This window comes from Erpetoichthys calabaricus, chromosome 3 (genome assembly GCF_900747795.2).
Source record: "Erpetoichthys calabaricus chromosome 3, fErpCal1.3, whole genome shotgun sequence".
NCBI classification, from domain to species: Eukaryota; Metazoa; Chordata; class Cladistia; order Polypteriformes; family Polypteridae; genus Erpetoichthys; species Erpetoichthys calabaricus.
This window is the reverse complement of record NC_041396.2, coordinates 19,522,312-19,666,490: the sequence shown is the minus strand read 5'-3', so window position 1 is coordinate 19,666,490 and position 144,179 is coordinate 19,522,312. Positions and strand designations below refer to the sequence as shown.

Below are 144,179 nucleotides of genomic sequence, written 5' to 3'. Positions count from 1 at the left end.
ATTCTGCCCCCAGCTAAAAACATCACCCTGAACTGCCACTTGTTTTAGTTTGATGTCCAACCTTTCATGTGTTCATTAGTTATTCCAGTGATGCATGTAGGGGAAGTCAGCTTGATTATAGAATAAACAGATTTCCTCATTTGAAGAGGTTAGTCAACACAAAAGTAGCTGTCAAATTTTTTTATTTGTGTAGCAGAGATTTATTTTTTGACATTAATATTCACAGAAATTATACTTTTTTCAGTTGTTTTAAAAGTGATGTACAGTTGCCTTTGCACTTGAAATGCCTTTTAAGCTTTATTAAATTTAAAGTCATAAGAGGAGGTGTCTTTTCTTTCATTACCCCCATGTTCTTAAGATGAGTCCCACTAACCCTGAACAGTTAAAGTGTTTCTCAAACAAATGGATAGATAAAAAAGCTTCAACAAAGTACAAAAAAATGTTACGTACCCCTTGGTGAAATGCAGGCCACGTGTTCTGACAACATTTACTATGATTTTGTGATCATTTTGCTCATTTTAATTTTGGAGCTCTTCAAATGAACTAGGGGGCTCCACCCCCTGCTGGCTTCGCTCGCCCACCCCCTGGGTTTGGTTTACCGGATATACAATTTAAAGAGATTGTTATTTTCATGGGAATTGTTACATATGCATTATTTTCACTTTTACTGTAAAACTTTTGTAAAAACAATACTTGTCCTTTATTTCCAGACCCGTACGTGATTACATCTTTTTCTCGCAGGACATATAACGCTGCTCACATTGTGAAAGTGGGGCTGCTGAACGCACGCTAAGGAGAAGCCGTTGGATCAGCTGCTGGCTTTCTGCTGCTGCTGCTGGCGAGCGCCGTGTTTTGTTTGTCGCGCTTCGCGTCAATCATTTGAAAGACTGCACAGCAGCTATCCTTTTGCCACTTTGCGTCTCTGCTGCTCACATTGTGAAGGGGGTGCGGATGAACACATGCTAAGGAGAAGCAGTCAGATCATCTGCTAGCTTGCTGCTACTGCTGGCGAGCTGCATGTTCTGCTTGTCACTTGTCGTTGTTTTAAGAGCTGGGAGCATGTGAAGCGTGTCTGCCAAAAGCATTCCAACAACTGCTAGGTTAGATGTCCGTGAACTTGTTTTAAATGTTGTCTCACTGCCTTGTCTCGCGGGATGTCAAATTGTCTTGCGAGAAGATCACGTCTCGTCTCCTTAGTCTTCCTCCCAGGATTTTTTTTTATGATAGATAAGGAAATGTACATGCCAATTGTCTACACTACCCAATATAAGATATGATTTATAAATGATTAACTGATCTACAATGTTGTTTATAAAGAACTAAAAACAGCATTATTAAATTATTTAATAGCACCATTCATTTATATAACACATTTTCATAGAAAAAAGTAGCTAAAATTTTTTTTAAAAAGTAAAAGCAATAATTGCAATTTTTAAAAAAGTGTATCCTTGTTTTTTATGTTTCTGCTGCTGTATGCATCTGAATTTCCCTGTGGGATTAATAAAGTTTATCTAATCTAAGCAACAGAAATAAATAAAAACATCTATCCATCCAACCCACTATATCCTAACTACAAGGTCACAGGGGTCTGCTGGAGCCAATCCCAGCCAACACAGGGCACAAGGCAGGATACAAACCCCGGGCAGGGCGCCAGTCCACCGCAGGGCACACAACCACACACCAAGCACACACTTGGGACAATTTAGGATTGCCAATGCAGCTAACCTGCATGTCTTTGGACTGTGGGAGGAAACCGGAGCACCCGGAGGAAACCCACACAGACATGGGGAGAACATGCAAACTCCACGCAGGGAGAACCCGGGAAGCGAACCCAGGTCTTCTAACTGTGAGGCAGCAGCACTACCACGGCACCACCGTGCCACCCCTAAATAAAAACATAAAGTCATATTCTGTGCTTGGTATTTTACGTACCAAAAAAATAATAATAAAACGCCTCAGACATATCAAGTAACTGTGTGTGATGGTGTGTTTATACTATGACCACTAGAGGGTGCAAAAACTCCAATTATGTGATTATTTTATTCCAAATGGTATCATTCTTAAAGTTGCTTAATCCAATTGAAGTAATGTACTGGAATTTACTGCATTGGGTGCAAAGCAGGAATCAGCTGTGGGTTTCTTGTCAGACCACTGAAGGGCCCACCAACACACGTTTTTGAGGAAGTGAGAGAAAAATACAAACAGACATTGTGGAAAATGGAGAAGCTTCATCCTTGAAGCGGTAGCACTTAGTACTAAGACCTTAATTTATTTAGTTTAAGTACTCTCATTATTATTTTTATTACCCAACCATTCTTAAATTCTAAACAAGCTTTCTTGGTATCGAAGCTGTAAGATTAATTTTATGGGGTGTTAAGGAGTGATAAGTCTGGTAAAGGAACAATAGCGAGTACGTACGTAAACATATATAAACATATATACCCTTGACACATATTTTCAGTAAGTCACTGTGCACTGGAGAGATTCTGAAGGACTGGAAAATGGCAAATATTACCCCATTATATAAAAAGGGTGACAGAGCAGATCCAAGCAACTACAGGCCAGTAACCTTAACACGCATCACAGGAAAATTAATGGAAGGAATAATTGAGCAACACCTGGCAAGGACAGGAGTTATTAGGATCAGTCAGCGTGGGATCAGAAGAGGGAGGTCATGTTTTACTAACAGGCTGGAATTCTATGAGGAAGAAACAAAAGGATATGAGCAGAGTGGCACTTATGATGTTCTTTAACTCGAGTTTCAGAAAGCATTTGATGAGGTGCCGCATGAGAGGGTGGGCATCAAACTAAAAGAAGTGGCAGTTCAGGGTGTGGTGTGTAGTTGGGTGAAGAATTGGCTCAGATACAGGAAGCAGAGGGTGATGAGGGTGTGAGGAACCAAATCAGAACTGGGTGACATTAAGAGTGGTGACCAGCAGGGGGCAGTGCTGGGACTGCTGCTATCTACTCTACATATATAAAATCCTAAGCCTAAAAGTGCAACAATTTTGTGTAACGATTTTATGTGATGTTCTTTGTCACGCTTTAAATCCGGCTTTATTTTAAAACCCACATATATATGTTTGGTATCATTCTTTTCAGAATTTATTGAACTTTGTTAGATTTTCAAATTCTTATTCCGTTTTTAAATTATAAACTAAAATATCAAGAAAGTCGTGTTTTTTATTTTTGATCGAGTAAGCTTTCTTTCACAGGAACAAACTATTAAAGAAATATCTATTGATAACACCAATGTTTGTATTTAGGTGATTTAGTTAGCTGAAGGTCGGGTTACGATGACCCATTGCATACCACATTAGTTTTCACCTGATTTTTCCTGTTATTTAAATGAGTCATTTTTTAAAAAAAGTTTTTTTTTTATCTATAAGAATGTCCGTTAAAATGAATGGATTGTTTATTTAGTCTCCTATAAATACTCATCGAGAATAGTGGACCTCAGTTTAATCTCCTTAAGAGAGTAAATATTTTATTCTCATTTCATGATTTTGACTTCGTTAAATAATAATTAATTTTTCTTTTACATATTTATAGAATTTCATGATTTTGACTACAATAATTAATAATTTTTATTTAAAAGAATTTCATGATTTTGACTACAATAATTAATCATTTTTATTTTGTACATTTACAGATTTTACTAATATTCTGTCCGCAACTGGGGATTGGGCACCGAAGGTGCCAGGGGGCTTGGCCCCCCTAGTTTTTAATAAATACAAATGATTTAGATAAGAATATAAGAAATAAACTGGTTAAGTTTGCTGATGATACCAAGATAGGTGGATTAGCAGATAATTGGGAATCCGTTAAATCATCACCGAAGGACTTGGACAGCATGCAGGCTTGTGGCAGATGAAATTTAATGTCAGTAAATGTAAAGGATTACAAGTAGGAAGTAAAAATGTGAGGTTTAAATACACAATGGGCGGTCAAAAAATCGAGAGTACACCTTATAAGAAGGATTTAGGAGTCGTAGTGGATTCGACATGACCAACTGGCAGACAGTATTGAGAAGCCATTAAGAAGGCTAACCGAATGTCAGGTTATATAGCACCTTGATGCGTGGAGTACAAGTCACAGGAGGTTCTGCTGAAGCTTTATAACACACTGGGGAGGCCTCATCTGGAGTACTGGGTGCAGTTTTGGTCTCCAGACTACAAAAAGGACATAACAGCACAAGAAAAGGTCCACAGTCAGTCAGTCAGACTGACAGTCTATCTATTATATAGTGCCTTTCATATCTATCTATCTATCTACCTACCTACCTACCTACCTGAGAAGAGCGACTAGGCTGATTAGAGGGCTACAGAAGATGGGTTATAAGGAAAGATTAAAAGAGCTGAGCCTTTACATTTCAAGCAAAAGAAGATGAAGAAGAGACCTGACTGAAGTGTTTAAAAGTATGAAGGGAATTAGTGCAGTGGATCAAGACAGTTATTTTAAATTGAGTTCATCAAGAACACGGGGACACAGTTGGAAACTTGTTAAGTGTAAATTTCACACAAACATTAGGAAGTTTTTCTTTACACAAAGAACGATTGACATTTGGAATAAGCGACCAAGTAGTGTGGTAGACAGTAGGACTTTAGGGACTTTCAAAGCTCGACTTGATGTTTTTCTGGACGAAATAAGTGGACAGGACTAGCGAGCTTGGTTGGCCTGAATGACCTGTTCTCGTCTAGAGCGTTCTAACATTCTAATTTGAAGTAAAGGTAGAGGGGAATGAAATAAGAAAGACGTCAGCCATGTTGAGCTTTTAATGTGCTGGACAAAAATTGTGTAGTTAAGAGAAAGGACTGTTGTCTTGGCAATTAGTTAGGGATGAAAAGAAATAGGCTGAGGTGATCTGGGCATGTGAAGCCTAACCACAAGAAGAGATCATGTCCTGCCATTTTCTAACCCACTTAATCCAAGACGAGGGTTGCAGGGGTTGTTGGAGCTTGTCCCAGCTAGCATAGGGTGCAAGGCAGGAGCGTTCCCTGGACAGGCCGCCAGTCCATCACAGGGCAATAAGAAGAGGTTAAGCTGTAATAAAAGGTGTGGGCTTCATCAAACAGTCTTGACAGCAGTCACAAAATCCCTGGTTATGTCTGTAATCAAAGCAGAAGACCTCCTTGGTGTCCTTCAACAACTAGAACAATACCATTGTTGTAGATATTTCCGGAATCAAGTTTTTTTTAAACACAGACGAATACATAGTGTAATAGGAAATTGTGATTTATCTCATAATTTTTAAATAGACAACGTGCATAGCCTCCACGCTTTAAGAGAAGTACACAGGGTTTTCAGAGCTGATATGAAAGCTAAAATCTATGAGACATCAGTAACATTAACAAGTACAACATTAAGGTAGTGGCCCCTTAGCAAATTGCCCTGTCATCAAACTAATTATTTTTAGTCTGGGATTTTTAAAGTAGGTCCGTATCTTACTTACAGCAAGTGACTGCAGAGCAGGCTTTAATAACTTTAGTAACTATTGGCATTTTTATCTTCTACAAATACAGTTGTAACGTTTATTTGAATGCTAATGGGAAGCCATAATTATGCTAGTTATTGTTGTATTTCTACTTCTGTTATGTTTTCTGACCTTGTTTAAATCAGTCATGGAGAAGTAATGGAAACAGTTTGACCAGCCTGAAAATCAAGTTATTCTTGCTTGATGCAAATGAATGTGCTAGCTCCTCTGCATCTGGTATATGTTAATAAAAACACTCATTTTGAAGTATTTTTAAGCTGAACAAAGAAAGTCTTGTGTAGTGGACATGTGAACCATCCCAGGTAGCAATAAATAGATCCAAGGCAAAAAAGAAAGTATGGTTTTCCAGTCCAGTACAGAACATATACAAGCCCAACTTACAATCACAAATTAAATAAACACAAATGCCTTTAAGTTGTAGAAGCAAAGCAAGAGTACAGAAGGAAAGAAAAGCATGGCATATGCCAAAACTGCGCATAGGCAGTGCCCAAGCCAGGATCTAAACATGGCACACTGCAGCACCATTCACATTGATATGTCTTATCTCTCCCACCGCCAGAGTTATTTACAGTCTTGTCAGAGTATTTTCTATGAGGCAGTCTGCTGTGGTGGTGCCTTAGCAACTGGTAATGCCTTACTAGTTAGACAGATCTTACCATTATATAGAAACTAACTGTACCCCGTGGCTATGCCCACATAGTAATGAAACAGGACAAACTTTAAAAATCAATAGACGTTGCCACTATATCTGATTGTGTTCAGCTCTGACGGGAGAAAAGCACACGGCCCGTGATATCTCGGGCAATCCTCAGCTACCATCTAAAACACACGGAGCTCTGATCTGTCTCTCAAAAACGTCAAACGTTACCCCTTAACAATCTGTAGATGACAATGTCAGCTGAACAAACGGGTGTCGCTAGCTAAGCAGAAGCAAGGTGCACTCCAACACATGGTGAGACGTAGAGCGACTCGAACAGAGGCTGGCGAGTGAATAAGGAAGGCCCCGCCCCCTGCTGTCGGCCCACAGCCACTCTGTTGGATGTGCATAAATACATCGGTACCGCAAGCGAACTCTGGTACTTAGCGCAATGAGAGATCTTGCAAAATCAACCGGAAAGCTCAAGCAAATTATAGAAAACAACCCGATCTAAATCTGTTAAGTAACTCTCTCGTGAAAAGCAGACAGACATACAGACAGATCGCGCTTGGACCACGAAATTTTTAAAACCATAGCAAGCACCTAGATGATGATGTCTGCTGAACAAACAGGTATCGCTAGCTAAGCAGAAGCAAGGTGCACTCCAACACATGGCGAGACATAGAGCAACTTGAACAGAGGCTGGCGAGTGAATGAGGAAGGCCCCGCCCCCCTGCTCTCGGCCCACAGCCACTCTCTCGGATTTGCATAAATACATCGGTACCACAAGCGAACTCTAGGACTTAGCGCAAAGGGAGAAGTCGCAAAATCAACCGGAAAGTTCAAGCAAATTATAGAAAACAACCAGATCTAAATCCGTCAAGTAATTCTCTCGTGAAAAGCGGACAGACATACAGACAGAACACGCTTGGCCGACGAAATTTTTAAAACCTTAGGGAGCACCTAGATGATAATGTCTGCTGAACAAACAGGTATCGCTAGCTAAGCGGAGGCAAGGTGCACTCCAACACGTGGCGAGACGTACACTAACTTGAACAGACGCTGGCGAGTGAATGAGGAAGGCCCCGCCCCCCTGCTCTAAGCCCACAGCCACTCATTCGGATTTGCATAAATACATCGGTACCGCAAGCGAACTCTGGTACTTAGCGCAATGAGAGAAGTCGCAAAATCAACCGGAAAGTTCAAGCAAACTATAGAAAACAACCCGATCTAAATCCGTTAAGTAATTCTGTCATGAAAAGCAGACAGACAGAATGTGCTTGGACCACGAAATTTTTAAAACCTTAGCGAGCACCTATGGGCCAAGGGTAACCTACATTCCAAATTTCAAGTCCCAAATCCTCATGGTTTGGGAGATTTCATGATCCTCACCGGTGGCACAGTGGTAGCGCTGCTGCTTTGCAGTAAGGAGATTGTGGGTTCGCTTCCCGGGTCCTCCATGTGTGGAGAGTGCTTTGAGTAGTGAGAAAAGCGCTATATAAATGTAAAGAATTATTATTATTATGACGAGTGACTCAGTGGTATTTGGCTTTTATATATATATATATATAGATTCATGTTTATGTATGCGTATATTTTAAACAGCTAAAAGGAGTATGTTTTTCACACTGGATACCATTTCAGAGGATCCTGTGAGACACTCTTGCTATGAAGTCTGTGGGTTTGGAATGGGCGTACTAGTCAGGAAGAAATAGTTGAAGTTCTCCTCTTAACATTACATATGGAGGCATTGTTACATTGGTAAAGAGAATGAGTTAGGTATCGTACACCTTGTTTAACACACAAATACAGGAGAGAAGTGGTAGCTTAATATTTGGGTTATAGAGGTAATTGAACTTATGCATGTACACCATCAAGAAAATGCTCTGTTTGATATTGTAGCGGGGCTACATAATAATAGTATGTTGTATGTTTGTGCTGAGTGCGCTTTGTTTTCATCGTCCCGTTTACTGTCCGTTATGTGTGCATCAATAAATGTTGTCCCCATAAGTCCAGAGGGGACGGATGATGGAGAGAGACCGCAGCCCCGAGATGGAAAGCACCTGTTAATTCACCAGATACATCCAGGACATTTCTATATTTAAAAAAGAGGAGCGAAGGCGAGGAGAGAGAAAGAAAGGAGACAAATCGAGAGCGAAAAGAAGACAATATAACCATCCATTTATCAAACTCATCACTGCCGATCATTGCATTATTCCACTGCCTGCTTTTTCAACTACTGATCCTACATCACGACAGCCAGAGCCAAGAAACCCCGGGGTTCGAATTCATTCCAACCATTGCCAGGACTTTTACGGTGAGGTCGTTTTGTTGTCAGGAGGAATTTCAATATCACTACAGCCAGTTTCAATACTGCTGGATTTTATTTTGGACACCTTTTTCACCACATTTTCAATTGCTGTGTTTATCCAATCCATGTTTGTATTTGTGTTACGTGCTTTTTTTTATTATTTAGGGACAAAGGAGGGTCAATGTAAAATATTTGTATATTCGTGTCTCATATAATAATTAGTCACTGGTGTTTTTGGGATAGTGGTGTTTTGCGAGCACATATATATATATATATTATTGAATATTTGTCTGTCTTTTCATTTTCCAGTATATCAGTGTTTGATTTTATCTATCTATTTACTGTTTTCTGATTATTTCATCATGTTGAGGGGAAATAATAAGACACCTTGTAAGGAGTATGGCTTGTTATTAGAGTAAGAAACCTCAGGTAATCCAAGGAATAAGTGTTGGTAGTGTAGTGACCGGTCTGGGTAAGGGGTCGGCCGTTACAATATAAATCATGCAACACTGCTTGCCAGCACTTTAGTGTCTGTAAATGTGTTTCTGACTTCTTTAGGTTTTGAACAGAGTAGTCTAGGTGAGGGATTGTCAAATCCATTAAAACAGTTGCTACATGGCATTTTTTTCTGTTAACTGGTTAATCATTACTTAAGGCCACTGGTGAAATTGAAGGAAAAGTACACTCAAGACTGAAAACAGGGAATCCTTTTTTACCCTTCAGCTTTAGGAAATCTGAAACAAACTGCTAAGATACACAATACAACGTATTTTTATATTGTCCAGAGTGCTATTCACTCCTAGGAAGTGCTATTAGATTAACTACTAAATGCAGGGATTAGTACGTATAAAAGTACAGATTTGCTAAAACACACAGAAAACAGCCTGGATACTGATTAACATAAATAGGAACCAACAATACCTGTACATTAATTAATTATTGAACTATGCCAGTTGACAACAAAGGGGATGAAAATTGTAAAAGAGAAAGTCAAAGACAAAGTCGGACACAGTCAAAGTCCTGGAGATCTCGACCAATTAGTCGCCTAACCCCTCCTGGGTATTCTAAAGTCTGTGCTGGCCGTCTAATCTGATAGAAACAATTCTTTCCATTAAATGATTCTAATGCTCCTTTATCTGAGATGTTTTTCCTTAGGCAGGAGAGCAGTTTGGCAGTATAGGAGTGGCACCGAGTGCCACATCAAGATGCAGAGAAGAGAAACAGAATAGGGGAGGTTTAGTAACAGTATAATATATTATTTATATTTTGTACAGATAACCTAACAAACAGAGATGCAGTATGCACAGCAAATCAGCAGCTCTAGTCAGGGTATGCTAGACTAAAGTCGTAAGTCTTCAGCCTGATTTAAAAGCTTAGGCCGAAGGGGAACCTCTTATATTATTAACCAGCAGACCATTCCACAGCTTTGGGGTCCTGTAACTAAAAGTTCAGCCTCCCACTGTTGTTTTATTTATCCTCAGAATCATTCTTAGGCCGTTCTTTTGAGATCTTAATGTGTGCTCTGGTTTGCAAGTACTGATAAGTTCAGATAAGTAAGCAGGGTCTTGGCCATTTAAGGCTTTATATGTTAAAAGCTGGATTTTGAAATCAGCTCTAAGCAAAACTGAGCAGTATAAGGACTTGAAAACTGGAGTTGTGTGTTTATACTTTTTGGTTTTTGTAATAATTCTTGCAGCAGCATTTTGAATCAGCTGAGCTGCATAAAGAATGATTTGAACAGCTAGTGAGTAACACATTTCAGTGTAAACCCTGAGAGCTGTTCAAATATGTCTGGATGAGGCATTAGGCAGAGTTAACTATTTTAACACTGAACGGAATTATATACTACTAGACATTAAGCCCGTTACAATAACGGGCGCTAGAACAGTAGTCCATAAACATTAGTAGGAACAGTCTATATTAAATGGCAAGGGACCTTTTACTTCATTAAATTTTTCCCGTAAAATGCCTGTAATTTTCTCTGACAGTAATACTGGCTTTGCTGTCCGTAAAATGCGTTTAATTTTCTGTCACAACGGTGGGCAATCAGCAGATTCTCCCCAGCAACTGATGTAATGTGCACGAAAATAAATCTACTTTTAAAAGTCATCGTATTGTAATATCATGAAAATTCGTATATTTAGGGAAACCCCTTCAATGACTGACACTTTACCGGGCCAAGCTTCTTAATCGCAAATCTGACATCCTTTAGAGTGAACACTTGCACAACAATGGGGAAGCTGGTCTCCGCGTCTCAGTACCCGATTGGATTTTTCGTGTTTTATGTTTTAGGTCTTGCCTCATTTACTGAAATCCAATTGGATCTGCAGAGTGATATTTTATAGGTCCCGCCCTCTCTGTCATGTGACGTGTCATGCGGCCTTTGAAGCCTCTGCTTTGAAGCATCGTACCGTGCCCCGCGCATGCGCACTTCACCAGAAGACACACACACACGGACACTGGATGCACACGTGGGTTTTATTAAAGAGGATAACATTACATTAGGACTAATATAGCAGGGTATATTGTAGCATAATGGCATAATAGGAGCTGCTGCCTCATGGACCGAGCATCTAAGATTTCAATTCCATGCTGAGTGGTTGCTTGGGTGGTGATTGTATGTTCTCCTCATGTATGTCTATGAGCTTTCCTTGAGAGTATTCCAGTTTTCCTGCCACATCTTGAGAGACATGCAAGTTAGACGAGTGACAGATAACACTAGAGTAATGAGTCTCTCCAATATGCATGAACAAGACCATTGAAAGTTGTGGTTAGAGAATTTTGGGAAATCAGCTAACTCAAACCCAGATAATGGCCATTATGTGTGTTGGCATTGTCATTTATTGTATGACCTGAAGCCAACTGGAGATTAAAAGAGAGAACCACACATTCACCCCCTGCTGTTCACCCCAAAGTAAAACTTTGAATCTTCACAAGTTTTTTTTTTTTTTTTTGTTAGTATTTCTCTTACTTACATTCTTGGTTTTACCGTAAATCTTAAAATGAAAGAAGAAAAAAATATCATTATTGGCATACTGGCGGCTCTGAGGCTAGGGATTTGCACTGGCAATCGGAAGGTTGCCAGTTCGAATTCCGTAAATGCCAGAAGAGACTCTGCTCAGTTGGGCCCTTGAGCAAGGCCCTTAACCTGCAATTGCTGAGCTCTTTGAGTAGTGAGAAAAGCGCTATATAAATGCAGAGAATTAATTAATATCAAAGAATTAATTAATTACTGGTCAGAAAATACTGCTCCACATCTGTAGAGTCTTTGCTTTGAATCCTAGCCTGCTCATTTTCTTTGTGGAATTGACCCGTGTCTCTCTGGGTTTCCTCCTGGTAGTCCTGTTTTCAGTCACACCTCCAAAGACATGCATACAGTCGGGGTCAAAAGTGTTGAGAATGACCCAAGTGTTGGTTTTCACCAAGTTTGCTGCTTCTGTGTTTTTAGATGTTTTTGTCAGATGTTTCTATGGTAGACTGAAGTAGAATTACAAGCAGTTCAGAAGTTTCAAAGGCTTTTATTGACATTGACATGAAGTTTATGCACCGAGTCCATATTTACAGTGTTTTCCCTTCTTTCTTTTTCAAGACTTCTGCAATTCGCCCTGGCAGGCTGTCTGTCTGTCAATCAACTTCTGGGCCAAATCCTGACTGATGGCAGCTGCCCATTCTTGCAAAGTCAATGTTTGGAGTTTGTCAGAATTTGTGGGTTTTTGTTTGTCCACCCGCCTCTTAAGGATTGACCACAAGTTCTCAATGGGGAGTTTCCTGGCCATGGACCCCAAATTTCGATGTTTTCTTCCCCGAGCCACTTAGTTCTCACTTTTGCCTTACGGCCCGGTGCTCCACCTTTCTGGATTGTTCATTGTTGGTCACCAAACTGTTCCTGGATGGTTGTTTGAAGTTGCTTTCAGAGGATGTTTTGGTCCCTGTGTTGTGAGTGAGCTCACTGCCTTGGCTGACATGAATGGTCTCAGGATGCTTTACAGTTGGCATGACACAAGACTGATGGTAGCACTGCACGCCTTTTCTTTCTTTCCAGACACCCCAAACAATCAGAAAGGGGATTCATCAGAGAAAATGACTTTTCCCCAGCAGTCCTCAGCTGTCCAATCCCTGTCCCTTTTACAGAATATCAGTCTGTCCCTGATGTTTTTCTTGGCTTCTTTGCTGCCCTTCTTGACACCCACCAGGCCATCCTGCAAAAGTCTTTGCCTCACTCATACCTGCCTGCTGCCATTCTTGAGCAAGTTCTGCACTGGTGGTGCCCGCAGCTGAATCAACTTTTGGAGACAGTCCTGGCGCTTACTGGACTTTCTTGGGTGCCCTGTAGCCTTCTTAACAACAACAGTGGAAATGTTTTTTTTTTTTTTGGGATTAAGTTCATTTTCACGGCAAAGAGGGATTTTGAAATGAATTGCAATTCATCTGATCGCTCTTCATATCATTCTGGTGTATATGTACAGTGCATCCGGAAAGTATTCTCAGCGCATCACTTTTTCCACATTTTGTTATGTTACAGCCTTATTCCAAAATGGATTAAATTCATTTTTTTCCTCAGAATTCTGCACACAACACCTCATAATGACAACGTGAAAAAAGTTTATTTGAGGTTTTTGCAAATTTATTAAAAATAAAAAAATTGAGAAAGCACATTTACATAAGTATTCACAGCCTTTGCCATGAAGCTAAAAATTGAGCTCAGGTGCATCCTGTTTCCCCTGATCATCCTTGAGATGTTTCTGAAGCTTCATTGGAGTCCACCTGTGGTAAATTCAGTTGATTGGACCTGATTTGGAAAGGCACACACCTGTCTATATAAGGTCCCACAGTTGACAGTTCATGTCAGAGCACAAACCAAGCATGAAGTCAAAGGAATTGTCTGTAGACCTCCGAGACAGGAATGTCTCGAGGCACAAATCTAGGGAAGGTTACAGAAACATTTCTGCTGCTTTGAAGGTCCCAATGAGCACAGTGACCTCCATCATCCGTAAGAGGAAGAAGTTCGAAACCAACAGGACTCCTCCTAGAGCTGGCCGGCCATCTAAACTGAGCGATCGGGGGAGAAGAGCCTTAGTCAGGGAGGTGACCAAGAACCCAATGGTCACTCTGTCAGAGCTCCAGAGGTCGTCTGTGGAGAGAGGAGAACCTTCCAGAAGGACAACCATCTCTGCAGCAATCCACCAATCAGGCCTGTATGGTAGAGTGGCCAGACGGAAGCCACTTCTTAGTAAAAGGCACATGGCAGCCCACCTGGAGTTTGCCAAAAGGCACCTGAAGGACTCTCAGACCATGAGAAAGAAAATTCTCTGGTCTGATTAGACAAAGATTGAACTCTTTGGTGTGAATGCCAGGCGTCACATTTGGAGGAAACCAGGCACCGCTCATCACCAGGCCAATACCATCCCTACAGTGAAGCATGGTGGTGGCAGCATCATGCCGTGGGGATGTTTTTCAGCAGCAGGGACTGGGAGACTAGTCAGGATAAAGGGAAAGATGATTGCAGCAATGTACAGAGACATCCTGGATGAAAACCTGCTCCAGAGCGCTCTTGACCTCAGACTGGGGCGACGGTTCATCTTTCAGCAGGACAACGACCCTAAGCACACAGCCAAGATATCAAAGGAGTGGCTTCAGGACAACTCTGTGAATGTCCTTGAGTGGCCCAGCCAGAGCCCTGACTTAAATTCGATTGAACATCTCTGGAGAGATCTTAAAATGGCTGTGCACCGACGCTTCCCATCCAGCCTGATGGAGCTTGAGAGGTGCTGCAAAGAGGAATGGGCGAAACTGGCCAAGGATAGGTGTGCCAAGCTTGTAGCATCATATTCAAAAAGACTTGAGGCTGGAATTGCTGCCAAAGGTGCATCAACAAAGTATTGAGCAAAGGCTGTGAATACTTATGGACATGGGATTTCTCAGTTTTTTTATTTTTATTAAATTTGCAAAACCCTCAAGTAAACTTTTTTCATGTTGTCATTATGGGGTGTTGTGTGTAGAATTCTGAGGAAAAAAATGAATTTAATCCATTTTGGAATAAGGCTGTAACATAACAAAATGTGGAAACAGTGATGTGCTGTGAATACTTTCCGGATGCACTGTAAATTGCCATCTTTAAAAACTTTCTGCAAAATTAACATTTATGTCATTCTCAAAACTTTTGGCCAAGACTACATCAGTTGGCCCTCCAGTGGACTGGTGTGCCATCCAGGGCTGGTCCTTGCCATGCATGCACCCAGGCTCTGGCCCCTTTTGCAATCCTGAACTGGACTGAGCAGGTCTAAGAATATTATTTAAGCACAGTTATATGAACATAATGTACCACATTTGACAAGAGTGTAGGGACCTTTTCTTGTTACAACTCAACACAATTTACAGTTGGCACATGATGAACTGGCATTTTAATCAGATTTTATCAAGACCTGCCCACTCAACAGGGTATGGAAAAACCAAAGAAATTTGGGCATTTTAGTGCGATCTGTTAAAAGAAGTAAGCGTTCTAACATCCCTGCTTTAGTAGACCCGCCTTCTCATTTTTTGACCCCATGTCACCTTCCTTGTGTCTTACTGTTGCCTCTCTTTATTTTATTTTCATTTTCATTAGACTCAGAATGATATCCTGCTACGTGATGAGCTGGAAGAGCTTCAGGTTCGACACCCGAATCGTTTTAAACTTTGGTTCACTGTGGACAATGCCCAGGGAGGTAAGCATTTAGAATGAGAAATACATTGAGAAATACAATGACATTTCATTCTACCATTTACTGACATTTTCAGTGATACTGATTGGACTAAACTGCTGTGTATGCCTTTTAAGCATTTAGACAAAGGTCACCACATCATCGGCTAACATCTTGGCAGGGCAGGCGAGGCTCCAGGCAGGTTCTTAAATGCTTTTTTTAAACACTAACATTCCAGAATGTGAAATAACCTACTTTCTTTCAACATGGCTTATAATTATGTATAGAATGAAAGCTCAGGCCAGGCTGAAAGTGAGTCAACCAGTGCTGTCACTTCTGGATATGGATTCACTTAGATGGATGATATAAATTTCAGCTCATTGTGCTGCGTTTCCAGACTTCAATTCCCATGCCAACCTGCAGGTGCCTTAATCAGGTGAGCCCTGAGGAACACTGCCAGCTGCGTGTGAGGGAATAACCTGCTCCTGGTAAACCCGTTCGCCCGGTCCTTCCATTATGGCCTCCTGGCCAGAAATGAAACCTTCTTTTATCTCAGCCAGAACACCTGTCCTTCCTTCCTGGCACCTGCTATATATATATATATATATATGTTACGGCCAACACCCGAAATCGGCCAAAGCGGGAAGTATCCGGACAAATCGGGAAATGGCCAATATCGCTGTACATTGACAGGCCAATGTCCGATCTTTTCCTCAATTTTGGGATTTGGCCAGCCAGTTTGCGAAAATGGCATGGGGCAATCGGCCAAAATCAGAAGAAAAAAGGCGTGAGCAGTGATTTCTTGCAGACTTAGTAGTAGTGCAATTGCATTGAGTTGTAGCCCTGGTGGCTCTTTTTCAGAAAGCGGACGCCACTTGGTTGTTTGTTTCACAATAATTAAGATTAGGTATATAAATAGGTTTCACATTTCTGTTATCATTTTAGCCCTAAAATAGTGACTTAACATCAGGGACCTATTTTATTGACATTAAGGTTAGTGTTTGGGCGAGGGGAAGGCTGTCTCAAGTGGTGTCCACTTTCTGAACAAGACCTGCCTTGAGCAGTCACTCGTGCAGAATGGAAAACTCACTTCTGAATCTGCATCTGAAAGTTTTTAAACATCTTCACACCTTGAGCAGACAGTCTTACATCAGTGCATCGGATTTTGGCCAGGGAGTTCTCGCCACTTCGTGAAATGGCCGGCCAAAGTAGCATATACACTGGTCATTTCTAGTAATTCCAACTTTGGCCACACCTCACAGCCAAAATGTGAAATGGCCGGCCAATTCGGGAACTGGCTGAACTTCAGGTTTTGGTCATAACACACACACACACACACATATATATATATATATATATATATATGTGTGTGTGTGTGTGTGTGTGTATATATATATATATATATATATATATATATATATATATATATATACTGTATGTATATAATATATATGTGTATATATGTACAGTGCATCCAGAAAGTATTCACAGCGCATCACTTTTTCCACATTTTGTTGTGTTACAGCCTTATTCCAAAATGGATTAATTTCATTTTTTTCCTCAGAACCACCCACACAATTCAGGTCGGGACTCATAGAATACGAATGCAACGAATGTAATTACTCTGGACCTACAGGCTGTCAAATAAACGAACCACACGCCGTGGCGCAGCGTAAAGGGGCCTCGTCTCTGATGCTGATGTCCGAGGTTCGATTTCCAAGAGGGGAGCAGTAGAGTGTGTACGCCTGATGAGCACAAATGAGGGCAAAACGTGTGTCGCGTACTCTTTGCATTATTTGATAGTAATGCAACATTCCATGATCTGCTTCTCGCTGGTCCACCGAATGGCAGACTAACCACAAGCGTTACCTGGTAGGTAACCACCCACACAATTCAGGTCGGGACTTGGACTACGAATGCAATGAATATATATATATGTATATATATATATATATACAAATACAAATTTGATGGCTGGCTGGACAAGGAAACAACTTCACGTTCGGCTGGACTTGTATGCTGGAAGAACCAGTAGAAGCTGAAAATTGGGAGTGTTTCCATTCCCCGTATGCCAGGTGTCAGTGGTCCTTGTATGGGAATCCATTTGGGAGACCCTAACAGGGCTGCCCTTCCGGACTCCATCTCCCAATCACCCCTGCGGGTGTCCCAACTAGGTTCCCATAGTTCAATAATGGTGGTGACATCAGTAAACCTAATGATTTGAACTGAAGGATCAGTGGACCTGCAGTCATTGGTGTACAAGGAATAAGGTATGGGGGGAAAGTACACAGCCTTGAGAGGCACATGTGTTAATATGGAGACAGTCTGAGAGGTGGGAGCCCACATGAACGTATTGTTTCCAGTTTACCAGAAAACTGTAAATCCATTTACAGATGGAAGGGTTTGGTTCAGTCTGTAAAAGTTTAGTTGGCAAAAGGTGTTGTTGTTACCTTCCCAGTCTACTTCTGGCCTGGGCGCTTAGTTTTGACAGACAGCTGTCTTCACTGGGACATTCAAGCACATTGATATTTTTTTTTACCCTTTTTCCAACTTCTACATGTGTATCACTTTGTCTCTTACTTCTGTTGAATGCTCTTCAGTCTTGATTTTCACATTGGATTCACAGCCTGGCAAATGACCCTAACTAACACAGAGTGATTTGTATATCCAGAAAATGTGACCTTTACTGTAATGGCTCACTGGTAGAAACTCATTATTCAGTTACGTCCAAATGAGAGGCAGATGGTCATGTTTGGGAACACTACGCCACTTTAAGCTCGTAGAGCTCAAGTATTTGAGTACTTGTGCAAGAAGCATGTTTCTAGTTTTATTTTTTACAAGCGACTGGGAGCCCGATCAAATCGGGCTACAAATTCTGCGTTTGTGAAATCAATACTTTCTCTGCAAAGAATTAATTTGTTTTTTAAGTCCCTGAAAAGATCTTGTTATCATGGCACTGATTTGTGCCTAAAATCCTTTGTGTCCGATTTCCACGATTTCTTTCAGTGTTAGTAGCATTTGTAGCCGCATGCTGCTCATCCGTTTGTTGTGTACGTCTGGTCACATTAGCAAGTCTACGTTCCTCATCAGTCATGTGACTTCGTTTTCTACGTATCCTTTCCGCGGCTGCTGCTGTTGTGGCTGCGTTGCGATCGTCACTCATTTCAGATCTGAGATCGGCTAAAATTTAAACAATGACCGTTATTAATACCCAGCCGTCATTACTCATGCTTCTAACTTGTATTGAGTCGAGGTATTGAAGCGAACACCATACATACGGATACTATCAAATTATATATAAGGATAAATATGCTTTTAACAAATTATATAAAAAGAACTGTCAATAAAAATACTTCCTAGAAGAATATGTACATGTATCTTTTGAAAACTATATTCTGTAATGGTGATAACTTCCAAAGGCACTTTGGCACGTCACATCTGAATAATTTTTTCCTTGATTTCCTGCCCCACAGTTTAAAATTACAAATCAAACATTTAATCATCAAAGTGCACATGGCAGACTTTCATGTCAGGGTCTTTGCATACATTTGGGTCACACTGTGTAGAAATGACACTTTTTCTACATGGTCCCCCCTTTTCAGGGCACCATAATATTTGTTGTTTGTGATTCCTCAGGTGTGTTTTATTGCTTCATAAGATACCTCAGCTTGCTTCTACCCTTTGGAGTCTGCAGTTGCCATTGTTCAACATGAGGATAAGAGCAGTGCCAATGAAAATCAAAGAACTCATTATAATTCTGCAAAAAAAAGAATAAACGAAAAGAGATATACACTCGGGCTACCTAAGTCAACTCAGCGGAGTATCATGAAGAAGAAAGAATGTACTGGTGAGCTCAGTAATCACAAAGAGACTGGTAGGCCAAGGAAGACGTCCACTGCTGATGACAGAAGAATTCTCACACTGCTAAAGAAACGCCTGTCTGACAAATCAGACACAGTCTCCAGGAGGCAGATGTGGACGTGACCGAGACGACTGTCAGCAGAAGACTTGATTAACAGAGAAACAGTGGAAGCCACCCTGCAATATGCAAGTCACTAGACAGCCACAAAAACAGGATGGCCAGATTACAGTTTGACTTCAAGAGCCTGCTGAATTCTGGGAGAAGGTGTTGTTGATGGACGAATACAAAGATGAGCCTGTATCAGAGTGATGGCAAGAGCCAAGTGTGGAGATGAAAAGGAATTGCCCAAGAACCAAAGCAGACCACCTCAGCTGTTAATGGTGGGTGGGAGTGTTATGGCATGGGTATGTGTGGCTGCCACAGGTCCTGGCACACTTATCTTCACTAATGGCAGTGTCACAGTGAATTCTGAGGTGTACAGAAATACCTCATCTGCTCAAGTTCCAGTAAATACTTTCAAACTCATTGGGCGGCGCTTCATCCTACAATAAGATAATGAAACAAACACACTACTGAGGCAACACAGGAGGTGTTTTAAAGCTAACAAATGGAAAATTCATGAATGGCTAAGCCAGTCACTCAATTTCAGTCCAATTGAGAAGACCTTCCATATTCTGAAGAGAAAACGTAAGGGGACAAGCCCCCCAATATAAGCAGGAGCTGAAGATGGCTGCATTAGAGGCTAGACAGAGCATCACCAGAGAAGACCCTCTGCACCCAGTGATGTCTATGAATTACAGACTTTCAGCAGTCTTTGCATGGAATCGTGACAAAGTCCTAAATGTGACAGCTTTAACTCTTTGAGGGCTGAATATTTTCTCCAAGAAACAGTTTCTGAAAAGCAATTGTTTCACACAGAAATCAACATAACACATCTGTTGCTGCATGCTGTGGCTGCCAGTTGGCCAAAAACATGCATCAGGCTTGCTGCCAGGCTGTCTTTGCGTGGCTGAGTCAAAGTCACAGTGCATTCCAATCTTGTTTCTACCTCTTATCATTGTTAAGTGGCAGTCCTCCCTGGCGAAACACTGTCAGTACAACGATTAGCTGGGGACCAATCAGCTGAAGCTGGAACCTCACATTCATTTTCAACCACTTGTATCAAAATCAGAGTTCGACAAGTCCAGTTCAGAGATAACAGGCAAAACGTCTTCCGCGGAGTGTTTTGCTTTACGCGTTCACTTTAATCCCTCGCCAAATGTCAGTGACATTTTTGCCGTTGTTTGCGCCTTGCTATTCACACGAGCGCAGGCGATCTCGGTCAAACCAATGAATCTAACTTTCCTTCCAGCAACGAGAGTCCAACTACAGTAAAACAGAACAGTTGGTTTTGTCAAAGTTTACAGTCGATTACCGTCGTCAACTCCTCCTTTTGACAAAAGTCAACCTCAGCCCTGAAAGAGTTAATAGACCCTGCCATTGCTGTGTACCAAACATTATGTTGCCCTGAAACTGGGGACGATGAATACAAAGTGTGGTCATTTCTACACAGTGTGATTGAATTGTATACAAATCTCCTTAAATGAAAGTTTGTCACGTGCACTTTTATTACGTCTTGAATTGTTTGATTTGTAATTTTAAACAGTCCAGCAGAGCTGGAAGTCAAGGAACAATGTGTCTTTGTCCCAAACATTATGGAGGGCGCTGTACACTGTATAGTGTAACAAGATTTTAAAGGAGAGACTCATTTGGAACATAGGACTTTTCTTGGGTGGTACCCCTATTTAATGGGTGTTCCTTTGCAGAACTTCACACTTCCTTGTGCCATCATGTTGATGTCTTTTCTTTTAGCTTGCCCACTTCTTGCCAACTGGCAGGCCACACAAATACTATCTATTTACAGTCAAGTGAAAAAGTAAGTACACCCCATATTTGAACAGGCAACCATTAGATCTTCATGTGAATAGTGCCTAGAAGTAAAAGTGATATACTTGAACAAATGATACAACAATATTGACATGCTGTGTTTATTTTCATAATCTAGATAAGAACAAAGATGGCAGATTTGTCATGTGGAAAAAGTAATTACACCCCGTTATTATCACCATTTCAAATCCATGCAATTGGAATAAGTTGTTCCAGATGAGGTGTCAAAGATTAAAAGCTCTTTAGAGTGTTTCTAGGTAGATGCTGTCTTATTTAAGAGGTCTGGTGTACTCTTTGCCATTGATGGGTGTGGTGCCATCATGCTAGACCAGTCTAAGGCCCCCAGAAAGAAGGTTTTGTCAGGCAAGGAATTTAAAAAGATCGACAAATTATTTGAGATCAATCATTCCACTGTAGGGGAAATCATCTGCAAGTGCTTTCGATTTTAAACAACTACTAATTTGTCCAGCACTGGCTGGCCCACCACATTCAGCAGAAGAGCTGACCATTTGATACTAAAAGAAGTCTCCCCAAAAAAAACAAAATGTCCCCACAGGATCTGCAGGTAACTCCTACAATAGTTGTTATAGAAGTGCATACATCTACAATAAGAAAGAGATGTACAAATTTGATCTTCATGTAAGGTGTGCCAGAAGAGGCCTTTGCTGTCCATAAGGAACATTAGTGCAAGGTGACAGTTTGTTCTTGAATATCTAGGCGAAGACCAGGCCTTCTGGAACGAGGTGATCTGGACAGTTGAATCAAAGGTAGAATTGTTTGATCGCAATAGACATGTTTGGTGCAAACTGAAGACAGCATTTCAGGAGAAGAGCCTCATACCTTCTGTGAAGCATGGTGATTGGCATTTTCTGTTTTGGGGCCTGGGCAGCTTGCAGTCATGGATTCAACTGTCAGTTCTGCATCATATCAAACTGTGCTTGAGGAGAATGTGAAGCCATCTGGAAATTGAAAGTGATCTGGAAATGGACCTTTTCAGCACAAGAATGATCGGAGCCACACTAGCAAATACACCTAGGAATTGGCCTGAAACGAAGAAAGGGAGGGTGGTGGACTGGCGTAGTCAAAGCTCTAAGTTAAATCCAATTGAAATGTTTTGGGGGCATTTGAAATGGGCAGGACATGTAAGGAAACCCACAAACATATTACAAATTAAGGAATTTTGCATGAAGGAACGATCAAAAATTTCACCGAGTTGACGTCAAAGTTTGGTGGGCAGCTGTGCAAAATGCTTACAAGAAGCCACTTCTGCTAAAAGGGGGCAGTACCAGATTCGGAACCCATGTGGTATACTTTTTCCCCCCCAGTAGACCGTTACATCTATTGATTTTTTTGTTGAGCAGATGATAGAACAAAACATTCCACATGCCTACCCCGAGGGGCCTGGGACCCAAGTGCTGCTGTGTAGCAGGTGACGCCTCAGCACCACACCAGTTCCGATCCCCAACAAGCCTAAGCCCATTGGCTCTCCGATGGTTTTGACTGTTCCTGGGATGAGACTCCCGAGGGTTTTCCCTACATTCCCTTCATAATGCAAGCAGCCTTCCTATGGGCGGCTACAGCAGAGCTACTCCCATGGAGTCGTCTCAGACTGGTGGGTTGGTGGGCTGGGTGTTAGTCAGGGTCGTGGTGTCCAGCAGCTCTGGGCCATCTGTTGGTGAAGAGAGATACACTGATCTTGACTTTGCCGACAATGTTGTGATCTTCACGGAGTCAATGGAGGCTCTGATCGTGGCGCTCAAGAGATTGAGCGAGGGGTCTGAGTGTCTGGGCTTGCGAGGGTCCTGATAAAAACCAACAGCCAGGCCTTTAATGACCTCTTGGGTGCGGCCATCAGCAGTGTGTCTGTCTGTGGAGAGAGTGTCAACCTCATCGAGAGGTTTATTTACTTCGGCAGTGACATTCATGTCTCCGGTGACTCTTCCTATGATGTCAGTTGACGGATTGGGAGAGAATGGGGGTGTCATGAGGTTGCTGGAAAGGGGTGTGTGGCGCTCACGATATCTCTGCAAAAAGATGAAGGTCCAAGTCTTTAGAGTCCTGGTGCTTCCTGTCTTGCTATATGGTTGTGAGACATGGACGCTATCCAGTGACCTGAGACGAAGACTGGACTCCTTTGGTACTGGGTACCGCTGGTTTAACTTTTTGTCAGATGAGTGGTTGCTCATGGAGCCCCGAATGACGCACATTATCTGCATTGTGAGGGAGCGTCAGTTACGGCACTTACAGCCATATGACGCGATTCCCCAAGTGTGATCTGTATGGAAGGATCCTCATTGTTGAGGACCAGAGTGGCTGGACCAGGCCAAGGGGTGCACACACAACCCCAGGCTGTGGCAGGCTTGCGGATGCATTTGCCAATAAGGAGTACCATGTCGATGTGCATTTGCTAGAAGAAGATGCCCATTTCCAACACTGAATGTGATTGGATCGTTTACGCATCTATCAAGGTATGCACTATATTTATTTCGTTTCTATCGTTTCATTATTACGTGAGTAACACATCATAACTCAGGGCCACACCTGTTAGAATCTCCCTGTAATCTATTCTGACATTTTGCTTTGTAGTTTGTACTATTACTATTGTGCTGTTGTGTTGTATTCCTTCCTGGGTACCACTGGTTTGCCTTTGTGTTGCTCACAGAGTCCCGAACGAGGCACATTACCTGCATTGTGAGGGAGCATTAGTTACGGCACTACGGCCATATGGCGCAATTTCCCGAGGGTGGTCCGGCTCGTAAGATCCTCATTGTTGAGTACCTGAGCAGCTGGACCATACCAAGGGGATGCCCACACAACACCAGGCTGCAGCAGATAGAGGGTTATTTCCGGAGGGTGTGACTGAACCGCATGTCTGCCTGGGGGGGTTGCCAACCAAGATCCCAAGCTGTTTTGTTGTGTGGTGGGTGGGGCAACAAGCTGTACCAGTGCATGCCCCCCAACCTGACCTAAAGTGTAAATTTTCTTTGTGATTCTATTCAAGTCTCAAGAGCCAGGTTCTGTAGCCGAGGATCGGACCGCCAAGGTCCCTGCCTTCGGCCACCACCCAACTCACACTGCACCCGACCTCCTTGGCCCCTCCCATAGGTGGTGAGCCCATGGGAAGGGGGACCCACGTTGCCTCTTCGGGCGAAATACAAGCGGCTGAAATGAGTTTCCTCCTCCGGGTGTCTGGGCTCTCCCTTAAAGATAGGGTGAGAAGCTCAGTCATCCAGGAGGGGCTCAGAGTAGAGCCGCTGCTCCTCTGCATCGAGAGGAGTCAGATGAGGTGGCTCGGGCATCTGATCAGGATGCCTCCTGGACTCCTCCCTGGTGAGGTGTTCTGGGCACGTCCAACTGGGAGGAGGCCCCGGGGAAGACCCAAGACACGCTGGAGGGACTATGTCTCCCGGCTGGCCTGGGAATGCCTCGGGATTCTCCCGGAAGAGCTAGAAGAAGTGGCCGGGGAGAGGAAAGTCTGGGCATCTCTGCTCAAGCTGCTGCCCCCGCGACCCGACCTCGGATAAGCGGAAGAGGATGGATGGATTCTATTCAAGTAGATCACCTTTGTCTGTAGGCACTGTTTGCATGAAGATCTCATGGTCTGCCTGTTCAAATATGTTGAAAAAGTCAAGTTTCCGTGGGGTGTACTTAGTTTCTCAGATGATGATATCTTAAATTGTACTTAAAATACAGCAAAGGATTAAACTGTCAGGTAAATTATCATCATCTGACTCCATCGAGCCCCTATTTCATTTTTACCTTCTAGAGCAGGACCTTGTTGGATGCCAGTTTAACTTTTTTCTTCTCTTCTTTTAAACCCACAGAATGGGAGTACAGCAAGGGTTTTGTCAATGCAGACATGATTCAGGAGCATCTTCCTCCTCCGGCTTACGACACCCTCATCCTGATGTGTGGGCCCCCACAGATGATCCAGCTTGCCTGCAGCCCTAGCCTAGACAAGCTTGGCTACCCACTGGCACAGCGATTCACCTTCTAGCTGATGCAGTCTGCCGTCTGTCGTCCGTCATCTTTTTGTTCTCGGTGACAGAGAGAATTCTGGGTAATGGGAAATGAGAGTGTTTTGTCTGTAGATGTCTTCCAGAGTATCTGAAGGCTGAGTCAGTGAAGTCGGCCTTGCCTGTTGAATTCAAGGCGGCTGTATTAGTCATAAATATAATTTAGCCATCTTAGAGGGTGTGTTCGTTTGAAGATGTAACTTTATAAATTGCAAACGTATATTGCCTATACACTCATTGGGGATTATTCTGAACTATTTATTTGTATACTGTATATTTTTCATTTACATCAGTATGCGCAGGCAGTTTTTGGGAAGTGCAAAGCTGTTGCCCATCCCTTGATAAAGCCCACCATTTCAAGCACTTGGATCTAACTCAGAATTGATATGCTCACTTGCTGTTGTAATAAGTGCTTTGGGCTTTCATTTTCTTGACTCGTATCAAGTGGGAGGATTTTTGAGTGAAGGCTATGTGCCTGTTTTGCAGTGTTCATGCAATAAGAATTGAAAAAATAAAAAACCAGAACCCACATTTGCACTGCTGCCAAGCAGTAGAAGCGGCCCTGTTTCTGCTCAATGTCTAAAACATCATCTGTTTGTCAGTGAGTGCGGCCTTACTGCAAATGGCCGTGTCAACCACATGCCGTACCAATAAATAATGGGGTGTGCATAACCCAGCGGCTGTGCGCTTCTTTGGTTTGTTCTTTTCTGAACTGGCGGTAGAAAGTGAATGTTTGATTAATTTATAATTTAAGGTTGTGATGTCCGTTGCGCTGCTGCCTCGCAGTTAGGAGACCTGAGGTTTGCTTCCCGGGTCCTCCTTGCGTGGAGTTTGTACGTGCTCCCCGTGTCTGTGCGGGGTTCGTCCCACAGTCCAAAGACATGCAGGTGAGGTGCAAAGACGATCCTAAATTGTCTCTAGTGTGTGCTTGGTGTGTAGGTGTATGTGTGTGCGTGTGCCTTGAAGTGGACTGGCGCCCTGCCTGGGATTTACTCCTGCCTTGTCCTGGGATTGGCTCCAGCAGACCTCCGTGACCCTGTTAGGATATAGTGGGTTGGATAATGGACGGATGGATTGATGGTTGGTTGTGATGCCCAGTGTGCCCACAACGTTGGCATTGCCCTGCTTCCCAGGGGCATTGATAGTCACAACCAAAGACAAGCCAGGTCAAGATAATAAATAAGCACAAGACTTACTTATCAAAAGTAGTTAACAGTTGTTGCAGGTGGCTGGGGGTCAGACCCAACCAGGATGCTTCGAAGGACCTAGAGGCAGACTATACATCCCCCAGACCCCAAGGGGGCAACCACCCTGGTTAGTGTGGGGACCACGGTGATGGAGCATGGAGGCTCAAACCCACTGGGGCCCATGGCCATCGCCGGTGGGCACCCCGAGCCTCATAGAGCCTGGGATGTCTGCACAACCTTTCCAGGTGTGGCAGAGGACCTTCCAGGTATGCCCAAATGTGCTCCAGGTGCTCATGCGGCACTTCCTCCCCACCAGGAAGTGCTGCCGAAATAACATCTGGGAGCACCTGGAGCACATCTGGGTCAGAATAAAAGGGGCCGCCTTCCTACAGTCGAGGAGTCAAGAGTCGGATGCAGGAGGACGAAGCTCCAGAAAGAGGAAGAAAGGCAGCCCACGAACATTTAAAGGCCCGTGTAAGGGTGACTGGTGTGGGGCACTGTGTGTGTGCAGAGTTTAACTGTAAATAAACCGGGTGTTTTATAGAACTGCCGGTGTCTGCACTGCGGGCTACTTCTCACACAGTTTATTAAAATTCAAGTTCATTCATAAATGTGCAAACAGTGCAATTAAAAATTGTGCTATCAAAAACTAATAAAATTGTCTTGGGGAGCCCAAATTCAATAAATACCGTGCCCTTTATAATGATTGAGATAATGACACATTTTTCCTTGATTTACCCCTCTGCTCCTCAGTTTAAAATTGCAAATCAAACATATCATTAAAGTGCATATTGCAGGCTAGCTTTCATTTGAGGGAATTTCAGTCAGCACTTTTTTCTACATGGTCCCCCCATTTTAGGGGTGGCACCATAATGTTTGGGGGACAGCAATGGCAGGTCTATTAAAGCCATTGTCATATGTAGGACTTTGTTTCATATCCTTTACATGCAATGACTGCTTTGAGTCTGTGATTCATAGATATCACCAGGTGCCAAGGATCTTCTCTGGTGATGCTCTGCCAAGCCTCTCAGGCAGCCATCTTCAGCTCTTGCTTGTTTTGGAGGCTTGTCCCCTTTAAGTTTTCTCATCAGCACATGGAAGGGCTGCTCAATTGGATTTAAATTGAGTGACTGGCTTGACCATTCAAGAATTTTCAATTTTTTAGCTTTGACAGACTCCTGTGTTGCCTCATCAGTATGTTTGGATCATCATCTTGTTGTTAGGATGAAGTGCCGTCCAAGGAGTTTGAAAGCATTTACTGGAACTTGAGCAGATCAGATGTTTCTCTTCACCTCAGAATTCATAGTGCCATCAGCAGTTCCATCGTCAATGAAGAGACGTGTGCCAGGACCTATGGAAGCCATACACACCCAAGCCATAACACCCCCAGCACTGCCATGTTTAACAGATGAGGTGGTCTGCTTTGGATCTGTTTCCTTAAGAGGCATTAGCTCTCTGGAAATGTGTTCTTTTCAATTGCAGCGTTTTAATTAACCTGAATTTAAATAATTATAAATAAAAAAGGTATTATCCCTCCCCAGCATGCAATATGACGGTTACAAGATTACACGAGAAGTTTACAGGATAATTTAGCTCTTTACTGACGGGTTCACGCGGTATTACAGACGGGAAGTTTATGACAGACTCTATCAAGCGATGTGGGGGTCTTCACCTACGCAATCTGCCATCTTTCGTCGCCACGCTGAAAGGATTTTCACCGGACGGAAGACATAATCTTCCGCCCAGCAGCCTCAAAGTGTGTTGCCGTAGGTCCATCCTTATATTCTGGTTGCTCCATGTGCAGGCTCCTTCTCTTGATCCAAACAAGGACAGGAAAGGACTCAAACCCCACCTTCAAAAATACAGGAATAGCACAATGCCTACATACAGTTCTCATTCTCCCAACAAGGAAAGAGGATGGTGTGCTGACAGAAGACAGAAATATATTAGTCTGTCTTTAGGCTGACTATTCAATTCTCCAGTTGTCTTTGGCTCTCTAGTCCTGTGCTTGGCTCGGCAATTCTAAATGCTGATGCTGTACCCCTGTGTACCATACTTGGTCTGCCTGTATGAAGGAGTCCATAACAGTGGGCACAGAGAACAGTGACATTAAACTTAATAACAAAACATATTATAACAGGATCTCAGGCAGTTCCTTTTGGTCTTCATGCTTTGCTGTTACCATCACTCTGATGCAGGTTTATCTTTGTCTCAACTGTCCACAAGAACTTTTCCCAGAATTCGGCAGGGTCCTTTAAGTCCTTTTTCTCAAACTGTAATCTGACCATCCTGTTTTTGTGGCTAACTAGTGGTTTACATGTTGCAGTGTGGCCTCTGTGTTTCTTCTTCTGCTGATAGTCGTCTCTGACACCCACACATCGGTCACCTGAAGTCTGTTTCTGATCTCTCGGACAGGCATTTGGGGCTTTTTCTTGACCGTAGTGAGGATTCTTCTGTCATCAGCAGTGGAGGTCTTCCTTGGCCTACCATTCCCTTTGTGATTACTGACGTCACCAATGTGTTCTTTCTTCTTCATGATATTCCAGACAGTTGATTTGGTCATCATAAGGTTTTATTTATGCATCCAATGGTTTTATTCTTGTTTATCAGCTCAGCTCTGCCCCCTGCTCGCTTCGCTCGCCTACCCCCGGCGTTGGGTATCCTGAGATACATTAGTCGAGCTCGTTCGTTTTGGAGCCGTGCCCGCTTTGCCCACGGCATTTCAGACGCGCGTTGTAGGCACCTGCGTTCATTGATTTTATCCAGGCGGGCTCGTGTTTGTATATCCGTCAGTTGAGGTCATTCATTTTGAACCCGTGCCTGCTTTGCCTCCACAGTGTCAGACGCGCGTTGTAGGCACCTGCGTTCATTGATCTTATCTAGGCGGGCTCGTGTTTGTATCGTTGAGCTGTATTGTGTTTGAATTTGGTGTAAAGCGTTCAGTGGTTTGTACAATCCCAAGCAGCACATTATTCCTAACTTCACTCCGCAGTAGTGCCACTCACAATATGGCGGTGACGCCTGCGCCTTCACTCCACAGTAGTGCCACTTACAATATGGCGGTGACGCCTGCGCCTTCACTCCGCAGTAGTGCCACTCACAATATGGTGGCGACGCCTGCGCCTTTCGTACTATCTTTGTGGACCTGTGGGGCCTCCGTAGCCTCTCACGTTTGACTCAGGGGTGCAGCGCAGAATCCTCTTTTGTGTGTGGCTGTGTCGTTAGTCGTTAGCTATGGGCGCGTTGTTGCTTCATTTCTCATTCACGTTAGTTGAGCTCTTTTGCTCTTGGGCTGTGACTCCTTCGTTCGCGGTGATAAGACTTTGCTTGCGGTGTATGAGACACGCGCTTGCGCAGTACGTCTCATGGTCCCATCGCCGTGTACCTGCATCCATATCCGGTTTATTCTCGGTTAGTAATATGGATAATGGCTTCTTTGACTTTCATTAGCACAACACTTCTCCTCATGTTGACCAATGACTCCAAAGGGTAGAAGCAAGCCGAGGTATCTTATGAAGCAGTGAAACCCACCTGAGGAATCACAAACACCTGTGACGCTAATTGTCCCATGCATTATGGTGCCCTGAAATGGAGAGATCTGAGTAGAAAAAGTGTTGTCATTTCTACATATTGTGATCAAAATGAATGCAAATCCCCTTAAATGAAAGTGCAGTGTGTGCTTTAATCATATCTGACTTGTTTGATTTGTAATTTGAAACTGTGGAGCAGAGTGGAAAATCAAGGACCAAATGTGTCTTTGTTCCAGACATTATGGAGGGCATTGTATGTTAAAATCCAAATTGTAAAGTTAAAATGACAAATGTTCCATCTTTCTCTTCCTCTGCCCTCCTCAGAACCCATGGGTATTCCCACAGTTGCAGCTCACTGCATCCCTCCGATCAGCCATCTCAGCCAGTACCCGTAGATCTGGAGCTGCTCCCTTCATCGGTCATCATAACTATTAGGGTGCCGTGCCCTCTCTTGGATGCTGCAGCATCAGGATCCCATCCTTCCACCTACACTCGTGGCTTCTCTCGCAAGCTGTGCCCTTCAGCGTCATCATCTTCTGAGAGCACAACCACCTCTCAGAGCTCCTCCAGCCCTCCGTCCTGCTCCCCATAAACTCTTCGTCAGTGTGGCACTGTCCAATTCATCATACTCAATTTACCCCTCCCATAGTAGCGGTCCTTTCTTTCATTTTCGTTTCTTCTTTTCTTCTGTGTCTCCTTTCTGCCTTAACCATTTATGCACCTTTTTATGCTATTGCACAGCTGCCACCCAGCAATCATCGGGTAATGACAGCATAAACTGGCACGTGTGGCCCAACTTGAGCAACGCGGAGTGTGCCACTACTAAAAAAAAAATTAAAACACCTTGCACCCCTTAACTAATTTCACGACAAGAGTGCAAGAATTGAGGCCTAACTGACACTCTACTCAGCTTTACCAGTGTTCTTTAAGTTATGTGCCCAGTATTCGTGAGTGTAAGTGTGTCCAGTGCCCCAGGTCTGGTTACTTCCTTGTAGTTAATGGTGCCAGGATCCTGAATTGGATAAGCAAGTTGTAAAGTGAATGAATGATTGTAGATTGCCCAGTGATGGAGGTAGCCATCTTCGAGTGTTTCTCTCCAATACCGTAATGATAACATTTTATTTATATGGCACCTTGCCCGTGTATCTTGTGTATGACTAGCATGTTGACTTCTGTCTCATTCTTGTTGTGTTCCTCTCTTGTGTTTCTCGCTACCAGGAATGTCTCGTCTCCTTCTGAATGAGATTAAGTGGTGTGTGATTGTCATGAAGAAGGGTGTGATTGGGAAGAATGGCCTACCTGATCTGAACCCAAGTGGTGTTTTGTTGTTGCACTTCTGAACCTAAGGGTGTTTCTAAAGGTATGCAGCACCAGAGTACCCTGGGCCAGGGGTGTCGAACTCCAGTCCTGGTGGGCCACAATGGCTGCAGGTTTTCATTCTAACCCTTTTCCTAATCAGTGACCAGTTTTCACTGTTAATTAACTTCTTTTTCTGCTAATTAAATGGCAGCCAAACAGAAATGAGACATGAAACGAGCCAACAGATGAGCAGCTAAACTGGCATTTCAAACTCCAACCAGTTTCATTCCAACAGTTTCTTAATGAGAAGCCAATTCTCGCTGTTAATTAGAGCCGTTATTGAATATCAGGACTTGTTGCTGCTCTCATTCTGCCACAGCAGACAGTTGATTGTTTTTTCTAAGACCATTGTCAAGATGTTTTGGTGACCTGAGCAGACCAACATGACCGATACCTTCACCTTTCTTTATTTTCAGGTGAGCTGGTCATGTGGCGGCTTGTTTTGTGTCTCATTAGTGTTCGGCTGCTAATTAAGGAAAAAGAAACAACTGCGCGGGTGTTGAACTCCAGGCCTGGAGGGCCGCAGTGGCTGCAGGTCTTCATTCTCACCCTTTTCCTAATCAGTGACCAGTTTTTGCTGCTAATTAACTCCTTTTCCATTCATTTTAATAGCCCTGTTTGTAAGGATTCAGTCCTTTGAATTGATTCTTTTCTTCATTAAATGACAACCAAACAGAAATGAGATGTGAAACGAGCCAACAGATGAGCAGCTAAACTGGGGCTTCAAACTCCAACCAATCTCTTAATGAGAAGCTTATTCTTGCTGTTAAACTTAATAACAAAACATATTATAACAGGATCTCAGGCAGTTCCTTTTGGTCTTCATGCTTTGCTGTTACCATCACTTTGATGCAGGTTTATCTTTGTCTCGACTGTCCACAAGAACTTTTCCCAGAATTCAGCAGGGTCCTTTAAGTCCTTTTTCACAAACTGTAATCTGACCATCCTGTTTTTGTGGCTAACTAGTGGTTTACATGTTGCAGTGTGGCCTCTGTGTTTTTTCTTCTGCTGATAGTCGTCTCTGACACCCACACATCGGTCACCTGAAGTCTGTTTCTGATCTCTCAGACAGGCGTTTGGGGCTTTTTCCTTGACCGTAGTGAGGATTCTTCTGTCATCAGCAGTGGAGGTCTTCCTTGGCCTACCATTCCCTTAGTGATTACTGACCTCACCAATGTGTTCTTTCTTCTTCATGATATTCCAGACAGTTGATTTCGGTCATCCTAAGGTTTTATTTATGCATCCAATGGTTTTATTCTTGTTTATCAGCCTCATAATGGCTTCTTTGACTTTCATTGGCACAGCTGTTCTCCTCATGTTGACCAATGACAACTACAGATTCCAAAGGGTAGAAGCAAGCCGAGGTATCTTATGAAGCAATGAAACCCACCTGAGGAATCACAAACACCTGTGACGCTAATTGTCCCAAACATTATGGTGCTCTGAAATGTGGGGGTCTGAGTAGAAAAAGTGTTGTCATTTCTACATATTGTGACCAAAATGAATGCAGATCCCCTTAAGTGAAAGTGCAATGTGCGCTTTAATCATATCTGACTTGTTTGAAGCTGATTCTTGCTGTTAATTAAACTTGTTATTTTATTCCATGGCTTGTTGCTGCTCTCATTCTGCCACAGCAGACATTTCCAAATCTGTCGATTTTTCTGTTTTTCCTAAGAACAGAGTCAAGATGTTTAGGTGACCTGAGCAGACCAACCTTACCGAGACCTTAACCTTTCTTAATTTTCAGATATTGTGTGATGGGCACAGGTGAGCTGGTCATGTGGCGACTTGTTTTGTGTCTCACTATTGTTTGGCTGCTCATTAAGGAAAAAGAGACAACTAAGGAGCCTGAGTCAAGTTAATGAAAACTAAAGCAAAAGAAGTTAATTAGCAACACAAACTGGTCCATAATGAAGAAGATGGTTAGAATGAAAACCTGCAGCCACTGCGGCCCTCCAGGACTGTGATTGAGGACCCCTGCCCTAGGCTATAGCTCAATGATCGATTTTGTATTCATATCTTTAGATCTACAGCCATAGGTGTTGAGTGCTCAGGTGAAGAGAGGGGCTGAGCTGCCAACTACTCACTACCTGGTTGTGGTTTGGATCAGATAGCAGGGGAAGATGCTGGACAGACTCGGTAGGCCAAAATCCATAATGAGGTTGTGTTGAGAACGTTTGGCATAGGCCCCCATCTGGGAGATCTTCAACTCAACACCTACACCCGGCAAAATTTTCTTCCATTCTGAGGGATTATGGGGAGTTTGAACCCAAATGGTCCATGTTCAGTATCTCCATGAATGGTCTATCGTTTATACCTCCATTGCTGAGGTGTAAGATCATTGGTGCCTGTTGTTGCAGCAGTCCATGAACCCGGTGATGGAAGCCAACACTAAACTAAAGGGAGCCATTAGGCAGGAGAAGGAGGAAGTCTTCCAAGCTTGGTCAGATTGTGGAACATTGGAGGCAGCTGACTGGCCAATCAGATCGAGGTGATGGCAGTTGTGTAACCAAAAACTCCGGTGTGTGTGTGAAACACTGGACCAGCTTTATAACCTCGCAAGGGTTCATGGGGGCATTCTCAGCCAGTCTACATGTGTTTTGTCGACTTATGACCGCTTCCCCAGAAGGGTCCTGTGAGGAGTGTTTCAAGACTATGGCTTGCTGTTGCAGGTCATTCTCTCCCTGTACAATCGGAGTGAAAGCTTGGCCCACATTGGTGGCAGTGGTTGTGGGTCTCTGCCAAGGTTACCCCTCTGTCAATGATTCGGTTCATATTTTTTATGGACAGAATTTCTTAGCACAGCCCAAGGAGTGGAGGGGGATGTCCAGTTCGGTAACCACAGGATTACATCTCCACTTTTTGCAGATGATGCGGTTCTGCTGGCTTCATCGTGTTATAACCTCGAACATGCATTTGGGGCAGTTTGCAAATGTGTGAAATGGCAGGGATGAGGATCTGCACCTCCAAGTCTGAGGGTGTGGTTCTCAGCCGGAAAAGGGTGGCATGCCCTCTCCAGGTTAGGGATGTGGTGCTGCCTGAAGTGGAGGAGTTTAAATATCTTGGGGTGAGGGAAGAAGGGTCTAACAGATCTTCATGCAGATCAGAGCAGCTGCAGACGTTGTACTGGTCACTTGTGGTGAAGCGAGAGCTGAGACGAGAAGCAAAGATCTTGATTTACAGGTTGATCTACGTCCCTGCCCTACTCAATGGTTCCATGCTTCAGGCAGTGACCACTTTAACCTGATCACAGATACAAGTCAAGCTGGTACAATGCATTGCCGCAATCACCACATGACGAAGCAGCTCTGGATCCTGGTTGGCAACCCCCGAGGCAGACATGTGGCCCAGTCTCCACCTCCAGAAATTACCCTCTATCAGTCGCAGCCAGGTGTTACGTGGCCGACCCCTTGGCCTGGTCCAGCCACTCGGGTCACCAACAATGAGGATCCTGGAAGCCGAATCACCCTCGGGGAAACACACCACATGGCCATAGTGCAATAACTGACGCCCCCTCACAATGCAGGTAATTTGCCTCATTCAGGACTCCATGAGCAACACAAAGTCAAACCAGCAGTACCTAAGGATTCTCTGAAGAGACACACATGAAGGAGTCCAGTCTTTGTCTCAGGTCATTGGAGAGTGTCCATATCTCACAACCATAAAGCAAGACAGGGAGCACCAGGGGCCTCATGTATAAAACAGTGCGTACACACAAAAATGTTGCGTAAGCCCGTTTCCCACGCTCAAATCGTGATGCATACAACCTAGACTTGGCGTAAAGCCACGCAGATTTTCACAAGTTAATTCACAGACAGTTGTGGGTGGTTCTTTTTTGTGGAGGGTGTAAGGTGACACTGCGGTGGGTTGGCACCCTGCCCGGGATTGGTTCCTGCCTTGTGCCCTGTGTTGGCGGGATTGGCTCCAGCAGACCCCCATGACCCTGTGTTCGGATTCAGCGGGTTGGAAAATGGATGGATGGATGTAAGGTGACAGCCGGGATGCCTCTGAGATGAAAGGATGGGGGAAGGCAGTTTTTGTAGGACCCTGCCTCCCCCAAGACGCTAGATGGCAGATCCTCCTAGGACATGGAGTTGGCTATCTCAGCCCTGTTAGGTGCCACCAGGGAGTGCTGTGGAAGGACCAGGGAAATCCCGGGCTGAAGAAAAAGCCAGTTCTCCATCTGACCCAGAAGTGCGAGCAAGTCATGTGGATGGAAGGACAGAAAGAAGCACTTCCTGGTCAAGGACTATGTAAAGGACTGCTGAAAACCCAGCAGGCGAGCCGGAGTCGGGAGGAGTAGGACAGAGCTTGCTGGGAGGTGTGGAGGAGAGATTTGTGTTTGTTACTATTGCTATTGGTGTTTATTTGCCTGTTTATTGGTGGCTGTGGTGTTTAGGGCACTATTATTGAGAAGAACATAATAAAATACTTCTCAGTGCTTTTATCTTGGGCCCTGAGCGTCCGTCTGTTGGATTTAAAGGGGCAACAGCGACCCCTAACGTCCATAAGGGGTACCAACAAATTTGTTTACGTCTGTATGTATCCACAGACACTTATTGAGACACACAGACAGACACACAGATTAAGTGGGTTTGAGAATTTTCTTTTTTTGACAGCGTCTTCACGCAGGGTCACAGAGACACGGACTGAACGATCAGCTTTGTGCTATGAGGTCCAGTGCTGTAGCGACTGGGCCGCGTTGCCCATCTGTGTACATATAAATGCAAGGTTTTTTACTTGTCAATATGTGAGTCTCTTTGGAGTTATCAGTTGGGATTCTCTGCCTCTGTAAGCTCACAACTCCTCTCAAAGAAATTGGATGTAGACGGGCTGGTTGTCCACAGCACCCCTCTGCCGGTACAGGTGCTTCTCGATCATCTCTTTGGTGCTTATAAAAGATTCTGTGGTCTCCAGGTAGTGCAAGACTGTGGCCTCGGTCAGTGAGGCCCCCTTCTCAGTGATGGCCCCCAGGTGTTTGGTGAGCACCCCTCGAATGTCCCTGGGCCTCCCCGGTACCCCATACACTATGCACAGCCCTAGACAGTTCCCACCAATGGAAGAGCAAAAGTCCAGCAGCTTCTCTAATCGAGTGGTCTGGCTCAGATCCAGATCCAAAATGGACCTTTCGAGACGTTTCTCATAAGGGTCCTCATCCATTTCCGTTGGCTGGTGAGTGCCAGTGAGCTGTATGGCCTGAACTGCAATTTGAAACCGCACGTTGGTGGTGACGCCACTCAGTGTCCAGATCCAGTCCACACCCATGGTCAGCTCCTGCTGCCGGCTCATAATGCAGGTGGAAATGCACTCCTCCACGCCTTTCTCCTTACAGAACTTGATGAAGTTCATCAAGAAGACAGTACTCATGGTCCTGGTGCTGATGTGCAGCTTCTGCTCGGGATCATTGAAGCCCAGGTAGTCCTTCAGCTTATCGGAAGCATGAAGTACAGCTTGAGCAAACACCTCAAAGACGGTGTCAAGCTTGTCATCAGGCTGTAGCAGGGTCACCTGGTTGAGGCCCATGCTTTCTGTAGGGCAAAAAAAAAATAAAAGTCAAACCAATAGAAAGGAAATAAGACCTACTCCACCCAGGAGGGGGCGCCAGTCTATTACAAGGCACACTTATGGACACAGGATCACCAACCCTTTCCGAGGACAATTCAGAGTCAACAATTAACTCAACACCCAACATTGGGATGTGGAAGAAGAAGCAGAGTACCAGCCATTTAACTTTCCCTTGTCCCTGACTAGTATCCCAGTCCCCAACTCCCTCAGCGTGATGCTCCCACCATCCCTGAGGCCAACCAGTTCAATTCTGGTTTCATCAGACCACAGGATCTCATTTCACACAGTCTGAGAGCCCTTTAGGTTTCTTTTTGCTTCCTCTGATGTAAATCCCAGATTGGTGCAGTGTTGAGGTGGAAGTTTCTCCCATCTCCACACAAGATCTCTGGAGCTCAGCCAGAGTGACCGTCGAATTCTTGGTCACCTCTCTTACCTTCTCCCATGATTGCTCAGTCTGGCCAAGTGGGCAGCTCTAGGAAGAGTTGTGGTTCTTCCCGATTTCTTCCATTTGAGAAACATGAAGGTCAGTGTGCTCTTGGGAGCCCTCGATGTTGTAGCCTTCCTCAGATCTGTGCCTCCACACAACCCTGAATTTAAGCTATCCAGACAATTCCTTCAACCTCATTGCTTGTGTCACGCAAGCGTGTTGGAGGATCTCCTCACAGGATCAATCGAGGTAAGTGATAATCTGCCAGGGGCGAGAGGGGACGCTCTCACTAACATTCTATTTTCCTCCTCTCCCAGGGAAACCGCCCAGTGAGGGCTCTTAGCCCCGTCCCTTCTGGTATACGCATATATTAAGAAGCCCCGCTGCCCAGAAGGCCCCACCCCTTCTGGTACACCCAACTATTAAGTAGCCTGGCTGCCCAGAAAGCCCAACCCCTTCCGGTATACGCATATATTAAGAAGCCCCGCTGCCCAGAAGGCCCCACCCCTTCTGGTACACACAACTATTAAGTAGCCTGGCTGCCCAGAAAGCCCCACCCCTTCCGGTATACGCAACTATTAAGAAGCCCAGCTGCCCAGAAGGCACCGCCCCTTCTGGTATACGCAACTATCAAGAAGCCTGACTGCCTGGAAGGCCCCGCCCCTTCCGGTATACGCATATATTAAGAAGCCCCACTACCCAGAAGGCCCTACCCCTTCTGGTACACACAACTATTAAGTAGCCTGGCTGCCCAGAAAGCCCCACCCCTTCCGGTATACGCAACTATTAAGAAGCCCAGCTGCCCAGAAGGCACCGCCCCTTCTGGTATACGCAACTATCAAGAAGCCTGACTGCCTGGAAGGCCCCGCCCCTTCCGGTATACGCATATATTAAGAAGCCCCACTACCCAGAAGGCCCTACCCCTTCTGGTACACACAACTATTAAGTAGCCTGGCTGCCCAGAAAGCCCCACCCCTTCCGGTATACGCAACTATTAAGAAGCCCAGCTGCCCAGAAGGCACCGCCCCTTCTGGTATACGCAACTATCAAGAAGCCTGACTGCCTGGAAGGCCCCGCCCCTTCCGGTATACACATATATTAAGAAGCCCCGCTGCCCAGAAAGCCCAACCCCTTCCGGTATACGCATATATTAAGAAGCCCCGCTGCCCAGAAGGCCCCACCCCTTCTGGTACACACAACTATTAAGTAGCCTGGCTGCCCAGAAAGCCCCACCCCTTCCGGTATACGCAACTATTAAGAAGCCCAGCTGCCCAGAAGGCCCCGCCCCTTCTGGTATACGCAACTATCAAGAAGCCTGACTGCCTGGAAGGCCCCGCCCCTTCCGGTATACGCATCTATTAAGAAGCCCAGCTACCCAGAAGGAGGCGTCACTTTCCACTTTGAATGACCACCAGATGGACCTCCAAGGAATGACCCTTTACTTTTGAAAGCTGAAGAGCTTATTCCTTTTTTTTTTATTATTATTATTATTGTGCCCAAGTGGCGTTTTTTCTTATTAGCCCTTGAGGCGTAATTTTGGTTCTGGACTTAAAGCATTAAACAGAACAACCTGTTTGGAGTCCCAACTTTATATTGTTGCCCAACCTGTCATTCCTGCGCCCGGTCACACTTGCTTTTTAATCAAATGTGGGACCTTCTATGGACAGGTGTGTGTGCCTCTCCGAATTAGTCCAGTCGATTAAAGTGACCACAAGTGGACTCCAAACAAGGTGTAGAAACATCTCAACTGTAATCGATGGGATTTGATGCAGCTGAGCCAAAGCGGAGGGTCTGAATACTTGTATCAATGTGAGAGTTCCATTCTTATTTTTAGGAAATTTACAGTATAAAAACATCTAATGTCCTGTGTTTGCGTTGTCATGCTGTGGTACTGAGAGCTGCTTATTGATGGAAAAATTTACATTGAAATGATTTTATCACAAGGCTACAGAGTCCCATAGGTGTCAGGCAAAAAAGAAATCTGTTCATAATCTGTTCAACTTAATTATTAACTCATTCAAACAAATTACGTAACTTGTTTGAATTGATTGTTGTTTATTTTTTTCTTATTTCAGTAGCTATTTATTTTTCCTGCTATGCAGTTTAGTGAACTGGAGCTGCCAGAGTTTAGCCAGCCAGTTTCAATCTGCTCTGCGCTGTTAGCCATTACACTTTAAACTTATCTTCTCTTCTATTAATGTTTGCACCACTGACTCTGGAATATCACGATCTCTGAGTAAATTCCATAAATCCATTTCGTTTCAGGACTCCTCAAAAGAACCATTTCAACCGCAGTGGTCTCCCAACGATTTCCTCTTCCGTTTCACTGATTTTAACATACGCACCTTATGGTTCACTGAACTGGATGCCAGGAAAACTGAATGGGGCTCCGTAATAAGAATTGGACTGCAAGGGGGGAAATAATAATAATAATAATAATAATCTCTTTGAACCAATTAATAAGGAATGGGGCTCCATACAACTGAAATAAGAGTCGGGGGAAAAAAATAAAAATCTCTCGAGTTAATTTGAATGAGATCATTTGTTTTTTTTTTTTAACATAACAGAACGTGAAAATGTGAAGGGGCCTGAATGCTTTATGAATGCCCTGTGCTGTATAAGGAATGGCACATTACAACATTAACTAATGATGTTTGTTTCCCTGTAATCCAGTTGAACAAAGCACTTTATAATGTTCAGAATATATAAAATGAGCACTGCCATGACATTTTCAAAACTACTCGGGTCATGGAGCCTAATCTGGCAGAACTGGGCACATAAACCCTGAGGCTATGGGTTCAAATCCCACTACTGACACTGTGTGACCCTGAACAACTTGCTTCACCTGCTTGTGCTTCCACTGGAAAAAAAAAGTAAAGTAAACGTAACTGACTGTATCTGAAATGTTGTAAGTCACCTTGGATAAAGGCATCAGCCAAATAAGTAAGGCTACATGCACATTACAAGTCTCATTGCTCAATTCTGATTTTTTGCTCAGATTAGATTTGCCTGTCTTGACAGGTCACATTCATAACTACAAGTGATCTGCTGTATTTAACTGTAACGTGAACACATCTGGCCTCGGAAATGGCACGTATGTGCACACTGATACCTTTACTCACGAGTCACTGTCACCAACAACAAAAATGCATCATATTTGCGAGATGACTCAATAGTGTTGAAACAGAAAAATGAATGTGCCAGTGTATGCATCGTATTTTGTTCTGGAGGATGGCAAACAGTTTGTCAGCTGTATGCTCAGAGGCCCAACGGAGTGAAATCACTTCTGTCATTTACTGGATTCAAACTGGTGACCTTCCAATTGCCTGGCACAGATCCCTAGCCTCAGAGCCACCACTCCAACCTGCTGTTAGAAGGCTGCAAGTTCAAATCCCATAAATGACAAAAGTGATTCTGCTCTGCTGGGGCCCTGAGCAAGGCCCTGTCGATAGATAGATAGATAGATAGATAGATAGATAGATAGATAGATAGATAGATAGATAGATAGATAGATAGATAGATAGATAGATAAGAAAGGCACTATATAATAGATAGATAGATATGAAAGGCACTATATAATAAATATGAAAGGCACTATATAATAGATGAAAGGCACTATATAATAGATAGATAGATAGATAGATAGATAGATAGATAGATAGATAGATAGATAGATAGATAGATAGATAGATAGATAGATAGATAGATATGAAAGGCACTATATCATAGATAGATATGAAAGGGCACTATATCATAGATAGATAGATAGATAGATAGATAGATAGATAGATAGATAGATAGATAGATAGATAGATAGATAGATAGATATGAAAGGCACTATATAATAGATACATAGATAGGAAAGGCACTATATAATAGATAGATAGATAGATAGATAGATAGATAGATAGATAGATAGATAGATAGATAGATAGATAGATAGATAGATAGATAGATAGATAGATAGGAAGAGCACTATATGATAGATAGATAGATAGATAGATAGATAGATAGATAGATAGATAGATAGATAGATAGATAGATAGATAGATAGATAGATAGATAGGAAGAGCACTATATGATAGATAGATAGATAGATAGATAGATAGATAGATAGATAGATAGATAGATAGATAGATAGATATGAAAGGCACTATATAATAGATAGATACATAGATATGAAAGGCACTATATAATAGATAGATAGATAGATAGATAGATAGATAGATAGATAGATAGATAGATAGATAGATAGATAGACAGATAGATATGAAAGGCACTATATAATAGATAGATAGATATGAAAGGCACTATATCATAGATAAATATGAAAGGCATTATATAATAGATATGAAAGGCACTATATAATAAATATGAAAGGCACTATATAATAGATAGATAGATATGAAAGGCACTATATAATAGATAGATAGATATGAAAGGCACTATATAATAGATACGAAAGGCACTATATAATAGATAGATAGATAGATATGAAAGGCACTATATCATAGATAGACAGATAGATAGATAGATAGATAGATAGATAGATAGATAGATAGATAGATAGATAGATAGATATGAAAGGCACTATATAATAGATCGATACATAGATAGATAGGAAAGGCACTATATAATAGATAGATAGATAGATAGATAGATAGATAGATAGATAGATAGATAGATAGATAGATATGAAAGACACTATATAATAGATAGATAGATAGATAGATAGATAGATAGATAGATAGATAGATAGATAGATAGATAGATAGATATGTAAGGCACTATATAATAGATAGATAGATAGATAGATAGATAGATAGATAGATAGATAGATAGATAGATATGAAAGACACTATATAATAGATAGATAGATAGATAGATAGATAGATAGATAGATAGATAGATAGATAGATAGATAGATAGATAGATAGATAGATAGATAGATATGTAAGGCACTATATAATAGATAGATAGATAGATAGATAGATAGATAGATAGATAGATAGATAGATAGATAGATAGATAGATAGATAGATAGATAGATAGATAGATAGATAGATAGATAGATAGATAGATAGAAATTGCAAGAAGAACTTAAAGGGTATTTGGTACACTATATTAATCGCCAAGTGGAAATTGTCTTTTCGCATGGCCTTTGAAAGTCAGGGCACAGGGTCAGCCATTATATGACACCCCCGAAGCCAATTTCAGGTTAAGAGCCTTGTTCAAGGGCCCAACAGAGTATTAGCCTTTAGTTTTGGACATCAATGGTAAGCATTGACTTGCCTGATAGCAGTTGGCAAAAAAGACCCCCAGAGGCGTTTCTTAGCACATCATGGAGGAATGAGACTGTGGCTAAAAATGCTCCAAAAGTTAGCCTCCTGGAGGGATGAAGGGGACTTTTCATGCTGGCATCCAATTTTGCCAACCATCCTCTTTTCCACAACAGCTTTTCCAGCGTGTCCAGGGCTTGCAGGATTTTACGATGAGTTTCAGGCATTGTGCGTCTCTTGAACTAAAGTTGATTCCTCAGGAGACCACAGCATAGAACAATGCACTGGCCACTGGAGTAGTAGAACATTTCCAGCAACTTGCTGCATACATCGAAAGACCTGAGTCTCCTCAGGAAGACCAGTCTTAATGTCAGTGTCAGAATTTTCTGTAAATGATGAGCCTTGTTTGTGAAACAGTAGCCTGTGTCTCGTTCTGCTCAATGAGGTGGTTTTATAATACTGTGTATATTCTAAGCGAACCCCATCTCCACAACGCTATATTATTATTATTATTATTATTATTAAATTACACCTGCTTCGATGTCCGTGTCCTCACATGGGACCTAAGGTTTAACCCATCACGTTACGGTGAATGTGAGTGGATCCCATTAATGCGATCTTCTGTACTTTGTGGGGCTGTGTGGTGTCCTGGCAGATCCTGCATATTACCGTACTATTATTAATAATAATATTGTTATTCATTCGATAATTTAGTGAAATAACAATACCCCGCGTTGCTGTTTACATTTCTCCTGGCAGTGACAATTTTAAATAGAAGCAGGAAGAAAACGAGGAAAGAACTAGACGGAAACAGAGCCTCACCTCCTCGCGTGTCCTCTGATCCTCAGGGACATAAAAGCACAAAGAAGCCCCGAAGTCCTCTGCCGAGATACGAGGGACGCGCAAGGTCTGAATCTTCAGGGGCTGCCCTCCTCCTCCTCCTCTTCGTCTGTCTGTCTGTCTGTCTGTCGCCCCGCCAGTCCCAGTCCCGGTCCCACGCTGCCTCGGCACTTCGCTCTGTGACCGCCCGGGCGCGCCCTGTTTCCAGCTCCAACAGGCTTTTCAGGACTTGGCAGGTGGCCGTGTTCAGTCGTTTTACGTCCTCCTGTTTTTCTTTCTCTTGTTCTGAAATTCAAATCCCTTGCGATGCCACGCCTCTTCACCGGGAAGTGCTGCGCCGGTTCCTTTTGCTTCTGTCAAATTCCACAGCAGGATTAAAGAGAGCTGAACTTCCATTTATAATTCCCTGCGCTTTCATACAACGCGGCGCTTTCCACTTTGATGTCGGCGCTCGCCGACGCAGATGGTGGCGGGTTTAGTCCAATTCAATGGACTTCGATCCTTTCCTCAAGTGTTGGTGTGGGCATGTGGGTCCCCCATTGTGTTTCTGGACTGTGAACACTCGATCGTTTCCACTAGCTAGGGGAGACGCGACACTGAGTGGAAGGGAGACTTACAAGATCAGAGGGCCTTTTGCCACCATGGGCTCCTGATGGTAGATCAGCACCTGATCAAATCCACCCATCCAGTCATGTAACCAACCATTCTATCATCCATCACGTTTTTAAACATGCTTATGCCAATGCAGGGTCACGAACGAGGCTTGTGCTAGGTTATCCTGATAACACTAGTGTTAGGATGGAAAAGAACTCCCGGTGGGGCGCTATACAATACAATACAGTACTCAACCATGAGGGTCCTGTGAGCCGGATCACCATCGGGGAATTGCACCACATGGCCGTAGTCCAGTAACTGACGTTCCCTCACAATGCAGGTAATGTGCCTCAAAACAAAGTCAAACCAGCGGTACCCAAGGATTCTCTGAAGAGACACTGAAGGAGTCCAGTCTTCATCAAAGATCACTGCATAGTGTCCATGTCTCACAACCATGTAGCAAGACAGGAAGCACCAGGACTCTAAAGACTTGGATTTTTGTCCTTTAGCAGAGATATTGGGAGCACCACACACCCCTTTCCAGCGACCTCATGACCCACAATGCTCTCCCAATCTGCCTACTGACTTCATAGGAAGAGTCACCAGAGACATGAATGTCACTGCCAAGGTAAGTAAACCTCTCGATGAGGTCGACACTCTCTCCGCAGACAGACACACTGCTAATGGCTGTGCCTAAGAGGTCATTAAAGACCTGGATGTTGGTTTTTATGAGGACCCTCGCAAGCCCAGACACTCAGACCCCTTACTCAGTCTCTTATGAGCCCCAATCACAGAATCGTCAGCAAAGTCATGATCCGTGAATCTTTCTTCACCAACAGATGTGCCACAGCCGCTGGACCCCACAACCTTACCCAACACCCAGTCCATCTCTCTCTACTCTTTTCTAAGACCACTGTTAAAATGTTTTGGGGGACCTGAGCAGATCAACATTCCTGAGACCTTCACATTTCTTTATTTTCAAATATTGTATGATGGATACAGTTTGCTAGTCATGTTTTGGCTCACGCGGCACGGTGGCGCAGTGGGTAGCGCTGCTACCTTGCAGTTGGGAGACCTGGGGACCTAGGTTCGCCTCCCGCGTCCTCCCTGCGTGGAGTTTGCATGTTCTCCCCGTGTCTGCATCAGTTTCCTCCCACAGTCCAAAGACATGCTGGTTAGGTGGATTGGCGATTCTAAATTGGCCTTGGTGTTTGTGTGTGTCCTGCGGTGGGTTGGCACCCTGCCCAGGATTGGTTCCCTGCCTTGTGCCCTGTGTTTGGCTGGGATTGGCTCCAGCAGACTCCTGTGACCCTGTGTTCGGATTCAGCGGGTTGAAAAATGGATGGATGGATGGATGGCTCACTTTGTATCTCATTATTGTTTGGCTGCTAATTAATGAAAAAGAAACAATTAAGGGGTCCGATTCTTCAAGAGCAGCTCAATTAAAATTAACTCAAAAGAAGTTAATTAGGAGCAAATACAGGTCACTAATTAAGAAAAAGGGTCAGAATGTTAACCTGTAGCCACTGCAGCCCTCCGGGACCGGAGTTGGGGACCCCTGGTATATAACCACCAACCGGGGAGGGGGGGTTTAGAATGGTAAAGAACATAGTATAAGTGCAAATAGCAGAGAAGGGGTGCCATATGGATGAAAAAATGGTACAAATTCTTTTGGGGTATGGGGGGGGGGGGTTGAAAAAAACCCAAAATACCACTTTGGTTTTTAAAAATGAACCCAAGAAAACGCAACCTGTGAAAGCCCCTCAGACAACGATCAAAAATAGCCCACTTAGGTGAGAAAACCACAGACCTGGCAACACCGGCCACCACCCTTGAAATGTCTGTGTATGTAGCAACTATTCATTCTGGTTGTTTTACAGGATATCTGCTGATTTCTTAGTCATCTTTCAGTCCATTTTGGTTTCCTGATATCCCTGAACAGGTTTCTGATATTTATTACCAGCAAGCCCGCGATTCTCGAAAGAATCGCAAATCCAAGAATGGCAATCACCTCATGGAGGGTGGGTGCATCCTGGGAAATGTCGTTTAATTAAATACACATATTTGTACTAAAGCAGTTTCGTTTTGGAGCTGTGACTCATGTGGTTGTGGTGTTTCAGAAGCGCATTGTAGGCGCCTTGTTTCCATCAGGACGTAAATGCATGACAATATCGCGGTGAAACGGAGGCTCACCGTCATCGTTTTGAAACACAATTGCCACTTCATTAACGATGGGAGCATTGTATCGTCTCGGATCCTGTTGTTTGTCCTTTATTAGCACTAAGGCAATTGTAGTTGGTACCACATGCTTTTGTATTGGCTTCTCTTTCGGTTGTATTCAATAAGGGCGTGCACAAAAAGGCGACCTTCAAAAGGGCAACCTCAATTGGGCGTGGAGAGTAAAGGCGCACGTAAATAAATGCGACCTTCAAAAGGGCGACCTCAATTGAGTGCCGAATAAATGTCATTGCCTTAATGTAATTTTCTGTAATTTTGAAAACAACGAAATTATAGAGAGCTTTAGAAATAGTTTGTTAGAAGTAGTTTGTTAGAAGTTCATGCATTAATTAATTGGATGTTTTAATATTCTTGCATTCACCTTTTTATACGTTCAATCATTGCCTTTCTGTAATAATTTTGTTGCGTTTGCCTTTATTCGCTGCGCCCAATTAACGTCACCCTTTTGAAGCACTCCTTTATTTACGCGCGCCTTTAATCGGCGCTCAATTGAGGTCGCCCTTTTGAAGATCGCTTTTATTTATGTGCGCTTTTATTCGCCGCGCCCAATTGAGGTCGCCCTTTTGAAGGTCGCCTTTTTGTGCGCGCCCTTATTGACGGATACCTCTCTTTCAACCTCATGTAGCATTTTCATAGAGTTTGCTAATGGGTGATTGTTTATGACTTCAGCTAAGTTTCTCATTATTAGCTCTGTGGTTGATATAGTGCGTCATCCAGATGTAACACGTACATTTGGGCACATTTGCGGTGGTGATTTGGCTCAGGGTGCACTGTTCCAATCCGATGCAATATTTGTCAACACACGTGAAAGCAGTATGGGCCATTCCCAGGGGGAAGCCGCTGCGTGATGAAATATCATGGAGGGTGGGTGCGTCCTGGGACAGTTCATTTCAACGCGCTTCTGTTATTGTTTTTCTTCATGCAGTCTCGTTTTTGTTTTTCTATGGCTGTGTCGTCGTATATGCGGTGGTGTGGGCGGTTGCGTCCGGGCGGCTGTACAACCTGGCGTGCACGCTTTACCTCAGGTATAGTTCACAGGTCATAGGCATGGTAAAGTTTCCATTTAATTCAATACAGTAATCCCTCCTCCATTGCGAGGGTTGCGTTCCAGACCCCCACGAAAGGTGAAAATCCATGAAGTACAAACTATATGTTTATATGGTTATTTTTATATTGTCATGCTTGGGTCACAGATTTGCACAGAAACACAGGAGGTTGTAGAGAGACAGGAACGTTATTCAAACACTGCAAACAAACATTTGTCTCTTTTTCAAAAGTTTAAACTGTGCTCCATGACAAGACAGAGATGACAGTTCCGTCTCGCAATTAAAAGAATGCAAACATATCTTCCTCTTCAAAGGAGTGCGCGTCAGAGAGAGAGAGAGAGAGAGAAAAAAGCAAACAGTCAAAAATCAATAGGGCTGTTTGGCTTTTAAGTATGCGAAGCACCGCCGGACAAAGTAGCTGCGAGGAAGGGAGCAAGCATTTTTCAGCATTTTTTTAGAGGAGCGTCCGTATCCTCTAGGCCAGTGTGCGAACAGCCCCTCCGTCAGAGCGAGAGAGAGAAAGAGAGCAAACAATCAAAAATCAATACGTGCTGTTTGATCTTTTAAGTATGCGCAGCACCATGCAGGAAGCATATCGCTTGCAAAGCAGCCACATGTAAGCCCAGCAAAGAAGGGAGCAATGTGAAGGTAATCTTTCAGCGTTTTTTGAGGAGCGGCCGTATCCTCTAGGGGTGCAAACAGCCTCCGTGCTCACAATATATTTGAGGAGTTTTATTTAATACATAATACGCGCTGTGGTAGGGTAGCTTCTCAGCCATCTGCCAATAGCGTCTCTTGTATGAAATCAACTGGGCAAACCAACTGAGGAAGCATGTACCAGAAATTAAAAGACCCATTGTCCGCAGAAATCCGCGAACCAGCAAAAAATCCGCGATATATATTTAAATATGCTTACATATAAAATCCGCGATGGAGTGAAGCCGCGAAAGTCGAAGTGCGATATAGCGAGGGATTACTGTAATCCCATTTGAACTAAAGCGGTTTCTTTGTGTGGGCGCGTTCGTTCATTGTTTTTACCCATGTTGTTTGGGCGCCACCTACTGACTCTGGGAAGCAGCCGCGTTGTCGTTTACTGTTAGGAATTATAATTGCACTTACGTTTAATACGGAGTGTGTGTTCTGTAGCTGTACTGTTAATAATGAATTCCTGTAATGTGATTCAAATATGCTGTGTAGTGTGGACCTTTGGGGATTCCGTATTAACTCGGGTTTGACTCTGGGGCGGGGCGCTGAATCCATCTGGTCTCGTTTGTGTTATTTCTGTGGCTGTGTCGTTAGCTATGGGCGGGCTCGTTGCAGTGCAGCAGTGCGCGTGCACTTTGATGCGCCCTGCGTCCGTAACCTTCGGTTAGTAATATGTATCCCTTTATGCTATTTCTTTAATTGAATGCTATGTTACCCTAAAGTTATCCTGTCACAGAAGACAAGAAAAACCTTCCATAAAATAACCTTGTACCGGAAAAGAAATGGAAGAAATCTTGGAAAAGGCAATTCAGAGAGAGAACCTCCTTCCGGGTAGGATGGGTGTCAGAAAATGGGATAAATATAACACACAAAACAGAACACAAGTAATCCTCTTCAAAGAGCTGCATGGCCAAATCTATCATGGCCACCTCAGGAATACAACAGGTCACATCAGGTTGGGGGAGGGGGGCATGCACTGGTACAGCTCGTTGCCACACCCACCACATGGCAGGAGAGCTCAGGATCTTGGTTGGCAACCCCCCCAGGCAGACACGCAGTCCAGTCCAGTCCCACCCTCCAGAAATGACCCTCTGTCTGCTGCAATCAGGTGTTATGTGGGCGTCCCCTTGGCCTGGTCCAGCCACTCGGGTCCTCAACAATGAAGATCCTGTAAGCCAGACCACCCTTGGGAAATCGCGCCATATGGGCGTAGTGCTGTGACTGACGCTCCCTCACAATGCAGGTAATGTGCCTCATTCGGGACTCCATGAGCAACTACTTGTTTGACACAAAGGCAAACCAGCGATACCCAGGAAGGAGTACAACACAACAGTACAATGGGAATAGTACGGACTACAAAGCAAAATGGCAGAATAAATTAAAGGGAGATTCTAATGGGCAGAACCCTGAGTTATGATGTGTTGCTCACGTAATAATGAAGCAATAGAAACAAAATAATTTTTTTTTTTTGTTCTTTATTTCACCTTATACAATTTCTTGTATTAGGAATTTGGTAGTTTTCGCATACCCCTTGGGGTCAGAGCGCAGGGTCAGCCATTGTACAGCGCCCATGGAGCAATTACAGGTTAAGGGTCTTGCTCAAGGACCCAGCAGAGCAGTGGCCTTTTGGCAGTGATGGGGATTCAAACCGGCAACCTTTGGGATACCAGCGCAGCTCCTTAGCCTCAGAGCCACCACTCCGCCACTTTCGGTGTTGGAAATGGTCACCTTCTTCTAGCACATTGACATGGCGCTCCATATTGGCAAAGGTATCTGCAAGCATTGTAGGGCTGATGGCAACACTTTCCTATTCGATGTTTCGCTGTAATTGTTCCAGTGTACGAGGCTTGTTCTCATACACTTTTCCTTTCACTGCTACCCAAAGGAAGAAATCTGGAAGGTGACAAGTCCGGGGAAACAAGTTGGCTAAAGTCCATTTGAAATGACCCAATTGCCAAAAAAACACAATTCAGTTTGTGCCATGCTGCGAGTTGACGTGTGACAGATTGCCCCATCTTCTGGAAATAACCTTCACCAATTTCACGGTCATCCAGTTCATTCACAACCATCCATCCATCCATTACTCAACCCGCTATATCCTAAATACAGGATCACAGGGGTCTGCTGGAGCCAATCCCAGCCAACACAGGGCGCAAGGCAGGAAACAAACCCCGGGCAGGGTGCCAGTGTACTGCAGGGCACACACACACACACACAGGACAATTTAGAATCGCCAATGCACCTAACCTGCATGTCTTTGGACTGTGGGAGGAAACCCATGCAGACACGGGGAGAACATGCAAACTCCACGCAGGGAGGACCCGGGAAGTGAACCTCAGGTCTCGTTACTGCAAGGCAGCAGCACCACCACTGCGCCACCGTGCCACCCCCAAGTAGAGCTGTTTCCTTTCTTTTTCTGCTTTTATTCCTTTTTTGTCATTCTGGTGTGTGTTTGTGTGTATATTATTTATTTATTTAAATAAAAAAATAAAAAGCCAAATCTCTTGATAGATAGATATGTAATGCACTATATAATAGATAGATATGAAAGGCACTATAAGATAGATAGATAGATAGATAGATAGATAGATAGATAGATAGATAGATAGATAGATAGATAGATAGATAGATAGATAGATAGATAGATATGAAAGGCATTGTATAATAGATAGATAGATAGATAGATAGATAGATAGATAGATAGATAGATAGATAGATAGATAGATAGATAGATACTGAAGACACACACTAGGAAGACTGTAAAAGGATGAAAATTAAAAAGAAAGCAAACCTTCTAACTTGGCAGTCCCAGTAAGGCACTATAAAGGTGTATTATCTTTTGGTATTATGCAGCCCCCCATTGTGTTTCCCGACCCACTTCTACTGAATATGTCGTTGGCTGAAAGTCCTCAGTGTGTAAGAGAGAGGATGTGCCACATTGTCCATATGATGTGCAATTTGGATTTATTTCTGTTAACATGTGTATTTGCATTTACCTGTATCATTTTTACTTTTTTGCTTATTTAGATTTTTAAAAATGTCTTTATTCTATTATTGTTGTTTTCTATTTTCTATACAAATGTTGTATTTATTGCAGTCTTTTATTTACATACTGGTAATCTTTTATTCACAAAATTAAAAAAAAAGATTTAAAAAGAAAAAGATTGTTTATTAAAATCTTTCTGTTGATCTTATTAATTTAGACTGTTCGCTAAAATAATGGTAATACATTTTACCGCGTCGTGACTCAGGGGACCATGAGTTGGAGGGCCCCTTTGAGTTTTTTGCTTAGGGCCCCTAATCCCCTAACCAGGGGCCTCATGTATAAACGGTGCGTACGCACACAAAAATGTTGTGTATGAACGTTTCCACGCTCAAATCGCGATGTATAAAACCTAAACTTGGCGTAAAGCCACGCACATTTCCACATTACCTCATACCTTGACGTACGCAATTTCTCCACTCGGTTTTGCAGACTGGCGGGACCCAACGTCAAAGCAGTGCTACTGTTCCTGTGTGGTCACCCTTTCTTAGACCCACGTTCCTGACGCGGCTTTATAAATACACTGAAACTAACTGCATATTGTTTATTAGTGTAATGCATCTGATTGTAATTAACTTGTAGCAATATAATGGTCCAGGGAATAGCCATAGTATTCCAAATACCATAACTGCTTTAGCGTTGTTACGCTCACTGCACCTTCTTCTTCTTCTTCTTTCAGCTGCTCCCGTTAAGGGTTGCCACTGCGGATCATCTTTTTCCATATTACTCTCACTGCACCACTTGGAGTATTTATATCACTGTATCTGAGTGGGGAATCACAGCAGCAATTGATCTGAAAGAGAATTATCGGTACAGTATACAGTTTCAAGTAGGCTACACACTACCTCAACCACGGCAAAAAACGTCAAAGCCTTTCCTGTACGGACCTCGCGTTTCAGAAACGGTTTCATCCCAAGAACTCTAAACGCACTCAATCAGTCCATCAAGTGCTCCTTGTAGAACTGTTTACTTATAAGTACAATCACCTCACTGTAAACTTACACTACAGTTATAATATTGCTACTGCGCTACTTTATAAAGCGCGTATGATGACAATATCATTTTTAAGATGAAATGCAGCAAAACATGTTGCTTGTAGTATACAGATAAAACCTTGACTTCATTTAAATAATTGTTAATAATTAAACATGTGAGGACACAGTGCCGCCGCGCTAGTTAGTTCACGGATAGCTCCTGCCTTGCGCTGTATTCTTGCTGGTGCTGACGCGACAGACGCGACACTGGAAGGATAGGAATAGAATAATTAAACATGTACTACGAAGATATTTCAATGTTCCTTAAAAGTTTTGAAGAATCGGCGTTCTAAGCTTACAAATGGCTGAACGTCAATTACAGAGCTGATTGTGTGGCGATTGGGTTTTTGGAGAAAGAAAAGTAAGGACAGGAATTGGAGGTTAGTACGTTTGAAAGAGACAGTACTCCTTAAAATAAATTATTTCATCGAAGGTCGCACATGGCGCAGCAAGCCTCTTGCGTGAGATATGAACAAGCACTGCGCCACCGTGTTCCCATGTTTAATAACATGCTTTCATTCCTATCATCATGAAAATGATATCACGTATACATCTCAGTATTTTAATTATTCAGAGAGCTGTAATATCACGAATGTAATGGATTATGTGTCCTGTCGGAGAAAGAGAAAGAACGGAAGCACGTAGTGATTCACACACAGAGCACATAGAAGATCAAATACAGAACAAAGCATTTAACATGTTACTTGAGAAACTAGTAAAATAAACGGTTTTAAGATGAAGTTTATGATGTTCTACTTTAATGGCAAAATAAACTACGTGATTAAAGTGGAAATTTCGAGATTAAAGTTGACATTTCGTGCTTTTTTCCCCACTGTGTGCCTATTTTTTTTTGTCTGTACCCTAATAAGCTTTTTTCCCACTGTGTGCCTATTTGTTTTGTCTGTACCCTAATAAGCTTTCATATGACACTCAGACGGTGGGCAACGACTTGCCTTTTCACGGCGGCTTTGATATGTGATTTCTTTTTTATTTCGGGCACGGTGCGACTTTGTGAACTTGATCTTTCAAGTTTCTCCGACACTCTGTCACTCGATCAACTTTCTTTTGTTGATTATACCACTGTTTAAACCAACAAATAGTACGTTTTTCCTTTGCCTCCACTTGGTATTCGCTGAAATTCTTATATTTTCCCCTGTGCTTTTCCCATTGTCTTTTCACAGAAGGCTATTTATATTGATTTGCATATTCAAAGAGGCGTAATTCTGGGAGGAGTTGGGGCGGGACAGAAAGCGCGTGCACGTGCGTTACTTTTCACGCTGATCGGGATTTATGTAGTGGAAGAACGTGAAGTTTACGTGCGCACAGAGTACTGCATCTGGATTTTTCTGTGCGTACGCCATGTTATAGTGTGAGTTCTACGCACGACGTTATACATGAGGCCCCAGGAGTCTCTAGAATCACCTCCAATCGTGGTTTATATGTATTTAAAAGGGCAGCGCTGATCCATGAACGACAAATCAAAAGCAGATCACGAGAAGCAGACGTCGGCAGTCTGGCATCGTAATGATTAAAATTAGATTAAAAAAAAAAAAAAAAAAAAGATAAACCAACTTTGTTTGAGCTCCGTTTGCCGTATGGGCAGCGCACAACTCTCACGCGTTTTTCTTTTTAGTTTGTCCTTTGAATCACCCGGAGGACTCAGCTGAGTTCCGCAAGGGGTCGCTGTGGTTCTTATGCAGCTTTTGTTCCAGCGAGGCGTTAGCTGTTTGCCGCACTTCTACCAGGAAAGCGAGCGGGTTCAGGAGAAAGAGCAGCCAGGCAGATCCGGTTTAGAGCTGCGAGTCGTGTCGCCGTGGAGTCGGTAGCTGGAGGTAAGACGGACAGGCTGATTCGTTATTGAGAGTGTGATGGGGAACTTTAACCACCGGGGCAGTCACTGTTACCACTCGCACATTTAAGAGAGGACGGACAGTGGCCTGCTGATCATCTTAATCGAGATTTGCGGTATGTGAACCGACTGTCAGCATAGACACCCGATTAGCCTGTTTCGGTGCTTGTTGTAGGTGCTAAAAATGTGACAGTGTCAGAACTTCCGTAATAATTGAATTGATACTACCGTGAATGTGGTGAGGCGAGGCGGGTCACAGCACGTACGATGGTTGACGCTTTGTGTCGAGGCATTTTAGGGTTAATCCGTCAAAGAAAGGAACAGCTGATGCGTTTTATTTTGCAAAGCGGTTCTTGTTTTGTGTCTGCGTGCATGTTTATATTGTTTATGAGTATGATTGTACATGCTGTTCTATGTATGCATAAAAATAGATAAACGTTTCAGTATTTTTTCAGCATGGAAATAACCGTTCTTTATTTTCCTTGATGCCCGCTGACGCAGCCCTTTGCCAAGTCCCGTTGCCTGTCTGCATGTGTGTGTGCGCGCGCACCAAGTGCATGTGTGTACAGAGCTGGGTGATCGCGCTAGAATAAAACCGCTTCAGCGGCAGGTTCTTCTGAATTTTAAACTGACGTATCTCGTCCTGGAAGAGAGCATCAGAAAGCAGCTTGTTTTTGCTCGGCGTGATTCTCTTCATTGTAGATCTTAAATATAAAAGCCGTAAGCGTTGCAGTCTATTTATGCAGCCGACTGTTTACTTTGCGCTGTCCATTGTCAACTATAACAGAGGAGTAGTAAAGACGGCAACAGCACTCCTTCATTTTGTTGGATGCCTCAGTATCTCATAGCCCGTTGACTTTGTCTTTCTGCAGGCTGAGGTTCAGGTTGCAGTGTGAAGGTATTTAAAAATGGTGGACCTGTCACTCTATTCCTCGTTGAAAACCGGCGTTTACCAGTTAACGTAACCTTGATGACCAGCACTTTTGGGCATGCTCATATTTATATGAAGCTTATAGTGCTGGCACTACCTTTTGGAATGCTTGTCTTTTTGAGGCGTTGATAATTTGATGTGCAGTTCTCTGCGGTTGTTAGTATTAACTGGGAAGATTACAGTAGATTTAGGATCATTTGAAATTGACAAACGAGAGGAGAGCATTGAGTCCATCAAGCTTGTTTGCGTAGCTAATAGCTAAGCTGTCCCAGTATCTCATCCAGATACTTCTTGAAGGTTGTCAAGGTTTCTCCTTCAACTCAAAAGGTACATTTATATGTGCCTCAATAACCTAGTTATTCACATAAACCTGGTTTCTAAATTACCATGTACTGTAAAACCATATTCTGCTTATAGAAGCCTGAGTTAGAGTTACCTGTGTTAGGTAGATTTCTCAGTGAATAACACAATTATAGCCCCTTCCATAAGTATTGGACCAGCGAGGTCAATTAGTTTGTTTTTGCTGCTCACTGAAGACATTTGTGTGTGAAACCAAAAGATGAATATTAGAAGAGAGGTCAGAGTTTCTTCAGCTTTTATTCCCTGGTATTTGCAAAATAGCACATTTTGTATCAAACCCCCCAGTTTTTCAAGTGAGCAAAAGTATTGCAACAGAACATTTTCAACTAAATTAAAGTAAAACATGCTTAATATTTGGTTGCATATCCCTTGCTTCCAATAGCTGCATTAAGCCTGCATGCAGATACCCATAGACTTCACCACATTTCTTGTTTCTTCATTCGATAGATAGATAGATACTTTATTAATCCCAATGGGAAATTCACATTCTCCAGCAGCAGCATACTGATACAATAAATAATATTAAATTAAAGAATGATAATAATGCAGGTGAAAAACAGACAATAACTATGTATAATGTTAAATGTTAACGTTTACCCCCCCGGGTGGAATTGAAGAGTCGCATAGTTTGGGGGAGGAACGATCTCCTCAGTCTGTCAGTGGAGCAGGACAGTGACAGCAGTCTGTTGCTGAAGCTGCTCTTCTGTCTGGAGATGACACTGTTTAGTGGATGCAGTGGATTCTCCATAATTGATAGGAGCCTGCTGAGCGCCCTTCGCTCTGCCACGGATGTCAAACTGTCCAGCTCCATGCCAACAATAGAGCCTGCCTTCCTCACCAGTTTGTCCAGGCGTGAGGCGTCTTTCCTCTTAATGCTGCCTCCCCAGCACACCACCGCGTAGAAGAGGGCGCTCGCCACAACTGTCTGATAGAACATCTGCAGCATCTTATTGCAGATGTTGAAGGACGCCAGCCTTCTAAGGAAGTATAGTCGGCTCTGTCCTTTCTTGCACAGAGCATCAGTATTGGCAGTCCAGTCTAATTTATCGTCCAGCTGCACTCCCAGATATTTATAGGTCTGCACCATCTGCACACAGTCACCTTTGATGATCACGGGGTCCATGAGGGGTCTGGGCCTCCTAAAATCCACCACCAGCTCCTTGGTTTTGCTGGTGTTCAGTTGTAGGTGGTTTGAGTCGCACCATTTAACAAAGTCATTGATTAGGTCCCTGTACTCCTCCTCCAGCCCACTCCTGATGCAGCCCACGATAGCAGTGTCATCAGCGAACTTTTGCATGGGCAGGACGCCGAGTTGTATTGGAAGTCCGATGTATATAGGCTGAACAGGACCGGAGAAAGTACAGTCCCTTGTGGCGCTCCTGTGTTGCTGACCACAATGTCAGACGTGCAGTTCCCAAGACGCACATACTGAGGTCTGTCTTTAAGATAGTCCACGATCCATGCCACTAGGTATGAATCTACTCCCATCTCTGTCAGCTTGTCCCTAAGGAGCAGAGGTTGGATTGTGTTGAAGGCACTAGATAAGTCTAGAAACATAATTCTTACAGCACCACTGCCTCTGTCCAAGTGAGAGAGGGATCGGTGTAGCATATAGATGATGGCATCCTCCACTCCCACCTTCTCCTGATATGCAAACTGCAGAGGGTCGAGGGCGTGTTGAACCTGTGGCCTAAGGTGGTGAAGCAGCAGCCTCTCCATGGTCTTCATCACATGTGATGTCAGAGCAACAGGCCGGAAGTCATTCAGCTCACTAGGACGTGATACCTTTGGGACTGGGGTGATGCAAGATGTTTTCCAAAGCCTCGGGACTCTCCCCTGTTCCAGGCTCAGGTTGAAGATGCGCTGTAGAGGACCCCCCAGCTTCAGCGCACAGACCTTCAGCAGTTGTGGCGATACTCCATCTGGACCCGCTGCTTTGCTGGCACGAAGTCTCCTCAGCTCTCTGCTCACCTGCGCTGTTGTAATTATGGGTGGGGATGTCTCTCCTATGCTGGTATCAGCAGAAGGATGTGTGGAGGGTGCAGTACTTCGAGGTGAGAGTGGGTTAGGGTGGTCAAACCTGTTAAAGAAGTTGTTCATTTGGTTTAAGCATTAGTTAAGCATTTGCCACCGCATCTTTTAGTTGTTGTCCTTTTTGTGGGGTTTGTTCCTTTAGTCTTCTTTTCAGGAAGTGATATGCATGTTTGATTGGGTTAAGATCCGCTGATTGACTTGGCCAGTCCAAAACCTTCCATCCCCAAACCAATAATGTCCTTTGTTGAGGTGGCAGTGTGTTTCACATCATGGTCTTGCTGTAAAATAAAGTCCCTCTCAATTAGTTTTGATTCACTCCTCCTTAAATTGGCAGACAATATTTTTCTGCTACTACCATCGTGAGTTACAGCATCAATAAAAATGATTGAGCCTGTTCCAAAAGCAGCCATGCAAGCCCAAGCCATGACACAACCGCCACCATGCTTCACAGATGAGCTTGTATGTTTAGGATCATGAGCAGATCCCTTCTTTCTCCATACTTTGCTAGAGGTTAATCTTTTGTCTCATCAGTCCATAAAACTTTGTTCCAGCACCGCTGTGGCTCATCTCTGTACTTTTTTTTTTTTTTTTTTGCAAATTCCAATTTGGTTTTCTGATTTTTACTGCTGATGAGTGGTTTGTATCTTGCAGTAATGTTGTTCTCCAAGTCTCCTTTGAACAGTGGACTGTGATATTTCCACCCCTGCTCTTTGGAGGTTGTTCATGATGTTATAGACTGTTGTTTTGGAGTTTTTCTTTACTGCTCTCACCATTTGTCCATCATCAGTTGTTTCTGATTTCGTTGGATGAGCGGTTCGGTGTTCTGAAAGGGTTCCCCCCTTTTTCTTGCTTTTTTCCCATAGACGGCTGTCTGGTCTTTGTATTGGTCTACTCTTCTTAACTACAAATGCAGTCTTCACAGGTGAAAGCCAAAGCTTAAACTGACAGTAGATTATCCAGGGCTACTTAATGATTAAACAGTCAATCTTATATGATACACTTGGATAACTAGAACCACCTGTCAGCTTGTCATGCTCTAATACTTTTGATCGCTTGAAAAACTGGGTGGTTTGATACAAAATGTGGTATGTTCTTTGTTGTTTAACATAGTACTGTACTTGTCCATGTAAACCCTTAACTGGGTTACCGTTAATGATTTTGTTGTTTGTGCATGTCCGTTACACTGTGTGAGCCTGTGCATTTAATTACTTTGCAACACGGTTTCGGCAGTCACACGTAAAAGCATCCACAATATACATTTCCAGAGGCAAATGTTCAGGCAATCACATTATTCCTTCTCCTGGCTGAAACTATCTGTCTCAGTATTTCAGAAATTGTTAAATTTCTGTTGATGAGCCAAACATACAGTGCTAAGCTCAGCAACATACTCACGAGAGCAGTCGGGTAACAAGTTAGGGTTATATTAAGTAACTAGACATTAAGCCCATTACAATAACGGGTGCTAGAATAGTAGTGCATAAACATTAGTAGGAACAGTCTATATTAAGTTTTCATAACTTTTATGGACAGAATTTCTAGCCGCAGCCAGGGTGTTGAGGGGGTCCGGCTTGGTGGACTCAGGATTAGGTCACTGCTTTTTGCAGATGATCCATATTACTAAACAAGAATGGTAAACCGGATATGGACGCAGGGACCTGCCCTTGGACGCAAAAGACATAGTGCGCAAGCGCCACACAAAGCCCCCCTCCATAGTGAAACGGGAGAGACTATGCACGTGCGCAGGCACCACACAAGCGCCCGCACCAGAGCAAAACGGGAGAAACTACGAACTGTCAGAGTAGGAAACAAAGTAAAACGTCATAAAGAAGATAAAGAACAGGAACAAACACATAGAGAGCAGGTTACAGAACAAAGCCCCCCTCCCCAGAGTACAACGAGAGAGACTACGAACCGTCTGACATGCCGCAAGCGGGATAAAGCGAGGTCAGAAATAAAACACAGAGTGGGAAACAAAGTAAAACTTCATAAAGGGATTAAAGAAACAAAGCCCCCCCCCAGTGAAACGGGAGAGACTACGCACGTGCGCAGGCACCACACAAACACACGCCCCCCCCCCCCCCCCCCGCACCAGAGCAAAACAGGAGAGACTACGAACCGTCTGACATGCCCCAAGCGGGATAAAGCGAGGTCAGAAATAAAACACAGAGTAGGAAACAAAGTAAAACTTCATTAAGGGATTAAAGAACGGGGACGAACACATGGAGAGCGAGTTACAGATGATGAAAACTAGAATGCAACAGCTACAAAAAAACCTAGGCACGAAACACATGCACACCGAGATACAGAATATAAAGGCAGAAGCAACGACAGTTAAACGTCCACACCACACAGCGGAGGCGGAACCTGAAGGTTCAGGCGCCTACATCGGGCATCAGAACGCGCAGTGAAGTACAAAAGGCAAAGGCGCCTACACAGCATGGTAAGAACCAAAATAATACGGAAGGCGCAAGCGTTGCCGCCGCATAATAGTTCGTAAAGAGCTTCGTATTAACAGTGGAGCGACCCACAGTGACACGGGCGAATGCTCCGTATTAAACATACGTCATCCTCACACGTCCAAACTATACAGCATAGGTGAATCACATTACAGTGATGCATTATTAACAGTACAATAAACATCACAGTATCGCAAACAAATGAAAATTATTACTCGAAAAAGGTAAAATATAATCACCACGGACCATGTGTCATTATAACAAAAGCAAAATAAAGCGAGGTCATAAATGAAAGACGGAGTAGAAAGCAAAGTAAAACGTCATAAACAGGTTAAATGAGTGGGCCAAACACATGGACAGCAGGTTACAGATAATGAAGACCGGAATTCAAAAGCTTCAAAAACAAGAGCTCGACTGACCGAAATACAAACTGAAACGGGAAACACTACGGGGTCCGCAGTACTTCACTATGCACCGCATAATAGTACAGACGGGGCTCCGTATTAACAGTGGAGGGCCCCAGAGTGACATGGGCAAACGCTCCGTATTAAACGTGCGTCATCCTCACACGTGGCTGCCCAGCGGGCACGGGTTCAAAACGCCGGGGGTAGGCGAGCGAAGCGAGCAGGGGGCGAAGCCCCCTTGTGTTGTCCTGTTTGCTTCATCAGGCCGTGATCTTCAGCTCTCTCTGGATCGGTTCGCAGCTGAGTATGAAGCGGCTGGGATGGGAATCAGCACCACCAAATCCGAGACCATGGTCCTCAGCCGGAAAAGGGTGGAGTGCCCTCTTAGGGTTGGGAGCGAGATCCTGCCTCAAGTGGAGGAGTTCAAGTATCTCGGGGTCTTGTTCACGAGTGAGGGAAGAATGGAGCGTGAGATCAACACTCGGATCGATGCGGCGTCCGCAGTTATGCGGGCTCTGCATCGGTCTGTCGTGGTGAAAAAGGAGCTGAGCCATAAGGCAAAGCTCTCAATTTACCAGTCGATCTATGTTCCTACCCTCACCTATGGTCATGAACTATGGGTAGTGACCGAAAGAACGAGATCGCGAATACAAGCGGCTGAAATGTGTTTCCTCCGCAGGGTGTCTGGGCTCTCCCTTAAAGATTGAGCCCCTCTTGGATGACTGAGCTTCTAACTCTGAGTAGAGCCGCTGCTCCTCCGCATCGAGAGGAGTCAGATGAGGTGGCTCGGGCATCTGGTCAGGATGCCTCCTGGACGTCTCCCTGGTGAGGTGTTCCGGGCACGTCCAACCAGGAGGAGGCCCTGGGGAAGACCCAGGACACGCTGGAGGGACTATGTCTCCCGGCTGGCCTGGGAACGCCACGGGATTCTCCCGGAAGAGCTAGAAGAAGTGGCCGGGGAGAGGGAAGTCTGGGTATCTCTGCTCAAGCTGCTGCCCCCGCGACCCGACCTTGGATAAGCGGAAGAGGATGGATGGATGGATGGAGTCTATATTAAATGGCAAGGGACCGTCTATTTTCTGTTACAGTAATACTGGCTTGTATGTGGCTGTAATATGCGTGAATGTATTGTGTGCCTTTAATTTTCACTCGCAGTAATACGTCTCTCCAGCAGGTACTGTGCAGTTCCCCAGCAAGTATTTTAATCTGTGCTGGCGTGCAGCTGATTATTGTATGTGTGGCGTCTCCTCAGCAACGGATTTTATGTGCGTGAAAATAAATCTACTTTTAAAAGTCATCCTATTGTAATATCATGAAAATTCGTATATTTAGGAATCAGCGAATCAGAAATCCAAGAATGGCAATCAGTTTCTGTTCCGTCCGATATTTGGATGGATGACATATCATGGAGGGTGGGTGCGTCTGGGGAAATGTCATTTAATTCAATAAGCATATCTGTACTAAAGAGGTTTCGCTTTGTGGATACGTAATTCTGTTGCCTTTGCTGACACCGACTGCTGGCAGAGTGGAGCACAGCACATGTAGTTTACAGGTTGTGGTGTTCGTGTGCCAGCCACTAAGTCGGGAAGCCGCTGGGTTTGAGTCTGTGACCGTTATGTGATCTATATTACTGGCACAGTGGATTAGAGCAAGTGTAGTGAACAGGTTGTGTTGTTTGGGCGCCACCTACTGACTCTGGGAAGCCGCTGCATTTGACTCTGGGGCGTGCGCCTCGGTGGGAAGCCGCAGCGTGATGACATATCATGGAGGGTATATGCTGTGGTGTGGGCGGTTGTGTCCGGGTGGCTGTACAACCTGGCGTGCACGCTTTACCTCAGGTGTAGTTCAGTTCACAGGTCATAGGCATGGTAAAGTTTTCATTTAATTCAATATTCCTATTTGAACTAAAGCGGTTTCTTTGTGTGGGCGCCTTCGTTCATTGTTTGTATCCATGACTGTACAGGTTGTGTTGTCTGGGCGCCACCTACTGACTCTGGGAAGCCGCTGCGTTTGACTCTGGGCCGGGCGCCACGGCACAGCACGTTGTGTTATTTGGGCGCCACCTACTGACTCTGGAGTCTGGGGCGGGCGCCAAGGCCGCAGTGCGCATGCGCCTCGGTGCGTCCGCTGTGCATAAATTAACTGTGGTTTAGTAATATAGATTTAGCAAATACTAGTGAAACACAGAGATCTACGGTCCTAAAATAAAATACAAATAACCCAGTTAACGATAAGGAGCTTTTAATAGTTACGTTTTCTAATGAGTTACTTCTTTCAGTTCTTGTAGACATTATGTACGAGGGCAATCCCAAAAGTAAGGTCTCCAAAGCAGTGGGGACGTAGAGAAACTGTTCGTACGGCTGTTGGCCACACTGTTGTGATTGGTGCTTCCTCCACTACCAAACAAGCATGTGCGGCTTCACTGGGATGCTCAATCTTGGCTTGGCAGCCCTTGAAAATGGCGCTCCCGTTGAACGCTACCGCCAAGTGCGAAGTTCGCGCAGGAGACCGTCAATTTCCGATGAGACAGTTGCGAAGGTTGAGGAAAACATGCGTAAAGATTGGCGGTTGGAACTTCATCACCCACCCACCCTATAGTCCGGACTTGGCACCCAGTGACTACCACCTGTCATTTGTCCGGAAGGCGATTCTGCTCCGATGAAGAGGTGAAAGATGAGGTTCAATGCTTCCTGAAGGACATGGCAGCAAGCTGGTATGACATGGGCATTCTAAAACAACCACAGCGCCTACAAAAATGCATCGACTGAAATGGCGATTATGTAGAAAAACAAATAAGTCTTTAATCTTTAAAATGATGTAAACATTATAGAAAATAAACGGTTGTTTGTATTTCTAAAAAAATAGGAGACCTTACTTTTGGGATTGCCTTTGTATCTTAATACTTGTGGTGCATACAGAGCAAGCTGAACATGGACTTGCAGAGACCATGCAAGTTAAAAATGAAATAATCTTTTATTGAAGAAAAAATACATGAAAAATACAAACATAATAACACAAATAATAAATGAAATATATGTTGCTGGTTCTGGTCCGCCAATATGTCCATCATATTGGGCATGGTCCGCCAATAAAACTGAAGAGCTGCCGCTCTGAAAGCATCATGAGCAACACGGGGGTGCCACAGGGAACTGTCCTATCACCTTTCCTCTTCACCATCTACACGTCTGACTTCAGGTACAGGTCTCAGTCATGTCACCTGCAGAAATTCTCTGATGATTCTGCCGTTGTGGCCTGTATCAGGGATGGGCAGGAGGAGGAATATAGGGGTGTGGTGGAAAGTTTTGTTGGGTGACAGAATTATTTACAGTTAAACATCACAAAGAAAAAAGGAACTGGTGGTGGACTTTAGGAAGCGGGCTCCTCCTCCCACCCCTGTCACTATCGGAAGAACGGAGGTTGAAGTAGTTGAGGTCTATAGGTACCTAGGAGTACACATTGACAGTAAACTTGACTGGTCCAAGAACACACACTGTGCTCAAGAAAGGGAATAGCCGGCTCTACCTAATGAGGAGGCTTAGGTCATTTAATGTATGCAGGAAAATGCTGACAATGTTTTATCACTCTGTGGTGGAGAGTGTGGTGTTTTTTGCAGCTGTGAGCTGTGGTAGGGCGGTGAAGACAGCTGATCACAACAGGCTGAACAAGCTGATTAAAAAGGCTGGTTCTGTCCTAGGCGTCAAATTAGAGGATCTGACGGAGGTGTCCGAGAGGAGAATGCTGAAAAAGCTCCTCAGTATCATGGACAACCCCTCTCACCCCATACACGCCTCCTTGAGGAACTATCAGAGCATACACAGCAAAAGACTCATTGCCCCCAAATGCAGAACCAAACGCCACAGGAGATCTTTTCTACCCGTGGCAGTAAGGCTTTATAACTCCTCTTCGTTCTGTAGGTGATCTTTTTCAGCCTTTATGGCAGTATGTTAGTCCCATCCTGTTATCACAAGCGGCTAGCTCATTTTATTTAGGCACAAGTACTGAGTAATTTTTCATAACCTAGACTAATAATCTGTATTTAATAATAATCTGTTATATTTTTGTATATTTGCAAAATTGTCACATGCTTGTCATATGCAGTCATATTTTTGTACATTTGCACAATTACTTTTTTTTTTCTTTGTAAATCTTCATTGTACTATCTTTATTTCTCTTATTACACTGAACATGCCAATGACATAAGAATTTCCCTCAGGATGAATAAAGTTCTTATCTTAATATAATGATGAACTTGATTATGAATTCTGAACATGTATACACTGTGTTTTGGTTGATTATCAATAGAGGCTCCCATTGATGCCAAAGATAAGGAGCAGTTGATGCTTTTTATGCTTTCTAAATAGTACTTCTTTTACTCCCTCTGGACCTTATAATCTTCTATATATATATAATTCACAAAGTCGCCACCAAAGGGGAAGACACCCATGAAAGCACGCACACCAAAACAAGACAACCATGAAAGCATGCAGGAAGAGGCATGGATTCACTAAGCCGCCGACAAGTAGGAAAGAGCCTCGCCCACCAACTCTATGACCATTGGATACGACGACAACTCACAGAGCCACGCCCACTAACTGGGACGCGACGCCTCCGAAAAAATGGCGTCATTTATGTTGATCCGTTGTACGCTACACATGGACCTCTGAGCCACCTTGAGTTGGGGGCAGCAAGTCTTTGATAGGCTGCAACAAAATGATGAAAGTACGGGCGCATTTTTTCACACAAGCTTTGTGTGTGTGGGTGGGTGTTAGTTAATTTGTTACTCGAAGGATTTCAAGATTTAATATGCACAGGCGGTAACACTGCAAATGCAGCCCAAACGAACCAAAAATCTTCCACAGTCTCCTTACTGTAAAGCAGCAACACTACCACTGCGCTACAAGACAGAGAATGCAGTTAAAGAATGCACCAGTCTCGATTTTACTTTCACTTCTGTTTGGACAACTGTGTCGTTCAGAAAGTGTTCACCCATCAATACATAATTATGCGACATATGATACGCCGTGAGTTGGCAAGAGCCACGAGTGTTCAGCGGTGTTTCCCAAACTCGGTCCTGCTGAACCCCTGTGGCTGAAGTGTTTTGTTCCAACCAGATTCCTAATCATTAATGCCGGTGAAACTCATCAGGGATAAGTCGGTTTTTCAAACGCAGTCGTGTAGCAGATTAGCTGGATGTAATAATCCGAGATGAATGCGCACCTCCGCGCTGAGTGAAAACACAATGTATATTGCTGCAACAAAATGATGAAAGAACGGGCGCATTTTTTTCACACAAGCTGAGTGGGTGGGTGTGTGTTAGTTAATTAGTTACTCAAAAGAATTCAAGATTTAATATGCACAAGCGGTAACACTGCAAAAACAGCCCAAACCAGGAAAGACAGCTCGCAAAAAGTCACCAACAAACTAAACGCGTGTACATTGTACTTACTGAAAGCAGCGTTACGGATTTTACAAATGTTCATTTTTTTCCCTCTGCTTAAAAAACATTGAAAAAGCGGCGTATACTACGCCTCGGGTTGGTTTGCAGCGTGTAAAACAGTTTGTCGCAGATAATTTGCTATCCACACAAGGAGGAACCAGGAAGCGAACCCACAATCTTTCACTGTCTCCTTACTGCAAAGCAGCCGTACTATGTAGCTGCGAAAAAATAAAAGCAATACAAGTTTTAACAGACGTCATTGAAGTGTATCATAAGTTTCTGTAACGTTAATAAAAATGGCCAGGAAGTGTCACTACAGAGGTGAGTGTTAAATGCTTCGAAGCTTCGATACGATTTCCGACACAATTGCTTCAAACGTGTTGATGCTTCGTGAGGCTTCGGCGTCCTTCCCCTCTCCTCCGGATTTTTCAAATGTTAATTTTTTTCCTGTGCTTAAAAATCATTAAAAACCCAGCCTGATTATGCGGCGTATGGTACGCCGCGGGTTGGCTAGTGTATATTTATTCCTTCTGGTGGTTCATATAGAAAAAGCTGAACTTTTTCCTTTTTGCAACACATTCTTTTGTTTTCACCATTAAAAAAACTCTGCTTCGCAGTAGTTGCATTGACAATGTAACATTTCTAAGTAGTGCTCTTCAAAGAAACATTGATCTAAGGATGTAAAAACAATCCTTGCCTATGCTAGGCATTTTTGAGTATCTGAAGATCTTCTCTTTCTCTCTGGTTGACATTCATGAATTATGTATCCTTGACATTGTCTTGCATGCCTGTGAGCCTTCTTGTTTGCCTGCTGCTCAGTTGCTCTGTATTCTTGTCAGTGTGCTTCAGTGTAGAGGTCTGCATGGTGCTGATTTTTCATTCCCGCTCCTGTCTGCTCCTGAGAGAGGTGCTTGCAGTTTCCACCCGCATTGTCCCACTCCCATCCAAAGGTCGATACCACTCCCGACCGCATTCCTACTTCCCCTTCAAAAGTCATTGACTAGGTCACTAGGGTGACCAGGGGTCCTGGCAACTCTTGTCTTGCATGTTGGCTATCCTTGCGATTCTAAAAAATGCTCAAATTTATTATGCTTGATCTCCATTCCCTCCAGCCTAAATGTCAAATTCAGCTCACGTTTAAAAGATACATGAATTTAGCACGTATAGCATAAGTGGATTCTTAAAACAGCAGAATCTACAAGGGGTAAAAAAAATAAAGAAAACCCACAAGGGTCATTCTGTGTCAAATCAACAGATTTTCCAGAAATCCCACACACTTCAGTCTCAAAAAGTTCTGAAAAAAAATACCAGGTGAACCCATGTTATCCAGGAGATACATTGTAAAATAATTTTGATGTAAGATCAATACGTTGCAATATACAGTCATCCCTCACCTATCGCGAGGGTTACATTCCAGAGCCCCCCGCGATAGGTGAAAATCCGCGAAGTAGCGACCTTATATTTATTTTATTATTTATATATATTTTAAGGCTTTATAAACCTTAACGCCTTATTACGTCCACTTACAACTTGTTTTGCGCCCTGGTTAAAGGACACTGCGGCTGTAGATCTTACTTTTTCTTTAAAAAGGAGGAAAAGAATATATCGTGGACTTCTTGATGCTGTAATGGCGTCCTACAGCGGTGTAGCTTTCCATTCCTTCGACATATCCAAAACTTTTACCTTTTTCGGCAATCCGGCCCCTGAAGCAGTAGCAGGAGCAGATCGTTTTGGAGCCATAACGTAGGGCTTGACTATGCGCAAGGATAAACACAAAAGGGCACAAAAGTTAACTCTTTACACAGCGAAACACGTTGATGCTGAATGAGCGAGACAAGACTTCCTGGTTAACGCAGTGGAATTGAATTCGGCACACCATCGCTGAGCCAATCAGCACACAGTTACTTAACTGCGTGCTCTGATTGGGTAGCTTCTCAGCCATCTGCCAGTAGCGTCCCTTGTATGAAATCAACTGGGCAAACCAACTGAGGAAGCATGTACCAGAAGTAAAAAGACCCATTGTCCGCAGAAACCCACGTTATATATTTAGATATGCTTACATATAAAATCCGCGATAGAGTGAAGCCGCAAAAGTCGAAGTGCGATATAGTGAAAAATTACTATATTACTAATTTAAATACCATCTTAATGTACTGTGGGGATGTCCAGACATTTTTAAAATTATTTTCCTGTGTCCTACATGGTATGGTCCCTTCTTTCTCAAAAAACAAGCCTTACTTTTCTTTTGTGAATATTCATTTTTATTTTCCATTCTAAACATGGGTTAAATTTACCATTTGTCAGTAATGCTAATTATCAAGGTTGTTCATCACTAACTTGGGTATGGGATTAATGGAAAAAAAATAAACCACCCAAGGCACTTAAATCAAGCAGCAGTAGTTCATGTGTTGTGCTTAAGCATTAAATACAAGACTAGTTATAATGAAATGTTAACATGTTGGTATTGCAGCAGCAGGAATGTGACCCATTTCAGTTCTGTTTCTATCGAAGTGCAGAGCATAGGGCATCTTTGTCTTTGAGTTGAAGATGGTACAGTAGGCTCCCACTGACCATTGTAGGTACACTGTAATGGCACCCAACAAATACTGTCTCTAGGTGGCCAATGGAAAGACTGTGCAGGATAGTTTGGATGCATGAAACATATCGGGATGTCTGATTCCACTTTACTTTTCTCACCAGTCACACCAATCCAATATTTTTCATCATACGAGGGGGGGACTCAAAAATAACGAGAATTTTTTTTTTTTTTTTTTTTTTTAAATCACTAGGGGGCTCTGCCCCCACTAGCTTTGCTCACCAACTCCCGGGCGGGCGCTACGTGCTAGCCACTTCATGGATTTGCTGTTCGCGTATGTACAATTTAAACAGATTATTTTCATGGGGATTGTTATATATCCATCCATCCATTTTCCAACCCGCTGAATCCGAACACAGGGTCACGGGGGTCTGCTGGAGCCAATCCCAGCCAACACAGGGCACAAGGCAGGAACCAATCCCAGGCAGGGTGCCAACCCACCGCAGGGATTGTTACATATGCATAATAGAACTATTTTACATTACAGCAAGTAATTAAATATAGTAAAATGTAATAAATTGAAAGAAAATTATGTTTCGTGTTGCATTAGAGGTGTTCGTTGCATTATGTTTTCGTCCTGCTTGGCTTTGAAATTAACACACAGATACTTTTTAAACTTACACTTTTACTGTAAAACTTAAGTAAAAACAATTTTTTGAATTAACTTTTCATCAATATTGCATTGAATTTTGATTCTGTGTTTGGACTTACATCGTGACAACGCACCGTATATCTGCCCGTGAATGAATACTGTTTCTTTCTCTCTAATAAATAGACCGACTTTTTCGAATTTTTGGCCCTGTGATTTGTTAATTGTCATAGCAAAAGCTATTCTAAAAGGAACTGTAAACGTTTTAGTACGAATGGCATATCAAGATCTCCTTTGGTGTATAATGTTAGATGTACTACATTACCTTTCTTGTCACCTGTTAAAATTTTACATGTCAGAGTTGTTTGACCAATTTTGAATACAACTAATAAATTACGCAATTACATTACGATACATCCTTCTTTCAACAGTAATTCAGCCAGTGGAAGACCGGACAGTGTTAATGGTTATAGATATTCTATGGGATATTATAAGTTGATGTTTTCATCTTCCGCACAATCGCCTCCAACTGCTTGAGCATAGCCTATTGGTATGCATTTAACCGATTTGCCTTGTAACCGATTAACAATTTTCACGTTAATTCGTTTGACTTCATCGTTTCTCGGTGTTAGAATTGCCTGTGTACTCATTTCTTCTGTTGATAATGCTTCGGGATGAAATTCTTCAATAAGGTTTGGACATAATAAGTCGTCTTTAATTGGGAAGTTAAAGTGAGGTGAATGTAAAAATTTCTAAGAGCTGAGAGCACAGGCACAGTGTCTGACAAAAGCATTCACATGAACGAGAGGTGAGAGGACCGAGGGTGTGGTTGAAAATCGTTTGAGTGGAGGGCGGGACTTGAAAAAATCTCTTGGCAATAGTCTCGTCTCAAGATTTTCTTGTATAATAGAGAGATATATTTCTCTGAACATTTCCATAATTTCATCACCTTCAAAATACTCTCCCCGAGACAAAACTGTTCTGAAACTCTTACAAACTGCTGGCCTTCTGTGCCTCTGTCGTTTGCTTCTTGATCTCTTCTACATCCAGAAAACGCTTTCCTTTAAGGTCCATTTTCATTCTTGGAAATAAGAAAAAATTGCAGTGTGCAAGGTCCATTTGGGGGAATCATTGTCATCCCATTTTTTTTGTGAGAAACTGCCACACACTCAATGCTGTGTGTGCAGAGCGTTGTCGTGAAGCAGAAGCCACTCGCCTGATCGCCGCAATTCGGTTTGTTTTCTCCCCACTGGATCACGCAATCGCTTGAGCGATTAAAAGGTTAAAACCCTTGTTTAGCTCAAAGCTTCTGCTTTGAAAGCCTCTTGAAGCATTGTGACAGCTTCTGCTGCTGTTTTCCCCAAAAGGAAACAGAACTTGATGCAAACATGTTATTGTTTCAAGTCTGCCATCACAAAATCGACAAAGACAGTAATAGTGTCTCAAGAAAAAAAAAATTACACCGACTCTTACAGACCTTTCCACAAGACATCACTTGGCCAAATGATGCAGAGGGCTGTCTAGTACATGCACTGTAATAAACGAACAACAAAGTCATAAAGGGTTGGGGTTTTGCGGCCCTGAATACTGTACAGTTTTGAAATAACATTTCCAAGGTCACTGATAGTTGCATAAGCATACAACAGACAGCGTGCATATGATGAAGAGGAACATTTATGGGGTGGGACCGGAAATAGATAAGTAGGATGCTGGGAAGGAACTGAGGTGCTGTATGGGAGCCATGATGTCATCTAAGGTGGACCTGGGGAAAACGGTGGAATGTGGAAGTGGTGGCGAGTGGTTAGGAGATTCCGTGTAGACTATGGCGGTGTTGTTTCTGTCTTTCTGTGAAAACAAAAGAAAGAGAGGTTAGTACCCCACTGTTATCCCTTGGCGCGATATATTACGCTGCTCATTGGGTCTTTATGTGGTTTCCTATGCGCGCGTGCGTGACAGCACCTATCCAACAAACGTCGGAACTAATGCCCCTCCAGAAAAAAAATTCTCGTTATTTTTGGGTCCCCCCTCGTTTATGCACCTAACATAGCCTCCAGTGGAACACTGGTCTAATGTGAGCGATGCATCTGATCCAACAGGAGTGTGATCGTGAGAGAGCAGGATCTCCGCTGCTGCTTCACTGGTGAATATTCAGACAGTCAATTGACTGTTTTCACCAGACGTCCACCTGACTTTGAGTTTGCGGTCTTCTGTAGGGATGTAACAGTGGCGTTCTCGAGTACCAGGTACTCTCTTGACCATGGACAATCACATTCTTATGCTCAGCAACATGAGATAGGGCATCATCATTTGATATGGGTAAAAAAAAAAAGTTTGACATTTTTGATAACTGACTAATTGAAAACTCAATGATTACCATTATTAACACCTGGCACATTCAGCCTAAGTTTAGGATGGAAAATAAACGTGAAAGATTTGCACAAGAAAAGTAAGGTTTGTGTTTTTGAGAAAGAAGGGACAATGTAGAATAAATGAAAAATATTTTTAAAGTTCCTCCCTTTCAAAGATATCAGAGTACAGTGAGAAAAGGATCTCTAACTCAACATTTCAGAAAAGGAGTGGAAGGCAGCAATGCATAGAATTCACTCCATTTGCGCAAAGCACACAATTATTCAACTTAAAATCATCTATCCAGCACACCTGTCTCATTTAAAATTGTCCAAAATGTTTCCAGGGTGAGATCCCACCTGCGAACGTTACAATCAAGTTCCAGCCTCATGGGGCCACATGTTCTGGGCCTGCACCAAATTGACATCATTCTGGACCAAAATCTTTAAATGCCTTTCAGACAGCCTTGGAGTCACAATCCCTCCTAACGCACTAACAGCTGTGTTTGGTGGGCTCACAGAGGGGCTTAACACTAGAATTACCAGAGCCTACGAAAAAAACTCGTATATCCGGCCCACCTTAAATCGCTTCTTAAAACCTTTCTCACCTCTCCGCCAGCGTCTTTTGTCATCTAAATGTACTGATAAAGACAAGTTGCCAGCAGCCGGCTATTCCATCCCCCCAACGACTTAGAACGTAAACAGGCTTTTCCCAGCTCTTGCCTTGATTGATTACCTGGGAGTGAAGTGGAGTTTTAGAGTAGAAATAATAAGATTGTTATTTGAAACACACGCATTTCATATGTGTTGCATTTCTACAGTAATCTGTGTAAACACATTGTTAAAACAGAAACGTGTTATATATTCTAGTAGCAATTGACAAAATGTAGGCATAAACTATATAATGTATGAAGCCTGAAGTCCAAATATCAAAGAAACACTTTCACAAAAGGTACAAAAAAAAGCCACCGCCAAAAAAAACCCGCCTTAGTGTGAGACATTGACATGACTTAACTATCACTGCTTCCGTGGTGCAACAGTATCAGTCGCTGACTGGGAATCAGAAGGTCATGAGTTCGATCCTGCACAACTCCCATTTGAGAAGTGTTCTTATTTTCACTATTTTAGAATAAAAAGATACATTTGATTTCAGTCTATAACAGCTGGTGTAATTTATGATATTTGTAAAGGTTAGCTTTATTTTTTTAAAATTCACTTTTCATTGTCTCAGTCGCGTTCAGGATCCATCCCTACCGCCCCCCACCTGACACTGCTGTTTTTACATAAAGACGCGCTGATTTAGTGTGCTCAAGAACATGCAGGTGGCCAGTTGCTGCGTGCTACAACGCACATTTTAAAAAAAGAAAGAGACAAATATATGTGACGTTTTGAAGAAATCATTTTATGACGCGAATAGTACCAATCAGAAAACATCGTCGAAGTAATGCAATATTATTTGAAAACGAACAGCGTCAGGTTGGGTGTGAAGTTATACTGGCGCTGTTTGAGTCAGATCAGAAGTTGAATAAGCTGAAAAAGCTCCTGTTCTGACTCTAAGTAAAAAAGCATGAATGCTTTAAAAAAGCAGCTCCTAAGTCGTTGGGGGGATGGAATAGCCGGCTGCTGGCAGCTTGTCTTTATCAGTACATTTAGATGACAAAAGACGCTGGCGGAGAGGTGAGAAAGGTTTTAACCCCTTAACCGCCCTCTGCCGGATATATCCGGCACCGTTGTTTTATTGCTAACGCCATACTGCCGGAATTATCCGGCACATTTGCCTGTGGTTATATGAATGCCTGGCAAGTAGTATAACTGACGGTTTGGCGTGGGTATTATTACTACGTTGTATTTCGACAAGTCTGTGGTTGTTTTGGCTGGTCATGTGACGTGATTCGCATGTAACAGCTGTGAATATGGCGAAACGTAAACTGACTTCAAGTGAGGCTTTGCAGGCGATTTTGGACAGTTCTGATCATGATTGTAGCAGTTCTGAAGAAGATTTTAGCGACAGTGATGAGCAGCAACGTGCGCTGCATGATACTGTGAATGAAGACGCATCGGATGACGGCGCTGAGTGGGGTGTATCCCCAGCATCTCAGCTGGGCTGCTGCCCGTGGTGAACTACCTTTTCTGCATTCATTTGAGGGAACGTGTGGCTTTATTGTTGATGTAAACAATTACACTGCTGAGCAGTTTTATGAGCTGTTTGTGTCACCTGATTTGATCAGACATTTTGTTCATCAGACAAATCTGTATGCAGCACAGTTTATTGAGAAAAATCCCAATTTACCTCCACATTCCCGTGTTCGTGCTTGGTTTGACACTGATGAAAACGAAATGAAAAAATTCATTGGGATTTTGATGTTGATGGGAATAATCAGAAAACCAGATATTGAGATGTACTGGTCTGCAGATCCTATGTATGCAACACCTATTTTTGCAGCTGTCATGACACGTAACCGATTCTCTTTGCTGCTGAAATTCTTTCATTTGAATGACAACAGAAATGAGCCAGATAAGAAAGATCCAAACAGCGACCACTTGTTCAAGCTACGTCCTTTGATTGATCATTTATTTGAAGCATTTCAGTTGCCCTACATGCCAGGACCGTCAGTTGCAGTTGATGAAAGTTTATTGTCGTGGAAGGGCCGCTTACAGTTTCGACAGTATCTACCATTGAAAAGGGCACGGTTTGGTATCAAGATGTTTTGCTTAGCTGAGAATTCAGGTTACATTTATAGATTTCGTGTATACACTGGCAAAGAGGATCCTATGAGTAGTATTTCAGCAGTGTTGCCAGATGAATGTAAGGACTTTGGACTTTCAGAAAAACGCTGTCGTGTCTGTTCAAAGAAGGGTCAGCGTAGAGACGTCAAGACATTCTGCTCAAAGTGTCCCAGCAATCCAGGACTTTGTGCAGTTCCCTGCTTTGGCCTGTGGCACAGCAAACTGAAATACTGGGAATGAAACTATGATTGACTGAACTACTTTTGACTTTTGAATTACTTTTGACTGTTCCGTTTTTGTAGTAGACAATAAATCCAGAAGCCTGAGAAAAGGTACATTTTGTGCTTTATTATGTGTTTGCCCATTTCTAGAACTTGCACAACATTTAGTGGTCAATACTGCTTGAATAAATGTAAAAAAAATGTAAAAAAGTAAAAAAACGAAAATTGTTCAGATTTCGCCTGGCGTGGGGAATATTTAGGGAGTTGGCGGTTAAAGGGTTAAGAAGCGATTTAAGGTGGGCCGGATATACGAGTTTTTTCGTAGGCTCTGGTAATTCTAGTGTTAAAAGGGAGAAGGACAAACAAACGGTAATGGCCTTTACTTCACTATTGGCATGTAGACTTATTTTACTCAACTGGAAGAATCCCAACTCAGCTCTTTTAAGTCATGTTGTTACATATTATTTGAAATTGGAAAAAATCAAATTCTCACTTAGAGGATCTGTGTAAAACTTTTTTTAAATCTGGCAGAGTCTAATCAATAACATTTTAGAATAAATATTTAAATTAAGAATTGGATATTTATTTATCCGTTCCTACTAATACATTTTTACTCTGTTGGCCTAGCTCTCTTTCTTATCAGTGGGGGTTGATTTGATTTGAACCTAGTTTTGTCAGATTTGACTTTCTTGTATGGAATGTTATTTGCTTTTAGTAAATTCAGTAAAATGTAAAAAAAAAAAAAAAAAAAGTTTGGAGAACATTAGTTTCACAGTCATGTATTCACGAGGCATGGCATCCACTGACACTGTTGTGTGCATGTCCTGGACTGGAAGTGTGTCCTCCCAATCTGTAAACCTACTATGGCATCCAGTGGATTGCTTGAGAGGTAGCTGATCATCCTCTTCATCTGTGTTAAATTGCAGGCCTGTGATCAGCTTTTTGACCGTGTGGAGGTCTTCTTGTCGTCTGAGTACGTTAAGCATTTTCAAACTTTTTAATTTTTGTGTCAGAAGTGTTGCCACTCTGTGAAGTGGGTGTGGCATTTTGTTGTTAACTGACATTAATTCTTCTGTTGTGAAACACACACCGATGTGATATCAAAGAGCACAGGATCTTGTGTAGCAGATGCACAGTTCTCCATTAAACTCATAGACGAAGGAAGCACTAATGTTGCCCTGGGAGACGTGTAGTTGCTTTTAAAGTTGTCCGTTCCCTCCTTGAATGGTTTAAGGGATGAAAAGAGGAATTTGAGGCTTGGCAGTACTGATGTGTGCAGTCTTGTCTTATTGGTTGGTCCCAGACAAGACTGATGCAATGTCATTGTGTTGTTCCAAACTGAATTCGGCATCTCGTAATTTGTGTTCCATCTGGTCTTAACAGACTTTGCTAAATTGCCCTGCTACCCTAAATGTTTTAAATAAGTGAAGAGTTTCTTTACATCAGCTAGGATCTGAGCTGTTTCCAGTGACAGCGTCACGTTTACTATGTGGGGATTGCAGTTCAGCCTTGTGAGTATTATAGGGCAGAAACAATGTTAACTCCACGATCTGTGACAATAACCATCTTCTTAGCCATAGCCAGTTCATTAATAACAAATATTTTGAGGTTTTGCAGCAGGTGACTGCAAATGTTGTCACCAGTTTTTGGTGGTGCTGCTTGTATCAAGTGTTGCTGATACCCTTAACTGCAGTTGAAATTGGTCATTGATGTAGTGAATAGCTGCAGTGAGGAAAGCGGTTTTATGGTAAATTTCTCACCAGATGTCCACCGTATTAGTTAGCACATCCATAATTTGAAATGATCGCTGTTATTCCATCAATAACCTTAACCTGCTGATCCTTTGGCCCCTTTTCAACCTGCCTTGTTATTGTCGCTGGGTCTGGTAGTATATCGCTGACATTGAAATGTCCTATCTTGGCTGCTGTGTCAACTTAATGTTGAGCTAGCTGAATGAAACCAATTCCTGTTGTGGTGACATATGGTCAGATGTCTTGGCAAACAAAATCAACATACTCCAGTACATTCAGTTTAATAAAATTTAATTTTATTTGTCTCTGTGTAATTTGGCAGAGCTTCAGACAGAGGTTCCTGTTTTATGTCTGTTGAGCGGAAAGACTTTAAGGCACTTATTGTCAGGGGTCATTATCCAGGTGGCATATCTAAGATGGGTGCAGTACCGAGTAATAGACAACAAACCTTTTTGAAAGATCAAAGTGCACCATGCAGATGTATTAAAGCAAAAGCAAAATAATAAAGTGCAGTGCAGGAAATGCATAATTCATTCAATAATCCATAACAAACCGGCGGTGAAATTATGGAGGTTAAAAACAATCAATAAATCCTTTAAAATGCCTTTTGGAAAGCTTCAAGGCATCAGGCTAGTCTCCTTGACAGGATAAGCGCGGCTTTCTCTCTGTCTCTCCAGCTTACTCCTGTGGGTCTGCTCAACTGCAGTCGCTATCGGCCGACTCTCATCTCACATGCCCTCTTCGGCTTTGGCTGAGGCACAACTAGCCAACCCTCCATCATCCCATACACCGTATCGTGTTACCTGGATCTCGGGAGGTCCATCAAAGTCCCCACACTTATTCTAAAGGTCAGTGGGGACACCCCTTGGATGGTCGTTGCCTTCACTCCCTCGTAGGGGCCTAACCACCCTGCCTCCTCTCCTCGCCCACACTTGCTTGCGCCCCGCCGATCTTGCCTTGAAGATCCCTTTCTAATTATCCTCCAGCCTCTCCTCTCCCTACTGCTCAGCCACTCCTTTGAAATATTGGCGAGCACAGTTGCCTAATAAGTGTCATGGAGCGCCAGTGAGGGAATCAGCCAGATGTGACTGTGCAGTCTGCTGACCACCTCACTGTCTTGATGTTAAACTGGCTGCTTTTAAGCCCAATTTCCACTTCTTTCAGTGACACTCTGCACTTGGCTCAGCCATTGTCCAGAATTGCCTACTCAGGGTGGATGTGTGCTAGTCAGGATAACAGTGTTGATTAAAACTCCAGAAAACACCAGCCCTTATCTTCCTTCCCCACTGGTGACTGGTGGAGTCCATAATCTACAGATATGACATAAATGAAAAGCTTGGTAGGCTGGAGGAAGAAATAAAAGAAATCCTATGACAAGAATGCACCCTACTAGTCTGTTTTTATATTAAGTGACACCGTCCGGGACTGGGGTGCACCTCCTTTATAATCATAATCACTATCAGGAGCACTCCTCCTTGTTACTGAATCCAGAATATATGTTACCCACCTGAATATATAAACAAAGATGCATATTTTTTTCTTTTCTTAAAACACCTTTCAGTGTGATCAGTGGTTCTGCCCCAGGTATACTGCTATTTTAAATATAAAGCTATCCTTGCATGCAGTAGGCAACTTGCAAACTGACCCCAGCTCAGCGGAACATCAAGCCAAACCTCAACATGAAGGGAAAAGTTAATGCATATATGAAAAAAAAATGCAATGCTTAAAGCAGTAGTCACTATTAGTCACCTCCCATGCTTATCCACCACAAGGCATATAATAATTTATTTGAAAACTCAGTTAAAAGTAAACCATGTTAATCAACAGGCAACACATTGGCATGATAAGTGAGTCGAGTATGATCAGTGCGTGAGTGTGCTCTGTGGTGAACTGGCATGGTGCCGAGCGCTCTTGGGATATGCACCATGTCATTACAATGCTCTGCTGCATAAAAACAATACAGAAACTAGCGTCTGTGATGGAAGATAAGAAACCAAGTCATTTACAGGGCATTGTGGAAGTGAAAGCACCAGAGGTTTAGGTACAATGCACTGAAGTCCTGTAAAGTCCATCCATTTAATTTGTAATCTGCCAGTTCAGTTAAGAGTCATAACGCAGGACGTGTCACTGTGTGCAAGTCCATCCCTGGATTGCCGGACAACTCGTATACACGCTCGCATTCACACATACAGTGCTGTGAAAAGTAGATAGATAGATAGATAGATAGATAGATAGATAGATAGATAGATAGATAGATAGATAGATAGATAGATAGATACTTTATTAATCCCAAGGGAAAATTCACATACTCCAGCAGCACCTTACTGATACAAAAACAATATTAAATTAAAGATTGATAATAATGCAGGTAAAAACTGACAATAACTTTGTATAATGTTAATGTTTACACCCCCGGGTGGAATTGAAGAGTCGCATATTTTGGGGGAGGAACGATCTCCTCAGTCTGTCAGTGGAGCAGGACGGTGACAGCAGTCTGTCGCTGAAGCTGCTCCTCTGTCTGGAGATGATCCTGTTTAGTGGATGCAGTGGATTCTCCATAATTGATAGGAGCCTGCTGAGCGCCCGTCGCTCTGCCACAGATGTCAAACTGTCCAGCTCCATGCCAACAATAGAGCCTGCCTTCCTCACCAGTTTGTCCAGGCGTGAGGCGTCTTTCTTCTTAGTGCTGCCTCCCCAGCACACCACCGCGTAGAAGAGGGCGCTCGCCACAACCGTCTGATAGAACATCTGCAGCATTTTATTGCAGATGTTGAAGGACACCAGCCTTCTAAGGATGTATAACCGGCTCTGTCCTTTCTTACACAGAGCATCAGTATTGGCAGTCCAATCTAATTTATCATCAAGTTGCATTCCCAGGTATTTATAGGTCTGCATTTATTTGCATTTTGCAAGTATTTACCCTCTTCCTGATTTCTTATTTTTTTGCATGCTTGTCACACTTAAATGTTTCAGATCACCAAACAAATTGAAATATTAGACAAAGATAACCCAAGTAAACACAAAATGAAGTTTTTAAATTGATGATTTTATTTATTAAGGAAAAAAACTATCCAAACCTACATGGCCCTATGTGAAAAAGTAATTACCCCCTAAACCTAATAACTGGTTGTGTCACCCCCTAGCAGCAACAACTGCAATCAAGCATTTGCAATAACTGGCAACGAGTCTTTCACTTCTCTGTGGAGGAATTTTGGCCGACTCTTCTTTGCAGAATTGTTTTAATTCAGCCACATTGGAGGGTTTCTGAGCATGAACCGTTTTTTTAAGGTCATGCCACAGCATCTCAATTGGATACAAGTCCAAACTTTGACTGGGCCACTCCAAAGCCTTCATTTTTATTTATTTTTTTAAATTAAAGCCATTCAGAGGTGGACTTACTATTGTGTTTTGGATTATTGTCCTGCTGCAGAACCCAAGTGCGCTTCAGCTTGAGGTCACAAACTTTCTCCTTCTGGATTTTTTGGTAGAGAGCAGAATTCATGGTTCCATCAATCACAGCAAGTCGTTCAGGTCCTGAAATAGCAAAGCAGCCCCAGACCATCACACTACCACCACCACCATGTTTGACTGTTGGCATGATGTTCTTTTTCTGAAATGCTGTGTTACTTTTACGCCAAATGTAATGGGACACACACCTTCCAAAAAGTTCAACTTTTGTTTTGGCAGTCCACAGAATATTTTCCCAAAAGTCTTGGGGATCATCAAGATGTTTTTTGGCAAAAGTGAGTTGAGCCTTTATGTTCTTTTTGGTCTGCAGTGGTTTTCACCTTGGAACTCTGCCGTGCATGTTGTTTTTGCCCAGTCTCTTTCTTATGGTTGAGTCATGAACATTGACCTTAACTGAGGCAAGTAAGGCCTGCAGTTCTTTAGATGTTGTTCTGGGTTCTTTTGTGACTTCTTGGATGAGTCGTCGCTGCACTCTTGGAGTAATTTTTATAGGCCGACCAATCCTGGGAAGGTTCACCACTGTTCCATGTTTTTACCATTTGTGGATAATGGCACTCACCGTGGTTCACTGGAGTCCCAAAGCTTTAGAAATGGCTTTGTAACCTTTTCTAGACTGGTAGATGTCAATGACTTTGTTTCTCATCTTTTCCTGAATTTCTTTAGATCGCAGCATGATGTCTTCCTTTTTGGGATCTTTTGGTCTACTTCACTTTGTCTGACAGGTTCTATTTAAGTTACGTCTTGATTCAACAGGTCTGGCAGTAATCAGGCCTGGGTGCGGCAAGTGAAATTGAACTCAGCTTTCCAAAAAATGTGATTAACCACAGTTACTTCATGATTTAACAAGGGGGCAATTACTTTTTCACATAGGGCCATGTAGGTTTGGACAGATTTTTTTTTCCTTAATAAATAAAATCATCTTAAAAACTGCATTTTGTGTTTACTTGGGTTATCTTTGTCTAATATTTAAATTTGTTTGATGATCTGAAACATTTAAGTGTGACAAACATGCAAAACAAATAAAAAATCAGGAAGGAATCAGGAATCACTGTATGTATCCTAGTTGAAGTCCCTGGTTAGTCTAACATTTGTCTTTGGTATGTGGGACGAAAACCCATAGAGTAACTATAAACTTCAAACTCTGGAATGTGGACCTGTGGGGGAAAAACCCTAACCACTGTGCTACCAATCTACAGTATTGTAAAGTTCCATATTTTAAAGTGCAACTAAACACGTTGCAACATTTTCTGAAGATGTCAGTTTAGATTAACTGCACTTAAATGTGTGATATAATCAGAAGGAACAAGGTGAAAATTACTACAGTTGTGTTAGTTCATCAGCTATTACTTAATACTTGCACACTCAGTGGCCACTTTATTAGGTCCACATGCTCTTTAACACAAACAGCTAATTGTGAGGCTGCAGCTGCATTTATTTAGGCATGTAGACCTGGTCAGGAGAATTAGCTGTTGTTTGATCAGACATTAGAATGGGCAAAACATATGATGTAAGTGTGTATGATTATTCATGTGGTGGTTACAGTTGCTTTACTCCGATTTTCTTGCACTGTAGTGTCTGGTGTTTACAGAGAATCCATATTACTAACCGAGAATAAACCGGATATGGACGCAGGTACATGGCGATGCGACCATGAGACGTACTGCGCAGCCGCGCGTCTTATACACTGCAAGCGAAGTCTTGTCCACCGCAAACGAAGGAGTCACGGCCCAAGAACGAAAGAGCTCAACTAACGTGAATTAGAAATGAAGCAACAACGCGCCCATAGCTAACGACTAACGACACAGCCACACACAAAAGAGGATTCTGCGCTGCACCCCAGAGTCAACCGTGAGAGGCTACGGAGGCCCCACAGGTCCACAAAGAGAGTACGGAAGGCACAGGCATCACCGCCATAATGTGAGTGGCACTACTGCGGAGTGAAGGCGCAGGCGTCACTGCCATATTGTGAGTGGCACTACTGCAGAGTGAAGTTAGGAATAATGTGCTGCTTGGGATTGTACAAACCGCTGAACGCTTTACACCCAATACAGCTCAACGATACAAACATGAGCCCGCCTGGATAAGACCAATGAACGCAGGCACCTACAATGCGCGTCTGACACTGCAGAAGCAAAGCAGGCACGGGTTCAAAACGAACGACCTCGACTGACATATACAAACACGAGCCCGCCTGGATAAAATCAATGAACTCAGGCGCCTACAACGCGCGTCTGAAATGCCGCGGGCACAGCTCCAAAACGAACGAGCTCAGTACGGAAGGCACGGGAAAGTACAAAAGGCGCAGGCGTCCAAAACGCGCTTCTGAATAGGACATGAAGCAACAACGCGCCATGAACTCTCCGTATTAAACGTACGGCATCCTCACACGTCCAAACCATATAGCATATGTGAATCACATTACAGTGATGCATTATTAACGGTACAACCACAGAAAACGCTCCGTATTAACAGTAATTGCAATTATCCATATTACTAACGGTAGACAACGGATAACTAATGGAGTCCTAGTCACGGCTCCAAAACGATCCAGCTCAACTAACGGAGCTACAAAAGCAAGCCCGCATGGATAAAAACAATAGACGTAGGCGCCTAAAACGTGCGTCTGAAACCGCGGAAGCAAAATTGTCTCGGCTCCAAAACCAAACAGCTCCGCATGAACAAATACAATGTACATAGACGCCTACAACGCTCGTCAGAAACTGCGGAAGCAAAGCAGGCACGGGTTCAAAACGAAAGACCACAACTGACGGAGATACAAACACGAGCCCGCCTGGATATAATCAATGAACGCAGGCGCCTACAGCGCGCGTCTAAAATGCCACAAGCAATGCAGGCACATATCGCATACATTCATCAATGTATTTCGGGTTACGCCGACAATAATCTCTTTCAAATCTATTTCAGGTTACCCAAGACCAGGGGTTGGCGAGCGAAGCCCTCTAGTTTGACAGAAGGCAAAAATAAAAAACATTTAGTGAGCATCATTTGTGTGGGAGAAAACACCTTGTTAATGACAGATATCAGTAGGGAATGGCAAGACCTGTTCAGGTTAATAAAAGGGAAACAAATCCTCAAATACCCTTTCTTTAGAACAGTAATGCACAGCGTGTTAGACCTTAAAGTGGATGTGTTACACCAAGAGAAGACCACACACTGTCAGGGAGCGGTTACAAACGGCATTTAATCACCAAAGGTGGACAACTGAAGATGGGGGGGAAAAAATGCCATCTGGTCTGACCAATCTTGATTTTTTTTTTTTTTTTTTGTGACATGCTGATGATAGACAACACTTGTCCAGGGATTCATCCTTGCCTTCTGCCAAATGTTATCTGCAGGTCAGGGGGTCCCATTTATTAAAATGTTTGTTGATTCTAGCATATACATACAGCAAGAAAAAAATCTAATTTGTAAAACATTGCATATGCACATTGTAAGAATGGATGCTGTATAGTGCCCGACCCGACACAAATTGGATACGAGAGGCACGAGTAAAATAAAACAAACTGTTTATTTTCTTCAGCTGGAGGGTACGTCTTCCCCGTAATCCCTCCAGCCACAGCACAGTCCCAAATAAAGCACACCACTAATCCACCGCACTCTCTCTTCCTTGGCGCCACCACTCCTCCCAAGCAACCTTGTCCTCTTCCACCTGACTCTGGCCACCGAGTGGTGGTTGCTGGCTCCCTTTTTATCAGGCACCCGGAAGTGCTGACATCCGGCTGCACTTCCGGGTAAGGCGAAACCAGTGCCCAAAAGGGGCCAGTCGCTCCTGTTGCAGCACCCCCTGGCGGCGCCTGCGGAACCCCACAGAGTTGCACAGAACTCCAGCCCCCATGAAGCCCTGAGGGAGTCCAAGGCACCGCTGCAACCCAGGGATGCTGCCATCTAGTGTCCTGGGGGAGATACTGGGCTTCCTACCCTTGTCCCCCTGGCAGATGTGGTGAAGGGGCGTCCCGGCCAGGCATGGACCCCGACCATCTGTCACAACATCTGTATGCATTTTGCCCTTTTATAAATCAGTCATCTTGTAAATGTGCGTATGGGAGACACTCCCGGTTGCCAGCCATATAATAAATAGACTGTGCTTCTGAACCTCATACTGTACATATGCAGTCACGATGCTGTAGACCATTGGTTGGTGGAGCAGCATCCTTCCTGACACATAGAGAACTGTCCTATGCTTTACAAACCGAGTGTGCAAGAGCATGTGTGCCATTGTATCGCATCTCCTCTGAATTTTGGGAGTCAGGGAAAGTGTAAGGCACCATTGTCTGAGAGGGTAGCCACTATTACCTGGCCTATGCCATGCTTTACAAACTGAGTGTCCAAGAGCATGCATGCCATTGTATCGCATCTCCTCTGCATTTTGGGAGTCGGGGAAAGTGTAAGGCACCATTGTCTAAGAGGGTACCACTATTACCTGGCACATGCAATGATGTTGTTGCTGTTACAAAGAATAGTACAGGCCATATGAAACTGAGGGTTCAGCCAGTTACTTCACCAAAAAGCCAGCCACCTTGTACACTACAATCACGTCTGTCAAAGCTACTTTGCCTAAAATAAATGAATCCTGGGTTGACTGAGACCACTGGGATGAAATGTTTGTCAGCCTCATCTCGTTGTTACCGGTGACTTGTGCGTTATTGGAATGTCACTGCTTATGGTTGATTAAAGCGGCTTCGTTTTTCACTAGGTGCCCTTATTGTAATATGAGTACTCCGGTTATGTATAGAAAAACCACACACAAGTTGCCTTCTTATAGAAAGATAGAACTTTATTTGTCCCAAAGGGAAATTTGGCTTTTTACAGGAGCAGCCAAAAGAAGAACAAGAAGACAGAAGCTCTTTAAATAAACAGATGCATAAATATGTACATATTAATAAAAGCATGTTGTTTTAAGTGTGTATACCCACACTATCAAAAACTGCGTGCCTCATTGATCGGTTAATGGCTCACTGCACAGCGGGCATGATCGAGTGAAACTTGACAGATACTCGTTCCTGAGAGGTGACAACAGGTGGCCAATATAAACTGATGAAAAATCAAAAAGGTCCTTCACTGCAAATATATAGCATTGACCAGCTCGGCAAGGATCTAAAATAGACATCGCTTTTATCAGTTTTAAGATTTAATATGATTGTCACGTCAACACATTAAAATAACGGCTCGGTGATAATAATTATTAATACATGTGTGTCGTCATTTAGCTGGTTTGGCAAAATTTCTTACTTGAGCAAAGGAGTCCTCATTCCCCAGTTTCTGTGAAATGTTGGGTAGTCATTGGTCAGATTTGCTGTAAACGTACGCCAGTTCTCCAGTCAAGTTTGCTTTTATAAAGCCCAAGTTTTGCATGGAAAGTTGCATGTACACATTTGAGGCCTCATTTTGTGTGTGTTCAAGTTTTAGAAATCTGACCCTAGGTTTCTCCTATGTATCTTCCATTCAGTTTCAAAGTGCTTTGCACCTCTATTCTTTCATTTTTTTTTTCCTTGTGCATTTAATGAGCTGCAAGTTGATCTTCAAAAAGCATAAACAGGCTGTTTTTCTAAAAAAGGACAGCATTAGAATGATAATCTGCATTTTTTGTAAATCCGAATAAAGGCATTCTAATTTGTTAACAAAATTGAAATCTGCTCTGCTGTAGTTGCATTAGTATTTCCTCATAATGGTGTGATAAACTCCATGTATATGGAAAAATTGCGGTTGGTGATTGTGGTTTGCAGATTTTACTTCCCAGGCTTCATTTCAGGATGCACCTTTGACTTTTCCATTATGTACAATGTTTTTCTGTTTTGTTTTTGAATATTCCACAATGAGTCTGTGTTCCATAATTTAAGGATGAATCACAAGACTAAATTATAAAGAGGACTTATTTTCATCCTCGGCTTCAGCCACAGGTCCTATAAAGACTAACAGTGTCTTCCATAATGTTTGGGACAAAGACACATTTTTTTCCTTGATTTCCCCCTCTGCTGCACAGTTTAAAATTACAAATCAAACAGTTCAGACCTCATTCAAGTGCACATTAACCCAAGAGTTTGTCAATGCTAAACAATTGTAAATTATTCAATGGCCAAGCCTGCCACTCTGTTTCAATCCAATTGAGAGGCCTTCCATATGCTGAAGAAAATCTTAATGGGACAAGCCCCCCAAAACAAACAGGAGCTGGAAATGGCTGCATTACAGTTTTGGCAGAGTCTAACTAAAGGAAATCCTCAGCACCTGGTGATGTCTATGAATCACAGACTTCAAGCAGCCATTGCATGCAAGAGACATGCAACAAAGTCCTAAATGTGACTGCTTTAATAGACCTGTCATTGCCGTGTCCTAAAAATGAATGGGGAACCATGTAGAACGGTGATTCCCAACGTGAGGCGCACACCCCACTTGGGGGGCAATTCGAGAATGTAGGTACGTTAAACAATTTATAAAATGAAAAAACAGGAATTTAATGTTAAAAATGATAGAATAAAATAAACAAATTATTTTTGTTTTTATTTTTTTACAGAGATATTTATATATTTATATAAACATAGAAGGGATGGTGAAGAACCCTTTAATTTATTATTTTACAACCAGCTTCGGTTTTTCTACTTAGAAATCATTTTTACCATTAAAATAATATGAATTGTAACAATGATTATAAAATTTTGCAGTCAGTCATTATCCAACCCGCTATATCCTAACACAGCGTCACGGGGGTCTGTTGGAGCCAATCCCAGCCAACACAGGGTGCAAGGCAGGAACTAATCCCGGGCAGGGCGCCAGCCCACCGCATTAAAATTTTGCAATATAACAAAAATATAAAATGATCAAAGTATTACAGAAAAAGCTGTCATTAAAGTTATTTTATATTTATGAATATCACATCTCCATCCAATCCTGCGCAGGGAGCCAACCCACCGCAGGACACGCACACACTAGGAACAATTTTAGAATTGCCAATGCACCTAACCTGCATGTCTTTGGACTGTGGGAGAAAACCAGAGCACCCGGAGGAAACCCACGCAGACACGTGGAGAACATGCAAACTCCATGCAGAGAGAACCCAGGAAGCGAACCCAGGTCTCCTAACTACGAGGCAGAAGCACTACCACTGCACCACCGTGCCGCCCAATATCACGTGTATTATATATTATGAAAACTGTATTTGCTGTATTTTCATATTACTTCACATTATATTATTTTTTAATAATTTCTTAGTGCTTTCTTTGTCAGTATTTCAAGTATCCTTTCCCTCTTTTGTTTCTATGTTCTTTGGAAGTTTGTTTAGACCAAATTAATGACATTATGGGCTTCCTCCATGTGAGTAACAGTTCACTTTTTGAATAGGTAATAATAAGAATAAGGTATATGTTACAGTGGGGGACATCATGATTTTAGAGAGGCCTAGATGGGGCATGGCCAAAAAAAGGTTGGGAACCACTGATGTAGAAAAGTGTTGTCATTTCTACATTCTGTGACCAAAATGTCTTCAAATCCCCTCAAATGAAAGTCTACAATGTGCACTTTAATCACATCTGAATTGCTTGATTTGTAATTTTAAACTGTGGAGCAGAGGGGGAAATTAAAATGTGTCTTTGTCCAAAACATTATGGAGGGCACTGTGAGTTTACAGCTCAATTTTGCCTTTAGCCAAAGCAGAACTATTTCCTTGTTTTTGTTACCTCATGCTTTCTTGTTTTGGTTAGACTTTGTTCTTGGATTAGCACAAACATTCAAGCTATTTTCTCTACTGTCAGACATTTGCAATGTGATATGCAGAAACAATAGTTTGCTGTGTTAAATATTTTCATATAGCGAAAGGATAATGGGTCAGTTTTCCCAACTATTATACAGGGTGGGGCATAAAGATCTCCCACATTTTGAAGGGGTATAAAAAATGAATGAAGCCATCTAAAAAGTGTATGTATTTCTGAAAAGTACATAAAAAACAGTTTTGTTTTAATGGGTTTTAAAAATCATATTTCAGACAAATGGAGGCAATCGTTGGCAATACATTGCTGGTTCATCTCAGGAGGAATGACGTCAATTTCCTGTCTGATCCTTTCCTTCAAATCCTCAAGAAATCGAAGACGATGTTTGAAAATCTTTTCCTTTAGGTATCCCCAAAGGAAAAAGTCACATGGGCTTAAATCTGGTGACTGTGCCGGCCACCCCACGTCTCCCCTTAAAGAGATTAAATACCCAGGGAGCATTTCCCTCAACACTCCGAGCAAACATCGTGCTGTGTGAGCTGTGGCCCCGTCCTGTTGAAACCACACATGTTCTGTCCTAGGTCTGCCAGGTGATTTTCTTTTCAGTGTGGACCCAGTTGTCCTAAGGTTAGAAATCCGTAGCAAAATCGTTTTCCGATCTGATACAGGTGCATTTTGACCGAGTGTGAAACGTGTCGCTATCACAGAACGGTTGTTCTCATAATACGCTTGAACAACAAAGCCCCGATGTTCACCAGTCCAACTCATGATGGGTACTGAAAACGGTAGAGCCTAACCTGCCGAATGAGACCTACCCGACCTCTCTACCCCCACTACAGCCCGCACAGTTCTCCCTCGAAATGTGGGAGATCTTTATGCCTCACCCTGTATATCAAAATAATAATTATTAGCACCATGATAATTTTTTCAAATTTGATTTTTTTTTTTTTTTTAGTAGCAAATATCTTTTTCATTTACCTGGCAACATGTTAGTTTGTATTTCTACCCCGTAATACAATAGCATGAGTAGCACTGATGAAAGGAAGCAATAATGTAGATAGCTTTTTTCTTTGCACCGTGCTAAGTGGCTTAAAGGCCGTGTGGGTAAATATGTAATCTGGAGTCTTATAACAAAATATTGTATTATGGCCACTGAGTAGAAATGCCACATGAATGACTATCGCCCTGTAGCCTTAACATCAATAGTGATGAAATGTTTCGAGAGGCTGATCAAGGACCACATTACTTCTGTCCTACCCTCCTCTTTTGACCCACTCCAATTCGCCTACCGCTCCAACCGTGCCACAGAGGATGCCATATCTATTGCACTCCATTTTTCATTGGAACATCTGGAGAATAGAGACGCTATGGTCCGCATGTTGTTTGTTGATTTTAGTTCGGCTTTTAATACCATCATCCCTCAGAATTTGATCAGCAAACTGGGCCCATTGGGACTGGGCATACCTCTGCAAAACTGGATATTGGACTTTCTAATGGATAGGCCACAGTACGTACGGGTAGGAAAGAATAAATCAGATACCATCTCCTTCAGCACAGGTTCTCCACAGGGGTGTGTTCTAAGTCCCCTCCTCTTCACGCTCATGACCCACGATTGTTGTGCCAAGTTCAGCACAAACCAAATTATTAAGTATGCGGACGACACAACAGTGGTGGGTCTCATTCGAGGTGACGGGGAAGGGGATTACAGAGAGGAGGTGAAGTCATTTGTGGAATGGTGTGATAAAAACAATCTGATACTGAATGTTGAAAAAACAAAAGAACTGGTGATCGACTTCAGGAAGAAACAGCTGATACACATCCCGGTCTACATTAAGAACACTGCTGTGGAAATTGTGCAGTCTACTAAGTTCCTGGGAGTTAATGTGACGAACAACCTCACCTGGTCCCTGCACACCTCCTCCGTCATCAAGAAAGCTTACCAGCGCTTGATCTTTCTGCGGAGGCTAAAGAGGGCCCATCTCAGTAAGTCAGTCCTCACCACTTTTTACAGAGGGACCATAGAGAGCGTGCTAACCAGCAGCAGCTCTCTGTGGCAGGAGAGCTGCAGCGCTTCGGACTGGAAAGCACTGAGGAAAGTGGTGAGGGCTGCGGAGAGGATCATTGGAGCCCCGTTGCCTAATGTACAAGATTTGGCAAAACAACGCTGTCTGGCCAGAGCTGTGCGGATTTCTAGAGACCCTACTTATCCTGCCTCTGAACTCTTTTCCCTCATGCCCTCAAGCAGAAGGTACCGCAGCCTGAAATGTAGAACTACCAGGTTTAAAAACAGTTTTTTTCCTACTGCCGTTCGTCTTTTAAATGAAGCATTTTAGTATTTTATTGTAGGCTGATTTTAACTATGTGTTTTTATTAAAGTCTTGTGCATCGTATTTTCGTTCTGCAGCACATCTTGGATGTTCTGTTACATGACAAATAAAATTGAATTGAATTGAATTGAATTGAATTGAATTGAATTAGCAAACAGCTGTGGGCAGGTTATTAATTTTTTATTTATATTTGTGTAAATTGGTCTTTCACATGGTCCATGCTTTCCACTGTTGAATGGTAATTTTGTTTTCCACCAACACCACCTGATCAAGTCAATGTGCAGCCCGCTGTGATACTCAGGTAAAGTTGGGTGCCCCAGTTATCCACGAGACCCTCTGCTAGACCTTCAATTTTGACTTCTGTATCAGTACCATCTTTCGAACTTCAGTGCCGGTATCAAAATGGTTTAGAAGCAAATAGATAACTGCAAAACTCCTTGTCTTACTCCAGCCTGCCTGGTTTGCCGTACAATTGTCACGCCACCCTATGCACAGTGGCGTAGCTAGGGGTGGGCGGAGGAGGTGGCCCGCCCCGGGCGGCACATTTTTGGGGGGGCATTATTGGCCAAAAGGCTCAGTACAATTCATGTGTAAGCAGCAGGGTTTGGAAAAATATCACTTATGAATGAAAAAAGTCAAATTCTCTGAATTTTATCCACAGATGCTTCAAAAATAATTTTCAGACTGTCCTTCTGTGATGGCATCAGACACAGTAGTTGAAATTTATGAGGTAATAACAAATATAAACATTACAATGATAATAATTTCTAGGAAGATAAACAACTAATTTACAATTTATAATTTCTTTTCGTTATCAATCCGAATGTGTTCTTACTTTACGCAGAAAACATCCCCACCTATCACTTGAACACTACACAGGTTCTGGTTTTCGCAGCGTAATTATATTAAACTAATAATTAGAACACGGCTTATCAGTGCGTCTATATTATATTCTTGTCTAGTTGATGCTTATAAATAATTATATGTGAAAAATTATTGCTGTTTCTGTATATATGAATACATCTATGCAAAATTTATCTTCATTTTTCTCTATACATATATACATTTTAATTTTCTATTTAAATAGTTTAACATATTCAGATATGTTGGAGGGCGGCAAATTGAAGCACCGCTCCGCACCAAGCGGCACGAACTCGAGCTACGCCACTGCCTATGCACTGCTTCCTTTTTGATAGCTGTGAAGCAGCCTGATCACATTGAAACACATGAAGTCCCAATCTCCTCAAAGCAATAATTGGTCCCCTGTGAACTCCCAATCACATGGTTTCATTTTGTAATGTCTACAGCCAATGGCTAAAGTAAAACCAATACTACAAAAAATGTTAAGTGGAAGAATAGTTCTTTCTCCATTACACAATTTACTTTTCTACATTCCCTTCATAACATTTACTTGCGCAGCCCCACACATGGCACGTTAAATTTGAGGTTGAGAGAAGCAACACATTTTCTGAGGTGTGTCGTGTCACATAGCCTTGTAGACATGCCAACTTCAAGAAACAAATTAACTTAGGCTTCAATTAGTATTTGTGTCTTTAATATCTGAATGAGTTTGTTCCCCAAGCTGCTACCCTTTGCTGAAATGGTGTTAATGGTTGTTGTTTTGCATGTGTTACTGTTGGCACCTCAACCTTTTTTTTTTTTTTGCCCAGAAACATGCCTTTGGTCAACTTAAAATGACTCTGTAGATGAATGTTACTGTTTACAGAGTTTTTATCCCTTAATCTGTACAGCCGGCAATCTATTTTGCCACAAGGCAATGCTCTTACAGTTGTGACTTTAAGTGTTTGTTTTTTTTTTCCAAAAACTCCTATTCGGGGCTTTTGTCACTTTCTATCGCCCATATTGATCTCTAAAACCATCTAAAAGATCTAAGATCATCTCAATCAGAGGAAGTTTATATACAGAATTTTACCACCAGCAGGCACAAAAAGTTCTGAAAAATCAAAAACCGATTTGGTTGTGTTTGGCTTGAATCATTTAGGTGTGCCACATAGCCATACTGAGAGAAACAGAGAAAAAGTGGTATACAGTATAATGACTAGGACTTTGGAGTAGCAGACAAGTGAATAGCCACTAAGTGTAGCATGAACAGAGAAGGAGAACATGCAATTGGGGTATGGACAGCCACAAAAAAACAGAAGCAGCATGTGAGATTGTGAGCTATATACAGTATATATATGTGTGTGTGTGTGTGTCTTTTTATGTATACTTCCATTGAGTCAGCACCTTAATGTGGCAAAGTGGTTTGTGTGATCAATGGTCCCCTGAGCGATGTCCTAGAGTCATGTACTCCTGGTGGGCCACACATGGCGGCTAGCTCAGAATTGAAGTCCTGACTAAGACTGACTCCACGAATAGCTGTTAAATTACCGTATATACTTGCGTATAAGTTGGGTCTTGAAACCTGAAAAATTGATCGTAAAATCAGACCCTGACTTATACACCGTTCAAAAATACGACACTTAAATATGACAAACATTGCTTTGGAATAGTTTGGGTATTACCGTGTGGTCACATAGGCACGAGAGAGAGAGAGAGGTTAGGAACACACGCTGATACTGCATATTGCCGCATCCACATAGAAAAAGGCCGTGTGCTCCATGGTTACTCTCTCAGGTGGGCGTTAGCATATCATAATCTCTTGGACCAATAGCGTGAGTTTTCCACATACAACTTATATGACCAACATTATAAAATACCAGAAATTATATGATAAAATCCCAACTTATCCGTGGCAGAACTTATCTGCGAGTATATACGGTAATAAAATTACATCCTGCTTGTAAAAAAAATTATTTTTTTTGGCTGGGGGGGTGGGGGGAATGTTACATTTACAGTGCACACACCTAGGGAGAAGAACAAAAATGTATTTTTGCTTTGTTCTTGCCATGGCATCATCAGCCTAATGGAGGCTGATGAAATCAGAAGGCCAGTATGCTGAAGGGCCTGTGTTTTTTGGTTGGCAATGTGGCACTGCAGGCGCATACCCGGGAGGAGCTGTGAAATATTGTTGGTAAAACGATAAGTTGGTCTGCCTAGTTAAGCCAGGAAAAGCATAAGGATTTTTTTTTGCGTAATGTTATGCTACTTTATATGTTTCAAGGCCCTTTCAAGATTATGATTGTTTAGAGACTTTGATTTTCCTCATATGCCAACTTTGGAGGCTTACTTTGGAATTCCCACCAAAATAAATGGCACATCCATTCCCATTTTTATTCTGCACATTTCACTCTCTTGCTCTATCGAATTCCTAACTTTTACCTTCTCACATCTTCTGTTTTTGGATTGCAGAGCCCTTCTTTGGTGTATGCAGGTGCATTGCGCCACGACAGGGGAGGCCATTTTCATTGACACGCCGTTGACCTCTGGTGAGGGGCACGGTGGACAAGGACTTGCATCTTTTGCCTACAGATGTCTTCTCGGAAAGGGTCAGTAACAGATGAAGAGTGTGGCGTTGCAAAGGCCTGCCGGGATAGACATGATGTGGAGTTGACAGAACTGGGACCCCTGCTGGAAGAAAAGACCGATGGTGCGCCTAATGCAATTTCAGCTGGTGTAAGTCTTTAATCATTTTTGGCTTTGACTCTTTTGAGGTGCCATTTGAATCCTGTTCTACTGGTATTGGAGTGGTGGTGGTCTGAAGTGCAGGGAGGCCAAGGATTGGTAGAACTTTTTTTCCACAACGATTGAAGCATTTAGAAAAAAGTGTCAAGTGTAACACCTTGCAGCTTTCTATTTTACATGGGTGTTGGGAACTCTCATGTTAAATAAAGCAAAAGTCTAGGAAGTGGCGACAGCAGCTCTTTGGCTGACACATTTAATTGGCACATCTAAGTTAAATCTCAGGTTGCAACACACTTACCGGTAAATTGAATGATGTGCGATCCTTTTACTAATGCTGCTGTAGATAGATAGATAGATAGTACAGAAACACTGTAATAAAACTGCATATATTTTCTGCTTCTTATGTCTTCAACTGACAGACATATGGTCAATGTTGCACAAATTTCACACTCATGCCAAAAACGTTGCATATCAAGATTGTCAAAATCCTTTTACTTTGTAGATAACAAGCTGAAAGGTCAGGAAGGATAAGATGAAAACAGGGAGAAGGTAAACCTGTAAATGCAAAGCATCAAACATGCAGCAACAGTATAGAGCATGGTACAGCATGCCATTCGGTAGATACAGACTAATAAATAAATAAGGGTACCAGATAAGTAAACATTTTCAGTATGAACACTGAGGAACTGTGTAAAGATCTCTATGCATTATGGGATACTTAGCATTGTTAATAAAGCGTTAGTATCATTTACAACCTTTCTACTGTAACTTACGTGAGCCAATTCCTTTTGGAATTAAAGAAGATTCAGAAAGAGGATTCGGACCCCTTCACTTTCTGCCCACTTTAGTGTGTTGTAGATTTAATGCACTCTTGAGCAGGTTTCCTTCAAGGATCTCTCTGTATTCGGCTGCATTCGTCCTTCCCTTATTTCTCACAAGTCTCCCTGTCCCTGCCTTTGAGAGGCTCCCCTAACAGCATGATGCTGCTGCTGCCATGCTTCATTGTAAGAATGGCATCAGGCAGATTGTGAGCAGTGCTTGGTCTTCGGCAGACGTTATGTTTGGAGTTCAATTTGTGTCTCATCAGACCAGAGAATATTTTTCTTCATGCTCTCCGAATCCATTAAATGCCATTTGGCAACCTCCGTGCAGGAGATAAACACTCTGCCATAAATGACTGATTGATGGACTGTTTTAGAGATGGTTGTCCTTCTGACAGATTCTCCCATCTGAGCAGAGGAATTCTTCATCTCTGTTAAGGGTGAGAATTGGGTTTTTGGACATTTCCCTGACCAAGGCTGTTCTTGCCCAGTTAATCAGTTTGGCCGGAAGGTCAGTTCTAGGCAAACATTTTGTGGCTCTGAGGCTAGGGATCTGCACTGGCAATGGGAAGGTTGTCGGTTCGAATCCCGTAAATGCCAAAAGGGCATTGGGCCCTTAAGCAAGGCCCTCAACCTGCAATTGCTGAGCGCTTTGAGTAGTGAGAAAAGCGCTATATAAATGCAAAGAATTATTTTATTTTATTTCACAATTATTGCTCCTGGGAGCACTCAGGGGTTTAGAAATGGTTTTATTCCTTTGCCTTGATCTGTGCTTTGACTTGATTTTTGTCCTGACATGCAGTGTAAATTTTAGACTTTTTATACACAGAAGTGTGCCCTTCTAAACATTGTCCAATCAATTCAGTTTGCCATTGGTGGACTCCAATTAAATTCTTGACACATCTCAAGGAGAATCAAAGCAAACCGGACATAACTTATCACAATAATGGATTGTTGCAGCAAAGGTTCCAAATGAGAGATTTTGTTTTTTGATTTTTTTTTTTTATATATTTGCAAACATTTCTGAGAACATGTTTTCACTTTGTCAGTATGGGTTACTGAGTGAAGGTTAATGGGCAAAAATGGCAAATTGATCCATTTCTACCATATATACTCGCGTTTCAGTTCTCCTGCAGATAAGTTGGGGCTTGATTTTTCCATATAATTTCCGGTATTTTATAATGTCGGTCGTATAAGTCGAATGCGGAAAACTCACGCTATTAGTCCAAGAGATTATGATATGCTAACGCCCACCTGAGAGAGTAACCACGGAGCATACTGCCTTTTTTTGTTTCTATGTATTGTGTCCACGTGACCACACGGTAATACCCGCACTATTCCGAAGTAACGTTTGCACTATTTTGTGTTTTTTGTATCTCACACCCTCATACACTTTTATCATAAGAGCATCCCTTATCTACGATGGAGCGTTCAATCAGAAGAAAATATGAATCTGGTTTTAAATTAAAAGTCGTTGAAGTCACGAGAGAAATTGGTAACTGCACTGCTGCAACAAAATTCGATGCGTCTGAAAAACTGATGAGAGATTGGAGGAGGCAACAAGATTTTAAAAAAATAAATTAAGTGTCATATTTTTGAACGGGTGTATAAGTCGGGGTCTGATTTTCTGATCGATTTTTCAGGTTTCAAGACCCAACTTATACGCGAGTATATACGGTAATTCAATTCACAACACAATAAAGTGTACAAATAGTGAAGGGGTCTTAATAAGTACTGAATCCACTGTATATAAGAAATTATATGCATTACTGAAGGGTGGAAGATTATGGAGACCTACAATTCCAAAGTTTCATGATTCAGGAGATCATCAGCTGTGGTGCACCAGCGGGTCTGAGATTCAATGATTGTGAGGTCTCAGATGTCAGTGTGTGGTAACACGTTTTTAAAGTTTTAAGTCTGTTACTGCAACAAACCAGTCAGCATTTAAGAAGTCCTTCATCCTAGTTCTCTGGAAATGACATTTTTTGGTGTTTCTTCTGGCAGAGCCCAAAAAAATACTTTTCTTCCAGACTGATAAAGCATAATAATGAAAACAAAAAAAAAACCAAGCAATGTAATACCATTGAATTAAGAAGGAATAAAATGTCTTGTATATGAAAGTATTAATAAGTAGGCTCCATGAGTACAAAGTCTATGGAATGCACAGGCCACAGTGACTTCTTGAATACTGGATGATCTTCATGGCTGCCTACAGAGTTTTATAAAATATTTCTGTTTCATAAGTTGCCACATGAATCTGAATCATTGTTTTCAAGCTACACCTTGCTGTTGTAGGCAATGTCAGTTAACAAAAACACAGATGGCAGAACACTTTCCTGGTACACTAGACATTGTACATAATTATTATAAAACTGCGGTGGCTGAAATGAACATTACTCTTCTTTAAAAAGTCATTTTAAACCCATTAAGATAAAAAAAAGAGAAGCCAGCAATGGCAGTTAATTTCCATTTCCTTTTTGACTAGAAAGGAAACCAGCTGCCACTCTCTTCCTGTGGCTGAGACTTAAATGTTTTAGTGCACGGAAGCTATACATTTAATCTCTCGTGCCATTGTCAAAGCACTATGTAAAGTGGCATTTACAACCAAAACCAAAGTGACAGGTGACCTAAATATTAATAAAAAGAAAAGCTAGGAGGTCTATTTGTCAGGTTGTTTCACTATGTGGCGCAACCTCGAGCAAGACTTAATTTAAATGGCACAGCCTTTGATTGGCACTTGTAAGCTTGCATTCTGACAAGCAGTACCACGGAACGCACGGGAACTGACCCGAGTGCTTTGTGTCACAAGGTGTAGTTTAAGTGTGGTGGGTGAGGCTGATTTTTGGCTTTGATTTAAGCGGGAAGGTGCTGGATCAGTCCTAAAAAAAAAAAAAATCAGTCATACACAGCATTTAGTATGTATTGTTCGAAAGAGCTTTCTTCAGTCATCTAATAATTAATATCCTGTGTTTATAGGACTGTGGTCACACTGCAGAATTGGGCCATGGTACAATTGGCATTCCAGACAGATGAAGCAAATCAATATGATCCTCAGAGTGTGTGTGTAAATGTTAACGATAATTCAAGGAGGACTGTTCAGAAAGTAAGGGTGCTGTTGAGCTGTTTTAAAGAAAAGGGTAACGTCAAGGTGATATAAGAGATCCCTAGTAATGTGGATCACTAAGATCTTTTTTTTTTAATAATTTATAAATTTTTATTGTAATCATTCCATACAAATAGATCAATTTATAACCAAACAAATTAAAGACAAATCAAACCCCACCCCTGAGAAGGAGAGCTTAGCTGAAGGAGAATTAGGGTTAGGGCTTTTTAATAAGGCAACATTAAACAAAGGAAAGGGAAAAATAAATATATATGTAAATAAGAGATGGAGAAGGGAATTAAATGCGGTAATGGTTATTTCTCTTATTCGAAAATAATATTGATCAGATCCTGCCAGGTTTTGAAAAAATTTTGTACAGATCCTCTAACTGAGAATTTGATTTTTTCCAATTTCAAATAATATAAAACATCGGTTTCCCACTGACTTATCAGAGGAGAGTTAGGATTCTTCCAATTTAACAAAATAAGTCTGCGTGCCAAAAGTGTAGTGAATGCAATCACAGTTTGCTTGTCCTTTTCCACTTCAAGTCCGTCTGGAAGAACACCGAACACAGCTGTTAGTGGGTTAGGAGGAATTGTGACCCCAAGGCTGTCTGAAAGGCACTTAAAAATTTTTGTCCAAAATGATGTTAGTTTGGTGCAGGCCCAGAACATGTGACCCAATGGATCACTAAGATCTTAAAGCTGCTCACTCTTTCTGCTGCCTTGTTGGTGTCTGTCGGACCTTGATGCTGTGACAGTGCGGGCCCTTCTCCATGCTCCCTCTTCCAATTTTGGGAGCCTCTTGAATCCAACACCATCGGTAATGTAACCGGATGAGCTGGCAGATGAGGACAAGGGGATGGTGTAAAACAGTTAGTGCTTTTATTAAAAACAAACCGAACAGCGTCCAAAGTGCAGTGCTTCAAGAATGTTTCTATAAATAAATAATCCATAATAACCACAAGTGACAAGTGGAGGTTTAAATCGATAATAAATAAATCCTTTTAAAATGAGGTTAAAATTAACAAGCTGGAAACAGTTCCTTTTCAAACACCTGCTGCCGCCTTCCTTCTAACTAGCAGCTCCCGTGCTTATCCCAACGGGCTTGGCAATAGGGGAGTTGCCCTACCTGCTGCTGCAGCTGACCTTCTCCTGGTCTGGTTGCCTTCTGTCCCCTGGCTACAAACAGCTGTCTCACCGGACTGAGACTCGGGTTCTCCAGTGACCAGGGCTCTCACCCTGGGGCTCAACCTCCCAAGCCTCCCTGACTGCCGCTGCCTTCCGCGGCGAGCCATTAACCTTCTTAGTCCCTCCAGCTCCTTGAAATCGCTCAGCTGGAGCGAACACTTCCAACTGCCTCTTATACCGTCGGCCACACACTCCTTCCAGGGCTCTACTCTCAGCTGCCTGCTTCTCTGCAGCAAGCCTGCTTTCTCGCTCGCTCCCGCATCTGCTCACAGGATCTCCTTCCTTCCTCTTCCTCTAACCTCAACTCCCTCTTTCAGTCTCTTTTTTTTTTTTCTTTTTTCTTTTCTCTCCCCACATCCGCACTCGCGCTTCTCCTTTTTATAATGGGGACGTGGCAGAGGTGTGATGATTAACAGCTCCTGGCATCAATTACGGACACGGGCGATCCCACACCTGTGCACTTCAATGCGGAAACGCCCACGCCCGGGAACCTCTCATGCCACACTACCACGCCCCCTCTTTAAGCCGCGAGTGTGGTGATTATTTATTCAAAAACTGGCCAGCCGTTTAGTGCCACGGACCCACTATATCACAGATGCCCTGAAAGTCATCTTATAACAATGATCAAGACCTGTGTCAGTACTTCTTAACCCTTGATCTCTGGTGCCCAGCCCCTGATCCTTCAGTCCCAGATGTGTCCAATTAATATTTCCTAACCCCTTTTAGGTGTGTTTGCATATAATGTGTGAAGCACCTATTGTAAAAGCCTCCGTCTGCATGAAGCAACTCTGCCCTCCATGAATCAATTTTGTTGAGACAGAACACACTTATGCTTCAGAGAAATTTGTTGACAAGGTTTATTTTTTGTTCAGATATCTCAAACCGATTGCGCTGTACGAAGTTTTACATTTTCAAAATTTCCCATTGGAAAAACATTTGTTAGCTCGTTCGTTTTAAAATGGAGAAATGTTCTGTGCGACTTCAGCTAGGAATAAGTTGACTGTTTCAGTTTAGCTTTCGTCGGTTGCTTGAACTTGTAGTTTTTGTATGTTTTCCTCTTTTACTTGTCTGACAGACACTCGGATGCCCGATGCAAGTCAGTCAAATACTGGGCAGAGCAGAGTACAGTAATCCCGGGGGTTGCGTTCCAGAGCCATCCGCGAAGTAGAAACCATATGTTTATATGGTTATTTTTATATTGTCATGCTTGGGTCACAGATTTGCGCAGAAACACAGGAGGTTGTATAGAGATAGGAACGTTATTCAAACACTGCAAACAAACATTTGTCTCTTTTTCAAAAGTTTAAACTGTGCTCCATGACAAGACAGAGATGACAGTTCCGTCTCACAATTAAAAGAATGCAAACATATCTTCCTCTTCAAAGGATTGTGTGTCAGGAGCAGTGACTGTCACAGAAACAGAGAGAAAAGCAAACAAATCAATAGGGCTGTTTGGCTTAAGTATGCGAAGCACCGCGGCACAAAGCTGTTGAAGGCGGCAGCTCACACCCCCTCCGTCAGGAGCAGAGAGAGAGAGAGAGAGAGACAGAGTTTGTTTTTCAAGCAGAAATCAATACGTGCCCTTCGAGCTTTTAAGTATGCGAAGCACCGTGCAGCATGTCATTTCAGGAGCAGCTGCACAAAAGATAGCAACGTGAAGATAATCTTTCAGCATTTTTAGACGAGCGTCCGTATCGTCTAGGTGTGCGAACAGCCCCCCTGCTCAATCCCCCTACGTCAGGATCAGAGAAAGAGAAAAGTAAGCTGGGTAGCTTCTCAGCCATCAGCCAATAGCGTCCCTTTTATGAAATCAACTGGGCAAACCAACTGAGAAAGCATGTACCAGAAATTAAAAGACCCATTGTCCGCAGAAACCCGCGAAGCAGCGAAAAATCTGCGATATATATTTAAATATGCTTACATATAAAATCCGCGATGGAGTGAAGCCGCGAAAGGCGAAGCGCGATATAGCGAGGGATTACTGTACGTGAAAACAGCTCACACAGCAGCACCCACTTCTGCTTCTTTAGGTTTGTTAACTAATAGAGAACAAAAAAGTCACTTCTCTGGAAATAAATGGAAAGGGAAAGCAATTATGTAAACAAAAGTAAGACTGAACTGATTGGAGAACATTATCTTCAGATTATTACTGTAAAGGACCAACGTTATAAACATGCTGCTTAATGGGGTTTGAAGGAAGCAGTGACACAAGAAAGGGCAGACTTGCATTAGCAGTCATCACTCCATGTAGCGTCTTGTTCTTGACCTTTTACTGTGAGAGAGAAAGAATGTGTGAAAGCAGCATAATGACTAGGATGATGCTGACATAAAATCTCGGTGAGCGTACCTTACTTATCCATCTGCAGCCTTCGCACGACACAAAAATAAAACTCATTTGCATTACTTATATAATGGGTTTGATTTTTATTGTTTTTATGTTATTCTCTGCACTGTGAAGAGTTAGTGAATATATGAAACCAGTAATGGCGTACTGCATGATAACGTGCAGTTAATACACTTGACTTGAGCATTTCTAGTTCTCATCCGTTTTCTCTGTACATTTACCATCCGTTTGCTCAAAAGTTGATGCGCTTGCTGCTTCCTGAGCAGCTCTTCTTTTCTCAACCCAAGCGGCCTGCTTCTTCTCTTCTTCCGTCGGCATCTTTTCGAGTTAAATCTGATTAAGAGTTTGTGTTGCAATTACTTAGTACGTTTTTCTTAATTTTTCACTTAAGCTGGCATCAAGAATGATTTAAGGTATGAAGAAGTGATCGCGAAGGTGGTAGGCATGAAAACAGCGCCCATACGCATGCGCCACATGGCCGCCCTGCTGCGCACTGCAGAGAGTTGATTCTACAATAAAATAAAAAGAGTAATAAAAAGCATCACCCTGAAAGTGGACAGTAGACGTCACGTAGTATATGTGTACCAAATTTCAGATCAATAGGTCAAACGGTTTGAGAGCTACAGGTGATTTAAAATCCTGGACAGACAGACAGCCACAGTAGCGTATTATATAAGAAGATGAAGTGTATGAAAATACAGAACAAATTGTTACACGGCAACCCCAAATCAGAAAAGTTTAGGAAGGTATGGAAAATACAAATGCAATGATTGTTAAATTTACTTTGACTTTTATTTTGTTGCAGACAGTGTTGGCCCAAGATGGATGTTTTTGTCTGATCAGCTTCATTTAATTTGTTAATGTACATCCATTCCTGTATTTCAGGCCTGCAACACATTCCAAAAAAAGTTGAGATGGGGGCAAATTAGTGCCAGTAATGTGGCAAAATAATGATGTGATTTCAGACATGTGATTATGATTATGATAAGTGATATCCACGAAAGGCTGAGTCTTTGAGGAGCAAAGATGGGCAGAGAATCTCCAGTTTGCCAACAGATGTGTGAGATAATTATTGAAATGGTTGAAAACAATGTTCCCCAAAGATTGGAAGGGTTTTGCACATTCAAGGAATCTGGAGGAATTTCAGGAATTGCAGTCCCTGCAAGGTGAAAAGGACCATCCAGATTCTTCATCAGCAACAAGTCCAAAAGACTGCAGGGTCTGTCAAGGTCTGGGGTTGTGTCAGTGCCCTTGGAAAAGGTAATTTGTACTTCTGTGATGGCAGAATTAATGCAGAAAAGTACATTGAGATTTTAGAGCAACATATGCCGCCTTCAAGGTGACCTCTTTTCCAGAGACGTCCATGCAGTTTTTAACAAGACAATGCAAAACCACATTGTGCACACATTACAAAGACATAGCTGTGGAAGAAGAGGGTCCGGGTACTGGACTGGCCTTATCCGAGTCCTCATCTGTCCCCAGTAGAGAATTTTAAAACAAAAAATTCTACACCAATGACCCAAGTACTGTTGCACACCTTAAGATATGTTTGCAGGAACAACAGGACAAAATAACAGCTGAAACGTTTCATTGCTTGGTGTCCTCCATGCCAAAACATCTGTTAAGTGCTGTGAAAGAGAATGGCGACATTAAAAAGTGGTGAATGCTTTACCATTCCAAATGTTTTTGGAATGAGTTGCAGGCCTGAAATGCAAGGATAGATGAAATGAAGTTGACTAGATAAAACATGAAATATCTTGGGTTCCTACGGTCAGCAATGAAATAAAAGTCAAAGTACATTTGAAAATCACTGTTTTTATTTGTATTTTCCATACCGTCCCAACCTTTTCTGATTTGTGGTTATATGTTCCAGTATAGGATGATTCCATATTATGACGGATGGGTGGTGTGAATTAAGTTCATTATCAAAAAATAGCCTAAGAAACAATTACTGTATATACTCGCGGATAAGTCGGGACTTGATTTTACAGTATACTTTCTGGTATTTTATAATGTCGGTCGTATAAGTCGAATGCAGAAAATTCACGCTATTGGTACAAAGGATTATGATATGCTAACGCCCACCAGAGAGAGTAACCACGGAGCACACAGCCTTTTTTTTTTTTTTTCTATGTGGGTGCAGCAGTGCGCTGTATCAGCGTGTGCTCCTAACCTCTGTCTGATTGTTGTGCCACGTGGCCACATGGTAATACCCAAACTATTCCCAAGTGACGTTTGCACTGATTTGTGTTTTTTGTATCTCACACCCTCATACGCCTTTATTGTGAGAGCATCACTTATCTACGATGGAGCGTTCGATCAGAAGAAAATATGAAGCTTTTTTAAAACTAAAAGTCATTGAAGTGCCGAAAAAAACTGGTAACTGTGCTGCTGCAACAAAATTTGATATGTCTGAGAAACTGGTGAGAGATTGTAAGAAGCAAGAAGATGTTAAAAAAAAAAAATAATAATATTAAGTGTCGTATTTTTGAACGGGCGTATAACTCGGGGTCTGATTTTATGGTCGATTTTTACTTGTACGTGTGCATATATGGTAAGAGCTGGTGACTCCCTACAACTATCAATAGACATGGATTTTTTTTGCTGCTGCTTCATAATGTGTGAAGGATGCTCAAATTAAATGCATTAAGGGGACTGTGTTAATAAATGTAATCAAAGTAATTTATAATGTTAATGTTTAGTGCAATTAATCAGAAGCTGTAATAAAAATCTATATGTAAAAAAGACAACATAACAAAAGCCTCTCAAAGTTGCTCTGTCCATACCTATACTGAAAAGTTTAATGGATTATTTTGCATTCATGTGCTAAGGCAAAGAAGAAAAACAGAGCTTTGCACTGGGAAATTTCACATGACCGTCCTTCTAAGTGGCAGCTCCCAGAGGGAAAATTCAGCCAAACTAGTCAAGTTGTATAGTATCATGGATTTTACTTCTTGTTCATTAAAATAAAAAACAAGTCAGAAGTTGCATTTTTGTGGTTTTGCGGATGGAGATATGAGATGTACAATTAATGTGCTCAGTTTGCTTTTTTTATAAGTAAAGAGCTAACATTTTATTTTTTTGTTTGTGGACAAAATGCCAAATCATCATCACCATCTGGTATCTCCCAAAATGCCGACCAGAAATTTATGTAAACACAAGGAAATGGGCAGGTGAAATGTCACAAGTTTTAGTTCTGAGAATTCCCATGGCACATGAATGCAGTGTTGTAAAGTTTTGGCAATACACAGCTATATAATCTAGGAAACTGAAGAAGAGGCCTCATCTCACTACACATGTGCTGTGCTTGTTGGGATTTGGCTCTTTGCCTTGTGCACTGAGCAGACTCTACTGCTTGCAAGTTGCTGCATGGTCACATTTCCTTGTTTGAAACACGTTTAGCAGGTTGACGTTGCCCTTTAATTAAAGGTAACACTCCAAGACGTCTATTGTCACAAGTCTTAGCTTGATAATGCAATGCCTCTGCCCCGCAGCGACTGAACTTCTTGAAAAGTTAAAGCACTTGATCTGTTCTGCCTCCCATGTGATCACTGTGTTGCCATGTCATTTGGCTTGTGTATCCCATTTCCTTTCACACGAACACTCAGTAAAGTGTTGAAGCACCTAACTGGAGTTGCAGTCATCTCACTTTCCTGTGTGGGTTGACCAAGCTAATGTAGTCAATGTGAGATTTAAATGAGCAAAAAGGTCACTTGATGTTCTAAATTGCTCAGTGGGAATGTGAAGAATATATACATAAATAAAACTGGATAACACAAATGTTTAACTTCCACGTAAATCCTGCTATTTGCTCACAGATTACTGTAAGACTTCCGTTCCAAAGAAACAAACAGAAAAGTCCTGGCAACACACAGTGTTAAGAAATGTCAAAATTGTTTTGCTAACAATTGGCAAGTGTCATGTTTAAAAGCCTTTGCCTGTTTAATTAGGAGAACATTGAGGCTTTTATAGAGTCTGGCCTTGTGCTTCTGTTATTTAATCAAAACAGTCAAGCTGATTGTGTGAATGCGGTTTGAAACAAAACATCTATCCAAGTTAGTAGAAGTTGTCTGATGTGTACTACTAGCATCTTCTTAAAGTGAACTCTTGTTGTCATAATGTAATGGCAGACTATTTTTTTTCTTCCTATATTTCCAAAGGGGGGAGAGAGGCCGCCGGGGGCTGCAGCCAACGGCGGTGAAGATGAGGAGGAAGAGGAGGAGGAAGGAGTCCGTATTCTCACCCTTCCTTTGCAAGCTCACCATGCCATGGAGAAAATGGAAGAGTTTGTGTACAAGGTAAGAGCAAAATTACCTGTTAGTGACACTCAATTCAAAGATTCAAAGGAGAGGTGATACCTGCCACCTAACTCCCCTGAACTATTTTCATCATCTTGGGTCCCTGTGTTACGTGACTGAATGTAGTACACAAACCACAGACCATGCAGGTTTGATAGCAGCCTCTCATTATTCACTTTTCTATTTGAGGACCATGATATGTTTTTAATGCATGTCTGGTGCTTTAGATTTTCCACTATGGAAATACAGATGCAAATTTTATCTGTTTCCAATATACAGTAAGGTCCATAAGTATTTGGGCAGTGACACAATTTTCATAATTTTGTCTCTGTACAATGCCACAGTGGATTTGAAATGAAGAAATAGTTACACATTTGAAATGTAGGCTTTCAGCATTATTTCAGAGGGTTTAACAGAAATATTGCATGAGATGCTTAGGAATGGCAGTCATTTTTAGATAGATATTTTTATGCATGGTCCCTCCATTACAGGGGCTCAAAAGTATCTCAATTGACTGAGAAGCTGGTCTATAGCCAGGTATGAGCAGGTCCCTCGTTATTTTATTAAGTAATAAGCAGGTGGAAAGCCTGGAGTTTATTTCAAGTGTGGAATTTGCATTTGGATGCTGTCACTGTGAACTCTGAATATGAAATCCAAAGAGCTGTCCATGCAAGTAAAAAACAAGTCATCATTAGGCAGAGAAAACAAAACAAACCCATCTGAGAGATGGTAGAAACAGTAGGCATGGTCAAATCAACCATCTGGTAAATTCTTAAAGAGAAGGAATGCACTGGTGAGTTTAGGAACCCAGAAGATCTGGACAGCGATTGCTGGACGATCACAGAATTCTTTCTTTGGTGAAGATAAACCAATTCACAACTTTTAACCAAACCAAGAACACTCTCTGGGAGACAAACCTATCATTGTTAAAGTGTACAATCACGAAAGTAAATATAGAGGGTTTAACCACAAGGTGCAAACTATTGGTAATCCTCAAGCATAGGAAGGACACATTAGACTTTACCAGAAAATCCTAAAAAAAAAAAAGTCCAGTTTTGGAACAGTTTTCTTTGGATGAATGAAACTAAGATCAGTATGTACCAGAATGATGGATAGAGAAGAGTATGGAGAAGACAAGGAACAGCTCATGATTTTTAGCATACCATATATCATCTTTGAAACATGGTAGAGGCCGTGTTATGGAATGGACATGTGTGACTGCCAATGGAAGGGGTGTCACTAGTGTGATCTGATGATAAGACTACTAACAAAAGTTGCAGGATGATTTCTGAAGTGTAGAGGGATCAGACTCCGCCAAATGCTGCAAAACTGATAAGACAGTGCTTCACAGTACAGATAGACACTGAGCCAAAACATACTGTGACAGCAAACAAAGTGCTTTTCAAGGAAAAGAAGTGCAATATTCTTCAATGGCCAAGTCAGTCAACTAACCTCAACTCCGCTGGACATGCATTTTACCTGCTGAAGGCAGAAAGTCAAACGAACAAGTAACACCTGAAAGACAGCTGCATTAAAGGACTGGCAAAGCATCACTAGGGTGGAAACCCAGCACTCGGGGACGGCCATGGGTTCCAGACTTCAGGAAGTTGTTTACTGCAAAGGATTTTCAACCAAGTATTGAAAATGATTGTTATATTCAAGATTATGTTAGTTAGTCTGTCCAAATACTTATGGGCCCCTGGAAATTTCGAGTTCATATATAAAAATGGCTGTCTTTTCTAAATTGCTCATATAACGTTTTTGTTAAATGTCTTAAATTAAAAGTACAAGTCTACACTTCAATCACATCTTGATTGCTTCATCTCAAATCCATTGTGGTGGTGAACAGAGCTGAAATTATGAAAATTGTTTCACAGTCCAAATACTTACATACCTAACTGTATTTAATTACTGGATTGTGTGTTTTACGGTCAGTTTCAAGTTGATGCCCTTTTTGCTACTTGGCAGAATTTGCTACCTTTTAGAACTTGAACATGAACTTCATTCATCCTTAGGCGGAAATAAGCAATCTGTGTCTCTATAGTCTGTTGGTATACAGTGCTATGGTGAAAATATTCACCCCCTCGGTGTTTGTCCTGTTTTGTCACATTACAACCTGTAATTTTTGGGGGGGGGGCATGTAGTACTACCATTATGAAGTTGCAAAATATTTTTTATTGTGACATTAACAATAATTAAGGCAATAAAACAAATATTGAGTGTGCAGTAGGTATTCACTCCCCAAAGTCAATACTTTGCAGAGCCCCCTTTTTTCAGCAGTTCTATGTGGAAGTCTCTTGTTGAATGTCTCTGTTAGATTAGCACATCTTGCCAATGTGATTTTCACCCATTCATCAAGGCAAAACTGCTCCATCTTCTTCAAGTTTGATGGGTTGTGTTGGTGTACAGAAATCTTGAGGTCATGCCACCGATTCTCCATTGGGTTGAGTTCTGGGCTTTGACAAAGCCATTCCAAGATGTTTAAATGTTCCCCTTTAAATCACTCCAGGGTAGCTTTAGCAGTGTGTTATGGGTCCTTCATTGTCCTGCTGGAAGGTGAGTCTTCATCCCAGTCTCAAATCTCTGGCAGACTGGAACAGATTTTCCTCATGAACTGCCCTGTATTGAGTGCCATCCATCTTTCCTTCAGTCTTGATCAGTTGTCCTATCCCCACACCACCATGCTTCACTATGGGAATAGTGTTCTCGGAGTGATGGGAAGTGTTGGGTTTGCACCATACATGTGGCGTCAACCCAGGATGGACAAAGTTCAATTTTGGACCAGAAATCCACCTTCCATGTGTGTGGGAAGTCCACCACATGCCACTGTGCAAACTCCAAACATTTTTGTTAATTTTTTTCTTAAAACGATGATTTTTTTTTTTTTTTCTGGCAACACTTCCGCAAAGCTTTGCTATGTGGAGAGTATGTCTTAAGGTGGTCCTACGGACAGATACTCCCCTCTCCGCTGTAAATCTTTGAAGTTCCTTTAGTGTTATCCTTGGTGTCTTTGGTACATCTCTGATTAATGCCCTTTTTTCTCGGTCTTTGAGTTTTGGTAGGCGGCCTTCAGGTTTGTAGTGATGCCATATTCTTACCATTTTGTAATAAAGGATTTAATGTGCTCCGTGGGATATGCTACATTTGAGATATGTTTTTATAACCCATCCCTGATCTATACTTTTCCACAACTTTGTCTCTGACCAGTTTGGATACTCCTTGGTCTTCATGTTGCTTGCTTAGAAGTGTTGCAGACTCTGGGGGGCTTTTTCAGAACAGGTCTGTTTATAGAGATATCATGGGAGAGATCATGTGTCACTTTGATTGCACACAGGTGGCCTAATTATGTGACTTCTAAAGTTATTTGGTTGGACCAGATCTTACTTTGGGGTTTCATATCAAAGAGGATGATTACATATGCACTCAGAACTTTTCAGTTTTTACAAGGTATTTTGTGTTCATTCCACAATTTGGACTATATTGTTAAGTCCTTTAAATAAAATCCAAAAGAAAATCCATGTTAATTCCAGTTTATGATGCAACAAAACAGGACAAACACCAAGGGGGATGAATATGTTTGCAAGGCACTGTACAATTCCAGAAATGGGACACGTTTATGGTAGTATGCCTGGGAGAGAACCAGATTACCTGGTTAGGATAAAGTACAAAATAAGTAAGAGAATTTTTTGACAGCATGAATATGCCACTAATTAATGCTTAGCTGCACAGAAATTCAAGGAATTAAGTTGTTGTTCACTAATCTAAGAGTATGGATGCCAAGCCAATAATCATCTATCCATTTTTAGAAGTTCAGTATTATCAGTTATCAGTTAGATGAACCCAACCTCCATCATTGCAATTAAATTTACCAGGAACAGTGCCATGAAAAAATATTTGCCCCATTCTGATATTGTCTGTTTTGTATATTTAAGTGAATAACTTCAAATCTTTAGAAAAAATGCTATCTACTATATAATAAAGCACTAAGGTCTGTGTCTCCAGTTCTTCTGAGCAAACTCAGATTGGTCAGTTTGGCTTTAATGACACGATCGAAAGAGGAAGTGTAAGTGTGAGACACAAGAGGAGGAGTAAAAGTGTAGGAGGCACACTGAGAGTTGCTTTCAAATGACGGAAAGCATAAAGGTGGACAGGAGGAGAGGAGTGTGTCTTGAAATTACAGAGTCTGAGAAGCAGGTTTTACGGGAACACACTCTAGTGGGGTTCAGACACAACATTGGTGCAGAGGAAAGGTGCTAAAAGTACACACTGGGCAAGAGATAGCAAATATTTTTAAATGTATTCTGTTTGCTGTCTTTGATAGGTAATGTGACTGGTATTAGGTAAAGTGAGTAGTCTTACAACACTGTTTTAAAATTGTTACTTAATATATTTAAGTAACTCCTGTATTGCCGATGTGGTAATTGCTCCTGTAGATACTCATTCAGACAGCTGACAAAAATTAATTGATAATTCAGTTTTGCTCACTAAACAGTCTGACCTAAGTGCAGCCAGCATTGTTAAATCCAAGCCTCAGCATATGTCAACCCTCATCATTAGAGTGAAGTAGTCCCCACAACATTTAAATAAAACACTGTGATTCTGTCAAAAGAAATCAAAGAACAGATGACAAAAAATATTTTTCAATCTTACCAGTCAGGAAAGGGATGCCAAGGCATTTCTTAGCTGGAGCACTCTGCCACTCCAGAGCCAGAGTCATTGTCTCCAAATGATGAACATTTGGAATAATGGGAAATCTTCCCAGGAAAGAACAGCCTCCCAAAATTACTTGAAGGGCAGAGCAACAATTTATGCAAAGAAGTCACAGAGAGTTGACGAACATCCAAAGAACTGATGGCCTTTCGAATCGGGGCTGTGGTCAGTGTCTGTGACTCCCTGACAAGAAAGACTCAGAATAAAAATGGAATTCATGGGAGAGAAGCATTATGACCCTAGAGTAATATTAGTATTAAAATTATAGGGACAATTAAATTTTGATATGGGTGGTAGGGGTGGTGGATGACTTTGTCCTTTGAATAAAGAAAGTGTTGTATGATCTTTTTCTCTAATATTGAACTTTGTCTAAATGTCTGAGGTGATTCATTGTCTACAATATATAAAAATGGGATATTGGAAAGGGGCAAATTAATTTTCTACAACATAATCAATAAACCGTTGTTCTTGTGATGCATATTGATTTTGTTTTAAATATATAAACAGTTGCTTGAATTTTGCCCTGTATTCCTATAACAAAGATCTGTTTCCCTTCATGAATAAGGTTTGGGAAGGGCGCTGGCGAGTAATTCCATACCACGTGCTGCCTGACTGGCTGAAGGATAACGATTACCTGCTTCATGGGCATAGGCCTCCAATGCCTTCCTTCCGTGCTTGCTTTGGGAGCATCTTTCGGATTCACACAGAGACGGGAAACATCTGGACACATCTGCTAGGTAAAACTAAGACAGTCGTCTTGTTTGATTCTCAGGGTCAATGTCTTTGTCATATTTATTCGAGCAAACATTGTGGAACATGTCGTAGAAGTACCTTCTGTTAGAAAGGACAGCATGTGGAAGGCACATACATTGTGCTGTATTGACTAAGACGCTTGACATGAATCCACCATGCTGCTGTGCTGTATCCTGATGTTAAAAGTCAGTTTGGATAAAGGTGTCAAGCAGATGTTCAGTAATAACAATGATGATGATGTACTTTTATGTGTTTTGGGGTGTAGCAGCAAAATTAGAAATCATAACTGTGTGGGGAATTGCTGCAAAATTTCTGCATCATACCAGCTTCTTCCAGTTTAGACAGAACAGCAGACCAATACCTAGTCATTATCTAAGACTAAGTTATCATAAGGACTGGAGTAATGCTTACAATTGATATCCCATGCTTCGTATTATAAGACTCCGGTAGAGGTCTATGAAACACCGACTTTTTGATCCCAGTCCATTCTGTTGCATATCCATCCACTCTCTTCTGCAAAAGGTTCCATTCTTCTCCTTACTGCATTACCGTTTTCCACAACATCATTAGTGTCATTTATAATTCAGTTAACTTGTACATGTGGGGCTATGGGAGCAATTTTGGGCGGTTGCTTGTGAACTCAACTGCTAACAGAATTTTAGGTTATATAGCATGATGTGTGGAGTACAAGTCAATTGAGGTTATATTCAAGTTTTATAACACACTGGTGAGGCCTCAGCTGGAATACTATGTGCAGTTTTGGTCTCCAGGCTACAAAGAGGACATATCCGTGCCAAAAAATGTCCAGAGAAAAGCAACTAGGCTGATTCCAGGGCTACAGGGGATGAATTATGAGGAAAGATTAAACTTTTCAGTTTAAGCCAAGAGGAGACCTGACTGAAGTGTTTAAAATTATGAATGGAATTAGTCCAGTGGATCGAGACGGTGACTTTAAAATGAGTTAATCAAGAACACAGGGACACAGTTGGATGTTAAGGGTAAATTTCACACAAATTTTAGGACTTCTTCACATAGACAGCCATAAACACATGGAATAAGCAACCAAGTAGTGTGGTAGACAGTAGGACTTCAAGTCTAGGTTTCAAAGTCCCTGATGTTATTTTGGAAGAATTAAGTGGATAGCACTGGCAAGCTTTGTTGGGCTGAATGACCTGTTCTGGTCTAGATTGTTTTAATGTTCAACAAGATGTAGCGAACAGAGGTGGTCAGTCAGTTAGGTAAAATAGGAGACCATGAAATTGTATGCTTCTCCTTTTTCATTTGTATGATCAGTGTTGTCTTTAACATTGTATATTTGTATTGATGTACAATTTGTATGAGCCTCATAAATCAAAATCTGGGCAATTGGTGACTTGTGGCAATTACTCTATGCATTTATGTCTTTTTATATTTTATATAAGTGAGTTACTTTTTTTTTCTTTTTCTCATTGATACCCCTAGGACTTATTTTGTTTTTGGCCTTGGGAATCCTCACCATGTTCAGACCAAATGTCTACTTTATGGCCCCCCTGCAGGAGAAGGTGGTTTTTGGAATGTTCTTCTTGGGTGCTGTATTGTGTCTAAGCTTTTCATGGCTCTTCCACACGGTCTACTGCCATTCCGAGAAGGTCTCCCGCACATTCTCAAAGTAAGAGTGGCATTCTCTCATCCATCCCCCCCCCCCCCCACCATTTAATGTACTTAACTGCCTTCTGTTTCACAGAAAATGTTATCCATTTATCTTCCAAATGTGTGTTGCATTCAGGTCTTTTTTTCATACACATACAGTTGAGGCCAGAAGTTTTCTTCCACCATGGCTAAAGACATTCAAGCTCCATGTTTCAAAACTTTGCACATGTCGTATTAGCATATATTCTCTGTGTTATGTCATGTAGGGTATCTACTTTATTCCCATACGTGGCAAAGTCAAAATAATAGCCATGAAATAAATTTACTTCAGCCTTTATTTATAGATCAGACTTTCAGTGAGTCAAAGTTTACAAATACCAAGTTAAATGTGTATTTGAACAGCCTTGAAGATTACAGATATTTACTTTAGAAAGTTATGATTGGATTCTGCAGTTTTGTAAAAGAAACTGAGAAGCTATGGATCTGATTAGCCTGTCTGTAAAGAGGTGGGACAATCAACAGACGAAAGACCAGAGACTGGAGGTATTAAACCACAGCCTATTTCAGCAAGCCTCCAAAAATTCTAGAACAGGCCACCTTGACATAAACACGCAATTACTTTGCACTGACTAAAGCTCCCGAACTGCAGAGCTTCAAATATATTCTGCTGGGCCCTTCTCAAAAGTTCACTGACTTAATTGGTTTTCCCACTGGTGGTCCAAAAGGTGAACACATGGTCACTTTTGACTACCTAGTATAAAGCTAGCTCTTTGGAGGACTGCCTCTGCATCTATTTGAACTTTAAAAAACAATATTGGTTTTCCTTGATAGATGCAAGTTTTGAAATTGTTGAGATGGGTATGAGATGTCTGATTGCTCTGTTCTTAGCATTCTGCAGGCTAGTGGGACTTACTGCTGTATGAAAATAGCAAGTGTAAGTCATTCAGGCTATGGACTGAAAATGCACTTGCCTGTTCAATCCTAAAGCAACAATAATTCAGACACTAAAGGAAAAATATACAAATGTACCATAGACTGACTGAGTTGCCCTGCAATGGAGTGGCATACCGCCCAAACCAACAACCACCACCACCACCCCCACCCCACAACCAAGTTCAGAAATAAGTGGGTTAGTAAAGTCAAAACTGCACATATTAAGACATTCAAGTGGTGATCCAGCCTCTCTCTTGAAACACTTCACAGACAAGACAGTCCAGAAGAACATGCAAGACTTTGGCTGTGATATGAGAGGGAACAGAGTGTATCCTTCGTTGGCCCCTGATGTGTATGTGTGTGTGTGTGTGTTCACCTTTGATGGACTGGCACCCTGTACAGGGATTGTTCCTGCCTTCTGCCCGATTGCTAATGGGATAGGTTCCAGCTTCCCAGCAGCCCTGTTCTCAATAAGCGGATATAGGGAATGGATGAATGTATTGCACTGGTCAACAAGCATTTTGCGTCCAGCACATCCCGTTTTTTTAGTTATGATGTTCCAAGTCTTGGATGACTAGGGTGACTGGACAGTAAAGGCGTGATAACCATTTTGTTAAATACCGGTAATTCCACTAGGGATGCCATTGAGATAAAAGAATTCACCACACGTTACTAACAGCTGTGAGTTGTTTACCTTGTCATTATTAATTTTATTTAAAAATGATTCATTTTTAATTAGCAGAAAAAATATTTGTTACTGATTACCAGGTCTTACCTATATTACTAAACGACAGTTAATTTATGCACGGCGGATGCACCGAAGCGCATGCGCACTGCGGCGCGGCGCCCCAGAGTCAAACGCAGCGGCTTCCCAGAGTCAGTAGGTGGCGCCCACACAACACAACCTGTACACTACACTTGCTCTAATCCAGGGGTAGGCAACGTCGGTCCTGGAGTGCCGCAGTATGTGCAGGTTTTTGTTCCAACCCAGTTCCTTAACGAGAACTCAATTATTGCTGATGAAGCACATATTGCTTAAGTGACATTTTAATGCTTCATTTTAGTGGTCTCGCTTGTTAAGGTTCTCCAACCTTAATTGCTTATTTCAATCTTAAACTGCTGCATTCAGTGTTTTAATTGCTCCTTATTAGCAATAAGATGTAAAACAGGGGTAGGCAATGTCGGTCCTGGTGAGCCGCAGTGGCTACAGGTTTTCATTCAACCCAATTGCTTAATTAGAAACCAATCATTGCCAATCTCAGACCTTATTTAATTTTATGGCTTGTTAGTCTGTGCAATGTAAGGCTTTTATATCGTAGATTTTTTTCCTTTCCAAAGATATCATCCAAATGATTTGAAGCCTAAAACAGATCATTTTCAGTCTGTCACATTTTTCTATTAAGTGTTTTATTAAATCAAACCGTGCATGATGAACACACACAGATGTAATTGGAAAAAAGCTAGCTGGAGAACTGCTGGCTGCTTTGTCTTTTACATCTTATTGCTAATAAGGAGCAATTAAAACACTGAATGCAGCAGTTTAAGATTGAAATAAGCAATTAAGGTTGGAGAACCTTAACAAGCGAGACCACTAAAATGAAGCATTAAAATGTCACTTAAGCAATATGTGCTTCATCAGCAATAATTGAGTTCTCGTTAAGGAACTGGGTTGGAACAAAAACCTGCACATACTGCGGCACTCCAGGACCGACGTTGCCTACCCCTGCTCTAATCCACTGTGCCAGTAATATAGATCACATAACGGTCACAGATTCAAACCCAGCGGCTTCCCAGACTCAGTGGCTGGCACACGAACACCACAAACAGTAAACTAAACTTGCCGTGCTCCACTCTGCCAGCAGTCGGTGTCAGCAAAGGCAACGAAATCACGTCTCCACAAAATGAAACCGCCTTTGTACAGATATGCTTATTTAATTAAATGACATTTCCCCAGACACACCCACCCTCCATGATATGTCATCCATCCAAATATCGGACGGAACAGAAACTGATTGCCATTCTTGGATTTACGATTCTCTAGAGAATCGCGGGCTTACTTGTATGACTCTAAAGCATAATGACACAACTCAGACACGACACTACAGTACAGTATAATGACATTGCTTCATCCACCTATTATCGTGTCCCATAATGAGATGGAAGACTCACTGAATGAGAAAAAGTGAGTGGTAGTAAGAGTGATTAATTGTGACAGTAACCACACATACATACAGAAGTGCTGCAGCCAATAGAAACACATCATGCACCACCATCCCTGCACTTTAGATCAAGTACATTTTCCACCTCATATTAATTATTGAGGCTGACGAGGCATTTCTCATATTTGGAAACTTGTTCTAAAATGTATAGTCTCTGAAGATACTGTACATTCATACTTTTCTCCTTCTCCTTTATCAGGGTAATAAGAGGGAAAGAAAAAGTTCACAACATTGAGATAGAAGTAGGATTTACATTTGAGTTTTAAGCTAATGAAGACACAACCCAACTCTAAACCAGGGGGTCTGCAGAATTACTTCTGGAGAGCCGTAGTGGCTGCAAGTTTTTGTTCCAACCAAATTGCTTAATTAGAGTCCTTGCCAATAACAGATCTTATTAAACCCATAAACCGCCACATACTTGGGGGTTAAAGCACCCCTGGGCACCAAATACTTTTTTGCTGCACTTTTTAAGTAAATGTCACAATTCACAAAGAAAATGTGAAATTTTAATTTTTTTTTTTTTTTTTTTTTTTTTTTTTATAGTTGAAAATAATTAAGTGGCACGGTGTTTTGGCCCACGGTGTAGTGTGTTGCCGATTTAATTCAGTCAACAACAGACCAGCAGCCGTCAGTCTCCCGGCTGATTGAGCACAGTGGACTGGGAGGTGTCTGCACTCTGCAGATCACGAATGCCGGAACGGGGCAGACCTCATTGACGTCTGTGCTGTTGACAGCTTTGAACAGCAACTTGAAATTGCAATGGGTCAGTCTGTTGCATCCGCATTATCTGTGCCAAGAAACTTGCCATCACAGAATGATGACAAGAAACTGGATGAACCAGTAAAAGCTGAAATGGCGGCGTTTCAGAGCAACGGCAAGCGCGGGCATTGTTTAGAACAAGTGTATCAGCATCTGATGACTGTGCCGCCTACTTCAGTGGAGGCAGATCGTGCTTTCTCAGAGGCTGGCATATTGTGCACGATGGTGCGCTCTCGCCTGGACGACCGCATGCTCGACATGTTCTGCTTTCTATGCTCTTATTACCGCAACTAACTAGATACATGTACTAACCTTTTCTACAGCATGAACTGCTTGTAGATAAGGTTAGTCTTTTATTGGTGTCAATATATTGCAGTAGTTTTATTAAAAATAAGTGTCGGTCGTTCTAAAACCGTTCATATGTGAGATGCCTGTGCACTGTGTCATTCCTTCCTGGGAATGACATGTGGGATTCCCGAATTCCTGGGAATGGATAAACCCGCCCGGGAATGGATTCCCTACTGCCAATGAACTATAAAAACTTTATATTAAAAAAAAAAAACTACTGCAACAATCAATTATTATATGTACAAAGTGCAACTGATGCCATTGATGAAATTCAGTAAATCACCGAACCAACTGCGCTTGAACTGACTGCACGCAAGCACATAGAGATATGCGCTGATGCTTGCAGGCTTGTCTAGTACAGTGGCTGAATCCCAGGCCTTGAGGACTGACTTTGTAGCCCCCTGCTCTAAACCCTTAACTTTCTACTGTTCTCTCTTTGCAGACTTGACTACTCTGGCATTGCCCTGCTCATCATGGGGAGCTTTGTCCCATGGCTTTATTACTCCTTCTACTGCTCTCCTCAGCCCCGACTCATCTACCTCTCCATTGTGTGCGTACTGGGCATCACCGCCATCATTGTGGCCCAGTGGGACCGCTTTGCCACACCAAAACATCGTCCCACCCGCGCAGGTAAAGTATTTGTTTTAGGAATCATTTGTTGGGATATTTTTAACCTCCTTTCTTGATTTCTAATATGAGTGGAGATTGATTATTGTTATCTCTTTTCTATGACAGCCTCATCTTTTTTACTCCCACTGTGTTTTATAGTGAAAGTGTCCATGAAAGGCACTATACTAGCCTCTTAGGTTATATTTTTTTTTTTGGTGAACAAGAATAAATACTGTTATACTGTACCTTAGCTTATTAACCTTGTTTTATACCCCATACTGTTCCTTCCAGGAAACTCGGCAATGGCAAGCTGCATGCTGCTGGATCCACAGCTTATAGTTTGCTTCCAGTTTTTTATTTAACATTGATAGGATGAACATGGATGTCTCTCCATTTTCTTTCAGGACCTGAGTTGGTCAGGAGCATCTTCTATCTCCTCAGCAATTACTGGTGTCAGTAAACACAAGATAGTTTCTGTAAATTCTTCTTCTTCTTTTGGCTGCTCCCATTAGAGGATGCCACAGCAGATCATCTTCTTCCATATCTTTCTGTCCTCTGCATCTTGTTCTGTTGCACCCATCACCTACATGTCCTCTCCCACCACATCCATAAACCTCTTAGGCCTTCCTCTTTTTCTCTTGCCTGGAAGTTCTATCCTTAGCATCCTTTTCCCAATATATTCAGCATCTCTCCTCTGCACATGTCCAAACCAGCGCAATCTCGCCTCTCTGACTTTGTCTCCCAACCGTCCAACTTGAGCTGACCCTCTAATGTCCTCATTTCTAATCCTGTCCATCCTCGTCACCCCAATGCAAATCTTAACATCTTTAACTCTGCCACCTCCAGCTCTGTCTCCTGCTTTCTGGTCAGTGTCACCGTCTCCAACCCATATAACATAGCTGGTCTCACTACCGTCCTGTAGACCTTCCCTTTCACTCCTGCTGATACCCATCTGTCACAAATCACTCCTGACACTCTTCTCCACCCACTCCACCCTGCCTGCACTCTCTTCTTCACCTCTCTTCCACAATTCCCATTACTCTGTACTGTTTATCCCAAGTATTTAAACTCATCCACCTTCGCCAACTCTACTCCCTGCATCCTCACCATTCCACTGACCTCCATCTCATTTACACTCATGTATTCTGTCTTGTTCCTATTGACCTTCATTCCTCTCCTCTCTAGAACAGATCTCCACCTCTCTGGGGTCTCCTCAGCCTGCTCCCTACTCTCGCTACAGATCACAATGTCATCAGCAAACATCATAGTCCACGGGGACTTTTGTCTAATCTTGCCTGTCAACCTATCTATCACCATTGCAAATAAGAAAGGGCTCAGAGCTGATCACTGATGTAATCCCACCTCCGTCACTCCTACTGCAGACCTCACCACAGTCACACTCCTCTCGTACATATCCTGTACAACTCTTACATACTTCTCTGCCACTCCCGACTTCCTCATACAATACCACAGCTCCTCTCGAGGCACCCTGTCATATGCTTTCTCCAGGTCCACAAAGACGCAATTCAACTTCTTCTGGCCTTCTCTATACTTCTCCATCAACATCCTCAGAGCAAACATCGCATCAGTGGTGCTCTTTCTTGGCATGAAACCATACTGCTGCTCACTAATCATCACTTCCATTCTTAACTGAACTTCCACTGCTCTTTCCTATAACTTCATGCTGTGGCTCATCAATTCTATCCCCCTGTAGTTACTACAGTCCTGCACATCCCCCTTATTCTTAAATATCGGCACCAATACACTTCTTCTCCACTCCTCAGGGCATCCTCTCACTTTACAAAATTCCGTTAAGCAATCTGGTTAAAAACTCCACTGCCATCTCTCATAAACACCTCCATGCTTCCAAAGGTATGTCATCTGGCCCAACGGCCTTTCTATTCTTCATCCTCTTCATAGCTGTCCTTACTTCCTCCCTGCTAATGTGTTGCACTTCCTGATTCACTATCTCCACATCATCCACCCTTCTCTCTTCATTCATCAGCCTCTCAAAGTGCTCTGTCCATCTGCTCAACACACTCTCCTCACTTGTGAGTATGTTTCCATCTTTATCCTTTATCACCCTAACCTGCTGCACATCTTTCCCAGCTCGGTCCCTCTGTCTAGCCAATCGGTACAGGTCCTTTTCTTCAAATAATTTCTATATAAAAAAATACTTTTTAAAAACCATGCTTATATTAAGTTAAAAAGTGTACTAAAAAGTAAAAAATAAGTCTCTTATACATCACTCATAAAATAAAAGCATGGGCGCTTTTGCTAAGATTTTAAGAAGTGTTTTTTGAATGTTGATTGATGAAAAACTCGGAAGTGAGTAAGTGTGCAAAATTTCAAATCATTTGGACAATAGGAAGTGGGTTAAATATCGATTACAAGATTTGTACCAGACAACAAACAGGTGAAGTTAAAAGAAGCGTGGTAATAAAAAATAAAATTTTAATTCCCCTAAACAGATACTTCTTTACAGAGAAACTAGTCCTATCAAGCACTAGTAGTTAAAATGGATGAAAACATACAACCTGAATGATTCAATTCAGTGTCACACAGCGAGTTTCGTATCAAGTAGTTCACTGTGAGTGCTTCATTTGGCAAGTTTCAGGAGTAGAGAGAATCTAAAGAATGCTTAGAAGGACAAAAAAATCCAATATGGATTTCATTTTAAGAGAGCAAAAGTGAGCCTAAAGGGCCCAAAATGCTCTTACACTCTTTCTTTTATGCCAGGGATTATCACTCACTGTCCCGATAAGTCGAAGTGCCTGCAGCTTTTCACCTCGGCCAATTTCTTAATTAGAACCCATTTGTTTGATGCTAAAGCAGTATGTTTTTTAGAGCTAATTTCAGTTGTCTCAATTATAATTCAACACCCTTAAGTGTTTTAAGTATCTGCATTTAGGTTTTAAATGTTTTGTGTTTTCTTAATGAGCCATCAGTTAATAATGAAGTGTAAATGGTAAAGGAGCCACCAGCTATTCAGCTAACTTAGTCCCATTTACAATGGTGAATGTGCATCATGAATTATCTTTTAATAAAATGACAGAAAAAAGGGGAAGATTCTGAAGTGCAAATCTGGTCTAGTCCACAGTACATATGGAGAATGTTCTCAGAAAAGGAAATTATCCAATATAATTAAAATTTCTCTTTGATGAATGAAAGTACTAGCAAGCCATATAGACAAGTGCCAAGTTTAATTATCAGCAGGGACTGCCTTCTAATATGGAATCGGGTTGAAATAAAACTTGTGTATGCACAGAAAGAGACTTGAAATGTGCGTATGGAACTTCCTGTGAAAACTATGGGATTTATAAAAGAAAATTTGACAGGGGAACATGCATATATTTACAGCAGCTCTGACCCATGTATATGCAATATTTCGGGGAAAATAGGACACCCTTGATCAAGCAGGGAAATGCAGCCAAACCAGTTAAATGACGAATCACACGTATAATAATTCATATCACTGAGCCTTTACCAAAATGTGTGTAATGATGTAACAAACAGATTACATCTCAAGAATGATGAATATGATGCACAGACTGTATTTTAATGTGTGTGTATATATGTGTATATATATATATATATATATATATATATATATATATATATATATATATATATATGTCTGTGTGTGTATATGTATTATAACATATGCAAAAACATGTTTTTTGCCAATATGAGAAGTCAAGTTGTAGCAGTGTCCAATTATTCTAACAAATTTGGAGCAATTTATAAATGAGTTCCCAAGACCGTGAGTGACTATCCCAGTTTCAGACAGTGCCATGGTGACTGGTCACACAAAAATTACAGAAATAAATCTATAAACTTAATTTTTATTTGCATCATAGATTACTATATAGCTAATGCAATGATATGCTAAAAAGGTCATAGTCTCCTATTTTATATCTTCTACAAATCTATACATGCAGTTTTACCATTTAAAGCTCAAACAATCTATTAACCATAGCACTGTATAAGTAGATGCTTGAGGATGCTTTATGGCATTTGCTTACATTTATCTCTCTACTGTATCTATATGTCTGTCTGTCTATCCATCCATCCCATTAACCATTTTGTCTGGTTTCTTCCTGGAAAATGCTAGTCTGTCTACTTATAAATTTCATCTTATCTAAGTATTCATATATTAACACATCACACAAATGAAATATTTCAAGTCTTATTTAACAAACTGTAAAAAGTACTGTGCTATACAAGTTCTTTTTCCTCATGCTTTTTTGGTTCTCCACTACATACACAGACACACATACCACTTTTAGTATGGTCCTCCCCTGTCTACAGAAGACCCCTTATAAATTGCTTTGGACAGATTTAAGGAGGAAACTAAAACACCCATGGAGATGGTGTCCTGATGTCTTTGGACCTTTGTAGGGCCAACTGACACTCCTACATCATCATTGCCCTGATCACACCACAGTGCATTCTTATTTAACTGTATGTGACATGTTCTTTTATGTCTTTGCAGGTGTATTCCTGGGCCTGGGGCTGAGCGGCATAGTACCCACAATGCATTTTACAATTGCTGAAGGGTTTGTGAAGGCTACCACAGTGGGGCAGATGGGCTGGTTTTTTCTTATGGCAGTCATGTATATCACAGGCGCTGGACTGTATGCAGCTCGCATTCCAGAACGTTTCTTTCCCGGCAAATTTGACATCTGGGTAAGATGCTTTGGGGATAAACCATCCTCTACAATTAAATAACAAGTTTTGCCTTGCACTGTTTAATCATGAGAAAGGTGTTTAATTTTTCTACTCACTTACAGTGTGTTCAGAAAGTATTCAGACCCCTTTGTTTTCCACACATTTTATTTTGTTGTAGATTTAATTTTAAATAGATAAATTTGCTATTTTTGCCACCAGTCAACACTCAATAATCCATAATGACAAAGTGAACTTTTTGTAGAAACGTTTTTTTTATTTATTTATTAAAAATCAAAAACTGAAATCTCTCCTTTATTTAAGTATTTAGACCTTTCATCCAGTACTTTGCAGAAGCCCCATTGTCAGCAATTACAGCTTTGAGTCTTTTTGGGGAAATGTGTACAAGCTGTGCACACCTGAATTTGGGCATTGTATCCCATTCTTCCTGATAGATCCTCTCAAGCTCCATTAGATTGGTCGGGGAGGCATTTGTAAACATCTTCTTGACATCTTCAGGTCTCTGTGGTGTTAAGGTCTGGACCTCGACTGGGCCACTCAAGGATACTTAGAGACTTATCCCAAATTCACTCCACTTTGTCTTGGCTGTATGTTTTGGGTCATTGTCATGCTGAAGGATGAGCCATTGCACGCAGGTCTCTCTGTATTTGCCTGCATTCATCCTTCTCTCATTTCTGACCAGTGTCCCCATCTTCTGCTACTGATAAGCACTCCCATGGCATGATGCTGTCACCACCATGCTTCACCATATGCATGGTAATAAGCAGGTGATGAGCAGTGCCTAAAGGCATAGTTCTTGGAGTTCTGCCCAAAGACTTCTGTTTTTGTCTTGCCAGATTAGAGAATGTTTTTCCTCTTGCTGTGAGAGTTCTTTAAATTCTATTTGACAAACTCGAAGCAGGAGTTAGCCACTCTTACAATAAATGCCTCATTTATGGAGTGCTTCTGAGATGGTTATCCTTTAGACAGGTTATTCTGTCTCAGCAGTGGACTTCTGAAGCTCTTTTAGAGTGACCATTGGGTTCTTGATCACCTCCTAGACCAGGGCTCTTCTTGTCTGTTCACTCAGTTTGGGTGTATGGCCAACTCTAGGAAGAGTCCCAGTGGTTTCAGATTTCTTTTCTTGAGGCCACTGTGCTCCTGGGAAACCTCACAGCTTTAGAAATGTTTTTATTCCCTTGCCCTGATATTAGCATCACCAGAGTTTGATCAAAGATGTCTACAATCCTTGGACTTCATGGCTTGGTTTTTGACCTAACATGCAGTGTTAATTGTGGGAACATCAATATCTCTCTATTATATAAAAAAAAAACCCAAGACGAGACTTTTTAGCCTGGGACGTTTTAGCCTGGGTAGAGATGAGACTTTTTAGTCTGGGACAAGACGTGACTTTTTCAGAGAGATTCTTTCGTGTCCTGTGAGGTGAGACTTTGTGTCAAGAGATTTAACCAGCCTGGGGCTGGAAATAAAAGAGTAGATGACAAAGTAGAACGTCGTAAAGAGGTTTAAAAACGGTGCAATACACATGCAGAGCAGCTTAGAGATAATGAAAGTACTAAAATTTGAAAGTCTCAAAAAAAGGAGAGTAAAGATCGCATTAGCGCAAACAAACGTAAATTATTACTCAGTGAAATAACAGAACAGCGAAAAAAAATCTAATATATTGTTCGGATTTAAACTTTAACACGGAGACTTATAGATCGTCTAATTCATGTTGCCATCAAGGAAAAGTTGTGTTTCTTCCCAATGAAGAGGCGTATCCGCAAGAATTAAAAGATTTGTTGTTTGGTGAAAGTGAATTCCACATACGCAAACGACAGAGACGCGAAGTGGCTGGTGCGTATCGCAGGCCAGGGGGTTGGTGAGCGAAGCGAGCAGGGAGTGAAGCCCCCTAGTACAGTTACACTTGTGTATTTCTGAACGATGTCTAGTCATTTGAATTTTCCACAGGTGGACTAAAATCAAGTTCTAGACCTGTCTCAAGGAGAATTCAGTAAGCAGGATGCACCTGACCACAATTTGGAGTGCCACAGCAAAGGATCAGAATACTTACATGAATGAGAGAGTTCAGTTTTTGATTTTTAATAAATTTGGAAAAAGTATCTGAAAAGATGTTTTCACTTTAAAAGTATGGGTTATTTTTGTGTGCATTGATGGGCAAAAATGACAAATATATCCATTTAAAATGAAATCTACAGCACAATAAAGTGTACTAAAAGTGAAGGCGACTAAATACTTTATGAATCCACTGTATGTTCATCTTTTTGAAAGGTTCTTTGGGATGTTGTTAAAGACCAAAGAAAAAGGAATTCTTTATCATGGCAGAGTTTCGCAAAGGTCTCTGTCATTTGAGGCTGATGGATGTTAAAGGAATGCTTTGCCCAAAAATGATATAATTTTTTTAAATATATTACTTACCCTGAGTGGTGGCTCTGAGACTAGGGATTTGCACTGGCAATCAGAAGGTTACTGGTTCGAATCCTGTAAACGCCAAAAGTGACTCTACTTCGTTGGGCCCTTGAGCAAGACCCTTAACCTGCAATTGCTCTGTCCTGGGTGTGATGTTAATCTGCATCTAGCCCTGCATGTAGGCTCTCCAAACATCAGGGAAAAACCTGGGGCTTGGTGGCAGAATTGGCACTCCAGCCACCATAAAAAATCTCACACTGTTCCGCTCCATCTGAACTAGTGTGGTGCTGAGGTGTCACCCATTGCATGGCTGCACTCGGGTCCAAATCTGGGACCCTGAGTTGGTTTGTCATGTGGTGGGCGCGGCAATGCACTGCATCAGCGTGTGCTCCTAACCCCACCCCCCATGTACTTTGTTGTGGTGGCCAAGAAAAATTTTGAATCTCATATTTTCATGCAAAATGGAGAGGAAAAAAGGCCAAGACATAACAAAACTCACTGGTGGCCAGTGGTCTGCAATGGCTAACAATGTGAAAAACGTTCATGTAAAAAAAAACTCATGTTACTTGTGTTGCATAATCCACATAATGTCCATTTACCCAACTGCTTGCTCAAAACCTGCACAGTGAATGTTCTTTCTGTAAAATATTATTAAATAGTTACTGCACTTCCAGAATTACCAGCACATATATAAACAGGAACCCCATAAACTCATGAGGGGGAGGCTTTTTGGAACTGAAGACCAGACTTTAGACCAAAGGATAATGAGGAGCTGTGGGTCTTCAAGTCAAAAAGTGAAATGGTTGCAGCTGCAGACCACCAGCTATGTGATTCAGAAGATCAGCTGAACAGCCAGTTGGATTGCAGATTCTTGTCACTTGGTTTACGTGACTTGAGTCAGATAACTCTCCCCCAAGCATAATCTTAACCATAGTGTAACCAGGTGGTATCACTGACGTCTAATATAAAGCGACAACCTTCTCAATGGAGTGGCACTCTGGCTGTCCGCAGCTAGAGTTTATTTCAGAAAGTCACTGCTGTGAATCTTTGGGTTTCCTGTTCAAGATGTATGCTAATAATTCAGGAAATAAAAATTTAACAATACTTTAGCAAAAAAGAAAGTAAGAAATAGAACTCGTCTTGTCAAGCGATTGTGTGATGCTATAGCCTCACCTCGATGGCAACGCAGCACAGTACAACCTGACAGAGACAAGCGAAACTCACTGTAACAGTTGGCGTGAACATCAGTAAATAACTGTCAGAGATTACAGCGGAAAAGAAAATATTTAACAAGGTTTTTGTTTCTTAATATTCAGACTTTTGGCCGTTAGTTTCAGCCATGGGCCTCAAGTGCGTCATTCCATGCTTACCGCCCAGTGTTTTAACGTTGATGCTGAGGTTTAACATAATCTTGGATGGCTGCAAAACCAGAAAGACTGGGGGAGGGAGTCCAGTTTGTTTATTAGTGGATTTATACCATTGTGTTTTTCTTTTTTTGTAGTAACCTTGAGGTTAGGTAGAATAATATTTGATTATGTTAGTCAGCGATCAGTTATGTTTATTTGTGCTTGTTGACGCTTTGATTTTTGTCTGAGGTGTGCAATTCCCCCTGCAGGACTGAAATGGTGTCTCCCAGTGTGTATTGTATGCATTATGTACGGGAGAATTGAGCCGTCTTTTTAACGATGGTCGTGGCCATGAGGGGGTCAGTTCAATCAATCATGTAGGCTTAGAGAGAGGGAGTTTGTGTGTGTGTGTGTGTGTGTGTGGTGTGTGTGTGTGTGCGCACACCAGAATTAGAAGGGGCTGGTGGCCCAGCAGTTGGTTGATGTTAAGGAGTAGTTGGAGGCTCCGGTAAACCAAAAAAGGCCTCTGAGATTTTTTGATTTTTTTTCTGAATGGACTCAACTAGAGTCCAGTTTTTTGTTTGTTTTGTTTTTTTTAAGACTGTTAATAACCCTTTATGAACTGAGTAAATGTCAGAGTAAGAGCCTTGGGCTTTATTTTCTTTCTTCTCTCTCTGTCTATTTTTTTGTTTTGCTATTTTCTCACCAAGAATTGTTTTGGACTTCTGACTGCATTTTTTTTTTGTACCTTTTTACTGTAAATATTTTTTAATAAGCTGTTATGAAGTAAAAAGCTATAGTTTTTTGGTAAATGTGCATCTCTTATTACACCCTCAGTCCCGATCTACTAGCAGGCCATCTGCTCCAGTAGGTGGCTTGTGACAGATTGGATAACTGGCGTGTAGATTAGGCATCATGAGTAATGTGACATTTTTTTTTTCTTTCTATGAACGTTTTTCTTATTTTTTGCCATTGTACAACACTGGCCACCATTAAGTTCTGTTTTTTTTTTATTGATTTTATTGAAATCACACAATATTCCATATAAATAGATCAATTTTACACAAATAGGATTGGAAACAAATCAACCCCCACCCCTGAGAAAGAGAGCATGGGCAGCAGAATAAAACTTAAACCTAGTAAAAATAAGCAAATAGATAAATTGGTAAGTGAATATAGATAAATGTAGAAGAAAAAAAAACAACAGGGAGAGAATCTGCTTCTTCAGTGCTTTAAAAGCTTATTCTAAAATATTATTGATTAGATCCTGCCAGGTTCGGAAAAATTTCTGCACAGATCCTCTTAAGTGAGAATTTTATTTTTTCCGATTTCAAATAATATATAACATCAGTTACCTACTGACTTAAAAGAGGAGAGTTAGGATTCTTCCAGTAGAGCAAGATAAGTCTACGTGCCAATAGTGTAGTGAAGGCCATTACTGTTTGTTTGTCCTTCTCCACTTTTAAGCCCATCTGGAAGAACACCAAACACAGCTGTTAGTGGATTAGGAGGGATTGTGACCCCAAAGCTGTCTGAGAGGCATTTAAAAATCTTGGTCCAAAATGATGTTAATTTGTTGCAGGCCCAAAACATGTGACCCAGTGAGGCTGGAACTTGATTGCAGCGTTTGCAGTTTGGATCTTGCCCATTTTGGACAATTTTAAGCGAGACAGATGTTCTCGATATATAATTTTTAGTTGAATAATTGTATGCTTTGCACATATGGAGTTCAAGTGAATTCTCTGCATTGCTACCTTCTACTCCTCTTCTGAGATACTGAATAAGAGATCCTTTCCCAATGTCCTCCTGGATCTTTGAAAGGGAGGGACTGTAAAATGGTTTTATATATTGCAGAGATGCTGTCCAAGTCCTTGAAACTGATTAATATTTTTTCCAGCATAGAGGGAGGTGGCAGATGACGAAAATTGGGCAGGTTCTGTTTAACAAAGTTTCTAATTTGAAGATAGTGAAAGAAATATGTTGCTGGAAAGTTAAATTTAGAATGTAATTGTTCGTAGGATGCAAAGACGTTGTCTGTGTACAGATCTCTAAGTGATTTAATCCCAAATGTTTTCCAGACATTAAAAACTGCATATGTTTGCGAGGGTGGAAAAAGGTGGTTCTCGTGGAGTGATGCCATCTTAAAATGTTTCCTACATTGGTTCCATATTCTGAGTGAGTGAAGCACAACTGGGTTTTTAGTATATTGGCGATAATTTGCATTTATTGGGGCGCAAAGCAAGGAATATAAAGGTGAACTGCAAAATTCTATTTCTATTGCAGACCAAGCCTGCATATGTTCATCTATTTGTGTCAATGTCCAGGTTTTAATATGTTGTATGTTTGCTGCCCAGTAGTAAAATTGAAAGTTAGGTAGGCCATGCCACCTTCTGCCTTTGGCCTTTGTAGGGTTGCTGTTTGGATACGTGGATGTTTTGAATTCCAAATAAATGTGGTTATGGTTGAATCTAATTTCTTAAAGAATGATTTATTGATGTACATTGGAATATTTTGAAATAAAAAGAGAAGCTTAGGGAGGATATTCATCTTGTTTTATCATAACCTTGTTTCCATTCTTCATGAAAGCATGACATTTAAAACATTAATCGGCCATCACTACAAAGCACATGGAGTAAGTAACATACAAACAATATATCATTTTTGGGTGGCATATGCCTTTAGCCACAGTGCCCTGTCCCCGTCTTGTGGTTAGTCTGCTGATTTGCAGGAGACTGGATGTGAGCCCTGTTTTTCTTTGGGTCTGCCAATCCTCTCCTAGTCTCAGATTTGTGTGTAAGGGTTAGCTGTTGAGTCTAAAAATGTCCCAATATGAGTGAGTGTTGCCTGCAATGGACTTGACTCATTTCAGAGATTATTTCCTGTCTTGCCTCCAATGATTCTGAGACAGATTCTAACCCCCCTCATTGCAGCCCTACATTGGATTAAAACAGATTGGTTGAAAATGAATATCATGTTTGGTCATAGCTTGACAGAATGCTAAAATCTTTTTTTTTTTATCTCCTGTCTGTTCAGTTTCAGTCCCATCAGATTTTCCATGTCCTTGTCGTGGCAGCAGCTTTCATCCACTTTCATGGCGTCTCAAACTTACAAGAGTTTCGTTATGGCCTAGAAGGTGGCTGCACGGATGACTCCCTCCTCTGAAAATGACCCACTTCATTCTGGCTGACTATCCCAAGTGCTTTTCTAACTTAAGATGATTTCCGTCTAAAGAATATATATGTATGTATATATGAGGCTGTATCAAAGAGACCTTGGCATTGCTTCACGGTGTTCTTCAGACAAAGGCACTCAATCCCTTTTCATGTGTTTCATTTTATTTTATTGTTTCTTTTTCCTTTGGGTCTTGTGTCGATGGCGGTTCCTCAACCACCCACTCTACTTGACTAAGTGAGACCTGACTAACTTAATGTATCATCACACGTTACTTTTTTGATTTCTTTTGTCTTACCTAAAACAAAAGCATTAACAGCTAATTTAGCATTGACCCTGACAAGAGTTTTGATTGGTTTATAAAAGTTTACATAAGTGTTTAAATGATTCTGAAGATTTTATTTTATTTTTTTTTTTAAGTTCTGTAAACCTAACACACTGAATACTGAAGTCAATTCAGAACTAAGCTGAGAAACTGTAAACAGAGTTTTTAATCCGTTTTTATAACAAAGCAGTGTTTTTTTTTGTATATTGGTAGCTGTATATTTTACAGATAATATGGGCATATCACCACTCCCTATATCCAGAGCATACAAAAAAATAAAACTTCTAGGTATAAGGAAGGGCTTTCCACCAGTATGCATGCTGAAAAAAAAGTTTGATCTGGTTTATGTTGCACTTGCAGAAGTTTGGACTTTTGGTCTGTGCCCCCCTTTTGTTTCCCTTTATTTCTGAGGTAAAAAAGAACTTTCTATTTACAAAGTAGTGATGAGGGAGTGATACCTAGTATATGATTAGTGACTGACAGTCAATCTTACCTTATAAAGCAGCCTTTCAGAGAGCACACCATCACAAGGCACTTTATCCAGGATGTCTGGGGAGGTTAGTTTCCCAGTTCTTACCCAAAAACCAAATCTGCTGACCACCAGGTCCCATTGCTTTAAACATGTACCACACACACACACACAGATTTAAAGTGCTGAGCTTAGCTTTTGTGGCTTTGGCTGGGTATCCTCCCCATTTATGTTTTATTTGGTAATAATGTCATTTGGATGGATGTCCACCTACAGCGAGTAGCAAAACACAGTAGTGGAGGAAATGCTGAGCTACACTCCTCTTGGAAGAGGACTCAGTGCTGTTGTACTGTTGCATAGCAAGCCTTGTCTTTCAGCAGATGTCTTTTCAGCTGGGCACTTAATCGGACAGTTAGGGCTGCTCATAGGACTGCTGTTCAGTTTCAATCCCACATTGAGTGTCATATGTGTTCTTTGCTATAATTGTATCTCTCGGAGTTTTTAAGGCACAATGTCATTCTTGGTGTAAAATATTCCATTAAAATTTATACTTGCATAATTGGGAACAGTCAGTTTATTATCAATGCATGTACCATTGGGGTGTCTGTTGTGTATGCCTGTGTGTGTGTGTGTGTGTGTGTGTGTGTGTGTATATATATATATATATATATATATATATATATATATAATGTTGTAGTAATAAGGCGCTATATTGTGCCCGACCCGACACAGACTCACACTGAGGCACGTGTAAAAGCACAAAGACTTTATTTTTCTTCACCTGTGGGGCTCGTCTTCCGCGTGAACCCCATAGGCAATACACAGTCCCAAAAGCACTCAAGACAAGACAAACACTCCTCTGGCACCACCATGCCTCCTGTCCAGCTTTGTCCTCCACCTCCCAACTCTGGCTCTTGAGTGTTGGCTGCTGGCCTCTTTTATAATTCGTCCAGAAGTGCTCCAGGTGCTTGATTTGGCTTGTTCCGGCTGCACTTCCGGGTGTGGTGCATATGTGGCCCACAGGGCCGCAGGAGTCCTAGCTACAGCACCCCCTGGCGGGGCCTGCGGGACCCAACAGGGCTGCATCCAACTCCAACTCCCATTTAGACCAAGGCACCTCTCCAATCTGGGGGGTCCATCTAGCGTCCAGTGGGAGGTATTGCACTGTCCAGGGCTGCTCCCCCTGAAGATACAGTGCAGGGACGTCCTGACAGGGCATGGACGCCAGCCGCATGCCACAATGTGTGTGGTGTGTGCATATATATATATATATATACTGCGGTGGGTTGGCACCCTGCCTAGTTGGCTGGGATTGGCTCCAGCAGACCCCCTGTGTTCGGATTCAGCGGGTTGGACAATGGATGGATGGATGGAGATATATATATATATATATATATATATATATATATATATATATATATATATATATATATATATATATTTTACTGTCAAATAATGCAAAGAGCACGCGACACGTGTTTCGCCCTAATTCTGGGCTCATCAGGCGTACACACTCACTGCACCCCCCTCTCGGGGAATTGAACCTCGGACGTCAGCGCCAGAGGCGAAGCCTCTAACGTATGCCACGGCGTGTGGTTCATTCATTTGACAGCATGTAGATCGGGGTAATTACATTAATTGCATTCGTAGTCTGTGTCACAATCTGATTGTATGGGTGGTTACCTACCAGGTAACGCTTGTGGTTGGTCAGCAAGTCAGCTAACATCGCCACGGTGCCCTCATTTCAGTTGCGAGAAGCAGATCATAGAATGGTTGAAATAGTTTACTGTCAAATAATGCAAAGAGTACGTGTATATATATATATATATATATATATATATACACATATACATACATATACATACATACACACATAGTGGGGCAAAAAAGTATTTAGTCAGCCACCAATTGTGCAAGTTCTCCCACTTAAAAAGATGAGAGAGGCCTGTAATTTTCATCATAGGTATACCTCAACTATGAGAGACAAAATGAAAAAATAAAATCCAGAAAATCACATTGTCTGATTTTTTTTTAAGAATTTATTTGCAAATTATGGTGGAAAAAAAAGTATTTGGTCAATAACAAAAGTCCATCTCAATACTTTGTTATATACCCTTTGTTGACAATGACAGAGGTCAAACGTTTTCTGTAAGTCTTCACAAGGTTTTCACACACTGTTGCTGGTATTTTGGCCCATTCCTCCATGCAGATCTCCTCTAGAGCAGTGATGTTTTGGGGCTGTCACTGGGCAACACGGACTTTCAACTCCCTCCAAAGATTTTCTATGGGGTTGAGATCTGGAGACTGGCTAGGCCACTCCAGGACCTTGAAATGCTTCTTACGAAGCCACTCCTTCGTTACCCGGGCGGTGTGTTTGGGATCATTGTCATGCTGAAAGACCCAGCCACGTTTCATCTTCAATGCCCTTGCTGATGGAAGGAGGTTTTCACTCAAAATCTGATGATACATGGCCCCATTCATTCTTTCCTTTACACGGATCCCTTTGCAGAAAAACAGCCCCAAAGCATGATGTTTCCACCCCCATGCTTTACAGTAGGTATGGTGTTCTTTGGATGCAACTCAGCATTCTTTCTCCTCCAAACACGACGAGTAGAGTTGTTTTTCATCTGACCATATGACATTCTCCCAGTCCTCTTCTGGATCATCCAAATGCTCTCTAGCAAACTTCAGACGGGCCTGCACATGTACTGGCTTAAGCAGGGGGACACGTCTGGCACTGCAGGATTTGAGTCCCTGGCGGCGTAGTGTGTTACTGATGGTAGCCTTTGTTACTTTGGTCCCAGCTCTCTGCAGGTCATTCTCTAGGTCCCCCCGTGTGGTTCTGGGATTTTTGCTCACCGGGGTGAGATCTTGCGTAGTACCCCAACTCGAGGGAGATTATCAGTGGTCTTGTATGTCTTCCATTTTCTAATAATTGCTCCCACAGTTGATTTCTTCACACCAAGCTGCTTACCTTTGACAGCTCTTTGGTCTTGGCCATAGTGGAGTTTGGAGTGTGACTGTTTGAGGTTGTGGACAGGTGTCTTTTATATTGATAACAAGTTCAAACAGGTGCCATTAATACAGGTAACGAGTGGAGGACAGAGGAGCCTCTTACAGAAGAAGTTACAGGTCTGTGAGAGCCAGAAATCTTGCTTGTTTGTAGGTGACCAAATACTTATTTTCTACCATAATTTGCAAATAAATTCTTTAAAAATCAGACAATGTGATTTTCTGGATTTTCTTTTCTCATTTTGTCTCTCATAGTTGAGGTATACCTATGATGAAAATTACAGGCCTCTCTCATCTTTTTAAGTGGGAGAACTTGCACAATTGGTGGCTCACTAAATACTTTTTTGCCCCACTGTATATATAATATATTAATACAATATTGTGGAAGCCAGCCCCGGACACAGACAGACAGACACCGGAACTTTTACAAAAAGCACACGTTTATTTATTTAAAGTCCATACAGCACATGGTGCCCTTGCACCACACACCCTCTCACGGGCCTTCAAATGGTCCTTCACGGCCTCCACTCCTCTCCACCGAGCTCTGTCTTCTTCCTCCCGACTGCAGCTCCTGATTGGAGGGAGGCGTCTTCTTTTATGACCACCCGGACGTGCTCCAGGTGCTCCCTGATTGACTTCCTGCGGCACTTCCTGCCGCCTGAGCACCCGGATGCCCTCTGGGTGTCCTCGGTATTCCTTCCGCCAGTACCTCCTAGTGTGGCGGAAGTGCTGACGTCCGAGGCCGCACAATCGTCCGGGCGCCCCCATACCATTCGGGATGGCTGCCATCTCGTGGCCCTGGGAAGGCACAGTCCCTCTACTGCTCCATCCAAGCATGGCGACTGGGAACAAGCCCCAGCCGACCACCACAGTATAATATATGATTACCACCCCGTGGCTTTGCCTACATAGTAAGAAAACAGGGCAAACTTTAAAAATCAATAGACGTTGGCACTGTATCCGATCGTGTTCAGCTCTAACGGGAGAGTGTCCTCCCACAGTGGGGTATAAAGCACGTGGCCGTAATATCTCTGGCAATTAGCAGCTACCCTCTAAAACGCATGGAGCTCTGATCTCTCTCAAAAATGTCAAACTTTACTTTTTAACAATCTGTAGATGATAATGTCTGTTGAACAAACGGGTATCGCTAGCTAAGTGGAGGCAAGGTGCACTCCAACATGTGGCGAGACGTAGACCAACTTGAGCAGAGACTGGCGAGTGAATGAGGAAGGCCCCGTCCCCTGCTCTCGGCCCACAGCCACTCTGTTGGATTTGCATAAATACATCGGTACCGCAAGCGAACTCTGCGCGATGAGAGAAGTCGCAAAATCAACCGGAAAGTTCAAGCAAATTATAGAAAACAACTACATCTAAATCCGTTAAGTAATTCTCTTGTGAAAAAGCGGACAGGCATACAGACAAAGTGCTTGAACCACGAAATTTTTAAAACCGTTTCTTAGCGAGCACCTATTGGCCAAGGGTAACCTACGCTCCAAATTTCAAGTCCCAAGTCCTCATGGTTCGGGAGATTTCGTGATGAGTGAGTCAATATATTTTATATAAAAATTATGCTCCTCCTCCTTTTGCACACCCACCAAGACATGAACTCTACAAAACCTCTGAAAGTATCCTGTGGTATCTGGCACCAGCAAGTTAGCAACAGATCCTCTAGCTCCTATAAATTGTGAGGTGGGCTGGTATGGATCAGTCTTGTAGTTCCAACACACTCCACAGATATTCAGTTGGATTGAGATCTTGGGAATTTGGAGGCCAGGGCAACACCTTAAATTGTTCATCATGTTCATCAAACCATTCTCAAACAATTCATAGAGGGTGGCAGGGTGCATTATCCTACAGAAAGATGACTGTTCCATTGAGGAATGTAGGAGTGTACCTGGTCTACAACAATGTTTAAGGAAGGTGAAATTAACACATGAAATTACAACAACATTTATTTACAGTGCATCCAGAAAGTATTCACAGCGCATCACTTTTTCCACATTTTGTTATGTTACAGCCTTATTTCAAAATGGATTAAATTCATTTTTTTCCTCAGAATTCTACACACAACACCCCATAATGACAACATGAAAAAAGTTTACTTGAGGTTTTTGCAAATTTATTAAAAATAAAAAAAACTGAGAAATCCCATGTCCATAAGTATTCACAGCCTTTGCTCAATACTTTGTCGATGCACCTTTGGCAGCAATTCCAGCCTCAAGTCTTTTTGAATATGATGCCACAAGCTTGGCACACCTATCCTTGGTCAGTTTGGCCCATTCCTCTTTGCAGCACCTCTCAAGCTCCATCAGGTTGGATGGGAAGCGTCGGTGCACAGCCATTTTAAGATCTCTCCAGAGATGTTCAATCGGATTCAAGTCTGGGCTCTGGCTGGGCCACTCAAGGACATTCACAGAGTTGTCCTGAAGCCACTCCTTTGATATCTTGGCTGTGTTCTTAGGGTCGTTGTCCTGCTGAAAGATGAACCGTCGCCCCAGTCTGAGGTCAAGAGCGCTCTGGAGCAGGTTTTCATCCAGGATGTCTCTGTACATTGCTGCAATCATCTTTCCCTTTATCCTGACTAGTCTCCCAGTTCCTGCCGATGAAAAACATCCCCACAGCATGATGCTGCCACCACCATGCTTCACTGTAGGGATGGTGCCAGGTTTCCTCCAAACGTGACGCCTGGCATTCACACCAAAGAGTTCAATCTTTGTCTCATCAGACCAGAGAATTTTCTTTCTCATGATCTGAGAGTCCTTCAGGTGCCTTTTGGCAAACTCCAGGCAGGCTGCCATGTGCCTTTTACTAAGGAGTGGCTTCCGTCTTGCCACTCTACCATACAGGCCTGATTGGTGGATTGCTGCAGAGATGGTTGTCCTTCTGGAAGGTTCCCCTCTCTCCACAGAGGACCTCTGGAGCTCTGACAGAGTGACCATCAGGTTCTTGGTCACCTCCCTGACTAAGGCCCTTCTCCCCTGATAGCTCAGTTTAGATGGCCGGCCAGCTCTAGGAAGAGTCCTGGTGGTTTCGAACTTCTTCCACTTACGGATGATGGAGGCCACTGTGCTCATTGGGACCTTCAAAGCAGCAGAATTTTTTCTGTACCCTTACCCAGATTTGTGCCTCAAGACAATCCTGTCTCGGAGGTCTACGGACAATTCCTTTGACTTCATGCTTGGTTTGTGCTCTGACATGAGCTGTCAACTGTGGGACCTTATATAGACAGGTGTGTGCCTTTCCAAATCATGTCCAGTCAACTGAATTTACCACAGGTGAACTCCAATGAAGCTGCAGAAACATCTCAAGGATGATCAGGGGAAACAGGATGCACCTGAGCTCAATTTTGAGCTTCATGGCAAAGGCTGTGAATACTTATGTACATGTGCTTTCTCAATGTTTTTATTTTTAATAAATTTGCAAATACCTCAAGTAAACTTTTTTCACGTTGTCATTATGGGGTGTTGTGTGTAGAATTCTGAGGAAAAAAATGAATTTAATCCATTTTGGAATAAGGCTGTAACATAACAAAATGTGGAAAAAGTGATGCGCTGTGAATACTTTCCGGATGCACTGTAGATAGCACATTTTCAAACAAAAAGTACCTCAAAGTGCATCACATAATGAAGAAAAGAAAAATAAAAGACAAAATAAGAAATTAAAATGAGACAACATAGTTAACATAGAAGAGGAGTAAGGTCCGATGGCCAGGGTGGACAGAAAAAAAAAAAAAAAAAAACTCCAGAAAGCTGGAGAAAAAAATAAAATCTGTAGGGGTTCCAGGCCACGAGACCACCTAGTCCCCTCTGGGCATTCTACCTAACATAAATGAAATAGTCCTCTTTGTAGTTAGGATTCTCACTGAGTCACTTGATGCTGATGGTCATACAAACTTCTGGCTTTTAATCCATCCATCATTGTTGGAACATCAGGGTCCTTTGAGTAGATGGTGGTGGCACAAGCCACCACCAAAAGGACACCGGAAAAGGAAACAGAAGAGAGAGTTGGGGTTAGTACAGATTTTAGAGCCACCATGAATAGTTATTATAATGAATTGGATATACAGAGTATCAGGATTTAAATTACAGTGAAGTTATGAGAATTAACATCCACATGAATGCCTGGACTTTGGATTTTTCAGAAGAACATTTTCCAAGACATCACACTCATTCCAATGCCATTTCATTCTCTCACAGTGCACCCTGGTGCCATCTGTTCCCCACGTAAATGATGCGCATATACCCGTCTGTCCACATGATGCATCAGAAAATGGGACTCACTGGACCAGGCAACCTTCTTTCATTGATTCAAGGTCCATTTCTGATGCTCGTGTGCCCACTGTAGAAACATTTTGATGAAAGACAGGTGTCAGCAGTTCCAAACGCTGCAAGATTTGATGTAATGTGTGTTATGACACATTACTCCTGTAACCAGGATTAAATTTATTTGAGATTTGAGCCATAGTAGCCCATTCATACTTCATTGGCATCTCAAATGAATGAGTCTTAGCCACCCAAAACACCTTGTCAGCAGTTTGTGGTTCTTCCATCCTCGGACCACTGTTGGTATCTAACTATCTATCTACTTGGCAAGGCTGTTTGTTAGCACCCCATAAGCTTTGGCATTTTGCAAATGCTCTGACCCAGTCATCTGATCGTAAGAATGTGTCCCTTCTGAAAGACACTCAGGTCTTTACATCTGCCCAGATCTTCTGCATTCAACATCTCGATTACAAGAACCTCATAATATATCCTTGACCTCGATATACGCCATAGTTTGAGTCCGTTGAGCAACGGAGTAATCCAAATGTTTTGGCTCATTAGTTTATATTCACTCAGTGGATACTTTATTAGGTACACCTGTTCAACTGCTTGTTAACACAAATATCTTATCAGCCAAACACATGGCAGCAATGCAATGCATTTCGGCATGTAGACCTTGTCAAGATCACCTGCTGAAGTTCAAACCAAGCATGAGAATGGAGAAGAAAGGGGATTGAAGTGACTTTGAACGTGACATGGTTGTTGGTGCCAGACGGGCTGCTCAGAGTATTTCAGAAACTGCTGATCTCCTCGGATTTTCATGCACAACCATCTCTAAGGGTTTACAGAGAATGGTCTGAAAAAGGGAAAATATCCAGTGAGTGGCAGTTCTGTGGGCGAAAATGCCTTGGTGATGCCAGTGGTTAGAGGATACTGGTCAGACTGGTCTGAGGTGATAGAAAGGCATCCAGAACACAAATAAGTTACAACCGAGGTACGCAGAAGAGCCTCTCTGAACACACAACATGTCAAACCCCACTCCTGTCAGCTAAGAACGGGCAACTGAGGCTACAATTCAAACGGGCTAACCAAAACTGGACAATAGAAGATTGGAAAAATGTTGCCTGGTCTGACGAGTCTCGATTTCTGCTGCGACATTCACAAAGCTCAGATCATCTCAAACATGACAAGGAGTTCACTGGACTCAAATGGCCTCCACAGTCACCAGATCTCAATGAAACCTTTGGGATGTGGTGGAACTGGAGATTTGCATCATGGATGTGCAGCTGACAAATCTGCAGCAAGTACCTGATGCTATCATGTCAATATGGACCAAAATCCCTGAGAAAATGTTTCTAGCACCTTGTTGAATCTACACCATGAAGAATTATGGCAGTTCTGAAGACAAAAGAGGGTCCAACAAGGTACTAGCAAGATGTTCCTAATAAAGGGGCCGGTGTATACAAAGTCCCATGCAAATATTTGGACACCGCTGGTCAGTTACATATTTTGTTGGAAGTAAAATGCACTCAATCCAACCACACCATCAAAGAAACATTTTTATGGAAATGTTCATTTCCGGGTGGCGCAGTGGTAGCCCTGCTGCCTCGCAGTTAGGAGACCTGAGGTTTGCTTCCCAGGTCCTCCCTGCGTGGAGTTTGCATGTTCTCTCCGTGTCTGCGTGGGTTTCCTCCCACAGTCCAAAGACATGCAGGTTAGGTGCATTGGCGATCCTAAATGGTCCCTAAGTGTGTGCTTCATGTGTGGGTGTGTGTGTGTGTGTGTGTGCCCTGCCTGGGGTTTGTTTCCTGCCTTGCGCCCTGTGTTGGCTGGGATTGGCTCCAGCACACCCCTGTGACCCTGTAGTTAAGGATATAGCGGGTTGGATAATGGATGGATGGATGGATGTTCATTTCCAATTACAAATTATTTGATGAACTGTAAAAATGTAGAACAATAAAAGTATGTGCAAAAGTCGGGGCACCCTTTCAGTTGTAAAGTCTCAGAACTCATCATGCTGTTAGTCTGGTTGAGAATTGTCAGCTAACATCACTTTCAGAGCCTAATGAATTCTTTGACTCTTCACAAACTTTATGCAATGCTCAGCAACCTTGGGCTCTTGTAAGCAATTGACTGAGGAGCTGAAAATTCAACTAACTAATGCCTTCAAAGCAGGGGAAGGCTATAAAAAAACATGAAAGTGCATCCATCTGGTGATTTCCACAGGCCAAAATGTCATTATGAAATGGCAGTTGTGGCAGACAAAATCTGGAAGAGGAAGAAAACAAAATGAAATAGAAAAGCAGAAAAATCAAAGTAAAGCCAGTAAATAACTGCAAGGAACCTGCGGAGAAAAGGAGTGGTGGTGCACTGCTCTACGTTGACATGGCCTTCATGGAAGAAAAGCCCTCGGAAGAAAGCCTGACCTGCTACAGGATCTCCTTGCAAAAAAAAAAAAATATCGGGAGTGATCTCCCCTCGACTTTGTCATATAATCAGATATAGGGATGGACATTTGAGGAGTAAACCACAAGATAATGATTTTTATATTATGTACATTAAAGAACCATCAACAACAAAATGAATCAAATTAATAATATATTGAACAATTATTATAAAAGTAAAGTTGAATAAATTGAACTCTGCAGCTGCATGAATAAAAAAAAATAGCCCAAAAGTTGATAGAAATTTACATTTTGTACTTAATACTTGTATGAAAAATTTGGTTGACCGAAGTGAAAGCGTACTCAAGTTATCGTGTTTACATACACATATGCAGACATAAGCGGGGAAGTCTAAAACATCGAGATTCATCAATATCTCGAAATGGAATTTTTGGTGGATTCCAATACTTTCTCTATACTTCATATACGAGAAAGTAAACGGACTCAGGGAGGTCTAAAACGTTGACATTCATCAAAATCTCGAAATGGAATTTTTGGAGGATTCCAATACTTTCTCTATACTTCATATACGAGAAAATCAGGGAGGCCTAAAACGTCGAGATTCATCGAAATGTCGACATCGAATTTTTGGACGATTGCAATACTTTCCCTATACGAGAAAGTCAGGGAGGTCTAAAACATTGAGAATCATCAAAATCTTGACATCAACTCTTTGAACGATTACAATACTTTCCCTATACTTCGTATACGAGAAAGTAAAAAAAAAAAAAAAACAACATGTGTGTCAGATTTGCCAACCACAGTCAACAACAATAACAACATTTATTTCTAGAGCACATTTTCATACAAAGTGCTTTACATAATGAAGAAAAGAAAAATAAAAGACAAAGTAAGAAATTAAAATAAGACATTAGTTAACAGAATAAGAGTAAGGTCCGATGGCCAGGGTGGACAGAAAAAACAAAAAAACTCCAGACAGCTGGAGAAAAAAATAAAATCTGCAGGGGTTCCAGGCCACGAGACCACCCAATCCCCACTGGGTATTCTACCTAACATAGATGAAATAGTCCTCTTTGTATTTAAGGTTCTCACGGAAGGACGAGATGAGTTTGTACCCAGGAACACTATGGTGAACTCTGAATATTATAAGGACTTATTAGCGAGTTTAAGAAACGATGTGCGTAGAAAATGACCTGAGAAATGTGCAAACGGTCTCATCCTCCATCATGACAATGCACCGTGTCACACATCGCTTCTGGTATGGCAATTTATGTCAAAGAAAAACATTACGGTGTGTGTCCTTGTCCACCTTATTCACCAGATCTGGCACTGTGTGACTTCTGGCTCTTTACCCAAAGCTATAAGGAGAGCTAAGGGGGCATACGCGCAGAGGATTAACAAATAATTCAGCAGCACCAGAGACACACGTCATATGTGGCAGGGCATTCAGACAATTACAAACTACAAGCCCAACCCACACAGCAACGATGGTGATGCCTCCGGATGAGATGAACAGCTTCTTCGCACGGTTTGAGGCGCAAAATGAAGAGCCTGCGAGAAAAAGCAACACCTCCCTCCACTGTCTCTCCATAACTGACGTGAGGAGGACTCTATCCAGAGACAATCCACGCCAGGCTGCAGGACCTGACAACATACCTGCTCAAAGAATGTGCCAGTCAACTGGCTGGTGTCCTCACAGACATTTTCAACACATCTCTGAGCCAGTCTTCAGTCCCAACATGCTTCAAGTCGACCACAATCATACCAGTGCCGAAGAAGTCATCAGTGACATGCCTGAATGACTACCGACCAGTTGCACTCACGCCAATCATAATGAAGTCCTTCGAAAGGTTAGTCATGTCACACAAAAAGACTAATCTCCCTGCCTCCCTCTTCCATTTGCATACCGCTCAAACAGGTCAACTGAGGATGCCATATGCTCTGCCCTTCACCTCTCCCTGACACATCTGGATAAAAAAGACACATATGTCAGGATGCTATTCATACACTTTAGTTCTGCCTTCAACACAATCATCCCTCCAAAGCTGGTTGTAAAACTGAGCAGGTTGGGCCTGAACACCACTCTCTGCAATTGGATCCTGGACTTCTTGACAGAGAGGCCCCAGTCAGTTTGGATTGGCTGCAACACTTCCAGCATCATCACACTGAGCACTGGAGCGCCGCAGGGCTGTGTGCTTAGTCCACTACTGTTCACCCTGCTGACTCACGACTGCACAGCCACGCACAACACCAACCACATCATCAGGTTTGCGGATGATATGACGGTGCTGGGACTGATAAGCAGGGATGATGAAACAGAATACAGAGATGAGGTGGAACGGCTGTCTGCATGGTGTGAAGACAACAATCTATTTCTAAATGTTGACAAGACAAAAGAGATTATCGTGGACTTCAGAAAATCACATCCTGCCCACATCCCACTCAGCATCAACGGTTTAGATATGGAAACTGTTAGGAGTACCAAGTTCCTCGGTGTGCACATAACTGAGGAACTTATGTGGATGCATAACACCTCATCACTAATCAAGAAAGCCCAGCAGAGACTGCACTTCCTGAGGCGACTGAAGCGAGCAAGTCTTCCCCCTTCCATCCTCACCATGTTCTACAGAGGCACCATTGAGAGTGTGCTGACCAGCTGCATCACTGTCTGGTGTGGCAACTGCAACATATCCGACCACAAGCGCCTGCAAAGGATAGTGAAGACAGCAGAGAACGTTATTGGGGTGCCTCTCCCTTCACTACAGGACATATTTTACAAACGCAGTGTCCGCAAGGCCTGCAGCATTGTGTAGGACCCCTTACACCCCTCACATGGACTTTTCACACTTCTGCCATCCAAGAGAAGATACTGCAGCATCAAAGCCAGATCTTCCAGGCGGCAGGAGAGTTTTTACCCCCAAGCTGACAGACTCCTTAACACCATGCTGCCCCTCCGGGATCTTCCACACGGCCTCAACCACCTCGAAAAACAGAACTTTTATACATGTGAGCCACTGTCCTGCAAAGACGAGTGTGCAGGTAGAGAAGAACTGAACATCTCATACTGACCTTGAAGGATTTTGATGTTCTTGATATCCTGTGAAACATTCTGACTTGTCATTGTTTACACACGAACTTCAACAACTATTACCATACACTGATAATTTCTGTATTATCTATATCTATTATTTATTTATTATATTACATATCCATTGACTATATTTATGTATCTAGATTGCAAATACCATACATTGCATCAATGTTCATATTGCTTACTACACATCAATATTGCTGCTACTTCTTTGTCTTGTCTTTGCACAATGTCTTGTCTTGTTTGTGTTTTAATTTTAAATCTTAATTTTAATTTAAAATTTTTAATTTTAAGTCTAATTTTAATTTTTTTATGTGCACTTCATGTTGTTACACTGTGGACCCTGAGCTTCACAATTTCGTCTATCTGTATACTTGTATATGGTTGAGATGACGATAGATAGATAGATAGATAGATAGATAGATAGATAGATAGATAGATAGATAGATAGATAGATACTTTATTAATCCCAATGGGAAATTCACAATAGATACTTTATTAATCCCAAGGGGAAATTCACATACTCCAGCAGCAGCATACTGATACAAAAAACAATATTAAATTAAAGATTGATAACAATGCAGGTACAACAGACAATAACTTTGTATAATGTTAACGTTTACCCCGCTGGGGGTGGAACTGAAGAGTCGCATAGTGTGGGGGAGGAATGATCTTCTCAGTCTATCAGTGGAGCAGGATGGTGACAGCAGTCTGTCACTGAAGCTGCTCCTCTGTCTGGAGATGATCCTGTTCAGTGGATGCAGTGGATTCTCCATGATTGACAGGAGTCTGCTCAGCGCCAAAGATCACTTCGACTTTGAAAATGACCACGAAAGGTAAATGTTTTGAGTTGATTCAGGATGTTGAGGCAGCCACGACAGCGCAACTAAAGACACTCACGAAAGAGGACTTGGACGTCCACATCAGTAGCAGGAAGGACTGGTCTCGTAACACAGCAGAACTGTAGAAGAAAGGCCAGAGCAGACTGTTCTCCTTAGGAAACATGTTGGATAGCGACATCCTTTATATGTTCTCTAACTTTGTGCTGGCGTGGTAGCATCATTTTATGAGAAGCCCACCCAAAGTGATTAAGAAGGAAGGCTCAGGTTATGAGATATACATGGAGCCTGCAGGAGGTACTGGTGGAGGAGAGATAAAATGCTACTGTATTGCTATTAACAGAGTACCACTAGTAATTTGGTTCCACTTAAAGCCCTGGACATTTTCTTTTTTTTTTGTACCCCCTAAACTGTATATATACAGTGGGGCAAAAAAGTATTTAGTCAGCCACCAATTGTGCAAGTTCTTCTACTTAAAAAGATGAGAGAGGCCTGTAATTTTCATCATAGGTATACCTCAACTATGAGAGACAAAATGAGAAAATAAAATCCAGAAAATCACATTGTCTGATTTTTAAAGAATTTATTTGCAAATTATGGTAGAAAATAAGTATTTGGTCACCTACAAACAAGCAAGATTTCTGGCTCTCACAGACCTGTAACTTCTTCTGTAAGAGGCTCCTCTGTCCTCCACTCGTTACTTGTATTAATGGCACCTGTTTGAACTTGTTATCAATATAAAAGACACCTGTCCACAACCTCAAACAGTCACACTCCAAACTCCACTATGGCCAAGACCAAAGAGCTGTTAAAGGACACCAGAAACAAAATTGTAGACCTGCACCAGGCTGGGAAGACTGAATCTGCAATAGGTAAGCAGCTTGGTGTGAAGAAATCAACTGTGAGAGCAATTATTAGAAAATGGAAGACATACAAGACCACTGATAATCTCCCTCGATCTGGGGCTCCATGCAAGATCTCACCCCGTGGGTTCAAAATGATCACAAAAACGGTGAGCAAAAATCCCAGAACCACACGGGGGGACCTAGTGAATGACCTGCAGAGAGCTGGGACCAAAGTAACAAAGGCTACCATCAGTAACACACTACGCCGCCAGGGACTCAAATCCTGCAGTGCCAGACGTGTCCCCCTGCTTAAACCAGTATATGGATGGATAGATAGATAGATAGATAGATAGATAGATAGATAGATAGATAGATAGATAGATAGATAGATAGATAGATAGATAGATAGATAGATAGATACTGTATTAATCCCAATGGGAAATTCACATATGTGCAGGCCCGTCTGAAGTTTGCTAGAGAGTATTTGGATGATCCAGAAGAGGATTGGGAGAATGTCATATGGTCAGATGAAAAAAACTCTACTTGTCGTGTTTGGAGGAGAAAGAATGCTGAGTTGCATCCAAAGAACACCATACCTACTGTAAAGCATGGGGGTGGAAACATCATGCTTTGGGGCTGTTTTTCTGCAAAGGGACCAGGACGACTGATCCGTGTAAAGGACAGAATGAATGGGACCATGTATCGTCAGATTTTGAGTGAAAACTTCCTTCCATCAGCAAGGGCATTGAAGATGAAACGTGGCTGGGTCTTTCAGCATGACAATGATCCCAAACACACTGCCCGAGTAACGAAGGAGTGGCTTCGTAAGAAGCATTTCAGGGTCCTGGAGTGGCCTAGCCAGTCTCCAGATCTCAACCCCATAGAAAATCTTTGGAGGGAGTTGAAAGTCCGTGTTGCCCAGCGACAGCCCCAAAACATCACTGCTCTAGAGGAGATCTGCATGGAGAAATGGGCCAAAATACCAGCAACAGTGTGTGAAAACCTTGTGAAGACTTACAGAAAACGTTT

The 144,179-nt window shown here is 42.2% G+C and overlaps 3 protein-coding genes across 4 annotated transcripts in view; 2 read left to right on the top strand and 1 right to left on the bottom strand.

Moving 5' to 3' along the window:
* The window catches only part of LOC114647789 (NADH-cytochrome b5 reductase 3), a 71,235-nt gene extending 45,637 nt beyond the window's left edge, over positions 1–25,598 (top strand). For both annotated transcript variants that reach the window (XM_028796426.2, XM_028796427.2), the window contains exons 8-9: positions 15,047–15,146; positions 24,735–25,598. In XM_028796426.2, coding sequence (XP_028652259.2) covers positions 15,047–15,146; positions 24,735–24,907 — 273 coding nt within the window. In that variant the 3' untranslated portion in view covers positions 24,908–25,598. The remainder of the gene's footprint in view (positions 1–15,046; positions 15,147–24,734) is intronic.
* Positions 25,599–35,596: 9,998 nt separating this feature from the next.
* On the bottom strand, positions 35,597–43,519 carry LOC114647788 (rab15 effector protein-like). Its single transcript, XM_028796425.2, has 2 exons — positions 43,096–43,519; positions 35,597–36,530 (listed from the first exon to the last, which is right to left on the bottom strand). Exon 2 carries the CDS (start codon positions 36,523–36,525, stop codon positions 35,812–35,814), a length of 714 nt encoding a protein of 237 aa, XP_028652258.1. The 5' UTR covers positions 36,526–36,530; positions 43,096–43,519; the 3' UTR covers positions 35,597–35,811.
* A 9,971-nt stretch (positions 43,520–53,490) lies between these two features.
* Positions 53,491–129,255, top strand: adipor1a (adiponectin receptor 1a). The gene is made up of 8 exons (XM_028796422.2): positions 53,491–53,605; positions 92,299–92,562; positions 104,190–104,327; positions 109,603–109,774; positions 111,252–111,438; positions 116,121–116,308; positions 120,783–120,976; positions 127,765–129,255. Exons 2-8 carry the CDS (start codon positions 92,419–92,421, stop codon positions 127,891–127,893), a joined length of 1,152 nt encoding a protein of 383 aa, XP_028652255.1. The 5' UTR covers positions 53,491–53,605; positions 92,299–92,418; the 3' UTR covers positions 127,894–129,255.
* Positions 129,256–144,179: the final 14,924 nt, after the last annotated feature.

Bases quoted from the DNA above. Each gene is read 5' to 3' on its own strand.
- LOC114647788 (XM_028796425.2), bottom strand. From the start codon at position 36,525: ATGGGCCTCAACCAGGTGACCCTGCTACAGCCTGATGACAAGCTTGAC.
- adipor1a (XM_028796422.2), top strand. From the start codon at position 92,419: ATGTCTTCTCGGAAAGGGTCAGTAACAGATGAAGAGTGTGGCGTTGCA. The intron at 111,439-116,120 runs GTAAGAGTGGCA...CTCTCTTTGCAG, and splicing joins GTCTCCCGCACATTCTCAAA to ACTTGACTACTCTGGCATTG. The intron at 116,309-120,782 runs GTAAAGTATTTG...ATGTCTTTGCAG, and splicing joins ACATCGTCCCACCCGCGCAG to GTGTATTCCTGGGCCTGGGG.